The sequence below is a fragment of the Convolutriloba macropyga genome, chromosome 9, assembly GCF_964194025.1.
Source record: "Convolutriloba macropyga chromosome 9, txConMacr16.3, whole genome shotgun sequence".
Lineage (NCBI taxonomy): Eukaryota > Metazoa > Xenacoelomorpha > Acoela > Convolutidae > Convolutriloba > Convolutriloba macropyga.
In genome coordinates this window covers 31,678,391-31,822,569 of record NC_134476.1, presented here as the reverse complement: position 1 = coordinate 31,822,569, position 144,179 = coordinate 31,678,391, and the positions used below count along the sequence as shown (strand labels likewise).

The 144,179-nt window shown below is 33.5% G+C and overlaps 1 protein-coding gene across 2 annotated transcripts; it reads right to left on the bottom strand.

Annotated features, from left to right (window-relative positions):
• Positions 1–41,266: 41,266 nt before the first annotated feature.
• Positions 41,267–141,119, bottom strand: LOC142345729 (uncharacterized). 2 transcript variants are annotated; one of them, XM_075398016.1, is made up of 5 exons: positions 140,902–141,119; positions 60,032–60,683; positions 58,787–59,360; positions 57,227–58,075; positions 41,267–42,519 (listed from the first exon to the last, which is right to left on the bottom strand). In XM_075398016.1, the coding sequence occupies exons 1-5, from the start codon at positions 140,914–140,916 to the stop codon at positions 41,889–41,891; spliced, it is 2,721 nt and encodes a 906-aa protein (XP_075254131.1). In that variant the 5' UTR covers positions 140,917–141,119; the 3' UTR covers positions 41,267–41,888. The 2 variants fall into 2 exon arrangements, with proteins under 2 accessions (XP_075254131.1, XP_075254129.1); XM_075398014.1 differs by lacking the exon at positions 140,902–141,119 and adding an exon at positions 113,669–114,541.
• Between the last annotated feature and the right edge of the window lie 3,060 nt (positions 141,120–144,179).

Sequence of the window (144,179 nt, the reverse complement as noted above, 5' to 3'; positions counted from 1 at the left end):
AAAATTTACAGGTTTAGATCCATCTGAAGATGCCCAGGAATTCTTCAGTTTAATACAAAGAAAAATCCAATTCTCGCTAGGAACCAGAGATCCTGCGGATGCTGATTTGCAAGCAGCATACGACGCTAGACAAAAAGCGTTGTTTGGTTCGGTTTTGCGTGGGCCAGCAGCCCAATGGTTTGAAACCTTAGCTCCAGCATTAGCATGGAACGAAGTTAAGAACCAGTTCATTACTCGTTTCACTGATGCAAAAGATAAGTATAGAAAAAGAATTGAAGTCGAGAGTATTAAAAGGCAACCAGAAGAGTTGATAAAAAGTTATATTCACCGAGTAACAAAAGCAGTTGAAAACGGGTGGCCAGATCCTGATTTTAACAACGATCAGCGTACCGCTAAGTGTATGGAGTACTTTGTAAGAGGACTAACACCTCCCGCACTCAAACAAAAGGCACATCAGGTGTTAATAGAAGATCCAACTACAACTCGGCAACAACTAAAGGACCATGTAGCAACTAAGGACTTAAGCTTTTCCGTTAGCAGCGAATTCACGGGTACCGCCTCAAGTAGTATTGACAATAAAATAGAAATAGAAGGTTTAAAAAACCAACTCACAGAAATTGCAAATCTCATGAAAGATCAAAAAATAAACGCCACATACAATAACGACAATCCTAGACTCAAACAAAACCAAACTAGATTCTGCAAGTTTTGCAAACGTTCAGGTCACAAAATAGCATTCTGTTTTAAGTACAAGGACTTTAAAAACAAAAATCGAAACCCAACTAAACAACGAGAAAAGTTCACAGATAATTATAAACGTAGTCGAAGCCATTCACCAGGCCAACAAAATTACAGATCAAACAATTATGACAATCAAAATTCTAGGGAGCGACACAGAAATAATTATAACCAGAATCAACCAAATTACCAAAACAACTCTAGGTCTGAATACTGACATCGCTCACCGTACCCATCAAACTCTTCAACCAATTATCGATCATCATCTAACGATGGCCGGTAACAGGAACGACAAAGTAACTATAGAAACAACTCGTACAGAGATAACAATAGGCAAAATAGTAGGGACAGACAAATCAACGGTCCTCCAAGATCAGATAATCAATATCGTGATAGGAGTAGAGACCATGACCGGGATAGAACACCTACTAGACAAAACAATAATATTCATTCAAGAGATAGCAGTGAAGGGCGAAGCCCTCGAATCCACTTTACCAGCGAAACTCCCAGAGGCTATCACAATAATGAGAATCACAACGACGAGTATTTAAACTAGACAGGTCTCCGTTCATAAACACTACTGATAACAGAGCAGGTTACTCTTATATTTATATAAATTTATACCAATCCGTCGGAGACAAAAATAAAAAAGCGGCTTAGAAACACAGTTTTTATTGGACACAGGAGCATCAAGCTCTATATTTAATTACCACACTTGTCTTGAAATATGCAAAACACAACTCATTGAGATGAAAGCTTCAAAAAATTATACTTTAGCGGTTAATGGTGAGAAACTAAAACTGCTAGGTCAAATTACATTCACTTCTTTCGACATTGAAGGAAAGTACCAAGTGGAAGTTACCGCATGGGTTTCAGCCAAAGATGGTTGCAAGCCGAACTTGTTGGGAATGGACTTCCTTGAATCCACTGTAAAATCCATCAACATAAGCACTGAAAAATTGATTTAAAAACTTACCCTGAAGTAGCCGCCAAACTATCTAGACACCGAACTAAAAGCTACCCGTATGTTAGTTCTTACGAAATTGTAACTCTTGATCAGCAGCTACCTTTAGCACCAAAATCAACTCGCGTAATATCAATTAGACCACCAAACGAATTTTTCAGAAAAGGAACCTCCTTTGTAATTGGAAGTGAACTGCAATCTCAAGGTATTTATACTTACAATGTTCAATGTTTTAGAAAAGAAAAAGAACTACCAATAATGCTAAACAATCCTCAAAACACCAAGGTTGTCATTCAAAAGGGTCCTATTGGGCACACGTTGGAAGACATTGAAATTAAACAAGACACAGAATATTCTGTAATTGACAACATTGCATTCATAAACCACCTAATGAACAGTGACACTAATTGGGATCAAATATTCCATGTTAGTGAAAAACAAGGTCCAAAAATTTCAAAAATTCAAAATTTTTTTGAAACCATTAAAAGCCCTGAAAAACAAAAGAAAACAGAAAAGCGCGAAAGACAGCAAGATTTTACCAACAACTACGAATTGGAAACAGACTTTACCGACGACCTTAAGGATCTTAAGCCACAATTAGAAACAACTGATGAGAACATCAGACTCGTTGAGATTTCCAAAGAAAAACTTAACAGATTTGACAAAACCGATCAAACGTTTCTCAAAAAATTTGATTTCAGTCAAGCTGACATCAATGACGAAAACCTAGACAAATTATTGAAAATTCTGACTAAAAATAAGGACGTTTATTCTCAACACAAATACGATGTTGGAAAGATAAAGCAAAAATTTCATGTCAAATTTTTACCAAATTCAACTTTAACAAAACAGAGACCTTCCAAAGTACCATTACATTGTCAAGAAAAACTAGAAAACCTTTTGGAACAACTGTGTAAAACAGGTATAATCCGGGAAATGGGTAATGATAAAGAAATGGGTTCAGAATTTATTAATCCAATCATAATCCTACCCAAGGGGAACACAGTAAAACTGGTTATAGACGCCCGATACTTGAATTCAATAACAGATCTTAGCCGATATTCATGGCCACTCGAGCCCATCGGAAGCCTATTAACTAGACTTAAAGGTAATTTCTTCACAACCAGTGATCTTTGTTCAGTTTATAACCAAGTGCCTCTAACTGAGGAAACCAAAGAGCTGGTAAGCTTTGTAATTGGTCCAAAGCAATAGACATTTGAACGCGGATTTTACGGTCTATGCGGTGTACCTAATTTCTTCAGTCGTATAATGACTATTCACTTTGAACCATTAATCAGAAAAAAAACAAGCTATAACTTACATTGATGACACCCTCATGCAAGCACAAGATGAAAACGAAATTTTTGAAATAATTGACAAGTATCATGAACTCATAAGGAAATCAGGATTAAAAGCTCAACCTGAAAAGACTAAATTTTTCCTTAGGAAAGTACAGTTCTTGGGACAGGTAGTAGGTAAAAATGGGATAAAACCAGTCAAGAGGCGAGTAGCAGATTTAAAAGCACTTAAGTCGCCTGAAAACAAACGTGATGTCATGAGAGTTCTAGGTTGTTCAGGATTCTGCAGCATGTACATCAAAAATTTGCATGCTGACTGCAAACCATTCTATGACCTAACCCGCACAGAAACTAAGTTTGTCTGGACAACGGAACACGAAAAACTGTTTAATCACATTAAAGACAGGACTAGCGAAGATACTATCTTAGCAATACCTGACACTAAACACCTTTTCCATGTGCATGTAGACGCTTCTTCTATAAGAGTAGGCTCAATTCTCGTCCAGGAATTTCCAGAAGGGAAACGAATAGTGTCTTTTAACTCTAGAATTTAAACTGAAGAGGAACAAAAAATGAGCACCACAGCTCGCGAACTTTGCGGTGTAATATCTGCATTACAAACGCATGAGCATTACTTAATTGGTTCTCCCCATTCTGTATATGTGTACACAGACCATAAGCCTTTAATGTATCTATGGGGTAGAAGAGCAAAACTTTCTCACAGGTTTTTTAGATATCAGTTAGTAATATCTCAATTTCAGAACTTGAAAATTGTTTGGACCGAAGGAAAAAACTTAGCTTTTCCCGACATCCTAAGTCGTAATGTAAAAATTAAAGACTTAAACACAAAAAGATACCAAAAGACATTAGTTTTTACGACGAGCATGGTAACGAGGAAAAATACTTCACTTTGCGTGATAATGAAAAGGGACCAGCAGATGATTTTATTCCAATCTTAAAACAAAGCTTAACAGGTATCGACAAGTTTGTTTTCAAAAACGACAAAATGGTAAAGCAAAAGTACGACAACCATCAAAACAGACTCTGTTCAATAAATAATATTTCAGAAGATTTCTCGTATGGTTCATCAATTAACCACTACAGACGTCACCGAGAACAAGAAATAACCCCTGTATCAGAACAGGAGCAGGACGAAATGTCTTACCACTATATAGAAATCCCTTCCTACCAGGAAGAGGAGACGTCGGAACAATAATTTGACCCAATTTCGGAATTTGAACTGTTCAATGAGAACCAGCCGTCGGATTTAAGTTTTAATGAACTCTACATCGATCAAAATAATACAAATGATTCGGAGTATAGGTTCCCATTAGAATACGATAGAAGTTTTTCTCGTGAAAAATAGTACATGTATAGATAAAACCGAATTTGCTAAAAAATTTCCAGAAAACCCAAAAATTAAAGATGCAAGGGAACTCATCGATAAACTCACAGCCTTCTCTAAAGAAGTTGATCTAAATACTTCAGTAATTTGTCAGGAACAATTAAAATACCCAGTGTTACAAAAAATTCGCCAATTAAGGGCTAACAATACCAAAGATGAAAAGAAAATTGAATTCCGACAATCTGAAGCCATAATGTCGTATATTAATAATTTTGAAAAGTTGAGTTTTGTAGGGAATATCTTATGTATTCAACAACAAACAGACGAACCAGATATTGAATATTTAAAAATTTGTGTACCATTCTCATTGTTCTTTAAAGCATTTCAGTTAGCTCATTGTGAATTGTCAGGTCATGTGGGATTAGATAAAACACTTGCTAACGTAAAAAAATTTTATTATTGGCCCGGAATGTATAAATGGATTGAAAACTTGATTGCTGATTGTCTTGATTGCCAAAAAAACAAACAAAAACGGAGAGACATCCACGAAGCACCTCTTGAAAAATGGACTGATACAGTCCCATTCCCTTTTCATACTGTCCACATTGATCACAAGGGACCTTTAAATCCTCCATCGAACGGTAAACATCGTTGCCTAGTTATTGTCGATTCACTCTCACGTTTCATTTAGGTATACCCTGTACGTTCCACAGATGCTGTAGATACCATAAACGCTTTAGAAAAATTTATTTTTTCTTTTGGAATACCACAAAAACTTGTGTATGATAAGGGTTCGGCATTCATGAACCAAGATTTTACAAGTTATATTCATGAACTAGGCATGACACCTGCACCTCGAACTGCTGATTCACCTTGGACTAATGGTAAAGTCGAGATCCAAAACAAACATCTATGAGCACAATTACGAATTTTTCTAGAACAAACCCGAGGTAAATGGGATAAATTGGCACCAAAATTCGTCTTTTCTCATAACACTCTTCCTAATGCTAGTACAGGAATTTCACCTTATGAAATTGTGTTTGGACAAAAACCACAGATACCTTTGTCACTTAAGTTGGGACTACTACGAAATTCACACCTCACATGCTCCTTTGAATTTTGTAAAGACCTGCCCCTTCACAGGCATACCCTGCAAACTTCGAAAAACACAGAAATTGACAAACTCTTAAAACCAACTATAAACAATTCATTGCTCATACGAGAAAATAATTTAAACAAATATACAATAACGCCTATAAAAGAAAATAATAACCGCGCAAATAAAAACAGAAATAAACACAAGTTAGGTAAGCCACTGGAGGTTGGACAAAAAGTTTTAATGGAAAATCATCAAATTGAGTTAGGAACGTTGACGATATTATTGATGTATCTAACAAACTTAGGGTCTTTCATTATGACTGTTATAAAATGAAAGAAAACAAAATGTATGCTCTAACACAAGTTTCTCCTTGCAAAATCACACCCGAAAACATTCAAATTGTTGATACACATGTAACACTCTATCAGCGGTCTTATCGGACCTTTGTCAAAGCTCTAATGTGCAAAGTCACTGCAATGCTCATCCGTTATAATTTTGGTATGTTTTCCCACTCATCATTTGTACACAACGCTCCAATAATAACATACGATATTATTGTTTCGCCTGAACAATGTCTAAATGCTAACAAAACTGGAAAAATTACTGTTACCGAATTTGACGATGATGGAAATTGACATAAAACATGGAATAAAAACTGTCTCCTATAAAAACCAGGGAGTTGATCTTGAAGGTGATTCATCAACATCTTGTGATTATCGTGGTCAAATTAAACATTTTTCTTTTGAAACCCTGATGCAAGAAACCGTTCTCGATATTGATCTTAATGACAGAACTGTCTAAAACAGTCAAGGACTAAAACTTCCTTGTGCTCCCTTAGAAGGAGGTTGTTATTCGACATCACTCGACCCCTTTGCATACAATTGGGAGGCACCGGAAAATTGTATAGTTACTAAAAGATTTTCACAAAATGCTAAAATGCTTAAACATGAAAACGAACTTGGTAACGTACAGTATTTCATAGTGAGTGATGAAAAACCGGAGACGCCCTATGAAGGACCAGGAACGTATTCTCCTGCTGAAATGGATATAAAAGTTAAAGTAGTTGATGAAAAAGAAAAGGTGTGTGGAAAACCTGAGTTTATTTACAGAACAAATTTAGATTCTTTATATGTTTCTTATACAGGCGGATTTAATTTGAAGACTGGCAAACCTTATAAGTCAAAAACTCAACAATTTTTTCATAAACTTCGTATTGATTCTGACAACAGCCGAAGTGTAAATGGGTTTAATAGGAAGCCTTCAGATGACCAGATTCGAACATCCGACAATGGTTTTGTTGCATGGGAACACTTAGACAAAGACAAGTTAGACTATGATCTTAACCTTGCGGTAAAAATGGACTTTGTCATATATCATAATTACATGCAAATAAAACAAGCATGGAAAGGTTTGGTCATAGAGCAATGCGAACTTGATCGAACTCAAAAACAAATAATACTTATGCAGGCTATCCAAAATAATCGTTTAGCTGGATATATGTTAACTGGCAACCGCTCGATGCTCTTAGACACAGATGGTAGCATAGGTTGACATTACCACAGTCGAAAACGAAACTCACCACTTAAGGTTCTTGATCAGTGTTTTGATAGGATCCCTATTCACTATGATGATAGGACAATGTTCGTTGATCCAATTACTCGGCAAACCTATCCATTTGCTAACGAAGAAAATTGCATTGGAGGCTACAAAAATGCCTACCAATTAGATATTGATAATGATAATTCATGGTACCATTTGATGCCAGCACCTGTTCCTTTACAACCGCCAAAAATATTCTCTTCAAGAGTTGTTAGTTCTGTTCTAAAATTTACCGGAATCCCAACGTGCCGGAATTTACACACCAAATCAACTAAAATCTTTTTGGGACAATATCTTGCATTCGGAAGCATCAAAGCCAGTTTTGACAAAAATTTCAAGAGAAGTTCTAGAAGGAAGAAGTATAGACTACTCTCAAAAAGATATTTATGCGTCTGCGATGGGCATAAATAGACAAATTTATCTAGACTCTCTACTCTCGCCTACATTTTTTACCGAGCAGTTCAAAGGCACTTTTGGAATTATCACCTTCTATCTGGAAAAAATTAGAAATTATTTAGCTTGTTTCTTGTGCATAAAATTCCTTACTGATGTAATTGTAACTATCATTAGAGCGTTCGAAATCCACAAAATATCCAACAAAACAATGGTTTTTTGGAAAATTCTATTAGGAGCAACTTATAATCTTTGTATCTTATCGTTTTTTACACCCGTATTTTCTAACGAAACCACACTGTCGGCCCCACAAAACAATAATTTATTACTGCTTAGTAATTATCAACCCTACAGCACAATAGAAAAAAATTACAAATGCGTTGAGGACCAACCAAGAGAAACTAAAATTAATGAGCATTGTCATACTGAAAATAATAAAACATACCCGAGTCTCGATTCACATCAACCACAACCATAGAATGAGGCTACCCTTCGAAGTGTGGTGGCACTTCCTTAAAGCTGTGACTAAGACAAAAAATCATCCTTTTATAAAAAAATAATTTGTCTAAAAAATCATAAAAATTATTTGTATTAGACCCTGTAAACTCATTAATAGATTGTTTAGATACACTTCAAGAATGCTATTTTTTGCAGCCCAAATTAATAAAACAGCCTAACGCTTTATTCATTCGATTTGGACAATACACCGGACAAATATTATCATCAAGTATTTCCGCCTTGAAAACTACTGTAACTATTAGAGTTGCATCTTCTACTTCAGTGACATCATTGATCTGGATGTACCGCATTCAAATTTTCAGTACTTCTCATTGTTAGGAGCCCTGATTGATAACACAATTACTTTTGTAAACATTGGAATCGAACACAAAATTGTTTCAAAGCACCTGAAGAAAAATGTTACTAGATTTTGAATTCTCTTGTAAGTTCAACATTGAGAGACATGTATGGATTTCTTTCTTTCTTTTTAATTCCTATAATCCAGTTTCAACTATGTAATCCCAACTTTGTTTATCTAGCTATTGCCTGCACTATTCCCCTACTCTGATTTTGTTACAGTGAATCCGATTGATATATTATCTATAAATATCAATCATTGTCAATTATCCTCTTTTTAGAAATAATTGACACTCCTTTTTATCCTTTTTTTAACATACTTTAATACATAGTTTAAAATGAAGAACAATAAGTTAATTAACATCTAAAACGCTTCCATTGATGTACTTTTTGTTTCAAGATAGACTTGTTACAATTTATCAAATAAAAAAAACCTTTGAAGAAAAACACGGAGACATTTTCCCTCAAATTGTTATAAATTTTGAGTTTTGGGACACTTGGGAAAACGATAGTTTGATTTTAACCCCCTCATTCGTTGTATTGGAATTACTTCGTGTATTTAGCACAATTCGAACCTAATAGTTTGCCTACTGAACTAGACCAGCAAACATGATTCATTTAACTAATAGAAACTTACAAGTCAGAACCGGAAACCAAAATTTTGAGCTTTTAGCCGTGTACTATGTTTCCGCTATAAGTATTATGACTTTCGCGAAAAAAACCATGACAAATACTTACAGACTTTTAACCATTTTCATTACTCATCCTCAGTTCGTCGAATTCACCAATGTTCTAGCTTACAAAGAGAACTCGATATTTCAAGTACAACATCCAATCTACATTGCTTATGTATCATTCTAAACTATGATATTTGCAGTTAACAATAAATTTGTAGAGTTGCAAAAAATTCAACGATCTTTTAATGCATACCCAACTCCTGTACCTACTATGCTAGTAACACTCAAAGAAATCCAAAGTGAAAAAATTTGTTTAATAAGTATTAATCCTCTCTCAGTTCATTGGAAATTCTTCCTCTTTATTCTAGAAAATCCAAACTGTGTACCTCACAATATTTTTTGATTGCTCAAAAACTGATTCTTGCCAAAACGATTCAATCCTAAAAGAGTTGGAAACTATTAACAATTAAAAGCAGCAATGATATTCTCATACCAAAACTGCCTTATACAAATTCAATTTTTTGAAAAATCATTTGTCACGACAAAAAGCAACAGAGTAATTCCACAACTAATACTCCATTTTGAATACTTAAACACTTGGACTGATGGAACCATTACCTTAACACCATCTTCCCCCTATTGGACATTCTTTATAATATATCCCAAGCTTTAAATGGTTCTAAAATCCCTTTTAATTTAGATCTTCTATAATGCTGTTCCACTTTGCTGAGCGCCTAGTCAAAATAGAGTCCCTCGAGAAATCATTCGTTGAAACTCCCATTGCAGAAATTAAACCCTGTATAATCATACATTATACTGACTACGAACGTGGATGCGAGGGTTCTACTCGAGTCACCATGGGAATGATGCACTGGGAATTCTTTCTAGCACTCATTGATATCGAAGAGCACTTCCCAGTCAACTTGGGCGCTCTTCAGCAAAGTAAATTGTTTCACATAGCTTTCTCTCCCCAAAAATTAATTTTCTCTCCCTGCTCATTATTTCTATCCTTTTTTCTGATCAATTTGTTCCTTTTCCCTCATTTCTTTCCAAATTGTTAAAAATAAAATGATTTTGTTCATTGGTAAGGAAAAAGTTAAAATTGTTAAAGCAGAAAGATGGTTTAATATCTGTTTAATACAGTATAAAGCATGTATCAAAATAACTTATATGTTTCTAAGCACAGGTACCATTAATCATTATTACATCTATCCAAACGAGAAATACTGGAATTTCTTTTTTGCTATTGCAGATTTAAATGTAACCATGGATTAGAAATCGCATACCCAGATATCTCTGATTTATCAATATAATGGGAAACATTTTGAAAATATTATCTCAGCAACCACAAATTGACTCAACCCAAAAAATCGAATGCCCTATTTGTTACCTCCCTTGTCGTCAATTCAAAAAATTGCACAAAAACCCAAACGGTCAACCCCCCCCCATTTTTCTTGCATTCCTTGCAGAAGTGAGTTATTTAAATATTGGAACCATCCTAAATGCCCCATTTGCGTAACTCCCATTTATACAATCAGTCATTGCCATTATTTCCAGTGCGATTCTTGTCAAGAAGTCAAAAAGTTATCCAATAGCCACAGTCACTTCAGAGATTTTCACCCAAAACAATCAATTTGTTTGCAGTGTATGACTTTCAAAACTACTAAATGCCCTTTATGCAAACAAACAATTGACCCAAACAACCCGTGGTAAAATCCTCGATTCAAAACTACACTCACAAACTATCCAAAATGTTTACCCCCACATTACTTGATTTTTTATTAATGGCCCTCATGATTATTGCTGCAGCCTTCTCCTTCGTTTTAACCGTTATTCTCGTAGTTGTAAGTATTCCTTTCAACTTTTTGATGTTAATAGTTATAATAGTAATGGACCAAACAAAAAAATCCCAAAATAATCCACAACCAAATCCTCCAACCGTGCCAGTCCCATAATCCTCTCCAATAACAATCTTTCAAAAATGAACACAATTGACAAAGAAACCAATACTATAGAATCCAAACCGGTTTCATTAATTTGTTTATGCTGCAGACGCGAAACAATTGTTTTCAAGAAATTACACGAGAACCCCCCTAACGAACTACCCCACGTAATGTGTCTGCTCTGTTACCAATATGTTATAAAAGATATGGGCTATGATTTTTGTCCTAAATGCTCTAAATTTAATGTTATCTTTTCAATCTTTAACTGTTTTCAATGTGATATTTGCAAACAAACAAGATTTCAATATTCTGTTGCAAAAACGTTTCATCACAGTGATCATGAGCCCGTGAACTTTTGTAAATTTTGCGTAGAAGATTATAAATTATGCCCTCGTTGCGAAAAAACAATCACATAATCTAAAATGCGTCCAAGAACATCCAAAATTTTACTTCTTTCCCTAGTTTTATTTTTAATCCAATCGATATCCCTAATTCAACTCGGTTTTTACCCGGAGCAAGTCACCTCCTTCACCCTAGTTCTACACTACTCATTGAATTGACAAAATGCAACCCATAACATTGTTTATTCTTCTTTTTGTCCTCTTATGCGCATTGGCAATATCCCTTTTTATTAATCACTACCTCCTTTCCGCAATTGGCCAAATTTTCTCCAGATACGGAAAATGACCAATCTAGACCTATCCACAAAAATAGTTATCCTAATCTTAATTACCTTGCTTGCAATATCGTTCCTTATTAATCTCATCCTACTGCAGTTTCTCAGAGGTTTTCCTGTTTTTGTATAAGGAAAATAAAAGAACAGTCACTCGATGGGTCTTTCACAATCCCTATTCGACGGTTTCCGTTGGTTCTATCCTCATAAGGACATTATCTGCCCCATATGTTCACGAAAAACCGTTATTGTAGAAAAACTACATAAGCAATTCCCCAGAGAAAATCCTCACTATGTATGTATTCCTTGCAGAAAGGCACTTTTTAAAAGATACCCAAGCCCTAAATGTCCCATCTGTCTTCGACCTTGTCTTCCCGTCCTGATCACATCCTACTTCCGATGCAATTTATGCAAAAAATGAAAACAGAATTAGGAGTAACACAAAACCCACATTTTTCCCAACATGAGGATCATCGATTCTGTCGAGTATGTATAAATAAGCAGAAAAAATGTCCCATTTGTAAAAATTTTTTAGACGACGTTGTCTAATAAACCAAAAACAACTCAAGTCCAAACGATTTTTTTCCCTTTTAACTTTTTCTCGGGAAGGGGTTACCTCTGCTTTCTCCAGCCTGTCCCCCTGGCTTTTGAACCTAAATAATTCAGAACACTAACACGATAACTGAAATTTCCAAAAATGACCCGAAATAATTCCTTTCTTTCAGCTCAGCAAGGTTGTCTCCCCAGCTGCACGGGTCATTGCAGCCGTGTTAGTGTGACACACGCCCCAAGACTCACACCTCTGGGCAGCGGAGAAAGACGTACTTGTGCCAGGGCTGCCCGCCTGGCATAAGTATAAAATTTTTTTAATTATTGCCCCCCTTCCTTTATTAAAATTAACTTTGCATTTAGCAAAGCAAAAACTTTTATATCAAACTTTAATAACAAATGCATTTAGCATTATATTTTTTAAAATAGAGCAGTTAGCAACAAAACCTTACAAAAACATTTTTACAATATAATACTTTTTCATATTAGCAAAACATTTGCAAACATGAAAAGAAGCCATAATGTGTGATATTGATGATACAGGCTAATCAAAATCAAAATATTTTAGATCATTAACAAGGAAACACTCAAAATGACTGCCAGACCCACACTGGCAAGCGTAGTAATCCTCATTCAACATCAACAAGTCACAACACAACAAGAACAAACAGAAACCCATTCTTCTCTACCTCCTATTTTCTCAAGCCCACCATTCAAACCTCGAAACACAGAATCTTTAACAACCCAAAACAGCTCAGAATATCACCCACAATACAACTGGCAAGTTAGCAGAAAGAGATCAATTACATCCCAACAAATTAGTAGTCACAAAAACAAAATTCTTAAGATGAACAAAATTGAAGATCTCGTTCCCGACGCTATCAGGAAAATACCCTCAGAATGCCTGAAATTGCAAGAACCAAGAGAGGAGAACATGAACAAAGAGAACCCGAGATACGTGAACACCCTCCTCTTTTTCCAAAAACCAAACTACAACAAATTTGAGGTTGCTAGTAAAATAAACATCATCCAGTTAAACGGACATCAACAGCTATTAGTCAACAGCGAAAAACTTCCAGTCCTGAAAACCTTCTCGCTTCCCGCAGAAAACAACAAATGGAGAATTAAAAATCGCGGCCCTAAGAAGGGCACTTATACCCTTAGGAATAACATGCTCGACGCATATATTGAAGTCCCTTACGACGCCATTTCCGCTTTTCCTGTTGAGATGCCAGAACTATCAAATATCAATACCAGTAGTTTAATAGAGGAAAACACCAAATTTAGTCAGGAAATATTTCAAAAGGAAACAGAGTTGCAAGAATTGTAACTGAAATTTGAAAAACTAAAAATGGAATCACAGAAACCACCTGAGGAGAAGCAACTACCTAACGACTATTGGCGGCGCCAATATGTCGTTGCCCATCAACTCCAAAAAACCAGCGAATCGAACGCGCAAACTATGTTAAAAACGTTCTCCTTGAAACATTTAGAAATAACAAATGCCAACAAAAAACTTGGAGAAAAGAATCTGGAGCTAGGAAAGAAAATAACACAATTAATGAAGGAAAACGAAGAATAAAAAGCCAAAATTTCCGAGCTCAAAAGAAAGGTGAAAAAACACAAAAAGCGACAGTCAAGGGATAATTACGAACCAACTGAGGACGATGTACAAGAAGTCCTTTTAATCGAAGATGATGACAGTCCTGTAACGAGCCCGATCATTTTGCCACCAGAATTTTTAAATTAATATAAGCACAACATTATCGCCCTTTGCGATTGATTTTATAGCCCAACATTATCGCCCTTTGCTATTGATTTTATAAACCAACATTATCGCCCTTTGCGATTGATTTTATAACTCAACATTATCGCCCTTTGCGATTGATTTTATAACCCAACATTATCGCCCTTTGCGATTGGTTTTATATTACGACGCCACCTCGTGACTAATCAACTCTTACAACCTGTCGCAGCCAACCAACATTTGCCACCTCCAACTCAAATGACTGCCGTCATCTCAACTCAATCAACAAAAACTTGAACAGAACTCACAATTTACCTGACTTTCATTTAAAACTTTTGTATGATGTAGATAAATTTATTAAATTTGTTTCTTACTAAAAATCGGGGTGAGCTGTAGTATTACGAGAGCCGTTACAAATGAACGGATAATTAATCCCGGAGTAGAGCGAACGTATTTAGGCGCTAATTAACCATTCTTTCGCCGCGCGAAACAAACTAACGCTTGTTAAGACTACCAGTACACAAGTATTTAAACAACTCAGTTCGACTTATTTAAATAACACAACTTTAGGCCTGGATCTTCTCGCTTATATCCAGGACAGAAAATGTACGTTGTTGAATGTAGGCGGCCTGTAAAACCACAGTTTCTTTTGATTTAAATTACTTCTGCTTTTGACAGTTGCAATGCAGATCTTTCCCCCCAAGTTCAATAAAGATGAAGCAGATTGCTTCAGGGGAAAAGACAAAAGAGTCTCATAAAAAGCCCCCAAGAAAACCATAATTGTTGCGGTTTTAGAAGAGGGGAAAAGCAGAAAACCGGCGCCTACGAAATTAATAATTGATGCTCTCAGCTTTTTAGATTTTTAATATTTTTTGGAGTTTCAATAATTTTTCCGTGAGATAAAAAAGAGTTAATTCTCTTGCCTTCTCGGCCAATAGGAAAATTAAGAAGCACCTCACTATAAACGTGAGTTTGTGATTCGCTCCCTATTGGCCCAAACGGAGCTGAGAGGAATTTATTGTTTCTCTCAGCGAAGTTGGACGGAATAAAATTAGAGAGACAGAAACAATTTCTAGAGATCAGCAGCAGACAACTGCTTTCCTTTTTTCATTAAATAACTTAAAAAGTTCAACAAGAAGATAATCGAATTAAATTGTTGAAAGAACTTAAACAACTATTTCTGTTTTTTTACCATCACGAACTGAACAACTATGCATCCGAACGATCGCTTTGCAGCTCATCTTGATTTCTCCACTACATAACTGGTAATTAGTAAACTGTAATTTTATATTTTCTCTTTTATAAATTAAACACTTTCAGCCCCCCAAATGTTTTAAATTGAGACTTATAGCACAGACAGGTCTTAGGCATATATCTTTGCCTTCGATTTGTTATATCTTTTGTCAAGTTTGACTGGCATACATAAAGAGATCCCGTATTGTGTGATCTGTAGCAGCCCAGTCAAATTTGATAACTACTTAACTTTTAGAACGACAAAAGTGCTAAATCTTGAACCTGTCCGAACTTAAAATTTAGTCTTTGAAAATATACTGGTAAAAAGTGTAGTTCTGGACATTTATTTGAATCACATAACGACAAAACCGATCACTGTAGAGGGAACGGCTAGTCATAATACCGTACATCCCAGACATTTGAGAATTTTTAAAGTGTAAGATCTGGCAAATTTCTTACAAAAGTGTCTGACCATTACATAACAGATTAAGAGTTGCCTGACTAAGACTTTGTATGACAACTTATCAGGTCTGATGAGATCTTACACGATAAAAGTTCACTTTTATCAGTCATCAAAAGATAAAAATTCTGCCTCATATGATCATTCACGATAAAAATTCTGCCGGATAGAAAATGTTTGTCGTGTAAGATCTTACCTGAATCTGATAAGATTTTTTAAGATAAACAAACGGAAATTTATGACTGATCTTTTTGGTAAGATTTTAACGATAAAAATTCATTAAGTAAGGCATGCTCGTCAAATTAGGGTAAGTCAGTTGCTTTCAAACAGTAGCTACAAAACGACAGCATGAAACAATTACAAAGTTGTCTTATATCGTCTCTAAGCCTTATAAGATATAGTTAAATGTTATTCGGGTATCGGTGGCTTTTTCTGAAGCGCTGAATATCAAACTGGGCTGAGGGTTTCATTAAAACCAATACAATATTGGAATTCTAAATTGAACCATAGTATCTAGTTTAGACTGAGAGTAAAAAACCCAGCAAAACAGACTCTTCAAACTTTTTTCTTTCAAAAATGTTTAGTTGACAAATTAGTTTTTTATTTTTATCGGACCTTGACTACGTTATACAGCACTAATGAAATCATTCAAACACGTCTTATCAAATTTGTTACGATAAAAATTCTGTCCTACCTGAACTTTTATTGTGTAATATCTGATATGATACTAATCAGATCATATAAGATAACAATATCAGCAAAATTGAATTATCATCTTTGAACATCTGATATGTAAGTTATCAAATCTTACATGATAAAAATTCACGAAGGGCGTAATTGTTATAGTCAAAGACCAGATAAAATGTTACACAATTAGGATAAAATGTGATATATTTCTTATCAGATATTACACGATTGAGGTTCACGTGATGCCAAAATTTTATCGTGTAAGACCAGATAAGATGTTGCTCAAAGAACACTTTTGATCGGTAACTTATCAGATCTTGGACGATAAAAAAACCAGAATCACTGGGGATAGCACTTTCATTGAGATTTTTTTTTAGAAACTCTCAAAAGGTAGATTCTTTTGAAGGACTATATTGGGATCTTTTCAGGTGGTGTCCTCATCTCATTAATTCGTTACCCCCATAGGTAAATGTTTAAACGTTTTGTATGCATTTGAATTGTTAATTGTGAATTCATGTGAATAAAAATGTAGAAAATGTTAATAGAACAGCAGGAAAATGTGTGCAATTAAACGTGCATATTAATAAAGCACCGCAGATATTATAAATATCAACCAAAAACCTGTCCTCATTTCACTTTTCGGAGTTAGTTATTGCACTTTAATTTTCGTTGCAAATATATTTGTTGATATATTATACAGGGACGTAGTTATGAAAGTAAACAAACTTTTCAGAAGCGATCTGAACAGTAATTTTTGGGGCTGCCCAATTATCGATTATATGTGGGACTGGGGGCACGGAGGTCTGAAATAATTCACTAACCCATTATTCCTTCGGAGAAATATTTGTACCGAGGTTTTTTCAGATTCAACGGTACATCGCGCGCTGAAAAACGTTTTCACAGACGTCTTTTTTAGCAATATGGGCGATAATGTGCTTACAAAAACTTAAAAAATCGAGTAAATCAAATTTGGCTTATCGGATATTACACGATTGAAGTTCACGTAGTGTCGAATTTTTATCGTGTAAGACCAGATAAGATATTACTCATTGAAAATTTTTGATCGGTAACTTATCAGATCTTGGACGATAAAAATACCAGAATCCCCGGGGATAGCACTTTCATCGAAATTTATTTCATTAAAAACTCTCAAAAGGTAGATGTTTCTGAAAGATTATAATGGGATCTTTTCAGTTGGCGTCCTCACCTCATTATTTCATTACCCCCATTCGTATATGTTTAAACATTGATTACCTATTTGAATTGTTACTTGTGAATTCATGAGGATAGAAATGTAGAAAATGTCAATAGAATAGCAGAAAAGATGTGTGGAATTAAAACGTGCATAATAATAAAGCACGGCATATAATGTAAATATCAACCAAAAACTTGTCCTCATTTCACTTTTTGGAGTTACTGAGTGCACTTTACTATTCGTTGCAAATTTATTTGTTGATATATTATACCGCGACGTAGTTATGAAAATAAGTAAACTTTTTAGAAGTGAGCTAAACAATAATTTTTGGGGCTGCCCAATTTTCGGTTATATATGGGACTGGGGGCGCGGAGGGCTGAAATAATTCACTAAAAGATTATTCCTTCGGAGAAATATCTCTGTGTCGAGGTTTTTTCAGATTCAATGGTACAACGTTTTCACAGACATCTTTTTTAGCAATATGGGCGATAATATGCTAAAAAAAATTAAAAATTCGAATAAATCAATGGTAGCTTTGAAGTATGATTTTTTTTTAATTTAAACACTTTACGCTTAGAATGTAATTGAAGAATGTTTTTTGCGTTATAATGAAGAAAACGTGCGCAATAAAATTTCTATATTAAACGAAAAATTATGTTGATTTATGGAAACCGTTTTCTTTTTTTTAGATGCTGCTTGACGGCGTACGATAGTTATGATTGAACTTCGGTCTAAATTGTTAGGTCATATAGCCTGCATTCTTATCCCGGTTATGCTTCTTGTTCAATTCATTTTGCTTCTCTGGTTAGTTACATGGCAATCATGGAAGTCAAAACTGGCTCGTTTAGTTCTGGTTAAAATTTACGCGCTTAAACTAAATTCTTGACTTTTAACACAGAGTCGTATCTTTTTGGCTATGAGATGAAGCAACTGTGACAACCCAGTTCATTCAACCCAATCAGATAATTGATTGACAAAATTATTATTTTTGCTTCAAAATGATCTTAATTCTTTATTATGTATGTCTTAAATCTCTGTTATGAAATTGTCAATGTACGTCTATTGACAATTTCTAGGTAAGGGTAAACTTTTATCTCTTTCTTTCTTTCCTCCCGGATCTCTCAGTTAAAAATAAATTTTGTTTTGATTTTAGTGAGTGCTCGTTCTCACTTCCATAAGCTCAACAATAGTATAAGCTTTGACCTTTGGAGTCAATTTGTACCAATTTTGAGCCTTTTCTGTGCACAAAAGTTACGCGACAAATTTCACAGGGAAGAAATATTTTGTTTAAAATTCCTTGTTTAGATCATACAAAGAGGACGTCCAGCTCACAAGACCTGTTATTATGTCAGTTTAACCTAAACTGTCAAAAAATTTGTTATGCAAATTTGGACTCTATCCTATAACTTGAGCGTTAGAGCCAAATTATTTTTGGGTCCGAAATTAGGACATGATCTGCTATTCAACCCGGTGAATTTTATCATTCACCCAATTGCCCAACCCTTTCCCATACTGCTAATAATAGTATCTACAAACTGCAATTGCTTAATCCAGCAGTAAACAACTCCAATCCACTTGAGCTAGACTCTTGCTAAGCAGTAATGACAGCTGTGTATTTTGCAACTGATATTTTAAACTGAAATGACAGGAAAAGATTAATTTCAGGGAATCTGAGCCAAAACTAAGTAAACTTTCCCAGAATTCCGACAATTTATGGTTGTTCAAGCTCAACCGGAGGTTGAGTACATATAATTTGTTTATAAAAGATATTAAAACTGCAAATGTAAATAAAATTTGTTTGAGTAGCGTTGCTTTTCAAGCTGGATTTGAAAGTCAGCATAATTGACCTTCAAATAAGTGAAACGAAGTGATCAACTAAACAGCACTTGTTCAAATCGTTAATGTTTTCCTTGTTTACGCCAGTAAATACAATAACAACGACCTCAAAATGAAAACCAAGTCCAACCGGCAACCACACACGGGTCATAAAAGACACGAGGAGGAGCCAAATTGAAGTTTTCTTCTTTGCTGCCTAAAGTATAATCCATATACATGGCCAGCCATAGCGTAGTTTTTGACTGTGGTGTCACGGAAACTAGGTGACGCTCTGAAAGCTATTTTCAACAATATGCAAAAACAATTAGAACTAAAATCTGAGTTTTTTTTTACAAAATTCCACCCCCGACGAAATCAGAACACCGAGATTTAACTATAACTAGTGAAGCAAAATTCTTTTTATCTTTTGTTTGAGGCTTGCCTGATTGTTTGCACAGAGTTTTGTACAGAAATTGGTTATTGTTGCAATAGCACATAATTGTTTCTCAAAGGCTGTTATAACTACGACGTTTTTGCAGCGTTCAGTGTAGCACGAGTATTAATTAGCAACTTTCCAACAATATTAACAATGACAATTTTTGAATAACATCTTTATTTTAGCGTTTGCTACTAATACGAACAAGGCGGCTCGGTAATGTGCAATGGCACATAAGGTTCCGACCTCGCCCATCCACAATATTGGCATAATTGTCTACCAAATGAGGAACAGATAGAAAAACCCAAAAATTATTTTTTGCGAATCCCAAAAAAGCCCGTCTTTTTCAAAAAATTCTGTATGAACAATAAGATAACCTCCAAAACAAATAACTCAGTGGAGTAAAAATTGATGCATTAGATTGCTGTAATATGTCAATATTAAGAAAGCGAGTCAAAACGAACAGCAAAATCAAACAACAACAACAACAAACATTAATTACATCAAAAAATTTATGTCCCTCCTAAAAACTAAATTTAATAACAAAGTCAACATACCGTCAGATAAACCTGAAACTAAACAAAAATAACTTATAAATCACCAGAAAACATATGCGACCAGTCCATAAAAAGGTTTGGTAACAATTATACAAAAAAAGAACAAAAACAGAAAAGTAAAAAAAATTAACTTATTTTTTTGAAACAATTAACTTCAAAGTAATAAATACCATTAGGAATAAATTAACATTACCACAAATTTGCGATTCCCACTGCTTCTATAGAAAGGCATTAGGACCTGACCTTATTCATTTTTTAGAGCGGCTAAAAAGAACAACAAAGAACAAACAAAATTTCAATTGAAACTTGCCAGAAAACGCTGTCAAAACCGTCAATCCAAATTTTGGCACTGAAAATATATTTCATTGCGCCTTCTTCAAACAGCTATAATGTAGTACGTGGCCATTGATTAGTAAGACTAGGTAACAAGTAGACAAAAAAGCGAAGTGCTAAAGTATGTAATACTTTTAATTTTTTTTTCGAAACAAAATTACATTCAATGTCATGAAAGGCATTAATTACAAAAAGAGCTATTTAAATATCGTCGTTTTTTCATGAAAAGGAAACCCTCGAGACCTGTAATTATCCAGAATATTTCTTGCATCTACAAAAAGAACGTCAAATATGACAAAAATCAAATTAATTTAATTTTTTTTGTGAAAAAGCGGTGTCGAAGCCAGTAAGGTCATAACAAAATCTTTAAAAGAAAGATTTTGGGACACCGATCCCTTTTATTCCCTTGACACCCATAATGTCATATTTGACCTGTAATCAACTAACGAGATTAGGTAACAAAAAGAAACATAAAAAGAACAAAATTGCGAAGTTAAAAAAAGTTTTTTTTTTAATTTTGGAAAACGATGGGTTTGAAAGTCATAAAAGCCATCAGCTATCTGCTAATATCAGAATATCGGTTTTTCTATTCTTCCATGAAAAGCCAATGAAAGCTATCACTATACAGGAAATTTCATACGACCGAAACGACAAAGTATAAATGACAGTTAAGACAAAATTAAAAAATTCAATTGATTTCTTCAAGAAAGAGGCGTCGAGGCCATTAAACGATGATTTATATCTTTCAGGATTTTAAAATGTTCAATTGTGTTTTATTTTGAATGCTAATAAGGTGACATGAGAACTGTCAATAATGTGATAATGTGACAAAATTAGAAAACGTGAAAAACTGGCAAATATCAAAACAAACAAAAATCTAAAATCTTGTAGTATCAAAGCCAGAAAACAATAATTTCAGGCTTAAAACTGCAACCGAGAATAATTGTTAACTCAGTAGAAAGAAGAAGCAGTCTTTTTTTGCTGTCACTAAGCTGGAAGTTGAACAAATTAAGAAAAAAATAGAGGAAAAGTTAATTAAGCCATTATTTATTGAAAAGTCAATTATTTTTAAAAAAGAAACGACCATAAACTTTCAATTAAAAAACTAAATGCATTAGCCTGGAGCTGTTTAGCAAGCGAATTGGTTGGACCTATCTTTCCTGAGCTTTGATTTGATATGTTCTGTTCTTTATTATAAAAAAAAAGTCTTTTTTTTTTTAAAAAAAAAGACCGACTGATTACAACCCGATTTTTTTGGATTGTAACGGTCCAAGAATGGCCCAAAACTACCCCTGTTAATACTTATTGTCCGTTAAGAACAATTGATTTTTCGAATGTTGTAGATATAGATAATTTCTGAGTTGAAACTCAAAATAAATTTTGCATTTTTGATAAATAACGAGTAAAGTTAGCAAAAAATGGCAAAGTTTTAACTACAAGGCACTCTCTGCGGACTCTGAAGTAGAATTAGCCCCCCTCTGAGTCTACAAAGATTGTATGAGTGTTGTTTGGGGGTGTACTGTAGGCAAATTTAATCAAAGTGGACTAAAGTAGCTTGTTTCGTGCTGTTGTTGATGAAAAAGGCTAAATTTTGAAATGTTTATCCAGATTTTTTGACCGAAAAATTCAATCAAAACAATCAAAAATGCTTGTTCGTCTTCAAAAATAAAATCAACGACACTATTCTTAAAAATTATAACAAATTTTAGCAAAATTGACGAAAATTTAGGCAAAAATTCCGGAAAATGTGAATAAAAACAACGTGAATTCACTCTTCTTTTCTCAGAAGTTTAAGCCTCGATAACTCCCTGTAGAAAACGAAAATTAAAAAAATCTTTTTAATTCCATATTCTACGCTGGACGAGCTTTCTAATGATACTAGTCTCAACTCTCTACGATGAATATATCAAGCGGCGAAAATTCACGGAACAAAAAAAAACCCAGTTGAGTATATAGTTCCTCCCCCCTCAAGAGGGTCGGAACAATAAAATGGCAGTGGAATTAAGGTACCCATAAAGATGTATTTCATTAATTACTAAAACAATTTATGGCTGTTGCTGAAAAATGTTTTGCCCTGAATTAAAACTACCTTTCAAAAAGTAATTTTTACAATCTATTGATAGTCCTTAATTGGTTTACAGTTTGTTTTCGAAAATAATTTCTTTTGGTATTTTTGAGTTTAGAAAGATTCTTTTCTTTGAAGCAATTCGACTTATATTTATAAAAATACAAAGTTTCATAATAAAACTTTCTGATGCCTGAAATTACTTAAGACTAGGCCGCATATTTTGAGAAACAGGAAGGAGTTATAGGTAGGAGGATTGTGAAGTGAACTCAATGAGATCTCCAATTCGTGAGGGAGAATGTGCAGCTGTACCATAGACAAAAGATTGGCATCGGGCAAGCTATTATGCACTCAGCCATCGCTTTTCGAAGATTTTACCAAGGCTATCTTTCTAATTTATGCCAATAATGCAATTAATAGCCTTAAGTAGACATCTTATTCTAAAGAACAACAAAAAATGGCATCCATACACTTATATGGAAGTCAGATTCTCGTATAGAAGAGCAGCAGAACATTTTACGGAGAAAAAAGTAATAGATGATAACAAAAAGTGACCCAATAACGAAGGCTAAGTACGACTTGATATACTTTCAATGTTACCATACATGTTTTTGAAGGTCAAAATATGACATGTCAATGGTCACATAGTGTAGGTGATAGCCTTGATCAGTATTAATCCTATCAGATAAGCTCAATGACCTTAGCAGTGCATTTGATTATTATACAATCAAATGCCATCTCATTACAAAATCGGAATATCTTTAGAAGGCAAATAAAAGTTTTTAGTGATCAGATGTTGCCGTTGTTAAAGTTTATCAGTTTCTGGGTTCAATAATCGGCTCTTATCAGGACTGCAAAGATTTAAAGAAAAATGTTCGAGAAATAAGCTAGCATGCTTAATAAACTTGCTAAAAGATAGAAAGAATGTAACCAAATCAATCACAATTGGGCTACAACACAAGTTGATCTTCATATGAGAAACTGCTCTAAATTATGAGACTACAATACGGGAAGCTAAAAGTATAACGGAAAAAATCTTATTTTTTCCTTGCTAAACCATCGCTATTACCACGATAAATTTCATAAGGTTTTCCATTGTCCGGTCAAATAAGCTGGCCTAAGCATTCTTCTCTTTCAAGACCGCAAACGATTATGAAAGTTATCCGATGTTTCAGTGGTTTCGATCTAGGTGCAGAATTTCATCAGGAAAAGAACCCTCAAAATATCAGAGAAAGGCAGGAGCAGACCCAAGCAAAAGAACTCGCGCTGACAGATCACATTAACGAAAGGGGCTTAGTCTCTAAATTTGGTTATGTAAAAAGGGTTTGATTATGTTAGCTGCACGCATGGGATACTCTACACCACACGTATCAATTTATAAAGAAAGATATCAATGCGATCTAACCGATGGAGAGTCCAGAGATGGAAAAGCTCTTAGATATAGATGGGATCTCATACCAATGCCATCAACAAAAACATGTGGCAAAATTTGTAAGTTATCTAAAGCTCTTCTCTGCCAAATAGGGTCTCCTTGACTTTTCTCAACTGGTTCAATAAGATTTGCTATGAGATCGGACTAGAGCACTCTCGTAAGAATACCAGATTACTATGATTATCACGTGTCCATTAGTAAGCTGAAGTAGGAGCCCAATATAATTGAGATGAAAAAGTGCAGAGGAACCGGTCTGTCTACATCAGATGCCAAACAAAAATTTGCAACCAGGATCAGCGGTAAGATAGAAGATTCTATTCGTGTTGCATCAGATCGAAAATAGGTTTTACGTTTTTTTCTTAACTCTGTACTCTGCATCATACACCCTGAAGCCTGAAGTAGAAGAATCAATTGGAACGATGGCAGGGGAGTTTATGCTGCTGCTAATTATGTCTTGAAAATTTTTATAATTTTGAATGACGTTATACATATTTTTACGTTATACATCTTCTGATATATACAGTAGTTGTCTTGCTGCCCTCGAGTTGACTGATTAGCATTTTAGGGGAGGTTTTTTCTTCCAATTGAACTTTAAGAATATGTGAGTGTTTTCACTGGCAACAATCAGTCGAATATCAGATGAAAAAGATTATAGCTTTCATGTTTCCATTTTTCTTCCATCATTCGAACCACTTTTAGATGAAAAATTTCTTTTCAAATAATGAAAAGAAACAGAGAAAATCATTACACTAAGCAAAACTTTGAAAAAGACTACATTTCAGTTCTGGTGAAAATCAGTAGGTTGAAAATCACTATGTTACTTCTCTGTCAGATTAGTTGTCAGATCGTTTAGAGTGCACTGGTCATTATATCAAGTGCCATGTTTGAATTCCTTCAAACAATATCTAAGACCTTATATGGCTTCCTGGATACCATACAAATATCCTGGATACCATATCAAAGGCTTCCTGGATACCAATATGGCTTCCTGGTTACCATATCAAAGGCCATATATAGACTATTGAATACCATAGCAAGATCATTTATGGTTTCTAAGAAACCATATCAAAGACCACATATGGCTCCTTGAAAACTGTACCAAGATTGTATATGGGTTCCGAGAAACCATATCAAAGACCATATATGGTTTCTTAGAATTCATATCAAAGACCATATATGGTTTCTTAGAAACCATATCAAAGACCATACATGATTTGTTCATACCATATCAACGATGATGATCCAATCGACGATGAGGAGTCGGGCGTCAATGGTTTCTTGGAAACCATATCCAAGACCATTTATGGTTTCTTGGATACCATAGCAAGATCATACACGAAATCAATGCGCTTCGTCTATGGAACCATATATGGTCTTGGATATGGTTTCTAAGAAGAGCCAACCCGGGTGTTTTACTGCAGGAAATATGATGGTGATTGGTTATTTGGAATGTGAGAAAGGACTGTCTACTGTTCTGATAAAGGTAAAAATATCAAAGTTATTCAACGTTTTCTCATAGCCGATGATAAGAACAATTGCCGACAAGGAGTTCAGTCAAAAACAATGAAAGCGAAATTTGACTAAAAGCTCATTTCTCTATAATAAACAAATCAATAATCTGTCTGAGGATCACCTTTTGATTTACGATGAGCTCAAATAAACTTCTCAATGAATTTACTCTCTGACAACGGTTGAAATCAGAGCAACAAAGAGATATTGGCAACGCAAGTTGGAAATTTTTTCAACATTTTTATGGCTGTAAACTGCACTTATTTTATTATCGGTCGACACACATCAGTCAACCTGTAAACCTGTGATTAACTGATAGTGATTTTCGGCCACTTTCAAAATCACCAACATCTCAGCAATAATATTGGGAAATAGTGTATAAAGCCATGTCACAATTTTTGGTATTTTGCCTAAATGCGACTTACAAACAGTACAGATATTTATAAACAGGGACATATTTTTCTAAATCAAAATTGAAGAAACCAGCAACCAACGTCATTTGTTTCTAGAGAAAGTAACAGCTACAGAAGTTCTTTAGAAAATAATGGCGTAGAAGCAACCTTACACAATTCACCAATAGTGTGGTTATACTAACACAACAAGCAGCTGAATAAAAAATAAAAGGGAACTCGGAGATGATAAAAAACCGAGTAGCAGAGAACGCAGTAGGCAAGTTGTATGAAAAGCTATGAACACCTAAAAATTAATTGGAAATAGATGAGTCTTTTGATGCGCTTCAATCCACCTCGTCGAGTCCTGGTTGCTGCATTCGTGTTGCCTGGGACGTTTTCCCTCAGGATCTTCCTGTGCCTCTTTGCTTCACTCTTGCCAAGTCCTTTTTTCTCGTCGTGATATCTCTTGTAGTTGTGTGCTGTTGTGTTGTGGTACGTCGCTTGCTTTGCTCTTTAATGTGTTCAGTTAGCACTGAACTGCTAATTGCGATTTCTCAAGTGGTAATTTACATTGCCTTTTAAACCGCGCTTTTACTTTTGTTTGCAGTTGTTTTCCGTATTTTTGTTGGTTTCTGGTGGTTAAGAGAGAGGGTGCCAGAGAGGAAGTACAAAAGAGAGAAGAGGGGGAGAGAAAGGAGAGAAAAAAGGATTGAAAGAGAGAAAAAGGCACCCCGAGTGCACCTCCGTTAGCCAAGCCCCCATTTCAGAGGAAAAACAACCGGCTCGTGCAATGGGAGTACAGTGTCTTGTCGTTGATTTTGATGCTTATAGCAAAAGATATAATTAAAGTCTCAAGAGAAAAAGTCAAAGACTCACCCTAAGTGCACCACCGGCAGCCAACCCCCCTTTCAGAGGAAAAACAACCGGCTTGAGCACTGAGAGGACAGTGACGTGTCATTAGTTTTGATGCTGATAGCGAAAGAAACATAGAAATAAAGCCTTTAGAGAAAGAGAAAGAGAGGCACCCTCACTGCACCACCGGCAGCCAGTTCCTCCTTTCAGAGGAAGAGGAGCCGACTGCTGCACAGAAAGCACAAAGACTTGTAGTTTATGCGTCGATTGAGACGGTTATTTTCTCCCTTGCAGGGATGAGTGGTTGTTCCCAAGCGAGAACAGAGTGTGGGGCCAGCATGATTCCCACGTTCTTGCTGCCTTCCCTTACTGGTGCCCTGGAGTTAGATCAGCTTCGACTTAGACTGATTCCCGTTATTAGTTTAGTCTCCCACACTGATCTTTCTGATTTGATGCGCATCGGTTCTTTGGTTTGTCGGGTTCTACATATGTACAACCATACATGCAAGTTTAAAATTAGTTTTTTAAAAAAGTAAATAAAAAAGGTAAAGAAAGTACAAAGGTTTAACCCTGACAGTGTGTTTTTGGAGACGTTGTTTTGCTTTAATTTAGAATTTTTTGTAATACTTGCTACTTTTTTTGGCTTCAGCTAACGTCTCGAGTCATACACCAAAACGGCCGCATCTACCGTTGTTTGATTCTGATTTGTAAATGTTTAGTAGCTAATTCTTGTTTTTCACGTGTAGTACATAGCAATGTCATCTGCATATTGTGAAATTGTTGCATCTTTACATTTCGGTTTGCTAACATACATACTGAACAAAATTGGGCATATAATGTTCGCTTGGGGGACCCCTGCTTCGGGCATAAAGCTTCTAGAAACTGTTTGGTTGTATTTTATCTTGACTTTATTTTTCTGCTACTTAGTAAGCTGATAGTTCACTATATGATCCACCATGGTGTGTTAATCTGGAATTGCTTGTATAGGATACCTTCGTGCCTTGCAGAATCAAAAGATTGCTCAACATTTAAGACGGCAGCAACTGTGGCACCTTTCCTATTGAAGCCTGTTGTTGCTTCTTCTGTTAGCGTTGGAACACTGCCTGTTGTGGATCTGCCAGACCTGTAGGCGCTTCTCTGATCTCCCCACAGGTTTAGTTTTTCAAAGTTATTTACCAACTGTTCAATTACAATGCTCTCGCGTATTTTTCCAAGGCAGGATGTTGATGATAATGTTTTGTATCTCTTCAACGTTTTGTCAACTTTTTCTTTTTTGAGTATCATTGTAAAAGTTGTAGTTTTCCATTGAGCTGTTACAATGACCCTAATTATAATGATGATTAAATTCTTTGCGCTAAGGTTTCTATTGTTTCTAAAGGTAGTTGTTTCATCATTTGATAGCTTATTTTGTTATGTCCGGTTGCAGAATTATCACGACTTTTTATTATACTTTTACAAGTTGCAGGTTTTTTGTTCTGTGTATATCTTCTTCTTGGCTTAGATTGGTTGCCTTGAAGTTTGTTTCTCTTATTTTTAGTGAGAGTTTTTGCTGGTGGTCTATGGCCTTATCTGTTCTTGATTCGTTTGTTTTCAAGGTAGTTTTTATTTTTTGGCTAAGGGATCTGCAGCCTCCTGAATAATCATTGGTAGTTTTTTGTTGTTTTTCTGATTCTGGTTAAGTAATATTTTTTTGCAGGGCTCCAATTTTTTTAAAGTTTTTCTCGCTTTGCTTATTCGGTCAATTAGTTTCATTTGTTGTTTTGTTGTATTTTCTTTACTTAATTTTTATATTTTTTTTTGTCAGTAAAGTGATCTTGTTGCACGTTATTTGTTGTTGGGATGTGTTTTTCTCGTCGTTTCTTCTCAATTTGTTTCCTTTTCTCTATGATTTATGTTTTTCTTTTGTCAGTTTTTTTTGAGTTAATGGTTAGTAGCTATCTATTTATTCATAAATATGTTCTACTTGTAGGCAGTTTGAATGTTTTTGTGTAATTTTATCTATGTTTCTAACAAGTCTATTTTGTTTGTTATGTTCTTATATAGGTCATCTGAATTATGCAAGATATGATTTTTGTAATTTTCTCAGTTAACTTTGTTATGTGATCGGATTGGTTTATTGATGTCATAGGTGCTCTCAGTTGGGTAATGATCATCGGGGTTTTGGTTGAAGACATAGAAATGATCAAATAAGTTTGTTAGTTTAGAGTTGGCTATGTGCACATCTTGCGTTCCACCATCTTTGTGCGTGGGGTCATTATTGTTTAGTATTATAAAGTTTTGCTCTTCAAGCCATTGTTCAATTATTGTTCCCGTGCTCTTTGAGAGCAGGTCATTGGCTCAAATCATTTTGTGTTTTGTATGATGTCACCAGTATTTCAGTGGGATTAATTATAGGTTATTTTTGTGACCAGGTCCGTTTTTATTTCTGGATGTGGCGATACGTATGTTTGTTATGTAGAGTTAAAATGTTTTTATAGTGATAGATTCTTTTCTTTGTTTGCTTTCTGATTCATATATTTTCGTTTTTATTAGTTTGTAACATAATCAAAATGTGAGGTAAATTGCAGATCTTAATCGGCTGGTTTTAGTGTTTCCTGCTAAGGTATAACCCTCTAAGTTTTTGGCGGTTTTTCTTACCTAAATTGGATTTGCTGAGGCAAGCTATGTCGGCTTGTGTTTTTTCCAGTGAATCTAATATTTCGTTTTTTTTTATGTAGTCCCCGGAAGTTCAATTTCGTGAATTTTTGTGTTTTCTGTAAAATTTGTTTTTCAATCATTTGTTTCCAGTTTTAAACAGTTCTTATTTTAGGTAATGTCAAGTTGTTGTTTGTTTCAATGCTGAGTTTTCTGGCTTTTAGTTGTGTTGTCAATGAGATTATTCGTCTTTTGTTTCGTTGTCCCTCATCTACTGTCGGTTTCTTGTCTTTTAATATTTCACATAGAACTTAGGTAATGTCTTCTATGACTGTTTTCCTAATATTTTCTCTGGTTTTTTCCTTTAGTTTTTTTTGTAATTTAGCGTTTAACTGGTCAAGTAGGCTTTGAAGACCGATTCTAAGTTGCTAATTTTGTTATCTGCTCTTTATTGCTTTCAAGTTTGAAAAACTGACTCTTTAGTGTATTTTTGAGGTTTTTCTCGATTTGTGTCTGTTCATCACTTGTTTTTTTGTGCTCGGTCTTTGTATTTGCTTTCTGGTAGTACTTGCTACTGTTTGTGCTCTTTCTTTGTATTTGTTTCCTGGTTTTCTCAGAAGTCTCTGCATACGACGCAGCACGTGCTTGTTGTTTTGCTTCTTTGAATTTTTGACAGCCTTTATATGCAGCGTTGTGCTTTTCTGTGCAATTTGCGCAGCAAGGTTCATTTTGATTACAGTGTTTAATGTGGTGACGTCCACCGCATTTGGAACATCTTTTTGTGTTGTCGCAGTTTGCTGCATTGTGACCAAGTTCTTGGCATTTGAAGCCTTGCACTATTTTTGGTTGCTGTTTTGACGGTTCCCATTTGAATATTTGTAGGCACAATGCTGCCTCATTCATGACTGCTTTTTTGGTTCAATTTCATCCCTGATTAAGACTCTAACCCGTCTTGTTTCTTGGTTTGTTACGCAGCTTTTGGTTTTAAAATTTTTTCGGGTCTAATTCCTTGTTCATTTAGTTGTTCTTCTATTGTGTTTAGGCTGACATCTTATGAGACTTGTGTAATTACAAAGCATGCTGTTTTTTTCTCTTGGCTTTTGTTATTGTTAGAGTTAACTTTTACTTTTTTCTTTTGAAACCACTGTTTGATGTTTTATTGGTGTGAGCAGTTTGGATGCTTCTTTGTTATTGTTTGTTATTGGGTTTTATAGAGAAACATTTCTCTTTGGCAATACTCCAACACTGCCCGGATCTCTTTAGTTAGTAAGTTTCATCATGCCGTTGGCAATGGCAGGCAGCTAGTCAAGGTATCTCTACCTCAAAACTAACGAACAAGATGCGTTTGTAATTATTGTACATTTTCTGTTGCTCTACATTGGCACGTTTCGTGGCGGCTTTAGGAAATTGCAAAGTGAAGAAACTATTCAATCTTTGCAATTTTCATTTTTTTTCTGAAATTTTTGACAAATTTCTCAGTTTTCTGTCTTTATTTGCCAATAAGTCTCTTTCAAGGCTTGTGCGTGAATTAAATGTTTTTTAACTGGATCGAAAATGGTCTTGAAGCTTCACGTGTCTCAAGTTTTGCGATTGTCTTCCTGACTGAAATTGTTCCATTGACCTGCTGGTCAGGTACATCTCGGTTTTGCATTCCAATGTCTGGATTTTTTCAGGAGATATGCTGCTATTAGTTTTTTTGTAAGATACTTTTACACCATATTCATAACTTAGGGCTCTCAGATCGGAAAAAACAGGTAAAACTCAGTGGGCATCGATTCTCATCGGAGGGGCTAAGCTACTTATGGAGTTTTTGGGTAAAGAAATTGCACTTTTCTGCGTTTTTTGTCTTTTTCATTTGACCAGTCTGGTATTGAGGTTTTCAAAAAGTTAATAGAAGTCTTTTGCAAGACATAATTACTTTTTATGACCATTTTAATTGTTTTTTGTTTTGGTAGTCCAAGCATAAGCACTCCAGTTTATACTAAATAACAACGTTTATAAGTTTTTTAACAACTTTTGTCATTTAGTCAGTCTTTCAGCCCTAGGTGTCGTAGAAACTCCCATAGGGCTAAGGAATAAGTTAAGGAATGGTTTCCATGGCTAACGGAACAATTTACAATCACCAATTTCAGCAATTTTTTGATTATTTGATTTTTCTGCGAAATTTACACGATAAATTACACACTAATTTTGCGAAATTTAGAAACTCTGAAAATACTTTGCCACTTTCAATATCTTTATAAAGTAACTGGCATGTTTCTTTTTCATCTTTAGTGGCCGATGAAATCCTTTCAAGGCTTTTGTTTGGGCTATGGAGTATGTTTATGTGGATGAAATTTGACCATCAGGGTAAGAGAAACAATTTTAATTTTGTTTAATTTGTCGGATTGTTTTGGCTCCTCCAATTACTGTTTTTTGTTAATTTTGATTGATTCTATTTGTTGCTCCAATTTTGAGAGACTTTTTCTCTTCTTGGCTGCCCTTGTTCAGTTGATCTGTTCGGAAAATGTATTATTTTTCTTTTAATTTTTCGGACTACATTTCAGGACTTGTCCTGATATAATTTTGGCATTTTTTGGGTACAGAAATATGAATTATGATTTCCAACGTATTATAGATCTACTTATGGAGTTTTTGGGTAGAAAAATTTCCACTTTTTTGCGTTTTTTGTCTTTTTCGTTTGACCAGTCTGGTATTGAGGTTTTCCAAAAGTTGGTAGAAGTCTTTTGCAAAACATAATTACTTTTTATGTCCATTTTAATTGTTTTTTGTTTTGGTAGTCCAAACATAAGCACTCCAGTTTATACTAATTAACAACGTTTTCAAGTTTTTTAAAAACTTTTGTCATTTTGTTAGTCTTTCAGCCCTAGGTGTCGTAGAAACTGCTATAGGGCTAAAGAATAAGTTAAAGAATAGTTTCCATGGCTAACGGAACAATTTAAAATCACTAATTTCAGCAACTTTTTGATTAATTGATTTTTCTGATATTATTTTTCGACATTAGGTTTTCGACATTTACTGTCCTTATTTATGTTTTCCAGCCGAAGCGGCCAGGAAACTTCCTCCATTTCTTTATATATGTTACTGTATGGTTTATGTTGGTAATAGAATGGTTTTCAACGTATTAATATTGCGAATTTTAGCAGTTTTTTTTAAACTTGCAGTCCTTTCGAGAATTTTTGTTCAAAATTTGTCATTTTCTGAATCTATCTGACCCAAGGGACAAGGAACCTCACATAGGTTTTGATAATAGGTGACTGCTCAATTTATAGTGGAAATCGATTGGTTTTTTTATTTCAAAATTGCAAAGTTTAGCATTTTGTCATCAGCTTTTGAAATTTTTTGCACACCTCTGAAAATTATCATCATTTTCCCACTCTGTCGATCTTTATGGTCCATTGAAACTGTTCTTGATCTTAATATTGGATTTCTGAATAGTGTTTGAAGCCAATAAAATTGTTCATAAAATGTCTTTTGAAACAATTTTAGCAACATTATAATAAAGTTTCAGTACTGAAATTACTGATATACTGCAATTACTGAATTTTCTGCATTTTCTGATTTTATCGACTTTCAACAGCCAATTTAATAAAATATGCTGCAGAGGGGATAATGGAAATATTTGAGACACAGGGAAAATTGGTTTTGGATACACTAATTTTGAGAAATATAGAAACTCTGAAAATACTTTGCCACTTTCAATATCTTTTTAAAGTAACTGGCATATTTTTTTTCATCTTTAGTGGCCGATGAAATCCTTTCAAGGCTTTTGTTTGGGCTATGGAGTATGTTTATGTGGATGAAATTTGACCATCAGGGTAAGAGAAACAATTTTAATTTTGTTTAATTTGTTGGATTGTTTTGGTTCCTCCAATTACTGTTTTTTGTTAATTTTGATTGATTCTATTTGTTGCTCCAATTTTGAGAGACTTTTTCTCTTCTTGGCTGCCCTTGTTCAGTTGATCTGTTCGGAAAATGTATTAATTTTCTTTTAATTTTTCGGACTACATTTCAGGACTTGTCCTGATATATTTTTGGCATTTTTTGGGTACAGAAATATGAAATATGATTTCCAACGTATTATAGATCTACTTATGGAATTTTTGGGTAGAAAAATTTCCACTTTTTTGCGTTTTTTTGTCTTTTTCGTTTGACCAGTCTGGTATTGAGGTTTTCCAAGAGTTGATAGAAGTCTTTTGCAAGACATAATTACTTTTTATGGCCATTTTAATTGTTTTTTGTTTTGGTAGTCCAAACATAAGCACTCCAGTTTATACTAATTAACAACGTTTTCAAGTTTTTTAAAAACTTTTGTCATTTTGTCAGTCTTTCAGCCCTAGGTGTCGTAGAACCTGCTATAGGGCTAAAGAATAAGTTAAGAAATAGTTTCCATGGCTAACGGAACAATTTAAAATCACTAATTTCAGCAATTTTTTGATTAATTGATTTTTCTGATATTATTTTTCGACATTAAGTTTTCGACATTTACTGCCCTTATTTATGTTTTCCAGCCCAAGCGGCCAGGAAACTTCCTCCATTTATTTATATATGTTACTGTATGGTTTATGTTGGTAATAGAATGGTTTTCAACGTATTAATATTGCGAATTTTAGCAGTTTTTTTTAAACTTGCAGTCTTTTCGAAAATTTTTGTTCGAAATTTGTCATTTTCTGAATCTATCTGACCCAAGGGACAAGGAACCTCACATAGGTTTTGATAATAGGTGACTGCTCAATTTATAGTGGAAATCGATTGGTTTTTTTATTTCAAAATTGCAAAGTTTAGCATTTTGACATCAGCTTTTGAAATTTTTTGCACACCTCTGAAAATTATCATCATTTTCCCACTCTGTCGATCTTTATGGTGCATTGAAACTGTTCTTGATCTTAATATTGGGTTTCTGAATAGTGTTTGAAGCATATAAAATTGTTTATAAAATGTCTTTTAAAACAATTTTAGCAGCACTATAATAAAGTTTCAGTACTGAAATTACTGATATACTGCAATTACTGAATTTTCTGCATTTTCTAATTTTATCGACTTTCAACAGCCAATTTAATAAAATATGCTGCAGAGGGGATACTGGAAATATTTGAGACACAGAGAAAATTGTTTTTGGATACACTAATTTTGAGAAATATAGAAACTCTGAAAATACTTTGCCACTTTCAATATCTTTTTAAAGTAACTGGCATATTTCATATTCATCTTTAGTGGCCGATGAAATCCTTTCAAGGCTTTTGTTTGGGCTATGGAGTATGTTTATGTGGATGAAATTTGACCATCAGGGTAAGAGAAACAATTTTAATTTTGTTTAATTTGTTGGATTGTTTTGGTTCCTCCAATTACTGTTTTTTGTTAATTTTGATTGATTCTATTTGTTGCTCCAATTTTGAGAGACTTTTTCTCTTCTTGGCTGCCCTTGTTCAGTTGATCTGTTCGGAAAATGTATTAATTTTCTTTTAATTTTTCGGACTATATTTCAGGACTTGTCCTGATATAATTTTGGCGTTTTTTGGGTACAGAAATATGAATTATGATTTCCAACGTATTATAGATCTACTTATGGAGAAAGGAAGGGCGAAACTTTCCTCCTACAAATCAAACCCAAAGCAACTTTTGCAGTCCCTGAATTGGGCTTAAGAGAAATCAAGGTAAAATGAATGCAAAAAAAGTAATACCTCCTTACACAAATAATTAGAATTGTTCATGGGTTTCATAATTTAGGCAACTTAAATTTATCGTAAATCTAAGGAACAAAAACTGCCTCCTTCAGCAGATTCCCATGGATTTCTCAATAGTTTTTGGGACGATCTGCACAACAAAGCATTAATCAGATTGACAAATTAAACTACAAATGCCGCTGAGCTTAAAATTACAATCCAGACCTCCGAAGGCGATAGACGAGTTGACCATCCAGCGGCTAGGAAATTTTCTAATCTGTAATAGAAATAATTGTAAAAGCTTCCCCATTGCCGAAACAGAGATCCTGATATTAAGTAACGCTAATTGAATTGACAATCACTGCATTAGTCTTATTTACGGAAAGCCAAGTAGCTATTCGGTATAATACGTATCCTTCTAAATTAAAAAGAATAATATTTTTTGGCGCATTTTTTTACAATTTAATCTCACCGGTGACTTTGACTGTGGACATAATACTAAGGTTAATCAGTTCAGACGTTAGAGTATGCACTCTACTAACTAAAGGGTGATCACAACTTGGAGCTTGAAATGAGAGCTCAATGTAAACGATCATAGTAGGACTCTCGCAGTATGTAAAAGTCGGCTCAATGGAAAGCACAAGAGTGCATGCAATTAAGCAATAGTGGAGTCACAGACCACAAAGATCCCAAACTGTAGGCCCTCTGTAATGCTGTTAAAAAAGAGTCGAAATATCAAGAAAATATCGAAAAAAATTTGCTTAAATAGGTTATAGGTTTAGCAGTTTCTAAGTAACAAAATGTTTTCCAAACAAAATTCAATTGCTGTTAACAATAATCTTTTTTGATTAGTACTTTTTCATTCTACAATTGAAAAAAAATTATCACAAAATTTAGCAATAACAACAGCTGAACCTGGAAATCACAAAATTTGTTGTGACAATCTGCAAAACAAACCATTATTTAGGGTGACAAATAAAACCACATAAATCACTTGGCTTCAATATTTCGTAGAATTGGTGCTCCAAGCTCAGAGAAAGGGACTCCACAAACTACTACTGCGTCAAGACAACAACGCTTTGAGCTTGCACCACTGTCCATTAGGGTAAGCTGTGATGGGATGGGGAATCATAAATTGCTGAAAGATGCAAAAGAGCCAGAAGTTGCTGACATCAAGAGCAAATAAACACTGACACTGACTATAGATACAAAAAACTTTATGCTATTGATACTTGACTCTGTGGGAATGGACGGCATACGAGATTGAGCAAATACTTGGGTGCCATTTTAAGAGAGAGACTTTGGAAGGTGCACACAACGACCTCGGTAAATTGGAAAACACAGCTGCCTCGATTGAAGCTCGGCAATTCTGAGGATCTGGATAAGTTCTCCATTAGAGGATGAAGTTGAACACAAGGCTACGAGAATCAGGAGAATTGGTCTCAGAGACCTTCTTCATAGCCTGGCTCGTCAGTAGACCGCTAATGATGTACGAGGTTCCGTTATACTGAATAGCTTCAATCCGGTAGCAAAAATCACGGAGTTCAGAAAAAGTTTGTAGAATTTTCATGAAAGCCCAACACAGAGAAACAAGGGACAAAGTGTTTCATTGCCACCGGCAGTGATGCGTGACTTTTAAATAAGTCCAAAAAGGAAACTGTTTTGTGTGTGTGGGATGGCTGGAAACTTTGCCAAGTACTGCAGGAAGAAAGAAACGGCGCAATCTAGCAAGTTTTGTTAGAAAAATCATCTAAAAAGAACATGCAAAGCACAAAAAAACGAAAGCAAACGTAAGTTTGCAGCAATGGGTCTAACTTTGGCTGCATCACACGAGAAAAACAAGGCAGATCTCAACCATTGGAAGACAGCAAGACATGATAGTTGACAGTGGTTGCATAGATAACACAGTGTCAAATATATAAGCTTTCCTGGGCTTTGCTCCCATTCAATCAATTATCAGATATCCGAACGGAGAGGCTTCCAGAGTGGTGGTCAGAGCTGTGTGAAGACTATTATACCCACATAGTTAGGTCAATTTAAAATTGAACTCAAAAGTTTTCTCTGAGTGCCGGACTATTTTGCAAACATTGTATAAGTCTCAAGAAAAAGGTTCGGCAGAAATAACTTCACTTTCTAGAGATAGGATAGTTGCATGAACGTCAAGAAAAAATTTTTAGTGAACACTATAAACAATGTAACTTGTTTTACTTAACCTGTATTATTCTGGATTTCAAGTTGAAATCCAACAGCGTGAAAATTGACAGCGCAATAATCTGGCACAGAATATTGGGTCACTTGAATCACGTGTTATTGGTCAAGAATGCACCAGAGAGAGTTTGGGAACTGAGTAGTGTATGCGTCGTATGCGACGGATTACAATGACTCCAGCACCAAGGATGGCAGAGGTGCATGCAGTAGAGAAGCTAGAGAGGTTGTTCACAGACGTGATCGGATCGTTTTGAGTGGATTCATTGTCAGGGTTCCTATTTTGCGTTGGGTTTGCGGGTTTTCAATGCACAAAATTTGTATTTTTGGACTTGCCCAAACCAAATAGTGAAGCATTGGCCAGTCGAAGAAGCCATTGTCCCTTTAGAGGACACCCATGACGCTGAGAAAAATGACTACAAAACAGTACCTCTTAGAATAATTCTGGACCTTTCACATGGATGCAGGAGTTTTACAGGAAAAGCACATACAAGAGATGATGTCAAAGCAGAAGGGATTAGAAAGAGAGTTGCAACAAGCCATTGCTGGAAATAGGAAGATGTCTGCTCGTTAACTCTGGACTTCGAAGATCGTGTTTGGAGCAGCTGGACTGCATTCAGTAGGGATCAGAAAATTGGTTGTGAGACGAGAAGAAAAAAGATGCCCCGCAGATCTAAAGCGAGGTATAAAGTCTCAAATTTAAATTATCTGTTTCTGGTTGCAGAGTCTTCACGAGGAGGAAGAACAGACATGTCAGCAAACTTGAACCCAAGCCAGTAAAAAGAACGTTTGAGAGCTACACTGAGGTTGATGACAGTTCGAGATGCGATTATCAAGGAGTTTGAAGTGGCTGAAACCTTGACAATACAGAGACGCCTGATATATGCAAAAAGAGATCAAAGCAACTGAGGACTTGTCTCTCCGATAATGGTAGCCCTGAGTGCGGCAACAAATAGAGACAGGGCACAACTACTGCAACAAGAGAGAAGTGGTATGACCCAGAGAGCGTGCAGTTGCAGGAAGAACACTGTGACAAGAGTTCTCGGACGCTGACGATAAAACCCCATACGAAAGATCTTCTGCAACAAAAGGGAGTGATAGAGCTTTAAAGTCACTAGAATACAGTAAAACAGAAAACATCTCCCAAAGAGAAAATTAGATTAGATGTGTATTCAAAAGAGCAATAGAAAAGAAAAGAGCCCTGACGAAGAACACAAGAACTCAGCATTTTTTTTGGTGAGGAAGGCGCCGATCTTGTTGTGACTGAGAAGGACTATGTCGAACCCAAGAAATGCTATGAAGCAAAATGAAGTGATGAGTGGGGGGCCGATGGCATTGGGCATTGAAAGTCTAGTTCTGGTCCCTCCAAGAATAAAAATTGGACTTGTTTAGACAGCCTACGGACAGGGACGTCATTCGAGGCAAATGGATTTATGAATTTAAATTGAGACTCAGTGCTCAAGTTGAAAATCAAGTGAAGGAAAAAAAGCTTCAAAAAAGTGAAGGAGTGGACTATTGTAAGACTTTTGCGGCCAGCGAGCCAGAGATTTTCCGGAGTTTACTTCAGATATCAGCAAAGCATGGGCATGTAATGCACCAGTTTGATGTCCAGACAATTTTCTTGCACTAGCCAATAGAGCAAAATGTGTATCTGGAACAATCACATGTTTATTCGGAAAGGTGGAAGAAACGGAGATAAGTTAGCATTTCAACTGGTACAAAAAATAGTAACTTTTTCTACTGGTACAAGGATATATCAGAAGCAGGAACAACCATTGCTTCTTCTTGAGAACAGAGAAAAATTGCAACACCATCATCTTGGCCTCAGTCGGCGTCATCATATTAGCATCAGGAAGCATCAGTGAACTTCAATTTCAAAAAGGTTCTGGAAAAAAGAATTCACAAGGAAGAAAATGGGAGACTACACTACCCTTGTTTCCAAGCTTCAGAAATAGACAAGACGAATGCAAATTAACAGTCGAAGCAGATGACTACGTATGACAAGGCTTGAGCGGTTACAAACGGATCAAGGTAAACTCTCAAAGATTCAAGCGGACTTGAACTTAAAACTTCAGGCAGCACAGAGCTGAGACGCGGACGTGGATCAAAGGATCTGCCGAATCTTGTTGAATCACTTCTTTGTCTACCATCGCCATTCTGTCCAGACCTATGAATTTGCTAACAAATCAACACTTGCAATGCGAAACACGTCTCCTACTTGATTCTTAAGGTTCAAAAATCTTTAAAAAATACTTACTCAAAAAACAATTATGAACTATTTGGGGAAGTGATGAAGCCTGGTTTGGCTTTGTGAACTACAGAAAGAGCTAATATTCCAAGCTGAATGGACGTTGCATAGATCTCAGCTGCATAGTCAAAAAGCAGGTAACCAATGCTCTCCTTTCATCAGAAGCAGCATATCAGGCTTGGGAGCAGCAATTCAGAAAGCACTCTAAATGAATCATCTCATGGAGAGTTTTGGCATCACACAAAAAAATCCAATAGCAATTCGAGATGAGAACCAGTGTTATAGCAAGTCGTGCCATATCGATGTTGTATCGTTTGGAAGTTGTTTCACATCGAGATAAATTTACACTTCATTCGGGACTAGACGGAGGTTGGTACTTTTTCAACTCACCTCGTTACAACTGACAAAATGGCAGAAGACATCTTTACGATATCTTTACACGCATCGAAGGTGAAAACATCCGGAACAACATTAATGGGAGCTGACTCTAAGCATTCAGCTCAAGTCTGAGTGGGAGTGTCGAGAAAAAGAACTTAGATTTGAAGTACTAACCTTAATCCCAGAAAGCATGAATTATTCTCTTACCTGTACAATCGATGTGATGAAATATTGAATGTGAACTAATGTTCCTGCTCATTTTACGTACATTTTCGGCTAAGTATCGCCTTTGTGGGTGTGTCCTTCCAGAAATAGTAAAAACCAGATTTAATGAGCTCATTTGTTTACATCCTGATTTCAGTAGTTTTTTGGATGTGGACATATTAATCAGGTTAATCGGGTCAGACAAACTCACACTTTCCGTGTTTTAAAATGAGACGATGCATTATATATCTTCAATTTTTCGTTTATGATAGTGTTCTGGAGATTTTTCTCGAATCTTAGATCGGTGTTAGATTTGTATTCAAGATCGATAGCTATGTTGACAGGTTTTTAGAGAAGACTGTTATCTTTCGAGATTTTATTAGGCTCCAGGAGGGATGCAGTGTGCTTAGCATGCTAAACTTATACAAATATTTGTAATATAACCGCCTGGTTTATACTATGGTAACCGAAGCGCACTTAAGTGACTGGTTACATGGAAAGCAACAGTATATTCCATCTTAACAACAGTAAAAACATCGTAAACATTACAGTAAAATACCGGCTGTAAAAACACAGGCTAGAAAACTTCTGTCGCTTTGTAACTATAATTCGGTGAAATTTCAAGACGAAATAATTTCCAATTAACCATAAAATATGCAGTCGATAAAACGGTGGATTATGTTTGAGCTATGATAGCATAATTTTAACGTAGCCTTTTGAAAAGTGCGTTAAGTTTTGAAATGGAACAAATGTTATGAGATCTGAGTTGAAATTGCATCTAAGAGGATACATTGCGTTTTCTGTTTATATTGTAAAATCATTCATGCTTCTCACTTGAAGCAAAAAACCCATTCTTATACTTTTTATTGTAAAAACTAACTGAGGCTCCAATCTTCAGAAAAGTATAGATGGTGTTCAAATAGATGCTACCACGTTTATGCAAATTTTATGTCAGCAATTGTTTCTGTACAAAAAAGTTTTAAATATATTCAGTATTTGTTCACTTTTAATCAGTCTGCTTCATTTCAGATCTCATATACTTTGAAAATTCTCTGATAGAATTTGAAAATTGATTAAAAAAGAGCGGCTTCAGGATATTGTCTTTGTTATACAAAATATATACATCATGTTTGATACAAATTATTCATGACTGCTCAAATCTACCGTTTTTACACAAAGGTAAGATGTATGATTAAATGATTAAATACCTGCACTCAAAGGTCAATAAAACATAAAACATCACAAAAATGCAAATTAGGAGTATATAAATTGTCTATTGAAACAGTTTTCAATTGGTTAATTATAAAAGTTTTCCTGTGTTTAAGCTTTCCTAATTGCCATCCAATTAGGGGACACGACTTTGTCAATTCTGCAAGTTTTTCCAGTGAATTTTTCTCTTTTCTTCGCTGCGGGGGGGGGGGGGGGGGTTGTTGAGTGGTCTTATTGTTAAATGACGCCGCCAGGAAGCAGACCTTCAAAATGACAATTTTCTTTTTGTGGGGAAAAAAGTTGTATAGATGTTCATTTTCTATTCTTTCCATCTGCTTTGAAGGCGTCGCTTTTTTCCTCATTTTGTGGAATTTTTCCTCGTGCAACTTGTTTTACGATGTAATTAAAGCAAAATAACAAGTACTAATTGGCAAAATAACTATTTTTGGAGATGATTAACTCTTCGCTAAAAAATAAACAAACAAATAATAAATAAGTGAGTTAGAACGTTGTTTTTTCCGTCATGGCGTAGCTTCGACCTGCCATGTTTGTTTTCGCTGCTGTTTCTTCCGGTGGTAAACAATTTTTGAACAAAGTTGAGTTTCGAAGATACTTTTCCATTCGCGGCGAGAAATAACCAATAATTTCAAATGTTCGACCTCTGAAAATTTTGCTTGTCGAGAAATAAATGACGGGGTTTGACAGAAAGTTGATTTGGAAAAGCATTCGTATTATAAGTGATAAATAGACGTTATAATCTTGTTCGTTAGAGAACGTTTTGTAGTTATAATCAACCACAAAAGGGCAAACGCAAAACATGAAAACAATGCTGATTATGAACAAAGTAAAGGTAACCCTATCTGAGCTGTTTGACCTTTTCCTTTTTTCTGACATATTCTTGGAAAATAAGGATGAAACGTTTTTCTTCCCGTTAGCCAAAGAGAGCTTAGACGATGCCGGACCCTTATTGGCTGCTGAGATTTGAGGTGATTCGGGTGCACTGCTGTTGTTGCTTGTTGGGGCATTGTTTATGTTGTTGTTTACAGTGTTGATTGTGTTTGCACTGGTTGGAAGGGAGAGCAGGTTTGTGCCAGACGAAACCCTGTCAATGTCTGTCGGCTCCTGCGCAGCGCTGAAATATTACCAATCAAATAACTAACATCGAATTGTGCGTATAATACTTTCAAAATATTGATTTTCACATTCTCAAATTGGTCCATTTTAACATATAAAAATTTCAGGGCAAAATAACTATATTTGTGGATTGTTGCCAGCCCTGCGGTGATATGATAGCACTTCAATAATCAATCTATTATAAAATCGAGTGCTGCGATTAGTATTTGCAAAACAGTAGATTTTCTTATTTGTAATTTGGTAGAATTGAGGTAACTGATTTTCACTGGGCACAAAATAACTATTTTTGCAGTTCAATACTATGGCTCTGCGGTGATAGATAGATATATATAGTTCAAACAAAATTCTGGAGTAATTTCATATGAAGTGTGAAGAATAATATTTGGGTCAAGCAAAATCGGCGAGTAATGAGTAAAAATTCATTTGAGATGACTTCAGGCATTTACTCTTTCATTGGCAATTTGCGGTTAAGCATGGTCTCTCTCTCTCTCTCTCTCTCAAAGTTTTTTTTTGTGTTCAAGCATGGTATTTTTTAAGTCAAGGTCTCAACTGGGTTATACTCAATGAAGAATAACTTCAACTTTTATTAGGTTTTTGCGATGCTTTCGTAGAAAACAAGTCGCTCGGCTACAAAAAGTCACTTGTTTATTGAAAAGTATTAGAGATATGAACTATTTAAGAAAATTTTTATTTAACGTTTGAGTTTTAAAAATTTTAACTATTATTTAGATTATGGAAAAAACTTCTATCCTTTAGCTGAATACACTTTAAAATCTTATCCGCATTATCCTTGTCACTTATTCATTGATTGTCAATTCGATATTAAAATTATTAAAAGTCAACTCTTCTCGAAAGGTCAATAAAAATACATTGATACTCTATGATACCTGATTTCCATCTTGTACTTATCTCAATGTTTTAAGTAATGTTCTAGTGAACAAAAAAAGATTTTTAAAGAGAAAAGTAATCGCTGATGTTCATGAAAGATCCTACAACATAAGAAGGAGTCTTGGTAATGTGCGTTTGCACGTAATATTCCCACCCCGTTCAACTACCAAATGAGGAACAGATAGAAAACTTTCCAAAAACTCATATAACGTTTAACAAACAACTAAGCGGAAACAATAATGCTGGATTAGAGGACCGTTGAGACTTGCGATTTATGGGAGTACTGGACAAGACAAATATAAAAATCAAATAATAGCAAACATTAATTACGATCAATAATCGATGCCTATATTCAAAAAACACTTAATAACAAACGAAAATGGAATCAGATAAAACCTGAACTAAAAAAAGCAACCTGCGCTTCCTTAGATAAAATAAGTGACCTGTCAATTATGACCCTTAGTAACAGGTCGACAATGATGAGCAAAAAGGGGCAAAGTTCAGAAATACGTCTCTATTTTTGAAAACAACCAATTTCAATTTGATTAAAACCAATGCGTATCAACTCGGCTCATTAAAAAGGTTAGTTTGGACCACATGTGAAGCAATTGAGATCTCTCATTACCAGTAATATGTCAGACGAATACAAAAAGCACAGAAAAACGAAAAAAAAGTAATTAAATTTAACAAGAAAGCGGTGCCGCAACCGTTAAAACCATAAGTTATATATGGAAAACTTTAAATATCTTCAATTGCACATTTTTCAACGCTGATTGGGCCAATGCATTATTATGATAATGTGAAAAGGAAGCAAAAAAAACTCAGAAGTGGGAAAATATCCAAAAATCGGACTCCTCATAAGAAAATGCGTAGTGCCAAAGCCAAGAAAGAATTGGTTGGAACGAAAACAGTTATAGAGACTGTATCTTGGTTCAAAAGAAAGTAGAAGCGGTCTTTCAAAAATTCAAACTAACAATAAAGTTTTATCTTAAAACAAAAATAAATTAACTTGAATTTGCTCAGGAATCCAGTGGAGCTCGTTTCTAGTGTAACCAAAGCATAAGATGACAAAAAACAACCAATACGGAACGAACTGAAAATTTCACAAACAATTTAACGAAACCACAGTGCAAATCCACATCTTAGTAAAACCAGAAGATATTGAAAACAATTGAAAATTTCAAATTGACAAATATGATCTGAATTTCTTGCTTGGGTCTCGTTTTATTAAAAATAGGTTTTCTCTGCAAAGGATTTTTGAGAAAAAGGCAACAAAAAGAGTCACATAAATTAATCACCATAGAAACACACAAAGTCCCCATAAAAACACAATTCGAAGCTTTAAAAACTTTAGTCAAAACATAGCCAACCTGGCAAACATTGTTTTAAGCAACAGAGAAAAGATCAGTCCTGTGAACAATGAGATGAAGTTACTTGTTGTCGACAATGAGAACAAAAATTGAGAGGTACGAAAATATTTTCTTTAAACAAAAATAAAACGAAAGTCATTAAAGCCTTTATCGATAAACTGGAAATAGTATATTGACCCAATTGAACATCCAAAGAAGCAACTAAGGCTTTGGTTATCATGAATATAACGAAAACAAAATTTACGACAATTAGAAGCCAACTTTGAAAAAATCTTAAAAAATTTGCTGGAGAACGGTAGCCGTTAAAACTGTAAGCTGTTCACTGAAGAAATTAAAATTTTCTTCTGCGAATTTTGTCCCTGCCAATTGGCGCTATCTTCAACGCCATAAATTGAAAACAGAAAAAAAGCAACTCAAATATAGGCAAATATGCAAAAGTCAGAAAACTTTTGAAATTTTGTAGTAAGGAAGCCAAGGAAACATTAGTTAAAAACCAAAACCACTACAATGAGTTTTTTAACTTCACATGGAGCAATTCAACAAGTTTTGCCCTGTATATGTCGAGACTAGCTACATGTTGTAAGATAAAAAGAATTGGCAAACTTCAAATTTTCGATGACATTTTCTTGAGATAAATATATTCAATGTCCTAAGAGGCATTACAAAACAACTGAAAGCATTGCATAGGTCCACCAATAGCTCTAAATGAACTCAATTTGATCTTTGATTAATATGAGGAAGTCATGAAGCTGCAAAGAGAATGACATATGATGAAAAAACAAAAGCAATAAGCCAGAAAAACTACGAGGTTTTCTCCGAAGACATATATATATATATATATATATATATATATAAATATATTCATTTGGCATCATTGTTTTCTAACTAGGATCAGTCATTAATTGGACCTTGATTTGAAAACATTCTGGTCAGTATTCAACATAAAATTAACAAAACTGCAAAATATTTTGAAAAAGACTGCGCTCCAATATAATCCGAATAGTTATTGAATGCAAGAACGCAAGGTGAGTCCAAACCGAGCCCCAATTTTCACTTCCGATCAACAAAAACGCTTAATTATGCCATACGTTTGCAAAAAAAAGATTAATTAGCAAATGAAATATTTCAATAATCCAAAAATAAATGATGCATTTTCTATTATTGTTAATATTGAGTGACTTTTTATCACTCCAAAACATTTTTGAACTCCTTTTAACCGGCAAATTTGTAACTCCTGAAGACTCCTATAGGAAACAAGAATACAACTAGCCTATTTTGGAGTTTTCAATAATTGCGACAGCGGATGTTAGGTCACTACTTCCCGCATTTTTAAACCAAGTGGGGGCAAAAAAGCGTAATAGGAGCCATTTGTGACTTTAAAGTGTCTGAAAGTCAAATACTTTAGCAAAAATTTTAACCAAAAGACTCAGACAAAAGCAATTGACAAGTCTCCTCTATCCCTGAAAATAAAACCAATAACATTGCTTAACGTTGTAAAACCAATGTCTTTTCAATTAGGTTTTACGGCAACATTTTGACAACTCTTAGCAGCGATAAAAATTAAAAGTATTAAGAACTGAAATATAATTTTAATAATTTTTCTTAAAAAACTAAATAGCTACTCTAGTATATTTTTAGTATTCTATTAGCTTTTTGAATTAACGAATCACCAATGTTACATCAGTTTTGAAATTTCCTAGCTTATGGAAAAAAGATCTGATTTTCGTAAAGGTTTTTACACTCAGGTAAAAGTGGAAAGACAAACAAGAAGACAAATCATTGAGTGCCTGGATTCTTTAACTTTTAATGATCTCATAATAAAACCACTATTAAGGAGAACGATACATTCCCAAAACCATTTCAAAGATTCTGCCCAAGGTCATCCAAATTTGCATACTGTAAAAGGTTTTTATATCAGAAAATTCGACTAATCTTAAGGCAATTATCCATTTGAAACCAAACAGTCGGAAGATAAAACGCAGGAAGCAGCTTTTTATCGGAGTTGGTTTAAACAAAAATCGATTCAGGCCGTAAAATAATTTGCTGCTTTTGTTGTAGAATCATTAAAAAAAATCGCAAAGTGTCAATTTTTCATTGATTTTGCCTCGACTTCTCCGACGTGGGAAGTTTCAGAAGGTAGTGTTTTTGATCAAACAAAGGAAATCTATTTTTTATTGAAAACGCAAAGGCTATGCTTGAATTTGTGTCCGCTTAAAGTCAATGTGATATTTTTCATACGTCTTAGCTAAAATTCTAACTTGAAATTAATTAGTTTCCTCTAAAAATGAGCTCTCAATATCAAATCATACCTTATGATACCAAAAAGCTGCATACAAACGAAAAACTTTTGAAAAACGCCAGAAACATCTACTAAAAGAAGAATTTGAGAACAAATTTCATCTATAGTAAAGCGTCATTAAACCTTTAGCCTTTCAAACGTATCTTAGAGTGTTTAAAATAGTGTTTCCCAATTCCCAATCATTTTCTTGGAATTAATTTCTGACCATATTTAATATATAAACAGGAGCATCACATTGTTAAATAGTAAAACCTTTTTTAAAATCTTCTCCAGAAAAACCTTTTTTTTTCTCTATAATTTCTCAAAATAATCACGTAAACTAAAAGATTTATTTTGTCTGGGCATCTAACAAGCAGTTTCTGTCCAGTTAATTGCATTGGAACTCATTTATATGGACTCCATATGACTGTATTGGACTGCATATGTGACCATTTGTCTCAGCTCAGATTTTTTCGAAAACCGTGTTCCATTTATTTGAGAAACTCGAACTATTACTCTGTATCAGATCTTGATCTTAAGTTTAGTTTTTTTTTGTAATTTTGTGGAACAAAACCACCTTTTCTGTATGCGCTCAGGAAACTGGGGAAAAGTTTCTCTAGTAAGAGTGAGAGTTTTTACGTCTTTTTTAATGCCTCAACTCAAATCATACTTAATTGCTTAATGAGCAAAAACTCTGCTTAAAGAGTACAAAACGTGCTCTTTGTAGTTTTTTTGGGTATCACACAAAATTTAACACACAAGCAGCATTCATTCTTACAATACAACTGTAAAACCTAAACTTCATCAGTGACCTAATTGTTCTTTATCTTACCTCTCTCAATGTAACGAAAAGTGACACATATTGATAAGATCTTAATGGGCTTCTTGGGAAAACAACCTATATCAGCAAGAAATCTATAAACGGGGTCTCTGCTATTATTGCCCTCCCCGCCCAGTGTATATTCATCGTGATGGGGGTATACGTTATATGACCAGTAATCTTGGGGATTATAATGGGAAGGACCCACACCTGGAAGATAGTTTCATGTGTTTTTAAAAAAAATGGACATCTAATCGTGATCTTATCGAGGAATGTCTTATATCATCGAGAAAATTTTTTCCTTCACAAAAGTTCTTGCTGCGGCATCCAAAATGCTGTCAAGAAATTAAACATCTTTCCTGTCTCGACAACATGAACGACGTTTCGTTTTGCCGGACTAAAAATATACATTTTTCTATATTGTACTCAATATATTAACTGTTTGGTTATTTAACCGCCAAAATATTCAGATTGGCATGACAAATAAGTTCAAAAAGTACTATTCTGGTCACAACAACCGTATGAAACTCATTCAATGTTGAAAAGCAGCTGAGTTAAATATTGCACAAAATTGAGATTTCAAAATTAATTTGCTCTAGTCTAAATTCTTCCTGCCGCGTGCCGCGGTTTGTTTGCGAGGATAATGAATTATTTACAAATTAATACAAAGCTGCCACCATTGGGGAATTTTATTCCTTTATCGGCAAATTTCCGCCAGTGCTTCAACTACATGGAAAAATATGACCAATTTTCCAGCTGCATTTTGGATAGAATTGATGGAGAAATCTCTAAAAATGGCACCTTTGTATATGCAAATCAAGAAAATCAAGCCGCAGGCTCTTAAGTGCATTAGACTGTTTAAAAGCATTTCTATTTGTTCATTTGTTCTATTTTAATTTCATCGCTCAAAATCCGGTTAGGGAAAAGAAAGGGAAAGAACTTTTTGTTCAGCCTGGGAAAGTCAGGTGTTTCCCTGGTTCCGCTTTTTAATCAATATTACTCCCATAAAAAACAAACAATTTGTTTATTAATCTGGGTTATTTCAGGAACTCTATTAATGCAAAAAACAAATAACGACAAGGAAAACCATTTGAGCAGTTCATTTTGTTCAGGATAGAGCTATCTTCGTGGGATGCTCTTGAATTTTTGATTATTTGCCCTGCCCTTTTCCCCCGGTTTTGATGTTTTTATTTATATTTGTTGTTTATTTTCCGTCTTACTTAATCTTTGAACAAAGAGACATCGCTGTCCCCTTTCGTTTTACAGTTAACAATGTGGCAAAAAAACTTGGGTATAGGATATGAAATCAGCCGAAAGAATCGTTCTGGAAAACGATGTTTTTAAGCAGATATTTGAAAGCAAATTTATTCTTCTGAAACATTCAGAAAAGCTTTCCGTCCAGGCTTCAATTTAGCTGCAATTAATAATTCCAGAAAAAATTCATTTATGACTGAAATTTTTTGAGCCTCCAGAATTAAAGTGGTAATCAACAGTAGAGAAAAATTGAATTGGTCGCAAACAAAGAAGGTCTTGAACAATTCCTTTGACTTTTCATCATGAATTAAAAAATTGTTAAAGATAATTCAATTGAACGAAAAAAAGGCGTTCTTCACGAAGACCCCTGTCAACAGGTAATTCTCCTCAAAAAATTTTGCATAGCACTTATTAAAAAGATCTATAACAGTTAAACTTAAAAAAAACAAAAGGTGCACAAATTAAAATTTAAAAATTTATTTTCTAATTGAACCTATTTTATTCCCAGCAATAGTTCACCCGTTGCCGTGATGTAAAAATAAGAGCACGCTTTTAGACGAAAGCGAAAGATACAGACAAGAGATTTAACGCCCTGAACAAAAAAATTAAACTCATTTACCATTCGGTTTCAACAATCTTATAGTTGAGGGCCTTTTGTGAATATAACTTGAATCGGTTTGAAGACTGAACAAAAAATGAAACAAAAATGAACAAATAAGTTTCTTTAAAAATTTTTAGAATGGAAAAATAATTAAATTGCTTATATAGGCCATTTTTGATTAAAAAATTGAGTAAAATGCCTAGGTTTTAACACTATAGTAATTGTTTTTCAATCAAGCAGATGCAAAATTTAATTAGTTCTTTTTTTCAAGAAACTGTAAAATTTCATTAGTTCTTTTTTCAAGCAAATAAACATAAACAACTGTTTTAGTTTTTTCTCGAAGGAACTGTAAATTTGTATTAGTTCTTTTTTTTTGAAGGTGGTGTTAATAGCTTTTTCAAATTTGAAAAGTCTGATATTTTTTCATCAAAAAAGTCTTAACTATAGGATTTTTTATTTTTCTATTTAGTTCAACATTTGTAGAACACAAGAAATTGGGCCATTCAAATTCAAGGTTTGGGACAAAAACAAAGCCAAGAAAAAGTTTCGGATACAAATCTTGTCACGTTAACAATAAAGGCTCATTTCAAATTCGTCTTGAAGCGCCAAAAAAATTCAAGCGTCAGGACTTTTACTTTTAAATATTATTAGGGCCAATCTAAATCTTTGTTCTAACTTTTTAATAAAAAAATAAGCTGTATCCAAAAACAACTGTTGATAATTCTTTTGTTCTTTTGTTGCGACTAAAAAAACGATTAAAAGTGACACATGTTCTGCTGCAAAAAAGAAAGGATTGTTTCCTCATGTATGGACACATAATTGTTTTCGTAGATCTCAAATCTTTGACAAAAAAAAGAAGTGAAAAAACTTCATGTGAAACCGTTCAGACTCATTTTCATAACACGAAATTTCAAACCTCTAAGAGGATCAACTTTGCAACTGAACCATTTTGTCTAAGTTCTGCATTCGTTGTTTTGATCATAAACAGCAACTTAAAACACAGTAAAGGGTTTTTTTAACATTTTTTTTTGCTGATGGGGTCTTAGGTCGCTGTGTATCTCTGGCTCTCTGGCTAGCCTCTTTTGCTGTTGTCACTCGTAGTGGTCAGGTAACAAAACTTTTTTCAGGGTGGGAAATCAGAAGAAAAATAACAAAAAACAGATAAGTTTAGGTAATAACATACAAACAAGGTTTGTTTTCTTGAGACAACCGTAGAGTGTGAGGACTTTGAACTTCAGTAGCAAACAGGGAATTATGTCATAGAGCGCTGCGCCAAAGTGCATAGGTGCTAGCTAATGAAATGCGGTTACAATGGTGCATTTCCTTAACTTATTTGACAAATAGTCTTTCCCACCTACAGAAGTAAAAGTGCTGTTTTTCATCCTGAAGCTATTAAACTGTTGAATCTAAAGTTCGCCGTAATAATTTTCTCTAGAAGTTTTTAATATTAATTTCATCTCTGTGGAGAAAACCATCTCTAAGCACAAATAATTTAAAAACCCTCAACCAGAAGAAAAGTATCCTCGCAATATCATTTTGGTTTTTTGGTGAGAACTTTAGAAACGGTTCTTGGGATCCCCCGAAAAATGTTCGCAAAAAATTCCCTTTGTCAAAGATATGTTCCGAAGTTCCGGTGGAAGCTCATCGAGCTTGGAATAACTAGAAGTTTTTATATACCACAGAAACTGGTGGTAACTTCGAATATCAACAGATCGAATAAGCTTACGGCAGGTTTAACTTTGCGCAGGTTTAACGGCGGCAGTTTCATCGTTTGAGCAGTATTTATCAACTAAACGAATTTCTGTATATTTCCTGCGACCATTATCTCTATCTGATTGACATTGATAACTTTCATTGGGTTGATATCGAGTTGCCATCACTCTGTCTTTTTGTACGGAAGATAGAAAAACTGATAAATTGCAATTCTGTGAGCCATTGAAGTACTTATTTTTTAATCAAATGAGCAAATAAGATTTATGAAAATAAGCAAATTAGATTTATGAAACGATTAGTGAAACTTTAACTAGTCTCATGGGCTCAAGTTTTGTTTTAGGATGATTTCTAGTGCGTTTGCGTTTCTTTTTATTTTGCATGAGTTAACATTCATCTTGTGATATTTCTTCTGCCGTGTTTACTGCTTCTGACTTCGGAGAGAAGTACTTTTGAATGGCTCATTTCAGCTCTACATTTGAGGTTTTAAAATCTATAGTAACAATCACGCAAATGGTCTAAATGGAAAATCTGAGAAGCTATTTGATTTTATTCACAGACTTGTAAAAGTCGAAGTTATCTGCTAGTAGAGATAAAAAAGAACCAATAAAGTTTTAGGGACAAAATCTTTTTCTTTAATAAAAGCCCCGCTCCCAAAGGTTTCTCCAGATCAACGTGGAGTTTTGGCGTGTTGCTTTTCTGTCACAAGTTGATGTTCTGATTGGAAAACGACAATAGCAGTGTTTCACGCACTATTAGACGACATCACAAGGTAAGCAAACAATTAGGCTATAAGCAATCAGAACAACCCCAAATAAAAGAAACATTTCGTAGCTGAGCATGAATTGAATGGCAACAAAATTAATACTTTTAACAATACAACATTTTATTTGAGTTCATTAAAGTACGTTTTAATGTTTCTACCATTGCGATTGGGAGACAGCTAATTTCATAAATCAATTTTCTATATATTTTTAGAAACTAGATTGATAAGCACTCATTTAAAATTTTCTGAACTATTGTGTATTTTGTATATTGGAATCGAGAAATCTGTTTCTTAGCCAGCACTTTCGTAGCCAGCTGGAACAAAAGATTAAAATATTTTCATTTCGGAAGAGCAAATGCTCAAAAAACAAATGTATAATTATACAAAAAATTTCAAGTTGCTAAAAAATTTTTCTTTTAGTTTGACTATGCGTCACTGAAATTTGTATGTATGGATGTGACGTAAAGCGCATGAAAATTCACAGTCTATCAAAAGCAATATTTCAAGTCATGCATGTTATTTGATCATATGATATGTTGCGTTTCCCAAAATATCGCTGAATAGTCAATTCATACGTTTTCTCCGCCATTAAACTGGCTCAGTACTGTTGCCAGAAGACACAAGAAGGTAAATTCAGAGTCGGTACCCCCGGGTGTGTCTGTTTCTGTGTCTGTACTTGTTGCATCCAATTTCTTATTCTCTCTCTTATCTCAGTTGATGTAGCAGCCTTTGCTGGCTGTGCGTCAGCCATTTTTTGTTGTGTATGTGTGTATGAGGGGGTGGGTGTATACTCAAGCACTCCAAATTTAACGATATAAAATTTTCATGGAAAATATATTTGGACGCGTGAGAGTACTTTTGTTTCAAGTCTCTAAATCCTCCTCTACTTATACTAGCCTAAAAAACGTTCAGCCGGGCTTTTTCTGATTGACGTCTTCTGCAAAGAGATACCGAAGGAGTATTAGTAGAATGCCACATTTTAAAAGAGGAATGAGTTTCCATTTTGTTAGTTTTTTGTCTGTTTTTAGTTGTTAGCATGCGTATCACTAATTTTCAGATTCTAGAATTTCACAATTTTATTGAAAATTTAAGAGGACAAATAAAAATTGTTCGCAATGAACGTCTTCCAATAGAATTAAGATGATTAACTGTTTCTCATTCCGTTAAAACGCTTTTGCCTGTTAATAATTTTTCGTATTTTTACAATAAATTTCATTACAAACGTGAAAAATGTGAAAAGTTTGGCAGACGTTTCGGGTGGTAGTTTTTTGTCGGTAGTCTTTTGTTTGCCAGAAGAAAGTTACACCAGTGGGGTTCATAAACATGGTTAATCATAATAAAACCTAGCAAGGAGGCTCGTTAATGTGCGTTTGCATATGATGTTCTGACCCGCGCTCATCTACATTTTTCACTTAACTCTCTTTTGATTTACAATTTTGACAAAGAGATAAACATAAATAGATTTTTGAGATTTAAAAAAATCGTTAGACAACCAAACTAATAATTGCATAAAATAATGCCATGCCTCATTACAATGAGATCTGCCATTACAATGACTACGAGAAAAAAAGCAACAACAAAAAAGCAAAAACAAAAACAAAACTCAATATCTAAAAAGCACCGAGTTAGATTTTCCTAATTAAAACAGCAGATGGAATTTTTCTTATTGAAACTAGGTAACAACATTCTATAAACCAAATAATTTCAAAAGTCTACAAAATCATTAAAACTCATTAGCTTTTAACAAAACAATTTTTGATAAATTTACTAAAAAGTTAGAATGAAACAAATAGGACCTGTTTTTGGTTTGATTAAGCCATAGGAACGGACTAAAGATGTAGAAACGCACAAAAATTACGAACAACAAATTACAACTATTGCGAAAACACAAATTAGTGAAGCCATCAAGATCATTAGCTATTATATTAATATTATGTATTCTATTTCAATTTCTATATACACAAAGTCAGCTAAAATTATTTTTAATGAAAAAATAACTTCAATCGGGCCACATTTGAAAATCATTGGGAACTGTTATTACGCGATTGTGCTAAAGGAAGAGAAAAAGAAACACAAATACACTACTCACATAATTTAATGAGAACGCATTTTGTCCAACAAACAAAACATCAGTTACGTCATGATGTCAGTAAATGTGTTAATTTTTAAAATACGAAAGAATAGTACGGAACCTCTCAATGATGAGAATGATATACAAGATGACAAAAAAACACCAAACAAAATTGAAAAAGCCTGAAAAATTTTAAATGTATAATATACTAAACTTTAAGACTATTCGCTATAAACCGACTGCTTCTGGTAGAACCATTAATTCAGTCCTTAATTACAAGCTTATGAGACTTTGCGGCTACCTAAAGACAAAAAAAGGGAAAAAACCATTAAAAATGAATTTAATGGTCGAAGCTATTAAAAAATAAACTTTTTTCCATAAATTTTTCTACTTTCAATTAATTTTTTAACCGCAATAAAATTGTTTTTTTAAAAAGTTTGACTCCAATAAATCAACAAAAACGAACAAATACATTAAAACAACAACATTTTAGAGAAAACCCGTAGTCTAATTGCCATTAAATTCAATACCTCTTAAAAGCAGCTAATAAATACGCTAAGTTACGCCTGGATGAGACAACAAAGATGTTTGTCTTTTGCAAGTTATCAATAAAGCATTAAGATAAGTCATTGACTATGAAAACAACAACAACAAATACAGGCAGAAATCCAAAAATAAAGTAGAAAATTGTGAGAAGAAAGTGACGAAGCCATTTAAACCATAAGCTTTTCTCAGAAAGCTTTATCAATGATCCATTGGAAGTGTTTCTCAAGGCATTGGGAGATATGAATATCAGGATAATAAGATAAGATTTCTAGAGGAATATTACAAAAATATCCACAAATTTTTTAAAAATTTTTTGAAATCTAGTGGCATTGAAGTCATATAACAAATACTTAGAAGATAAAACCCTTAGCCAGATTAATTTTGGTTTCAGTAGACTGCAAGGGGTCCTGTCATTACTGAAGCTGAGTTACATTTCATGAAAACAAGTTTGTGATCAGTTAATGTTAAAAAATTTCCCGAAAAATAAGTTTTGAAGACTTAACAGCCATTAGCTGTCCACTCAAAGCTGTAGATAGGTCAACTTAGTGCTCATTTTGTAATTTTTGTCAACGAGTCTGTGCCAAGGGAATCCTAAAATTCAGTAAAACCTCAAAAAGAAAATCAAAGTTTTATTTATAAATACGAAAACTCAGAGTCGAAGCAAAAAAAAATAACACGAGTGATTCCTTGAAAACAAATTTTTTGTTCATCGGGCTTCATTAGACTGTACATCAGGTTGCATTAATGGAACCTCGATTTGAAAAGTGACTAATCTCCAGGTGACTTGAGAAAACAAAAAAAATATTAAAAAATCTAAAAAAGCTCTTAAATAGATTTCGATTTTTTTATAGTACACTTCCCTATGAGACCAGAACTAGTATTTTTACCGCCTTTCGTTCGTCTATCAGAATTTCAAGAATTGATTCTTTTTTGGCGTGAAATGGAATTTTGAAATAATAATTTTATAAAAAGATCTTAATTTGAAAAATTGTACTAAAAGTGAACAAAATCAAGAAATATCCGGTTGTTCATACATAACTTCAATCCTCTATAACTCCTCGAAAAAAGCGATATTAAAAAAGTCTTTTTAGTTTCCAATTCTACGCTGGACGAGCTTTTTAATGATAACACTCATATTTCTCTACGATAAACATATCGATTGGCCAAAATTGTCTGAACAAAAAAACCCATTTGAGTATATTTGTCACAAGTGGGGTCGGAACAAAAAAATGAAACTTCAGAAACACTCAAATATTATTAAAGTTTTATCATATTTCCTGCTGTTTACTTTCTAAAGAACTGGTGATTGTTAGCATGCTATATCACAAATTTTAAAAATCTAGATATTCACAATTAGTTAATTCAAAGGCATTTTTGAGAAGATAATTATTTCTGAAGATTTTAGTTCATTTAAAATAACTGGCCGGAACTCAATATTCTTGGAATTGCCCCTTAAATCTCAATTGTTTCGGGGTTTAAAGAGTTTGAGGTTGCCCTTGGCTGCTTTTACATCAAAACACAATGATGACGGAATTTTGTTACAGACTCAGGAAAAAAATTGTTGCACTTTTTCTTTGTACCTATAATTTCCTTTCCCGTTTGTAACACCATAACGGTTAAGATATTTTAGAAAAACTTTATTTAGGGTACCTTATTTTGGCAAATAATTTTTCAGAAATTGATTTGACTAACCATCGGGCAAATTTAACTTCCGAAAAATTAGAGACTGCTTGTCATTTTTGCTCGGTTGTCTATGGTTGTTTTTTTAGTTTTAAAGATATTATAATTCTATCTAGTCAGATCTACATCAGTGAATCACTCAATTGAGAATACGTCAGCGAGATCACCTTTGTCGGTACTTTAGATTTTGATAGATTTTGCGACACTACTCTATTCCAGAAATATGTTAGTGCTGACTTCGATTTTTCATAAAGGCATTCAAATTCTCCGCGCTAGAAGCTCGCAATTAACTGTACATTAATCAACACAATTCCCCTTATAGAGTAAACTTAACTTTTTGCGAATAATAACATCTGTCCTATAATAATAATTATAGTAATTATTATTTGCAAAAAATTAAGTTTCCTCTATGAGGAAAAACAACAATCAAGAAAAACGCTACAAAAATCAAGAAAAAAGCAGAAATAATTTTGAGGTCAGCGCTAGCATTTGCTAAGTACTCTACAGAATTCAGACCAAAAAAATTAATTTTAAATATATGATCGGACTGTTTATCATGACATCAAATTTCGCTAAATATGTACTCATATCAACTTTATGTGCGAGCTTTGCAACTATATACACGAGGCAATAAGCATTTTCATTATTTAGTCACGACAAAAGATGATGAGATTTGAATAAAAACTGTTCTAAATTATTTTTAAAATCTTGATGAACTTACTTGGCTTTGCGAACTCGTTCCTGATAGTCTAAGGGACTGCTCATTTTTGCATGTGAGTTCAACCTCTTCCTCTGTTTGGCAAACTTAAGCAGAACCTTCACATACACCAAACACATCAGGGCAGAGGCTGCGGACACGTTCAAATCCAGCATCCCGATATATTCCATATCTATTATAGTCGTTATTACTCCCTCGTCTACAAATGCGTAGGAAGCGTTTGTGCTTCCTTGAAAAAGCGCCACTGCAAAAATAATGATCAAAATCATTCTAACACGCTGTTTGTTGAATGTAGTTTTATACTCCGTAGGTCTGCAAATTGCATAAAAGCGGTTAACTGTTATCAACTGAATTAGCAAAAATGAGGATATAACTGCAAACCCAAATAAAAAGTAATTCACGCTTCGCAAAATTAAGTAAGCCGTGCCCTCTCGATCTGTGACTAAATATTTGCCAGAAGTTAGAATAATCATCGCAAAAAAGTTATAGCAAAAGTCAATAACTGATAAGGCTGTTATAATTTTTTCGCTTAGTGTCGCTTTATGACGATAATTGTAAACAAGTATGACTAAAATTGCACCTAAAAGGCCTAAAAGTCCCACAACGGATGAGAAAATTTGCTCAAACGCCAAAATTTTCATCTGTAGATCTCGATTCGCGTCCAAAGCTGTAGTGTTGTCCTCGTTTATTGTTGAATTAGCCATTATTAAAAATCGGTTTCGGTTGTAATTCGGGTTTATGAAATTCTGGGTAAACTGATCTGGCAAGCAAGTCAGACAATCTTCCGTAATATAATTCACGAAATGTTTTTTGAGTTCCGGTCGTTGTGGGAAATTGATATTGGGGTGGGAGCTGAAATTAAAAGCAAAAATGATATTAATGTCCAGTATAAATTTAATGGAAAGAGATAGCGACACCATACCATTAAGAGAGCCCGTAGGGAGTGGTTATGAATGGTTATAAATAAGTAATAATTTTAATGGATCCTTGGAAAAATTCCTGAGAAAACCCTCATATATTCATAAGTTTCCTTCAAGTATTTCCGCTTTGTGATTTAGTTCAAGGATTACACCCAAAAGAACTGAGGGAAGTAAAAATGAAATTTCTTTAATTGTTACTGGAAAAAAATAAGCTCAATTATTACGCAAATATCTCTTTTTAAGAGGCTTCAAATTATAAGTGACACAATATAAGTTGGATTTAACATCGCCCTCAGCAAAATTCGAAAGGCCGGCGCGGTCAAAAAATAATTGCATTATTAATCGGGTAGCTTAATCTGCGATCAATTTTGTATTCAATTTTATACCATACAATTTAGAAGACACATTTTTAAATGGGGCGTGATTTTATTTTTCCTGAAGCTTGCTCCACAATTTTTCATGCTTATTTATAAACAAATGCGTGAACGTTGCTTTTAAGCTTAGTATGGCTTGCTGCTGTTATAGTACAACAAAAGAACTAAATAAGGTGCAGGTTTTGGGTGTCACAGTAAGGGGCAGGGTGTAGGGTTCAAATGTGGGCTTTCTCAAAAAAATAAAAATAGTAAAAAAAAAAACAATTTACCTGGTAATGTTGCTGTTTGCGGGCAAAGCACCTTGATTGTTTATTTCTGTCGATAGTAGCCGTGATGAAAAGATTTCTTCTTGCTTCTTGTAATATGACCTTTTATGCGCCGCTGAGAAATTAGAAGGAGTTAGTTGCGCTGAATGACTGAACTCAGCTGAATATTGTGAAAAACCGGAGCTACTTGAAGTTGAAAATCGTCTAGATCGCAAATTTGGTTCAAGCAAGTCAGCGTTTTTGATTAAACTGTTTTCAGTTAAACTACGTTGCTCAAATTCTTTAATTTCACGGCTTTTTCTAGCGAGATTTTTGAACACTGCAGCGTGGTCAAATTTTTTATCCACGTGATCTGTTGTAATTTGATTTCTGATAACTTCCGAATTCTCGATCTGATTAGAATGGAGCCGATTCCGCGGTAAGGTCACTAAGACTTGTGATTTAGTATTCGAAACAGACGAATTTGAAATTTGATAGTTGAATTGTTGCAATTTTATTTTTGCTTCGCTTGCCGCTTCTTTTTCCACAAAATTTAGGGAACAATTCGTTGGGCTGCTTCTTTTTCCCGGCGCAGAACCTAATATAGATAAAGAATTTTCACGCTTGCACAAGCGAACTATAACTCTTAGTGTCTTTTGTTGACTTTAACACATTTTGCTACAAAATAGCTGAGCCTGCGCGTTATTTTTTCCCAATTAAAAACGGGGGGCTGGAATGGCCGGGGAAAACTGACCACCAAATTCATTCGCTGGGTTGGGAAAGGGGAGGGTAATTTGTCCCACCAGAGCCAAAGAGGGATACAGTTTTATTATTGCCGGGGTTCCAATTTGTGACAGGCAGCCTTCGGGCACTACGCGATAACGAGCTACCTGAACAGGGTGATAGCATTTTCATGTAATATTACAGGACAGTTTTATCTGAGCGGGGAGAAAAAATGTACAAAAAGTTGTACAAAAATACTGTTTCTAACATTTTTACAGCAGCTTTAGAACACCAAATTTCCATAATGAATAACTTATTTATAGCGTATAATTTTTAAAATTGTGTTCGATTAGGAAAATTGTATTAGCAAATGTTTTTGCGGTGCAAAATTGGGAAAAATGCGGGAAATATAACTTTTGACAAATGACCGAAATTTTATAAGGGGAAAATCAAGTTAAAAAGTATGTTTTTGTTGTTCGAATCGCAACAACAATTTAATTTCCCCGCTAGATAAATTAAGAAAATTAAGAGTAAAAAATTTTGTACCTGTACTGGTGATTTCTGCTCTGCTTGAGCTTTCATCCGCTATTAAATTTGAAAAAAAATCCAATCCAGGCAAATTAGACTTGTTTTGTAATTCTGAATTGTAATTGGTGCGAAAATGTTGACCTGAATTTGGAATTGCTTCGACGCTGACATTTTTCCCCACTGAATAAAGTGTATTATTTAACGCTTTTTGATTTGTTAATTCCGCTTCAGTTGAAAAATTTTTGTCATTATTTTCCGTCAAATCAGCAAACGCGTCGCTGAAATTCTGTTTACTTGTAAAAGTGCAGTTGCTTGTTGAACAATTTTTTTCTTCATGTATTTTTAGATCATTTTTATTCCCAGCTCTTCCTCCAGAAAGCTCACACTGAATTCCCAAATATTGTTGAATAGACTTGGGAATAAAAACGCGTGTAAAAGGGTAATTACACTGCAAGCTTGCTGCTTTATTATGGAGCAGGGAGGTTTCGAGTTCTGATTTGATAGAATTTGACGCTAATGAGGTCTTGTACGTAAAAGTTGACACTCCATAATCATTCACCAAATTAGGGAAGCTCGTCTGGGAAGCATAATGTGAACTTTGTTCTAATTTGAGGTACTTCGAGGGTCTGTTGCCACTGAGAGCGCTGAGGTGATTCGAATAGGATGATTTCTAAAACAAACATGAATAATAATGGTCGAATTAGGAATTTCACCTTATATAACCAAATCCCCCCATCCCCACCAGTTAAATACAAAGCACGGGTCATAGCATAGTGAATCAAGATGTAAAAATATGGGGATCTATTCTTTTTGGCCCTCAGTGTTTTTTATTCCCCGTAATTACTATTTAAATTCAAGCACGGTTCTATCTAAAAAATAGCACGTGCGCCTGGGGATCGTAAAAGTTATAGGCCCCCAGGCGGGGGGGGGGGGGGGGGGTTTGGCAAAACAGAACAAATCCCCACGTTATCAAACAGTAGGGTCAGAAACGGAAGCTCATTGAATTAATATCTAGCCAGGAGAACATATAAAGACAAATTTAGAACAATAGACCACAGATAAGGTTAATACCTGTCCGGAATTCTCTGCTGACTATGTTTTGTATTTCTGTGCAGAACCTGATGACGCCACTTTTTATTATGGTCATTTCAACATCAGAAACAATTTCTGACTTTTATAGACGGTCTACATATACATATAACGACTGGGTTTTTCATGCCCACCCAGATTTAATAGTCTGGCAACCTTCATTTGGCGTCTCCATTGAATAAATTATGGGAACGCATCTAATTTGGGGAAAAGTTTATATAAAGAAAGTAAGTGCTCAAATATGAAACTCACAGTTCTGAAATTTATCATTGGCAGCCTTGCTCACTTTTTTTACAAAGTTTTTAAATAATTTTGTTCAATTTGCAGCATTTTGTTTTGTTTTTCAACTCTCAATAGATGGGGGTTGGGGGGGGGGGGGGGGGGGTGGCAAGCAGAAAACATAAGCAATGCGACAAAGAAGACATGCTACAACCACAGTTCTCGCAAGTTTGTCTGCTATCGAAATTTAAGCGTTTAAAATGTAACATGCATAATAGAAGCAAGTGCCGATTGTGTAAACTCTATTTATCTATTTTCTTAATAAAAGTAGAATAGAAAAAAACACTTCCGGGTTTGAAATGAGAACCTTGAAATTTAGTTTAGAAGACCATCCTCAATTGAACTACATTTGTTTTACCAGTACAACAATAGTGATGGTATTTGTTGTGACAGTTTTTGCGCAACACGTAAAAACCTTTCATAAACGTGCTCTTTACCACAATAACTCCTATTTGTCAAACCAGTGTAAGCTTTTTTCTTGATGAGTGGCAAGGTCACATAAAAATTCTTTACACAAAAATCTTGCTGACAACATAAGAAAATATTCATTGTGCTTCTGAGACTGACAAAAATCAAGATCAAAAGACGTCCCTGGAAATGAAGGTCAAACTGACATTTAATGGTTGTGGAAGATAATGAAGTCAGTTGTGCAGAAAATACCTCTACACGCTGACTACGTTATATGCAATAATGCACGGAAAATTTTAATGGTACAGAAGCAGACTTATGAAAAGACCAATGATGGACCCATGAAAAAACTTTAACTCGACTTTGTCTGCAGACATTGTGTCGAGCTTAAGTCCAGCCCAAATTTTACGTCGAGCCAAAGTTTTTTGTAAAAATTTGGGTCCAGCTAAACTCTTTTGCGAAAAATTTGAGTCGAGCTAAAGTACAGAATGTCTTAAAGTCCAGCTGAAGTCATTTCATAGCTCAAATGAGTCGAGTATGGTTTTTTCATAGTGATTTTTGGTCGAGCATTGTCTTTTCATAAGTAGGTACCTAGACCTGGGTACAAGAAACCTTTTCGCATATTAATTCAAACCAGGTTATATACATGGTTTTACATATGAGTAATTAAAAAGTACTCAAAATATTTTTAAAAAACATGAAAGAAGTGCAAGGAAAGCGCTATTTCGGCGTTTGTTACCTCGGAGCATAATACGCTGAAAGATATTTTCGATTTAATTTTTTTGTCATCAAGTCAAAAAAATTTGCGCAAAATGATATATTACTAAAATTTTAATCTCAATGAAAAAGAATTCGTTGAAGTTATTTGCGCGTTTTTAGAAAATATGGTCAAGCACCAATGCTATGAGTTGCCAAGATTCTGAAAAGAAAGAGCAATTTATATTTTCAATGAGCAATCTTTTATAAATTGTATGTATATCAATTTTAGACAAATGATAAAATTGCATTCAAAAGTAAATGCGAGCGTCACGAGAGGAAAGCAACCTTATGGCAGAATTCTTAGCCGAAGGTTTTTGGAATTTTAACTAATTTGGAGAAATTATGTGACATTGAACTCAGCACTGAGCTTAGAATTAATATATTTTGTGACTTTTAGAACCGAATAATACTAAAGAGAAAAACTTATTTCAAGTTGAAACTAATTGTTCCGACCCACATGTGGGGGGAGGAACTATATACTCAAATGGTTTTTTTTTGTTCAGTCAATTTTGGCCGATCGATATATTCATCGTAGAGAAATGCAAGTGGTATCATTAAAAAGCTCGTCCAGCGTAGAAATTGCAACTAAAAAAAATTTTCCGAATTTCGTTGTTTCCGAGGAGTTATCGAGGTTTAAAGTTTTGTGTGAACACAGGACATTTTGTTCACTTTTGGCATAATTTTGCTTGAAATTAAGATTTTTTCTGTAAAACCATTAATTCATGCTACTAAATGAAACAATTTTGCCTTCCTAATAAACGAAAGGCAATAAAAATTCCTAAAAAAAATTCTAATAAAAATTCTCACGCGTAAGTTTACTGTTAAAAAAAACTCGAATTCTATTTGAGAGCTGTTTTTTTAGAAAACTTTTCGCACTTTTTTGTTTTTTTTTCAATCACTTATAGACTAGTCGCTTTTCTTATCGAGATTCCGTTATTGGCAAACCTCATTTACGGTCAAATGAAGCTCAATGAACAAAAAATCCGTTCTCAAGGAGTCGTTCCTGTTTTCTTTTGGCTTCTTTTCTGAGTTGTCGTAATTTTTAATGAACTTTTGACTTTTTTTTTGATATTTTACTAAAATTGTTAAAAAACAATGTTTTTGATTTTACGGTTAAGGACAGAGAAAGCTCGCCAACTCGTTTTAATCGAGCTTTTGTTTAATTTTTCTTCTGCTAAATTTTTTGAATTTGATACTTTTTTTAACTCAAAAAGGGTTCCAAACAAGCTTTTGTTTCCTACTTCGTCTAAATTTGCAGGAAGTAGAGGCCTAACGTCTGCTGCCACAATCTTTGAAAACTCATGAAAAAATTAGCTAAACACTTGCTTCCTGTAGGAGTTTCCTGAAATTAAATTTTTAACTTTTTTTGAAAAATAAACCTAAAAATTACACAAAGTGCATGATTTGTTTGTGGTTTATTGAAATATTTCATTAAATAAATGATCTATTTTGCCAATATATGAACTAATTACTTGTTTTTGTGTACGCTGAGAAGAATCAGGGCTAGGGGTCAATCTCATCATGGATTGTTACAATCATTAATTATTCGGATTATATTAGGGCGGTCATTTTCAATTTTTTTTGCAGTTTTGTCATTTTATGTTGATTACTGACATGAATTATTTCAAATGGCGGCCCAATCAATGACTATCAATCCTGTTTACAACAAAATAAGGCAATATGAAAACATAGTTTGTCTTCAGAGAAAATCTCATAGTTTAGATGGCTTAGAAAATGTTTTTTTTTGCAAACTGTATATGATCTCCTTTTGTTTTGGATTCATTTGTAAAACTTTTGCAGCTGCATGACAATGTTAAATTAATTAAGGATTGAGGTCGGTTCTTAACAAGTTGCAGGTGAGCCTGTACAACGCCTTTAGTTATTATCTAATGCCTCTTATAACTTTGTATTGTATATGTATTTGTTTTAAGAGAATGCTAGTGAAGTTTTGAAATTTGTAAATTTTCAATCTTATTTCTGTCCAGATGGTCATATTAATTTCTGTCCAAATGGTCATATTTCAACTAGTCATATTAATTTTAGCTCAAATTGGCATTGAATTATTGCGCAAAATAACATTTTGAAATACTTCCATGAATAGCTGATGGTTTAAACGACTGCGAAGCCGTTCTCTCAAAACTTCTTGAATTTGTGTCTTTGCCTGAAATTGTGATTCTTTTCGTTTTCATTTGGCATATCCCTGACAATCAAAAACCCTAATTGCTCTCATACACGGTTAAACTAAATTATTTACTGATTTTGGATTAGAGCTAAAAGTTTTAATTACTTTTGGTTATTATTTTAAAAAAAATATTTTTGTACTTCCCAACTTTTGAATTTTTTCCAGTATCTGGGGTTGCTGTTTGTTCTCTTTTCAACTTATCACACTAAAGTTGGTTGTAACTGGCATTGAATAAATGCGTAAAATAACTTGCTCAAATACTTCAGTTAAGAGCCTACAGTTTTAACGGCTGCACATCCGTGCTCTTGCAAAATTTATTAGGATTTTTTCGTTTTTGCCTCTAAATGTTGTTTATTTGTTGTCGTTTGGTACTTTTATGAAAATCAAAGGCTTTGAACGCTTCCATGACCCTTTAATCTAGGCTTTGAATCTGTTTCCTGATTTCAGTTTATAGATAACGGTTTTAAAGACTTTCAATTATTTTCTTCATAAAAAACATATTTGTTATTCCCATTTTTTGTTTTCTTTGTCGACTACAAGTAACTAAGTCTTATTATTGATAGAACTCATCAATTTTCTGTTGCTCTAAACATTTCTGAGGTTGTTTTTGTTTTGACAGATGTCTATAGAGCGTAGAAATGTGTTTTCATAAAATATTTTTGAGTTTTCGATGCTGGTCAGTATTTTTGTCAATTTAAAGTTTTTAATCGTTTTTCATTGTATTATAGATAAAATGGCCGCAACACTGTGGCTTTGATAAATTGTTTGTGGAGTTTCCAGTTTATCCGTATTTGCTGTTTTTGCCGTCACTTTTATATTATCTCTTTCAATTTTGTAGCTTGGTCTCTGTAACGATAGGTCGCATCCCCTTTTCAGTAGACCAAGATCTAATCTTTGTATCTTTTAATTTCAAACAATGGTTTATTGGGTTTGGTACTACGAATTTTTTTAAAAAAAATGTATGAATTTTGGATATCCGCTCATTCTGAGTTTTTTGTTTCCTTTCCATATTATCACATTAATGGGTTGGCCCAAGTGGCGACGTTAGTTTAGCAGTCATCCAGCATATTACGGATAACAACAAGTCTCAGTTGCTTCACGTATAAATTAGCCTTCCTATTGAGCCGAGTTGATACGACGTGCTTTCGTTTCAATCAATTTGAAAATGGTTGTTTTCAAAAAAGGGAATTGTATTTTTGAACTCTATCCTTTTTGCTCTTTATTGTCGCCCTGTCACCGAGTCACATTATTTAGAACTCTTATATCTTAGCTAATGAACATCTAATGAAGTAAAAGTTGATTTGTTTAGATCGGGTTTTATAGGATTCCTTCTTCATTTTGTTATTTTCTGTTTTTTAAATATTTTCATCGAAATTTGGCCGTACGTAATGTTCGCTAGTATTTGTTTTCGGGTGTATCTCGTTCAGTACTCTCATTGAGGGCAAGTTTTGTGGGCTCTCTAATCCAGCTTTTATTGTTTGCTGAAGGATATGAGAGTTTTTGGACCTTTTCTTTCTCTTCCTCATTTGGTAGACCAATCAAAACGTGGATTGGCGGGGTCGGAACATCATGCGCGAACACACATTACAGAGCCTACTTGTTGAGTTTAGCTACAACTATAAAAAAATCTTTCTGAACCGATCGATACACCCGGAAGTTGGTGGCAGAGCAGATCAGCGGTGAATCAGTCAAAATATATTATTTTTTTTATAATGACCAGTACTCTGTTCTCTTAACAATTTACAATGGCCAGTCTGATTTTTGAGTAGAATTTATTTCATGAAAAATAAAATGTTCAACTTTACTCCCGCCAATAAAGTGTGCTTTATATGCGGTTCGAACTTCCGCTCTGGTACTTTTGACATTTAATTTGCGTAGCAAGTCGTAACCACTAAGCTAAATGGGCTTTGTGGTAATTGCCGAAAAACTCGGATAAGTAAAAATAGTGTGTATACTACTATAGTAATTAACCGTTATAAGCTACAAAAGTATGACTTGTTTCTGCTGAGAATTTATTTTGGGTATGAGTATTTTTCAGACTATACAGGATATGTTTAGCCTGGGCGAACTCTATGACCTCATTATAATCATAATGAAAAATACTGCACATAAAAAACTTAAAAATTCTGGGGACACAATGTTTCAGAACTGAACTAAGATTTTACTTTTGAAATGTGCTGGTTCAGCGCTGAAAAACTTTGAGACTCAAGTCTGGGCAGGTTTATTCTCTACATTAGTGACTATTTTTTGTGTTTTTATTCCCAATTGATATTGTTTCGAACAATAGCACGCCAAATAAAAACAATTAATTCAAGCTTTCCGAGTTAACATGCTTGCAGCTGTATTAACGTTTGCCTCAAAATTTAGAGTTTTTGCTCTTTTTCTTTCGGAAATTATACATCTCAAACTGATTGCAGGGAATTCTTCAGCTTGCAAATTTAACCAAATGATCTGAGTCTCACTCATTTATGAATAATTTCTTTTGATCGGCTTCCAAAAATTAGATCGTAGAAACAAATTTTTATTTGAGCAGATTCGCATAATTTTAGCTTTAAGTTCCAATTTTTTGAATTTTCTGCAGTTTTTTTGTAATAAACATAATAGATATCAAAGAAAAACTAAGAATTCCAACAATTTTTTCTGGGTCAGTGTGTACACTGAGGAAAAAATCATTGAACGAAGAAGTGTTTGAGACTCGGCTATTATTTTTTATGCGCTCTGTTTGAGAATTGTGTAATGTTAGCAGCATAAAATAGCATTTCACATACAAAGGAAACACTGTCTGTCAATTTTTTTGTCTTCAATTTTCTTTTCATTAAATAATATAGCCGCAAGGTTTTATGTTTTAGTAGAAAGACTTAGCACAACAAATTTCTAACAATGCTGTATCACATTTTGCTCTCGAGCTTTGTCTACATTATAAAATTTTTGTTTACTCTAATTTCAGCTCTCCAGTTGCATATTATTTTTTGTTCCACAATCATGCTGCCGAAAATTTCATTTTCGAAACTTAATGTTACTATGAAGACTATTTGGCATCAAATTTGTTGATCAAATCATCAATAAGGTTTTACTTTTCATCTCATTATTCGAAAAATTCTTCAAAATTATGTCTTTTAATCTCAAAAATAATTTTTTGTAGTTGAATTTGAGCTACAAAGCTCCAGTGTGCTTGCTCTGGAAAAAAAGGAGATTTGCCAAAAAATTGGGATATCACTGTAAAATTCATGAGTTCTTTCCTGCTAAATCTGTCGATGCCATAATACTTTCTTTAACTAATAGCACAATAACACTAACAAAATAATAATTTTGTTCTACTTAGAATACTATTTCTGAACTTGAAAACAGCAAAAAAAACTGTACAAAATCGTTTGTAACTTCAATACATACATACATACATACATACATACATATATATTTATATATATATATATATATATATATATATATTACACAGTGATCCTTCATATGACTAATTTTTCCTCTCATAATTTCTCCGGTATTTCTCATTGTAGTGAAAATTTGAGCTGAATCTTGTTGGGGAGAGGGCTTGTAATATTATGAATCAACAAACATTATAAAATTTTCTGTATTTATGAAGTCACTGATAAAAACTTTAGAAAAAAATGGTTCACAATGCATCTAAGCGATAGGTCGAAACTACATTAATTGACGACAAAGAGATGTGAATACACAGCAAAAATAACTTATGTTTCCATTAGGTAAGTCAAAAATTGAGCTCATTTTATTTCAAAGTTTGAATGTCATAAGCTTAAATTTAATACAATAATGAGATCATAATGCGTGTCCAGCTGGGGGGTTATCATAATTCTGTACGAATTTTTCCCTTGAACTCAACTCAACTTCACCTACTAAAAGTACCAAACAGAAAAACTTCAATTGCCGCGAACTTGAAGCCTTCATTCAAATCATTCAAAGAGCAAAATTGATTAAAGTAACTATCATAATCAAATCCTAAAATAATTCAAAAGATTCTCCTGCGACACTGATGAAAGTATTAATCCCTTTAGAGAATTCATCATTAGATGAAGACCAAGGTCTTAAAACTTGATTTAAATTCCCAAATTCTGGTGGAAGATATTTTGTAATTCTCTAATCAAATCTAACCTATTTGCTCAGGAGCGGTAAATTACCCGAGGGGAAATTGTTGAATGAAACCTAATTTTAGCTTTAAGTTCCAATTTTTTGACTTTTCTGCAGTTTTTTTTTGTAATAAACATAATAGATATCAAAGAAAAACTAAGAATTCCAACAATTTTTTCTGGGTCAGTGTGTACACTGAGGAAAAAATTATTGAACGAAGAAGTGTTTGAGACTCGGTTATTATTTTTTATGCGCTCTGTTTGAGAATTGTGTAATGTTAGCAGCATAAAATAGCATTTCACATACAAAGGAAACACTCTCTGTCAATTTTTTTGTCTTCAATTTTCTTTTCATTAAATAATATAGCCGCAAGGTTTTATGTTTTAGTAGAATGATCTAATACAACAATTTTCTAACAATGCTGTATCACATTTTGCTCTCGAGCTTTGTCTACATTATAAAATTTTTGTTTACTCTAATTTCAGCTCTCCAGTTGCATATTATTTTTTGGTCCACAATCATGCTGCCGAAAATTTCATTTTCGAAACTTAATGTTACTATGAAGACTATTTGGAATCAAATTTGTTGATCAAATCATCAATAAGGTTTTACTTTTCATCTCATTATTCGAAAAATTCTTCAAAACTATGTCTTTTAATCTCAAAAATACTTTTTTGTAGTTGAATTTGAGCTACAAAGCTCCAGTGTGCTTGCTCTGGAAAAAATGGAGATTTGACAAAACTGGGATATCACTGTAAAATTCACGGGTTCTTTCCTGCTAAATCTGTCGATGCCATAATACTTTCTTTAACTAATAGCACAATAACACTAACAAAATAATAATTTTGTTCTACTTAGAATACTATTTCTGAACTTGAAAACAGCAAAAAAACTGTACAAAATCTTTTGTAAGTTCAATACATACATACATACATACATACATACATACATATATATATATATATATATATATACACACACATATATATATATATATATATAAATATATATATATGTATATATATATATATATATATATATATATATATATGTATATATATATATATGTATATATATATATATATATATATATTACACAGTGATCCTTCATATGACTAATTTTTCCTCTCATAATTTCTCCGGTATTTCTCATTGTAGTGAAAATTTGAGCTGAATCTTGTTGGGGAGAGGGCTTGTAATATTATGAATCAACAAACATTATAAAATTTTCTGTATTTATGAAGTCACTGATAAAAACTTTAGAAAAAATGGTTCACAATGCATCTAAGCGATAGGTCGAAACTACATTAATTGACGACAAAGAGATGTAAATACACAGCAAAATAACTTATGTTTCCATTAGGTAAGTCAAAAATTGAGCTCATTTTATTTCAAATTTTGAATGTCATAAGCTTAAATTTAATACAATAATGTGATCATAATGCGTGTCCAGCTGGGGGGTTATCATAATTCTGTACGAATTTTTCCCTTGAACTCAACTCAACTTCACCTATCAAAAGTACCAAACAGAAAAACTTTAATTGCCGCGAACTTGAAGCCTTCATTCAAATCATTCAAAGAGCAAAATTGATTAAAGTAACTATCATAATCAAATCCTAAAATAATTCAAAAGATTCTCCTGCGACTCTGATGAAAGTCTTAATCCCTTTAGAGAATTCATCATTAGATGAAGACCAAGGTCTTAAAACTTGATTTGAATTCCCAAATTCTACTGGAAGATATCTTGTTATTCTCTAATCAAATCTAACCTATTTGCTCAGGAGCGGTAAATTACCCGAGGGGAAATTGTTGAATGAAACCTTGTTTGGAGATAATAGTGGGGAAAAATTTAATAATAATCTTCCCCGCGTTAAAAATGGGTTTGGAATTAATTTCCATTCAAATCTATGTATGCTTCACAGCCATTCAAAATTAACACCTCCAATGAACTGTAGAAAATATGAACCAAGAAAATGTAGTTTGAGAAAAATGATGTAGGCAAGTTTATTTTTTTCGAGAAAAAATGTGATCAAATTTCTTAATACTTAACTTCATTTAATTTTAAAATCCAATACCAATTTTGATCAAGTTCAAATCTTTTGAGAACAAGTGGATCGAGGATAAATATTTAATATTTAGGTTAATTCCATTGAAAGCTCTTCAATGAAACTTGGCTTTGTTTAAATTTTGGGTGAAAGCTCTCGAAAGATGTTCAACGTTTTATAATGAAAAGTCTCAAAGAATGCATTTTCTCACTCAATTACACAACTTGAAAAAATCGAGCACATTTTTTGTCCTAAAATTGGGTTACACAATACTTTATAGGGATTTAGGTTTTAATATGGGCGATTTCAAATCCCGTTCGAAAATGTTTTAAAGCCGCTTCAAACAAACGCGGCTTTTTACACATAAAAGGTGAGCTTCACTTATTGATTAAAACGTTCAAAGATAATTTCATCCTTTCTCAAAGAAATTTCAATTCACTTCTAATTCTGCATTAGCTACAAAAAAGAGACGCAAAATGCACAAAATGGATCGCAGCTTTTTTTCATGGTGTGAACAAAGTATCGCAAAATCTATCATACTGGAAGGCTCTCGGTAATGTGCAATTCCACATACTGCTGCGACCCCATCTATCCACATTTTGACTTAATTCTCCAACAAATGAGGAAGAGATAGAACATTTTCAAAAACTCATACACCTTTCGAAGAAAAATTGCTTTATAGAAAAATCTCGGTTTAAAAACCAACCACTAAATAAAATAAAAGTTCCGCATTAGAGTGCCAATAAGATCTACCATTAAAGAGACTACGAGGCAAGACAAACAGCGGAATAGAATAATAACAACCAACATTATTTACGGCCGAAACTGATTATCGACATTTAAAAAAACTTTTAGTAAGAGTAACGAAGGCTTCGCAAAAAAACAAACTAACTTTGTAAACAAATCAACCTTTCGTTAACTTGAAAACAGATGAAACCTTCCTATAATTACACTGTGATATTTTTAAAACGAAAGAATTTCAAAACTCCTGGTAATCATAAACTTCAAACAAAAAACAAGAAAGATTTAAATGTTACGCGTTACAAAGCTAAAAAGACTTGTGATTAAAGATACTTAGTTATTAGACTACAAAATAACAACAACGCAAAATTCGAAGGTAGTTTTTGAAAAAAAAAACCAGTGTGGAAGCTAATAAAACAATACTATATTAACTGGAAACATATATACATTCACTTAAACATAGTTGAACGTCATTCGAGCCTCCTTTCAAGGTATTATGTAAAACGAAAACAAAGTGAAACATTTGTTCGAGAAAACAGTCTGTTGTCTTCTTCAGCTTAAAAATTTAATGGTATAAATTGCTGATAAAGAATCAAAATTTTAATGTATATGCAAAAATTTCAACAGAATACAAATGTTTCATTGAAATCATTCCACGACCAATTGTGACTAACATTAATGTGATAATTCGACAGGATTTCAAAAATCGCATTTCTCAAGAAAATTTGCGGTTTGAAAGTTATTAAGATAAGACCTTTAGTTAAAGCTTAAAGCCGCTTTATAGATTGATTTTCATTTCACTTGAAAAAAACTGTACAGATAAACTGGAAAAGACAGCGCTAATTCCAATCTGCAACTTCTTTGGTAGAACAATTCCACGATGAGACAAAACTGGCATTGTTATCGCTGTTCTTTATCAAAAAAAATCTATTGCAAAATTTAGAGCAATACAAAGAGGGAGAAAAAAGGTTTAATATATTAAAACTAACGGATAATTTTTGGTTATACATCAACTTAAATTAGCAAAAAACCGGGGAAACTTTTGAACCCTTGACCACTCCTGAAAAAGCGCGATTAAAAATAGCCTAATCTGAATTTACTTAAATTTTGTCAATTTTCAGATATGTACTTTCCGCAAATTTTGAGAACTGGGGCTAAAAAATTGAAATTGCGGCCACTTTTCAATAACCAAAATTTTGATTTTAGAGATGAAACAGTTTAGAAGCATTCCGTTCTAGACGTAAAACCAATAAATCTATTGTTAATTATTTTATCATATGACTAAATTCATAAAAACTGCGCAAAAATTACGGAAATTGTGAAAATACAACAACAACGGCAATCACTCTATGTTAACAAGCCTCAGTAACACATAAAAAAACGAAATACAAAATATATTTTTGAATCTAAACTCTTGACATGCTATCTAATAACACTTCTCACAACTCGATTGAACATTGCTTTGCTTAATTAGCGAAAATTATTTGAAGTTCTGGAAATGGGCTGTAAATAACGGATCGATCGCCAGAGCTTTTGCGGCATTAAAAGCGAAGATTGAGTTGAAGTTCTTCGGAAAAGCACTAAAGTTGGATCAAAATCGAAATAAAACAATGAGCCTAATAACCGCAAAACTACGTATAAAATGGGCTAAATGGGCTAAATTAAAGGTGAATTTGCTCTTTTTCTCATGAAACTTATGAGGGGTTTTTAATTTTCAAAGTATATACATTTAGATTCTGCTTCGGTATCAGCATTATAAAGCATCAAAATTTCAAGCTGAAGAAGACAAGAGACTGCTTGGTCAATGTGATTTTCACTAGGTTTAATGGTACCTTGAAAAATAGTGCTTCCTCTTTTTTTTCTTTCTTCATTTTGAATCACTTTCATCCAGATAAACTGAACGAGACACTTGAGAACGGGCCATCGGCCCAATAGTGCTCTCCCACAGTCGAATATGTGATTGTATTTGTACAGGTAATTGTGAAAAGCTACTTATTGACTGATGGAAACAATTTATTATTATTATTATTTTTTGATTTTGTGGACTTACGTTACATCATCATTGAAATTAGACTTATCATGATACACTGATATGACTGAATTTTAATTTTATGAGCTTATTTTGACCCACGGATCGGTTTCAAAACTTTCTAGCAAGTTATATTACTACATTGTTGAAAAAGAAAGCAAAATTCTGCAGAAAACAATGCAATATCAGACCGGATATAACAAATTCGAATAGCAAAATGATTTTGAACATACAGTATTAGCAGCTGCTTCGTATTGCTCTCTGACAAACTCATATTTTTTATAATAAGTATACACAAGAAAAATATAAAGAAAAAAAATTCTACCAAGTAAACAAGCATCGAAAAAACGCATTTTTTGTTTAAAAAAGAGTAGGCATTTCAGTACAAATGCTTTATAAATTCTTGACTCTTCATTTTCGCAATATTCTCAATAATGTTTTTAGATAAGATTTAAAATTGAACTTAACAATTCATTTCAAAAAAAAAGATCGTGATGAAAGACAACAAAAATATTATATTTTTACAACGTTCAAAAATTTTTGAAAAAGTTTTGCAGGTCAACTCTTTTTTAAAGATTTTATGTTGATTGTAGATTTTTCATCAATACACAATAATCTTGGATTTTGGAGTGAGAAATAATGGGTTGGATTTTGCTGGTTCTTGTCCACAATTGGCGCGAGCCACATTACGTATTTAAACATGCACTTTTTCATGAAAAAAGAATTAATTTTGATTTTGTTCTTGTTTAGATGAAACTAACTTGGACTGATCCATTTTGGCCGGGTTTTTTGTTTAAAAATAAGCATTAAACCGTTACTGAAAGACGTTACTGCTATCAGACGTTACTGAAAAATAGAAAAGTTCCTCATTTCTTTGCATTAACCCTTAAATGTTCTTACACGGCAATTTTTTGTCAATTTCGGAAACAGAAAACAAAAATACCCACGTTTGCCTTTAATTTGATTTAAAGCTATAAAGCATGATTCGAACACGGCCGTCGATATTGAAACACAGAGATCAAAGATTGCAAGTTATCAAAAAGAGAGGTAATTCAAAACTACCAAAAATTTTGTTACGTGCTGTATGTATTACTCATTTGAATGTTATCTAGGAGAAATCGGGGAATATTTTGTTACACAAACACAAACTCGAGCAGCTTTTCTTGTTCTCATTAACTTATTCTTCATTTGAACATTAAAAACGTTGTTTAACCTTGAAAATTTCCTGCAGATATCTAATTCAGTTAAAGGTATTACAAAATGTTCAAATAAAAAGGTCCGACCTAACATTTGCCCGTATTTTTCCGCCTTTAATCAACTCAAATCGTTACTAGAATATAACCTAAAAGCAAATATTTACACAAGTACCTCAACCTAAGGAATAATTCAGGTGAATGGAAAAATTTCAGGGTAAAAATAAACAACTGCTCTTTTTCACTGTTTTCACCTCTAAACCACAAAAATATGAACTTGGTATTTTTTAAATTACACCAGCCCATAGTTAATTGATTTTTGCGGTCATTTCCTCATAACCTTTTCTTCTATCAATAAATACAAGCCTTGAAGCACTCAAAACTTATTCATTCGCTGCTGAAATTCAATTAGCGCCTCCTTTTCCCTCTGAATAATATAATTTCCTTCAAATAAAAACGCAGAACAAAAGGTTGAATTTTTTCACCCGGCGTAAAATGTGAACAGTTTTAGAAGGCGGAGCTTCAAAGGGAAAATTAGGAGTAATACATTAACTTTTTCCAGGTAACCGCAAGTTTGTCCGAGCGTAGAATAATTTATGCAAATTGTTCCTTAGAGTATTATATTAAGTACCGTCGAAAATATTGGCCCTTAAGCTTTTTATAAGAAATTTGAGAGTCTAGGATTGGAAAAGCAATTTCCCAATTCAAATCCACGGCCCCCAAAAAAAGATTAGAAGAGAAATTTCATGAATAAATGCCGCAAGTTGTTAAACAAAAAACGGGACGAATGTAGGTTAAAAACCTGAGATATGCTTTATGGATCATTACTTTGATTAGGTCTAATGGCGGGACATTATTGGGGGGCCATCATTTGATTGTTTTTGAGATAAAAATCACGAAAGGAAGCCTCTTGGATTAGATAGAGATGATTATATCAATTTACGCAACAATAATAATTCAAAGCATCGTCATTGAGAGCGTGGAATGAATATAATTTTCATCAATTCAATTTCTGAATTTGGATCTTTAACTCAAAAGTGCCAAAATCTTCAGCTGAATGGTTATAATTTTGACTGGATTGATCATTTCATTGACAAAATTGAACATTTTCAAGCGTTTTCGCAGGGTGAGACACAGCCCGTAGTCTGTTTAATGCATTTTTACGAACGCTTGAATGGTGAATTTAAAAAAGGATCTTATTTGGCTGGAAACTAGCAATTAACGATAATTGTCATTTTGTACCAGACGTCACGAAAATTTCACACCTGATGTTTATTATATCCAGACTATAAAAGGAATCCACAGGAAAAAAAGCGACCAACAATGATCAATGCAAAATTGTGCCCTGAAATGTTGTTTGTTTTTCAATGAAGATTGAAAACAAAATTAACTTCAAGACTTCAAATGGCTTTGCTTTCTTCCATGAAATATTGCAATTCGATTACAGATTCCTCTTTTGATAGTGGGAAAATTAAAGGCTAAGGAGTGTTTGACTTTTTTGCCCAGACAAAAAAGTACCGGATATTCTTCTGATGTAAGTTTGTCAAGATACGCACGACCATATCAAATGAAAAATGATATTGCAGTGTTGAATCATGGCAACAGGCCTTATTATACCTGCAAATATCAGCATAGAGAAAGCGATATCTTTGAAAGTTATTGTGTAGAGCAATCTCATTTCCAATGCATTTTAAATGGCATAGTTTGTGCCTGTTCTCCAGAAATAAAAAAGTTCTTAAAATGATGAAGTGCAAATGTCAAGAAAACTTTTGTAATAAGCATGCATGGTAGAATGAGATCTTCAAAAGACGCTTGATGTTTTTTTTGTAATAAAGGGCATATCTTAGTTGTGAAAACTCAGCTCCACCGGATCATGAAAAATCAAAAAAACCAAGGAGATTGATACAAAATTGGGTATGATCTCGAAAAATTCAAAAAAGCAAACGATTCTGACAGATATCAGATTATATATAAATGTTCTAAGAATTAAAATATTTAGGTTTTACAGTTTAACATAGGCCGCATATACTTTTTTCCACATAGATTAAAAAAGTTTCTGCGCTTTTCATTGGACTCTGTTCGGTCATTTTTCTCTATCATTTCTTTTAACTGATCAGGCACGATGTTCTTCAAATTAGCATGACTATTGAACGAAATGAAGACCGCAGCATTGCTAACGTGCAACACAGATTATATACAAGCGCCTTAAATTTCAGAGCTTTTGAAAATTTGCAACGCGTTGAAAATCAATGAAACGTCATTGATATAACTGCTAAATTCTCGAAAAATTGGGAATAAATATTCAGAAATAAGATAAGAGACGGCAAAAATTTTGTTAAACACCTATGGCAGCACATAAGCAATCTGATATTCTTCGTTAAAAAATCAGCCCGATTTAATGTTAAGAATCAATAACAATGAACTTTAAATTATGCCAGGATTCCAAATATCTTTATGCAGCATGAGTTCAGCTCATTAAAGATGGTTGTCACTTGGCTGAAAAAATTTTTGAGGTGTCAAAGAAGAACTTTTTGAAACGAAGAGAAAAAACAATACAATGCTGTCTTTACCGACGGCTCCAAAGTTCTAAACTACAGCGTTCTAAATGAGGGTACTAAAGTGCTAGCGAGAAACCAAAATTGATTTCGAGAAAACACCTAATTTTGTTTGGACAAGAGATCGCTTCTTTTCGATAAAATATAAACATCTCTACGCCAGAAACGCAAAAAATAAAAGGGTCCAGGTTGTTTGGAAATCATGACAAAATGCATCTTGCATATTAAAAAATACAATGCATCTTTCAAAAACAGATTGTTTCTGTGCATAAACTGAAAAATGGAAGTAACTTTTCTAGTACCTAAAAAGCATAGCAAGGACTAAAGTGGCAAACGCATAGTACAGGTCAGCACGCAACTAATAATTCAATAGGCGATTATGAGGTGTGAATGAAAAAGCAAAGTTTACAGCAAAAAAAGAGGCAAGTTTTCGACAGTTGGGAGGGAATATGATTCGAATTTTGAAGGAAAAAACGTTCAATCTATTTGTGCCATTTACTAGAAAAAATGATAAAAAAAGACGAATTGCGAGTTAATTGGAAGTCCAAAAATTTTGAGCTGGTTTCGACGCTTGTAAAATTTTCTGCTGTACGACGAATTTGGATCCTTAGCAGATAAAAGTGTAAGATCGAACAATAATTGCTCCAAAACTGTGAGCGTCATTTTTGATGTTTCATAGGAGTATTATGAAAAAAGAAAAAATTAATATCTCCGTATCCGATTATATCTCTCTATTCATCTCGGTTTGTTTCTTGCTCTTCTTTGCACATATGTTTTCTTTTGCATACGAATGTAAAGATGACTCTTGTTTCCCTCTCTGACCGAGTTTGTTTGTTTTTGTCGTTTATTTATTGTTTTGTTGAAAATGATACTTTTAGTCCTTTCAAATCGTTTTTATAATTTTAAAAACAATGCCAATTCAAAAAGGTATTTGATGGCGGGTCTATGCAGTTGTAAAAACTGAGCAAATCGACCGGTACTGGATTCGAACCAGTATCGTTTACTTGCAAGCTTAGTGTGGTACCCATTTACACCAAAAGTTCTTAAGCTCTCGAAGTTGGGCATCTCTTATATTCCGTTCTCGCCTTCTTTCTTGTTCCTCGAGGCTTCTTTTCTCTAGCCAAGTATACGTTGAACAAGTAGAGTTTCTTGTCAGGCTAGGTCATGTTTATCTTATGCACAATTTTCAGCAGGTTGATCTCAGCCAACCCTTAACAGTAGTTTTGCAGCCAAAGAACGCTAGCTTGTATAAATTTCTCTTCCCAAAATTACGAGTTTTATTGGCGTTATGCATAGCTGTGCTGCCAAAACATAGCTATATGTTTGCAACAGAGGTCAGAGCTCCAACATTTGCGCTTTTTTTGCTTAGTTGATTGAATTAGTGTGGGCATTTACATTCTTGCATTTTGAATTCTCAGTTTTTTAAGCAGATTGCGATCCGTAGATTCACGCTTTTTCATTAATAACAAAATGCTAAAGTACAACTGCCGGTACTCCAATTGCTTGCATCGATTAAGAAATAGTAACGCCGTGCTGTGAACTTATGCATATAATTTTTAGTCTGGATCATAGACTGACTCAATTAAATTGTTGTCGTGTCAGATTTTGGGACATATTGTCAAATTTTGGTCGTTGAAGTTGTGGGTCCATAAATGGTCTGTAAAAATTAAACATCATCAGACGAGTTCAAAAAATTTTTGAAAAAATACCTTGCAGATATTATTCAGTTCATGAAGTTGTGGGCAATATTATTGCTGCGAATGATTAAAACTTCTTAAATTCATTATTCGTAAAAAAATCCTTTAAAATGTTATCATATTGTATCGGCATCTATAAGTGCTTTCAATTATGTTAATAAAATGACAGTATTAAGATGTGTTTGTCTAAAAGCATATTGAGTTTATCTTGTACGCCTTAAATTACTCAAGTGCAAACTTCATTACCGTATGCACACAAGCGTCTCATTCTGAAGTTTGTCTATCAATATAGCAAATTAGGTTTTGTTTCAGTTGAACACATATATCATTCAAATAGAAAGATTCCAGTTCGCGCAATTTCCACTTCGTTTTCACCAAGAAAATTGATGCATAGAAAAATCGTCTATCAGTATTTTCAAGTGCAAATACTGCAAAGTAATTGCAATAGTCTGATCCAAGAAAAACAAGCAAAAAATGTGAACTATTTCTGCTGCAGGAAAACTAGCAATTTTAAAGCAAAAAACGCTAAAGCTTTGACCTTTGAACTCCTGAGGAGTTGAATCGTTCGCTTCAAATGTTTGCATAGCTCAATGATTTTGAGAACAATACAGAAGATAAAAAGTGACTAAAACTGCAAAAATGCAGTCTAATACAATATAATTTTATTACATTGATATCATTGTTAACATTTTAAATTGAAAGCTTTCAATTTCTGACCAAAGAACCGCTTGAACAATTTTATGACAGTTCAAGATATTTTACACCAAGATATATCAAAGAAAAATGGTTTTGCTGAATGAGATAAAAGATCGATTGAAAAGGACGTACTGAAAGGAAACCTTTTTAAACGGAACACATTTCACATCAACATCAAAGGTAAAGTTCAAACGGCTCAAATTGAAAGTGTTTAAACGCCTACATTTTTTCTTTTCATTATCTAACAGAATTCTGTACCACAGTGAAAGAGCTAAATTGTAAATAAAAACGACCCGTGGGAGTCTGTACGTACCGAGAAAATTTCTAACATTTCTATGCAATATAATTGAAAGAAATAAATACAGTGATGAATCAAAACAACGTTGTGAAACCATTAAAATTTTTCTTCACAAGGTTCCAACTTACAGAAATCAATGTAGCTGTTTTCAACTAATCTTTTGAACAACTCGATATTAATTATTACAAACGCCCTACGCGAATATTGAAGTTCTATAGCCCACTGCTGACGTATTGCTAACTAATTAGAGGTAGGTAGAGATAGAACTCATGCAAGGTGTTTTTGTGCGTTCAAGTTTGTCGCTGTCTTTCTCTCTTTCTCTCTGTGCGTGTGTGTGTGTGTGTGTGTGTGTGTGTGTATGTGTGTGTGTGTGTGTGTGTGTGTGTGTGTGTGTGTGTGTGTGTATGTGTTTGTATGTCTGTATGCATGTGTGTGTATGTCTATAAAAATGCATGTATGTATTGGAGCACAGAAAAGAACTTAGAAAATATCTTAGAGCTTAGAAACTTAACTTATGTTACTAAGCTCAGAAAGAAAACAAACTTACCAGATTCAGATTTATAACGACAACTGCAGCTTACAATTTAGAAAATGAATGTGAATCAGTTTTGAACTGTATGTTTGTCAAACATTGATATCTATCTACGAAAATTGAATGATAAATATAACGTTGTGAACGATCTCAAGTGAACTAAATTTTTGCACGTAATTATGAAATGACGCCCACTCATACGCTCCAAAACTGTTTGATTATTGATTCATTAACCTTTCAACAAATGTAAACTGTAAATATTATATTTATACTTCAGATAATATATTTTAACAACTGACTTTTGTTAAAATCTTCACGCTTCACTTGTCTTTTGAATCTCCAAAAAATAATTTATCTTGTTCTCTTTAAGATATTTTGAGCCTAAACAGCTTCAATCTCTAACTTGCCAAAATCGTCTTGCCTCATTGGGGTTGTTGCGCCATGGTGTCCCTAATCCCGCTAACAGTTATTGGTTGATGCCAACAGAGGGGTTTATGGTTTATGCCAATGATATGCCAACAGAGTTTTGGTTGAGATTGTAGTGCCAGTCCTGCCTGTTAGCTCTTTTAGATTGACGTGAGTTTTAAGATGTAAATTTAATTTGAGATTTCCCTCGTATATAAAAGCTAAATCAGAATTTGTGAAAGAAAAGTTGAATTTTAAACTTCATAATGGAAGATTCAAACAATAGTTTGAAGTGGATGACGTTTAGTGGGTTGGCAGAAGACTACCCAACTTGGAGTACTCGATTCTCTGCGTTTGCACAAACCAAGGGCCTCTTCGAAACGCTCAAAGACACAGTTGAGCTACCTGACAGGCCAGCACCACTGAGGGAAGATGCCAATGATGCGCAAACGCGAGAACACGGGGCACAGACTCAACCTAGAGCTAGAGCTATACGAGAAGACGAGAGACACAAAAATCAGATCTGGTGCTATCTGGCATTAACACTGGACGCCATTAGCCTCTTGCTCATTCGTCATGATTGTGTGAACAGCAGGGGTCTCGAAGATAGTCCAAAAACCTGGCAACATCTCAAGCAACGGTTTCAGAGCGACGAAACAGCAACAGTCATAAGTCTGATGAGGCAGTTGGCCAGACTACAACTTCGAGAGGATAAAGCCATCCATCAGTTCATCATTAGAGCGCAAGAATTGGTCACCCACTGGCATCATGCTGGTGAGGAGCTGTCTGAGACGCTGTTTGATGCAATGGTATTGAGCGGCCTTTTACAACAATAGCTGTTACCAGAGCATTTTGAGGTGCAGGAGAGCTTCAGTCCTGAAGAAAATTTTGTGGAACTGAGGAAGCGTTTTGTGAGACTAACTTCGAGGAGAGCCGCAGACAGAGAGATGATGTGGAGGAGGATTAACACATTTTGCTATGTCAGCAAGTCAGCAAAGAATGATTCTCATCAAATTGCAAATTGGTATACACTCTTCGATCAAATCACATCCTAGGAAGACTTTTTCTGAGCCTAATAGTTTCAAAAGCCCTAGAATGTGTTTTGCATGTAACAAACGCGAATACTTAGCAGATAGCTGTTACCAGAAAGGCAACGCTTAATGGAGAGTTGGAATAGGAGAGGCAGATGCGGAAGCACGAGACACTAATGGTGTGCTACATAAACTGAATTTTGAAAAAACTCTGCATGCACCGGAGAACAAAACAAACATAATTTTAGTTCCAACTTTAGTTCAAAAGCAACATGGACTATTAGAAGCAAAGAAACTTAGAAAAGGTAAATTGATCTTCTTACCATACAGAAAAGAAAGCATGCACCACTTTTCAAACTTAAGGTGGGGCACGTGTCAAGCAAATTTCTGGCACGAACGATTTGTACTTTTGAACTTTAGAGTTGTAGCAAATATATCAGATGAAGTTTCCCAAGCTTCAGATGTTTTCTGAAACCTCTGCTCTAGGAAAGTATTCGAAAAGGACTGTTCTAAAAGTGAGCGATAACAAAGCAACTCAAAAATTAGGAAGAGTTTACTCTGAAGTTATTGGACTAGTGAGTCTGTCAAGTATAGGTGGCAACAGATATGCACTTAGTTCCATAGATGAATCGAGTGGCTACGAAATACAAAACGCAAGCATTGCAAACTTTCAAAGAGTATGTTGCACAGTATGGCCGACCAAAAATTTTGCGAACTGATAATGGGACAGGATAAAACATAAACCCTTTAAAAGTTTTTGCATAAGCAAAAAAATGGCTCGTGAGTTCACAGTTCCTTAAATACCAGCAAAATGGTGTCGCGGAACGTTTTAATAGAACAGTAGTAAAGGCTACAAGATGCCTTCTAATGGAGTCAAAATTGCCATAAAGCTATTGGGCTCGAGCTGTAGATACAGCATGTTATGCAAGAAATTGAGTTGTCAAAAACAAATATACAAAGTGAGCCTTCGGTAGAAAACTGAGAAGCGGCTATCTAAAAATGTTTGGTTGTGTAGCCTATTCAATAAAATGTGATGTCAGTAAAAAAATCAAAATTTGATCCTAAGTCAACAAAGTGCCTGATCATTGGTTACTCTGATAACACAATAGCTTATTTGTTGCAGAACATAAAAACTAGGCAAATTCTTACTTCTGGAAATGTTAGGTTCAATAAAAACAATCAACCAGGTTTTTATAAGGAAACCGAAGACAACAGTTTCCTATATCTATACTTGGACGAAGTAAAAGAAGAACTCCAGTATACAAGCAACTCAAGTGAGTTAAGTTCAGAGGTTGAGACAACTGAAACAGAGAGTGATCAGGATAGTGAAAACAAAACGGAAACTGAAGTTGATCAAGAAATTAAGAAGGCCAATTCCAAGCGTCAAACCAAAGTAAAAATTTACAGTTCAATCTAAAATGTCGCAGTAAAAAAATAGAAAGAAAGCCTTCAAACACTCCAATACATGTCAAAAACTCACAACAGAAAAAAAAGAAAAATCCTCATGACTGCAAATGTTAGGTAAACTAGGTCAAATAGCAATTCCTTCAGGAGACCAAAAGACTATACAACTTTCGTCAGAGTACGATGAAACGAAAAAATTGAGGAAGGCAGCGGCAAAAGATAGAGAACTTAAACAAAGTGATGGGCCTACAGCAACTCCGGAATGCTTTGGTAAAAGCTACTTTTATGATTTTCAAAGCACCAATGACAAAAAATGTCATCGATCCTGTAAATTTTGAAGGCGCTATCAATTCGGAAAAAAAAATTTAAAAATGGCTTGAAGCAATGAAAACAGAAAGAAAAGGTTTAAATAAAACAAAAACTTGGGACTTAGTTCCAAAAGAAAAAGGACAGAATATTGTTCCGGGTCCATGGGTGTACATAACTAAACATGACTCAAACGGAAATATTGACAAGTTTAAAGCGCGTTATGTAGCAAAAATTTTTAAACAAATTGAGGGAATTGAATATCCAGATACTTTTACTCTCACAACCAAACCTGAAACCTTTGAAATTCTACAAGCTTTATCAACTATCAATTTCTTTAAATTAAATGGATGTAAAAGTAGCTTATTTGAATCCTAAAACAGATGAAGAAGTTCATCTAGAGCAACCAAAGGGTTTCAAAAAGATCAGCAATGGCAACACGTTAGTTTGTAGGTTTAAAACATCAATATATGAACTGAAGCAAGCAGCTTTGATATCAGCAGCCTTCAACTTTTCTAAATCAGCATGATTTTGAGAGAAGTAAACACGATTACTGTCTTTTTCTAAAAAATAAAGAAGACAAAAATTGTTCGTTCTAACCTGGGTCAATGACTCAGTCCTAGCAAGAAATAGTCAAACAAGATCAACAAACTGAAAAATTCACGAGAATCAAAGTTCAAAATGGGTGACAGAGGAGATCTCGAATTGTTTCTTGGAATGCCAATTTGAAAACAAAGAATGGAATGAATTTAGATCAAGAAAAGTACACCCCACAACAATTTAGAACAGTTCAATATGCAAGACTGCAAACCAAGCAAAACATCAGCCAAAATTAACCTAAAACTTGAAATAGCTCAAAAATTTTCAATTAGAGTAGATTCAAAAGAGTTTAGAAGTCTAGTAGATTCATTACTTTACCTACCTAAGCCAACTAGACCAGATATCATGGGGTTAACAAATGTTTTATCACACTTCATGAGTAATCCAACTTTTGAGCATTTACATGCAAGAAAGCGCGTGTTGAGCTACCCACAACATAATAAATCGCTTAGACTGTTTTTCCCATCAACCAGCAACAGTACTTTAGTTGGCGATAAAGATGCAGACTGGAGTGGAGACGTCAAGGATAGGCGATCGACCACAGGATACTTTTTCAAGCGGGGAGACAGTAGGAGATCCGTCAGTTGGCAAGTCAAGAAGCAGCCGTCAAGGTCACTCCCATCTTGCGAGGCAGAATACCAGGATTTAGCTGCTTCTGTTCAAGAACCCATCTTCTTGCATGGTTTTCTGAGAGAACTGGGGCACAACATCGAGAACAACTATTGGGCGAATCAAAATTCTTACCTAGCGGCAACAATTTGAGTGGGTGTATTGGAGCACGGAAAAGAACTTAGAAGAAATCTTAGAGCTTGGAAGCATAATATATGTTATTAAACTCAGACAAAAACTAACCAGATTTATAACGATAACTGCAGCTTACAATTTAGAAGATGAATGTGAATCAGTTTTGAACTGTATGTTTGTCAAACATTGATATTTATCTACGAAATTTGAATGGTAAATATAACTTTGTGAACGATCTCAAGTGAACTAAATTTTGGCACGTAATTATGAAATGACGCCCACTCATACGCTCCAAAATTGCCTGATTTTTGATTCATTAACCTTTTAACAAATGTAAACTGTGAATGTTATATTTATATTTCATACTATATATACGACTGACTTTTGTAAAAATCTTCGCTCTTCTCTTCTCTTTTGAATCTCTTGAAGTTAATTTATCTTATTTTCTCTAATATGTTTTGAGCTTAAACAGCTTCAATCTCTAACTTGTCCTGCCTCATCGGCGTTTTTGCGCCACCGTGTCCTGAATCCTGCTAACAGAAAGCTTGTGTTATATGTATGTATGTATGTATGTTTGGATGGGTGTGTATGTGTTTGTGTGTATGTATGTATGCATGTGGGTGAGAGTGCGTGTGTGTTTACGAAAAATGCGCTGGTGGCGACAGTAATGTTCTGGGAATTGAGCCAGTGCTAGGGAAGGTGTCAGTAGAAGAAATGACATTTGTGGTGGTATTAGTTTATTTTGGTGGATACGGTAGGCGCGGCGGGAAGAAATTACAACCCTCCTCAGCTGGTTTTCATTCACTCATTTGAAAAAATAATTAAAATATTTGATTGATACCTTTACAGTTAAAATGGTCCCGTGGGAACATACAGCAGTTTCATTTTTTAACCACAAATTTGCAATTAAAAAATATCTGAGAACGTTTCTCTTGCTAACGCAAGCGATACGGATCAGAAATATTATGGTAATTTTATAAAGAGCAAAGCGCTTAATAGGAGTTGTTTTAGACAAAAATGGAACATAAAAACAGAAAAGCTGCTCGTCATTTCTTTAAATTCATGTTCAAATCACGTCTTAACATCAAATGCTGCAAACTTACTGTTTTCTTACCGACAAAGCCACACTGATAATAGTTTAGCAAGCAAATACTAGTTAGTACTACACAGTTGTATCATTTACGAGCGCCAAACTTCCACATGTCAGTGAAAGCGAAGCTGAAAAGTTCCGAAAATCTGAAAGAAAGCGTAAACTTAAGAATTAACAAAAAATTGTTATATAGGTTCTGATTAATGTTAATTAGAATTAAGCATTTACCAACAGTGAATTGAAAAAATAATTTACGTTGAATCACTGGTTGAGCTCACAGATAACACTTCATTATCGTAAATTAGTTCATATAAAATTCTTTTAAGGTTAAAAGCTGTTTCTGCTCGTAGAGAAGTTCTCATTTCTTCTAACGAGACAAATTTACAAAAGTTTCAGTTCTGTTCTTAGCAAATTCCAAAAAACTTTTCATATCCACAAATAATCATATTTTTTATTTTGGAAAAAAACTAAATTTTTTGAAAATTTTACAGCATTAATTAGTGAAAAAACTATCATTTTGAACATTTCATTCAATATTTCAGAACTTTCTATCTTTTTCTTTTTCTTTTAAGAGGAAAGCACTAAATTTTCAGTTCCCGGGTTGAGACCGAATGGTTAACTTGTAAGAACTTGCAAGTTTCTTGCAAAAGATAGTTAACTTGTAAGATTTTGCAAGTTTCTTGCAAAAAATGGTTAACTTGTAAGAACTTGCAAGTCGAATGGTTAACTTGTCAGAACTTGTAAGACGAATGGTTAACTTGTAAGAACTTGCAAGTCGAATGGTTATCTTGTAAGAACTTGCAAGTTTTTGGAAGAAAAACTTGCAAGGCGATGCATCGCCTTGTAAGGTTCTGCCAGAAACTTGCAAGTTCTTACAAGATAACCATTCGGCATCGACCCGGGTTACCATTCCTAGACTAGATTTTGATATTTGGACATTTGTTGAATGATTGAAAGTGACTCAGTATAACAATTTTTGATAAATTTTCTTGTTTCCTTACTCTTTCGCGAAAAATATACAAAAAAAACACATTTTTCTCACTGTAGAGAAAAACAAATAAAGAGTGAATTATAGGATTATTGTCTCATTTTCGACCCTTACAAACTAAATTTAATTTAGAACTAAGCAACATTTGTTGTGCGGCAAAAATTCTTGAATTTTTTTCTTTTCTTATAAAAATGATGTTCAAGGGTTGCCGCGATTAAATTTGGCTGATTTTGAATTATTTAATATCATTAACAAGCGCCACATCGTATCAAGATTGAGTATGCAAAACTTAAATAGTTAATACTATTATGCAACAGGTAATTTAAGAAAAGCTAGCAGGATTTTTTGGGTTTTTTAAGTAGATTCTTGGTCAGAATTCCAAGTTTCTCCAGTCACTTACTTCAAGAAACCACAGTTTATCTCCAAAACCAGAAGATAATTTGAATCTCAATTTCAATAGATAATCATCTCTTTATTGGCTAAAACTTTTAAAATTATTATCTGACAGAGAGTGCTCTCCGAGTGCTTTTTTCGTCAAAAAAGAGCTGACAATTCTGCTCCAATACTCACACATTTAGGAAGCACCCTTTTCAATTAACTAATCATTGCAGCATATTTTTCCGCGTTTCCTACGAAAGTTTGATTTTATTCGCTTAAATATTACAGTTTTTCGCTCCCAACTCCCAGCGTTAAACGCTCCCAACTTCAAGTATCTTAGCCATTTCAACTTAGTCCACTCAGCTCATGGACGCTAGTTAATGACATAAAAGTAACATGGACGCTAGTTAATGCGCGTTTGCAAATAACGTTTGACCCCGCTAAACCACTTTTTTTGACTTAATTCTCCACCATAAGCGGAAGAGATAGAAAAAGTTCAAAAAAAATTGTTCGAAAATAATTGGTTAATTCAATTAAAGAAGGCTTAAACTCTAATCACTATACAAAACGAAATAAAAATTATGAGAGGACCGATGATTATTGCCATTAAGGTGCGCACCACACAACAAATAGCACAATTAAAAAAAAAACAACAATCATTAACTGCGACCAAAACTGAAAATCAACCCAATTTTTGTTGAAAATAACTTTGTAAAAAGGTCACAATGGCATCGGATAGAAAATAGACTAATCCAAAAGACCTGAACTTTAACAATAAAGATATTGGACCTGCTTTAACTGAGAAAATTTATCATGAAGAGTGAAAACAAAAAATTGCAAAGTTAGAAAATACTTTTCAATTTTTGAAATCAATTAAATTCAATGTCATAAAAAAACAATTAGCTGTCATCTGAAATCATTCATTGGCTTCAATTATTCACTCGCACAAAACCATTGAGACCTGTCACTATCCAGAATCTAACACGACTACAAAAAGAGCAATTACAAATAAAAGTCAAATGGTCATTTCAATTTTGCGAGAATACGGTGTCGCAGCATAAAAGGTCAACGTCTAGTCACTGAAGATTTTGAATATAATTATTCGCGTCTGTTTTGACGCCATCAATGTGTAGTGCAACTTTTCACTTTTGTGCCATTGATATGACGATCGGACAAGACAGCAAAGGAGAATCTCAAAACTTTGAAATGTCAAAACAAACTAATAAAACACGAAGTATCAACGCAAAAAAATGGTCAGTTTAATCTAAAAAAGCAATTAAAATTACGTTATAAACCATTCAAGAAAGATTGCCAGCTTTCTCAGGACTACGATTAAGTTTGCAGTGGCAAATTTCAAAAGAAATACTTTTTTAAAACAAGTGTTTTACAACCGCAAAACCTTACAGGCGTAGGTTTGAATTGGAGCTGCCCACGAAGTAATTGCACATGTCATTATTGAGAGCAAGTCAAAAGACCACACATTAACAATGATAACACAGAATTCAAATTTTTGCCAACAAATTTTTTCAAAAGGTGTTGAAGCAACAATAACATTTAATTTTGTTTGATTTGTTATTTATGTTCAATGACAATTGAGATTTCATTTCAATTTACTCTGGTCTGTAATTAACGAAATAAAACAGAAAGGCAAAAGTATTTCAAGAAAATGTATACAGCACCCCATCAGAATCCGAACAACTTTAAAGAATAAAATTCCACAACTAGACCAAAAGTCGTCTTGCTCTTGCTGATTTTCCTTTAAAAGCAATTAAATGAGCCAAAAGTTACCAAAATAGCTAATTTGACAAAAAGTTATTATCTAAAAAGCAAAACATGAATTTTGGATACCTATCGTGTAATATTACCCAAAAAAGCCCTAAGTATCAACTGAAAGCTTTAGATAGCTTCTTTTGCAGATCCCCAGATACACCGTTGGACATCTGATTCCTTTAATTCAGTCATGAGAATAAAAAATTAACATCAAATTCTGTCAAATCTCAAAGCATCGAAAAAAAATTAGAAACAAGTTGTCGGAGCCATAAAAACCATGGGTTTTACTCTGAAATTGCAATTTTGTCTCTTTGGACTTAATGGGAACATGAAAAATCTTCTTATTATTTCAACGTCTAAATGAATAAAGACCTTGTATTTGGGATTTAAAAAAAGCAAAGAATATTTCAAATAGACAGACCCGAAATTCAATAGGAATGCTCTCTGAGTGCAAAACTCAACTCGTGCCTGTTGAAAACATAATTGCTGTCAAAAATCACGTAGTAGGTTTTTGGCAAACGAAAACCGTATTATATCAAAAAAAACTCCTTGCGTTTTTCTAAAATTAATATCAGTTTATCGAAAGACCGTAAAAACGTTATTTGCGGAAAGATTTCTTAGAAGCCGGAGGTACAATTAGCCAATATCTGAGTAAAGGAAGATTGTGTCAGCTCTTTATATTTCTGCACCACCGATCATGCTGAACAAAGTCGGCCAAATGAGCATATTTGATGCTATTTTGCTTACGAAAAAAAGAAAAAACGCTGAATCCTGAAAAATTTAGCTGAAAATTCCGCCTAAGTAATTGATTCAGACATTTCGTCAACCTTCTTTCAATCCTCAAGTCAACCAGACTATGTTCAACAATTTGATCCTTTTTTCAAGCAAAAGCGACCCAAATTTAAGCAAAAATTACGAAAAAAGTAAAAAAATAACGGAAGTTAGGCTTAGGTTCACAAATCTTTAAAATGCCATAACTCCTTGCAAAACCAAAATTCAAACAGAGCCTTTTAAAGTTAACTTTTGAGCGCATTAATAACACAATGTACAAAAATTTCTCTACTCGGACCATGTTTCATACAAATTTGTTTGTTTGCTAGATAGCAAAGATAGAAAAAACTTACCATTTTTATTATAAAGTAGCAAAATATGAGAAAGCTCTTTATGTAAAATTGCAAGAACAGATGATTTTTGAGCCGTAAACCATATAAAGTGACTGATTCCGATTCTTAAATTATCAAAATCCTTTTTGTTCAGCGATATTAAAAGGGAATAGGAAATACATATATTTGGTTTTTATGACATTGCTTAAAGTATCTTTGAAGTACACACTATGTTACACAACGCTTAAAATTATATGAACATATTTGTAATTATCTGAATATCAACTACTCAAGGCAGGCGGATAGGTTGTAGTTTGAACTGTGTCGTGTTTTCAAAGCCGGTATTTACAAATAATAAATTACCGGTCTAAACTCGGCACTATTTTTTCAAGCGTGTTAATTCCAGATTTGAGAAGATTAACCGGTCATTTTACCAACTTTGAAAAAATGCAACTTTCAAAAGCGCTATTATAAGGGTTTTTTTAATTATAAACTGCTGCTAAAAATGAATCCAAATTTTCATACCTTCAATTATGAATCCCAAATTTAAGTAGCTCTAATCACTGCAGTTTGGTAATAACTGATCTAACTTTACATCGAAGAAATTAAATAATTACTCTACAAAATGAAACGTACGTAAGCGTACAATAAAAGTCGAATATTCAGAGCAAAAATGTTTCATGTTCTTCCCATTTAAGGAGAAAAGTATACTGAGTAGCAAAGCAAGTGTTTAAATTCTGATATTTTTCAGTTATCTTAGTAAATAGTGACTAATGGCTAAAAATGTTCTATTGGAGCTCTGAATTTAAATGTGAGTCAGATGCTTTGAAAAATCTGCGCTAAGAAAAGTAAATAATCAGAAAAAACATCAGAAAACTTAGTACGAAAATTTTTAAAACTTATAGCCGTGTAAATGATTCTCTTCTCACTTTTTTGTGGTTTTACTGGCAAAATAATGTTACAAAGATTTGTTCATTAAAATCAATGAAAAATGGAAAGCAATTTAATTTTTCTCATTGACCAATTTAAAAATAAAAGTTAAAGGTATTTGAAAACAAAATTAAACGAAAAAAATTATTCTAACTTTTCCCATGCTACATGTAAATAGCGAATTATTTAATGAAACAGCAATAATTAAAATATGAAAATACCAAAGGATCGATGACAGAGTGGATCCAAGAAATGAACTTCAGTTTCCCTTCGATACAACTAATGTTTCCAGAAAATAGAAAAATACATAAATTTGCGGTTACAAAAATATTGAACTCATCTGTGAACCGCAGGCTGCCAGTAAAAGTGACTTTTTTGAAATTCCTGTTTTCTTCCGCCCCATGAGAAATATGGAAGGTCATTCGAGGCTGAGTAGTGCTCAAAAAGTATATTAAAAAAATAAAGGCATTATAATGTAAAAAACATATACATGAGGCTCATTTAGTCAGCTATAGATAGTTTTTTAGATAGAGAATTGTTCAGTTGGTAAGAAGACAAAAGAATCCCGGACAAAGCAGTCGCAGTCCCGGACAAAATAGTCCCGATTAGCAATTTATTCCTAGAAAAAACAGTCCGTCCCAGACAAAACAGTCCCAAGGAAGCAGACTAAACAGTCCCAGACAAAATAGTCCTAACTAAAGATAGAGTTAAACACATTTACAGCAATAAAGAAAAAAATTGTCCATAAATGAGTGTATTTCATTGAACAGTTATTAAGCTGATTACAAAAAAATTTTTGCAAATTCTGTATTCTGAAACAAGGTTTTGGTTTAAGTTTAATTCATATCAATTAAATGCAATGCATTTAGAAACTTAATTCAAAGATTATGTTCGTTAATTGTTTAGAGATTATATTTATAATTGTTTTGATATTCATTGTGGACTGTTTTGTCTGGAACTATTCCGTCTGCTTTCTTGGGACTATTTTGTCAGGGAATGTTTTGTTTGAGAATATTTTGCAATTTGGGACTGTTTCTTCTGGGACTGTTTTGTCCGGACAGGGTTCAGTTGATTGAAGCTTTCCAAATTGAAAAAAATAGACTGTGCTCAATTTCAACTGAACTTCATGGCGATGCCTAATTCTGGAACAATTTAACTCTACTGCGTAACGGATCGAAGTCATCAGTACTTTCGCAAAAGATGTTTGAAAAACAAAAAAATATATATACAAGAGTATATGGACAGTTTTGATAACTTTCCCACAGTTCATCTCAATACTTGTTTCAATCATGAAACTTTTATTGAACATTGGGAGGCATTTTTCTCCAACATTATTAATTTTTTTTAATTCATGAATCCACCAAAAAACGATCAATTCTCAACTAGATACTAAGAAAACAATCAGGAGGAAAGCCATTAAATTAAGTTGGATTACTATTTTTCTAAATCTTTAACAGCCAAAGTAACCAAAATTCAAAACCATAGGTTCCAGTTTTTCAGTCTTTGAAACAATAAATGCTCGTCAAAACATGCCATTCTAAGAAACAAGCACCTTTCTCATATGAAAATTTCAAAGTCCGGTGAAAATAAATTACATATAAAAGCAAAGGTTGTTCAAAAGTTATCAAAATTCCTTGAAGTAGTGGTGAGTGTTGAATCATTTTGTAGCACTATGATTATTGTCTACAAAATAAGCAATTGAGAAAACACATATCTAGCAGTTGTGGTCTATAATGACAATCACATATGGTAAATCTTTCTTTTAATTTCTGAAACAATTTCATTCTATTAGCAAAACGTGTTCCATGTAACTACAGCACAGAAAAAATGTTCTGAAAGCTAGATTTGCAGAAAAGGTCAAACATCTTAGAAATTGACACAATTAATTGATTTGTTTTGTTGAACGTGACAGAAAAACAAAATACAATGACCTTCATTATGCTTAGAGTAAAAAAATAAAGTTAAAAAATAGTTAAATAAAGATTTGTAAAAAGATGACCAACATTTCAAAGAACTTTTTTAAGAAAACGAACGAGGGCGTACTAGTAACAAAAACAGATAATATTTTAAAAAAATAGATGGTATTGGCAAGTTACTATATTAATTAAAATAGGCGAAATCAAAAATCAATAAAAAATTATTTCTAAAACATTCATAAGAAAAGCGTTTAAAAAAGAAAGAGTCTTCATACTCAAACGACGTAACGTTTCAGTGGTTAACATTTATTTTTTTAAGTTTCAAATCTTCAAATGGAGTCGATAAAAAGCCGAATGAGGATTTGAATTTTAACACTGAGAAGAGACAGATCGGAACTAATCTGTTCGGAAAGAGCGTTAGATTTTTGGATTTATTCATAAGCTGAGAGAGTGAGCGAGTAAGACAATAATTGAATATAGAAAATTTTTGCAAATTATTTCTCTCCTGGCCAGATTTTTCGACCAAAGGTTCACATCTTGAACTATTTTTTTCGACGAGAAGTGTTCAGAAAATGGGAAACGAACAAAAAAACAAGTCTTATTTCATCAATTTTTCTGATTTCAATCAAAGAGTATATGTAGAAATAATTGAACTTACCTTTAGCGCTGAAAGATGCGGAACCTACGGTGAAAAGTTGCAAAGAAGCCCCTATAGCTCTCGCAGAGTTTATATCTCAGAAGTAAAGCTACTTCACGTCAGCAAATTTAATTATTGAAATTAAGTCAGTTTTTATCATGAAACAAAAAACTCTTTGTATGCGTCATCCCTTTTTTATTTAAACTTCACGTCATATGGCGATGAACAAAAACTACAAGTGACAAGAGTTTGCTTAACTCTTACAACAAATAAAAGCGTTTGTTCGCTAAAATATCTGCACAAATTTGAAACTGGCATAAAATATTGTTGAACTAACAACTGCAATCTGTCAAGCAAACTTTTACAGAGTCCTGTGGGCGTCTTAGCGTCTTCCGGAAAACAAATAAAGTAAGGATTAACCTTCGATTGAAACTGTACAGTAATGCCAATGATTTTAAGATTTAAGATCGCCCCGCGAAGTTCAACAACCAGCGGGTTTGGCTGTTTTATAACCAGTTTATAAGCTGAGTTAACTTGATAAAACTGTTTATATAACTGTTAATCTAAAATCTTGTTTGTGGAGAAGTTCAAGCTCCATATAATAATGTGGAGACAGCTTGGAAGGGATTACAAATTGTTGACTTTGTCGAATTGATTTCAATCAAAAGAACATAATGCTGGAACGTAAATTATAGAGTGAATTGACTCGAAACAATCAAGTGTGGATATTATCTTTAACCTCAAAACTTGAGTCACTTCTGGGCGGAGAACCGGCCCAGATTTCAGTAAATTTCGATAAGAAATTTTTGGGCAAACTTACACCTAAAATTTTTTTAGAGTTGTTAGGATTTTTTACAGACTAGAGTACGATGCATGAATTTTTTTTAAACCATCTGATAAGAGTAGAATTTCTCATTTTTTAATATTTTTTCTTCTAAATAAATAATATTTGGAAAATTCTGACAGTTAGGGCATGGGTAATTGCTATCAAGTTATTGCCGTTGCCAATACAATTAGCGAAAAGCATTAGCTTGAATTTCCGGAGTCTTCGGTAGCAGCAATTACCTTTGCCAGCACACCTAGCGAGGCTGACTTGGAGTAATTTTTCGAAAATGCTAAAAGCATCAACCATAATTGGTTATCGAATCAGAAGAAATGTTATGCCTGATTTTTCGATAATTTCAAAGGCACCAACTGATTTTCTGCTCTTTTGCAACTGTAAAAGCAGCAACAACCATTGGTGATCAAACCAGCACAGAAGTTATGACCTAAATTTACGAGCAGCAACACTCATTGGCGATGGAATTAACAAAAGCGTTTTTGCCTGATTTTTAGAAATTTTTACAAGCAGCAACGATCATTAGCAATCGAATCACTAAACCCATTTTCGACCTGATTTTTTTCAACTGTACAAACATCAGCAATCTTTGAAGATAGAACCAGCACAGAAGTTATGACCTAATTTTACGAGCAGCAACACTCATTGGTGATCTTTGTTGGTTCGATCACTATAGACTGTTGACGTTTTTACAGCTGAGAACTAATGATCGTGGCTGCTTGTAAAAATTTATAAAAATCAGGCCAAAAGTGTTTTGGCCTGATTTTTAGAAATTTTTATAGGCAGCAACGATCATTAGTAATCCACTTAGTAATACTGCTTTCGGCCTGATTTTTTGAAACTGTAAAAGCAGCAACAATCTTTGGTCCTTGAACTAGCAGAACAGTTTCGGACCACTTTTTGAGCTTTATATGAGCAGCAATTATCTCTGATGATAAAAATAGCAAAATTACAGGGACCCGACTTTCACTATTTCAATTGTTGCATTGATCAAGGACGCAAAACTGTCATTTATTTTTGTATCTCATGACGTAAAACTGCTTCAACTGAAAAAATCAACTTCATCAAAATTGCTTTAGATACCACAGACTTCTTTTTAAATTTAAGCCGTTTAAAAAATGTCTGAAGTTGATCCGAAAGGAAAATGTTACAAGCCTAAAACTTTATCAGTTATGAGGATTTTTTTTTCACTCATCGTGGAGATTGATTATTTACATGCACAAAGACTTCAAGTAAAATCAGTCGGTTGTTTCCAATCAATCGAATTTTCGATAGGCAAATAACAATATTACATAAAAGGCTGTCAGGCAATCCATCAGGGTTTGGAAACAAAATCTCTTGGATTTGGGCGTAAAATAAACTAATTTTTCAAAACAAAAAAAAGGAACATTGTTAATTTCCTCTGGTACACATAAGTATAAAAAGCAAATGGTAAAAGAGGCAATGTAAAGTTAAGAATATAACATTATGTAAAATTATAAAATCATTAAAATCATTAAAACAAAAAATATAGTTCGAAAAAACGCGTTTCTTGGATTTAATAAATTCAAACTACAACTTAACAATAAGAAAAAAATTAAAGCATTGAAGGTCAAGTTTGTTGCTCAAACATTTGAGAACTGAAGCCCAGCGACAAAGTATCGTTTGCGTCATGATATTCCAAAATTCATCAAAAACAATTGCTAGTTTTGCGAGACCTTAATTACGCCCAGAGCACAGAGGAAACGTAAGCCAGTGATGTTGATTATATTTGAAATATAACCACCTTACTCGTTTTTGTTTTCTCTAAAATCTATTCTAAAATGTAGCGATAAATGTATATTTGAACCTCATAAGGTTGTTGGGCAGATAATGTCAAAAACATGTGGAAAATTTGTGCAATTATATCTTCGTTAATTTTAATGTTCATTTTGGGTTCCGACTGAGCAAACTGGATTGGAGGGGGATTATATGACAACCCGCAATTTTTCAATTAATTTGAGCACTCGATACTGATATGATTTCTCGGAGAAACAAAAACTAAATCACGCCCTCGAAAACAAGAATCAATGGTCAGATTGCTTCATTGTTCTGAAATTTTTCTTCCTTGTTTTCTTTGTTTTCTTCTGAGATTTCTTCATTGTTCTGAAATTTTTTGTTTCATTTTCAAGTTTTTTTGTGCTGTGCTCAAATTAAGATTGCTAGTTTTGCGGTATAGCTCCATACCATAGAAATCAATGCAGCTACACTCAAGGGTAAGGTTACTTACTTACCATTTTTTTGATACGTTTGCATTCTTTATAATCGATACTACTTTCAGGAAATTTAAATACAAGCTCTCAAGAAGGTCTATTTTGAACTAGGGGGGGGGGGGGGGAATCTGAAGAAATAAAGATATTATAAATCCAAATTCTCTTGGAATGCGAAAAAAATTCGCTGATAAAAAGTATGTCAGGGGAAGACTTGGATTTCAAAAAACCTCCAAATCTGGAAATTTCAGTATGAACTGGATTTTTGTTTCAAAACTATTTCTGATCGAAAAGGCTTTTAGAGCAATTTAATTCCTAATAATTATCAACCTATTTAGTCACCAATCTAAGAATAGGTTTAAGTCACTCAAAACTATCAAATCATTAGCTTGCTCAAAATTTCGATTCCGTATTGAATTACAATTGTGTCAATACTTACAAGCAGCACTTAAGCTGTCAAGATAGCCCGACAGTCGAGGTAAGAGTAATCTTAAGAATTGAGAGAGAGATTACAATCTAACTGTTTTTTAATCCACAAATAGGAGAAACCCTTTCGGTACTTGAGACTTAGCAGACATTTAGGAGAGACTTTTTCCGAGCAGAATTGTCGCAATTAGACGAAACGGACAGATAGATAAAGGGAGCACGAACGCAACCTTTGAATGCGTTTTTGGGTTTTCCCATAATAGAGCCGCCACAAACTATACCCCCCCCCCCCTTGTGGTATATTCACGGTAACGCTTAGTTCTCATTTTTGCCCACTCCTTTACTTATCTTGTATATGCAAATTCGATGGGAAAGTTTACAAGGGTGGAAATTGTGTTGTCTATTTGTTTATTTTCACGCCTAATTCGTTTGTATAACATCACACCGGGAAAAATAAAGTTTTATGTACTATGTAGGGTAAAAATGAACGCGATCAATTCACGAGCTTGAAATTGAAAAATAGAAAAAATGCGCCACCCGAATGCGAGTTTTTACCTAATTTACAAAAATAATCGGGTTTTTGAGATGGGCAAGCGAGTACAGATTTTGACAGTTCAAGTATACAAGTAATTTCGAGTCCAGGAGTTCGAATTGGTAAAAAGAAATGTAAAAATTTGAGCAGAACAAGGCAGAAATTTCCACTAAATACCTATTAAAAAGCTTTTTTTGGGTAACGGGTCAAATTTGTGGCAGAGAATAAGAGAAAGAATACCCTGGGCGAGATATCTCAGAAAACCCAAAACTTAGAAACGAAAATGCAGAATCGGCTTTAAAGACGGTCGGTTTATGCAGACGCAAGAAGAGAATTTATTTGGATCTTATTATAAGTCAAAATAGAAGACAGAAAATGGTTGTCAAAATAACAAAAACTATTAAACACCTGTCAACAAGAATCCGTATTCATTTCCAATAATAAACTGTGTCACACATGAATTAATAACTAGTTTAATAACCTGGAGTTATTACAAGAGGTTACTTTAATATTATAACACAAAATTGTTTATCACCTGGTGTGAAAGTATTTAACAGAAACCAGACGAATGACCGCACAAAATAAACCGGGTATATTTCCGATTCAAAATGATATAGCCAAACACGCTATAAGTCTAGACGAAGAAAATTCAAGTATATTTTGGTAATCTGTCAAAAAGAAATCCTTAAATTTTGAAAATAATACATCAACGAAACTTTCCGGCATAGTTTGGTATCGGTTACAATCTTTTTATCCTTAAAGAGAGATTTGCTGGCTCCTTTACTATCCCAGAGGTAACCAGGCCTCGTTAAGAGTTCTGACAGAGATAGTAGCACTTGAGTAGAGAAGAAACATGTGCAATCCTGGTCTGCCTAACTAGGATACGAATACTTCTTTCAGATTTAAACTTTTGATTTCTTTTCAAACATTTCTTTTCAAACAATTTATCGAAATCGGACCGAGGAGTTGCTTGCTGTAAACCTGTTTCAGCCGTCGACCATAAAAAAACATGTCACTTGTGAAACAACAACAGATTTTACTTGAATTTGAGGTAAACAATTTTTTATAAAAATTGGGTTAGCCCGCAAAAATTCCCTGATACCGTACCACACTATGTTTATTCAGCTAGCCAGGTTTCTTCATTTTTACACAGGCTGAATTGGATTTTCTATTTTGAGGACACTTTAGGCCTAGTGCGGGTCGATGTCCTAACCCCAGGCCGGGAATTTTTGAAAGCATTTACTTCCATTTGAAAACATATCAGGCGCAGTTTGCAATTTATTAGAGTAAAGCTGGTACCCAAAACTGGTGTTAGGACTTCCTATGAACATCAAAAAATGTACCAACTAACGCAAAAACGAAAGCTTGGATCTTGTCTGTGTATTGAAAACAAAGATTTGCATCTTATCTGCCGAGAGGATACAGAATGACCCACAAAATAGTCTTTTTGGAGAGAACAGCCGCGGAGATTGATTTCACAAAAAAATAGATAATTTTTGATTAAAAATTTCTAATATTGAAAAATTTTGTAACGTTCCACGATTTTGATTTAAACCTCCAGCCACTTAACCGGGGTCTTAAAATTCGATACCAAATTGATACGAAATGGAAACAATAAGTACAATAGGACTCCGAGAGCTCATTTCAAGAGTTTATGGACCTGCTTTTTGACTTGCACCTCTACGCCAAGACTTGCAGTAAGACGTACGCGTGGTGCGTAAGGCTTGCATTTAGACTGCTAGATATAAAAAGTGACATGATCATAGCTCTCAATCAGTACTGACTTAGGAACTGCAGTTTTCCGTATTTTTCCGTTTTCCGTATTTTTTGCATAATATGTAAAGAGGCAAAACGTAATACTGCGTTACGTTGTGGAAACTGCGTTATACTCTGATAACACAGCCATAGAATAAAATAAAGGGTTCTCATTATTTTTTTCAAATAATCCAATATTTTGCTTTGCTCTCGTTTTGAAAAGTCAAGAACAAAAACATTTTTAGACAAATGAGGGAAACTTTTATTTATATAGATTATAATCAATTGCCCAGAACTGATTTGACATCCTAGTTCTTTTGTTGGGGTTCATAAAGATCAAGCTATCTTCTGATTTGGTTCGGTTTGGTTCGGTTTTTGCCAGTTTTGTACTATCTTTCTTTCTACACGACTGATGTTTTGAGAATTGTTAGGTTTTCACATTCTTATTATAAAATGAGTAAAGTTTTTCAATTCTTAGATAACAAAAATATAACGAACTCACAGTACTTCCACTTTATCTATGAAACAGAACAGTTGCTGAAAAAGATTTACCATTGTCTGAAATGCAGGACATATTTTATTTTGCTCATCCAATTTATGTTATTTTTCAATGTTTTCAATTTGATGATTAACTTGTTTTTGGCAACACTTCTTCCCTAATAGTTAGTTTAGCTACTGTTCTGTTGCCTAAAGTGCTTTACAAAGAACATGAGTTGCACTTCCAAATAACTAATTATCTAACTAAAGAACATGATAGTGTAAGATGTTCCGCAACAGTTTTATGAAAAAGTTTTACGAATAAAACTTTTCTCATCACATTGAGAAAGTTTCAATAATACCAAAAATAACTTTATTTCTGAACTACTGATCAAATTTTTGTTTTGCAATTTGATCTTCTGCTTTTAAATGATATATAGAGTGAAAGAAGAGATATAAATAAGAAAACATCAAGTTCAACGGATTATTACATTTGGCCCACTTTCTTATTTGTTTCCAAAAAGAGAACTTAGAACAAAAATATTTGTTTGATGGTTAATTGAGATTTGTCCTTGCTTTTTAATACAACAATTGCTTGTAATAACCCAATGACAATGTTTTTAATGTTGTTTTCAAAAGAAATGAAACAGTTCTGACTCATCTTTGTTGAGAAATTAGAACAACAAAAGAATGAGAGAGAGAGAGAGAGATATAGAGAGAGCTTATTTCCCCCGTCAATCACCTAATCCTATGATTTCACTGAATAACAAAACAAAAAATTAATCTTATAATGTTTTTGATGAATAGTCAAATCACCAATGAGTAAAAATTAAACAAATTATATCAATTAGTTTGATTATCTGTTTTGCTGAAATAAAATGCGGTACAAAAATTTGCTGTCATTTAAATTCAGAAAAAAAATGCTAATAACTAAACGTTTTGCAGTATTTTTTTTGACAATTTTGATTGCTTTGTGCACAAAATAATTATCTAACCTTTGATCGCTTTGTGCACAAAAGAATTATCTATGATATCAGTTTAGACCAGTGAAATACTTAAAAACGTCAAAATTTCCAATTGCTTAACACATAAAAACGTTGTGCAAGTTCTTGTGCCGATGTTGTAACAATTAGTTTTAAAACAGCAAAACGTTCAACGTAGTGGAAAATTCGTCAAGTTCACCTGTTTAAACAAACTTTAGGATAGACGAATTCCATTCATTATTTTAGATTCAAGTTTTTTCTATGCAATCAAAATTTAGATCACAAACTTTAGATTTTCAGTTAACCATTTTAAGAATGAAAAAGGTTCACGTTTTTCTTTGGTGATAGCAAACAATAAAATATAATTATTGAAATAACCTGTCCAAACTGTCAGGATGCTATGATTATTAAACCTATATTTTTGTGGAAATAAAGAGTTTCAACTCAAGACCAAAAAGGCAATGCTTTTTTCCGGAAGAAAATGTTTCAAACTGAAATTCAATACCTGAGAATAAGGAGTGATGGATATTGATGTTCGCGTTCCTCAAGATTCAAAATGAATTTAAAAAACAACAAGGATTTCTTTTCAAATTAGACAATAAAAGTAATATTAGTAAAATACTATTTAAAGCCTCGCTATCTCTCTGTTTCGAATACTTCAAAGTGCTGTTTTAAAGAGAAGTAAAAGATACATCTTGAAAAAATTGCTCCAAAACTAAGAAGATTTACTGGTCAAGTTTTTCTTGCAGTAGACATTCGCTGTTGAGTGCTCGAATTCGTAAGGCATGACGCCTGCAACACTTTTTCATCAAGTAGATAAGACATCAAATGCCAATTTTCAAGATTCACCACCAATAACATAGATTTTGCGCATGTTGTAATTAAAAATTTCATAGAATTGAAACAACAAAACTTTGAAGTTTACCCTGTTCATTAAAATTAACGAGAAACAAATTTTCTGACACATTCACTGTTAGAATTGAGCGTCTTTGTTCGATAAGTTTCATTTAAATGAAATCAGAAGATAAAATGAATTGATGGTTAAGTCTCTTTTTCAACAAGAAAAATCAAACATGAAGTTCTCTCTAACATATAAAAGACACGATTACTGTCGACCAAGACTTACCAGCCACAGTTTATCAGTTCTCAATCATAGCAAGTTTCAGTCTGTATTTACTCTTATTCATATTAGGATCATGTCACAATATACACTGACCACACTATTTCATCCGATTAATTGTCTTTGTCCGTTTTTATAATAAATTCATACTAATTATCTAAAATCACAATCAGTTTTAACCCTGATTCAGCACATCTGTAGAAAAAGCACATCTGTAGTTTGCACTCACTAACAACGTTTGATTCTGGAAAGGGCGTGAAGAAGGGCGTAAAAATGCCAAATTTTGAACGCTTTTTCTTTTTCATTTTCTCCGCATACACACAAAAAGAGGTTAAGATGCCTTTTCAAATTACTGCTGGCAACGCTGTTGCGGTTGGAAACGTCAATTTTGATTGTCAGACAACAAGAGTAACTCAAAAAAAAATCAAGATTTTTTGGCAATATTTGAGTTTGCACAAGCAATAATTTATCTCGTGTGTTGCAAAACCTCAGCTAAAGGGCCTAGTTTGCTGGAAATTTTCGGAACATTACGATAAAAAATTTTATTTTCAAAACCATATTTTTGAACAAGATGATGCTTCGGCGCATAAAACAAAGATTGCCATCAAATTTTTCAATGATTAGGAGCGGGAGCTAATGAAATGGTTGGCAAAAACTCCCAATCTGAATTCAATTGAAAATTTATGGACAACTTTGAGTTGAGGCAAGAATTACAAAAACCGAGAACTCTTTAGTAAAAATTGGACAAAAAATTGTCAAAATCTTGACTCAGATGTCCTAAAAAATTTGTCTGAAAACTTCATAAACTGTCTACCATATATTAGATAAGCTAAAAGCGTAACTTTTCGTAAATAAAGAACTGGTTTGAACTAAAGTGTTGTATTATATGATGTTTGTGCAGCTTTAAAAAAATCTGCCTGGTGTATGTAGCTTTTTGGTACTATAGTGTAAGAACACTAAATTGAAAAACACGGAGTAGGTTGAAAAAGTGCTAGTGTCAACCGATACACTTGATTTTTATGATTCAGTACCGAACATACTAAGTTTGGCTACTCCTGGAAATTAAAACGAGCGACACAATAGGAACACGAGAACCACAACGGACATTGACGAACGCTTGTTTTAGCAGTTTTATTACGGAATGTTTTTGAGGAAATTACTCGTGAAGCCACAACAAAACAATGGAAAATTGACCTGTTTCCAATTTGAAACAAATAAATTTTGTGTTATTACATAACGGGGCCATAAAATATCAGCTGAACGAATTCTTCATGTGTTCAAGTTTAAGTTGAACTCATAGAAAATGTCAGATTATTCAGTTATCAGTTACTGTATTTATTATTTATACATTTTCGGTTACATATAACTCAAAAAACTCAAGTCTACTTTTTGCCAGACAGTGTGCTTCATCAAAAAATACAGGTAATGCTTTTGTTTGATTTACGTGGCCGAGCAGTCTCCTCGAACAAAATAATTGATCTGAATTACAAATGGGCAAAAGTTTACAAACCAATCGAATCAAAGTCTAAATAACTAAATAATTATTCATATCAAATTCACATTCGCACTTTATTTTTTCTATAATTTTTTCATATTTATTTATATTTTTCTTATATGTATGTTTTCTTCAAGAAAAAAATTACAAAGTAAATTTAAAATTTTTTTTCGGCTCTCTCAACCGTTTCCTGTTCGTATTAAAATTAAGTGCATTGAAAATATCACAACTCGCAAATTGATCAGTAGCTTCAAAATCATAAGCAAACAAGTTTTTTTAAAATTCCTGCATCCATGTGGTAGATAAGCATTTTGCAGTGCATTTCAACAAAAAAAAAATCAACTAAACTTTTGAGCAACAGAAATTTCAACAACTAACTAAATTGCTTAGAAATTATGATCAAATGGCAGTTCATGATCAAGTAGAGCATGCAAAATCAAATCCGAAACAAGGAAGTTTGGCAATGTGAGTTGGCGCAAAATGACCCGACTCAGCTCATCCACACGTTTGGTTTAATTGTCTACCAAATAACGAAGGGGCAAAAAACTTTCAGAAACTCGATTATTGTTCAAAAACGATTGGTGTATGAATGAGAAAAAGACTTCCAACTCAAATCAATTAGTAAATTAAATAATGCCACATTAGAGGACCGATGTGCCCTTATTGCTCTTACTCAGACTACGAGACAAGACAAACAAAACCAAATAACAACATTATTTACACCCAAAAATCGATGCTTATTTTTGAAAAGGTTCTCAACAACAAAGTCAAAATAGCGTCAAATAAAATTTAAATTAAACAAAAAAATTGCACTTCACTTAAAACATGGAACCAGTCATTAATGATACTCGGAAAAAAAATTCAAATAAAGAAAACCATTAGATATCGATTGAAATCTTTAAACAGGCTTATGAGCCTTCGTAGCTCCATATCAAAAAAATTAGATATTTTACTATCCGAAATTTGTCATACGTCTAAAAAACAAAAGATGAAAAACAAATTTTTTGTTAAACAAGTCAAATTAAAATAAAATAAAATAAATTTTGCGAGAAAACGGTATCGAAGACGTTAAAACCATATACTTTTCCTAAAAAGAATAAAATTCAAACAATTGCAGCCTCTCTGAACACCACTAATGTCAAATGTGACCTCCAAAAATTTGAGACTAGTTAAAATGTAGACAAACATTAGAACGAAAAGTACAAAAATAAAAAATACTTTTGTTTTTTTTTTCCAAAGCAATTAGTTTCAAAGACTTAAAGACAATAGCTCCCATCGGAAACTTTTAAGTTGATTCATTCCCCCCCCTCCCCCCAAAAAAACAATAAACAAAAACAGAAAGAAAAAAATCGAAACAATTTTTGTTGCAAATAACCAGTGTCGAAGCCATAAAGCAGAAAAGTGCACTGAAAACTTAGAATACTTTCTTCAATTGTGTCTTTCTTCAACACCAATATTGTGATATGGAACCTGTATTTATTAACACCAAGTAACAAGTAGATAAAATAGAAAGGTAGAGTGCAAAAATAAAAACACTTGTTTATTGCAAAAACACTTAATTTCAAATTCATGAGACTTAAATTATCAAATGAAAGCAGCAAATAGTTTCTGCAGAAAGCCGCCAATAACTGCAATTAATGCCTACGAAAAACACGGCAAATTCAGACAAAAAAAAATCGAATGAGTTCTGCTGGAAGATGGTGTCGAGGCTGTTAAAACCATAAATTATTCCTTAAATATGTTGACATTTTCTCACGAGTAAAAAAAAACCTAAAAAATTTGGAAAATTAAAAAAAAACTGAAAATTTTTTTGCGAGAACTTGTATGAAATCCAAAATCATTACATAAAACGCAGTACCGCAAAAAACAAATTTTCAGCAATGAAAAAGAAAATGCGACCTGTCTACTCTGATTTTCAGCAAAATTTTGACAGAAAAATGGAGAAAAAAGTGGCTAAGCGAGATAATCCATTGTCTGTTTTGAATTCGACTGAAAAAACCAGATAAATTTCGTTTTGAAACTCTTTAGGAAAGCAGTTGGACTTGTCAATAGTAAGCGTTCAATTGAATTGTTGTGCTCTGTAAGTAACATTAAAAAACAAAAAATTCAAAAATGTTTTTTAAACAGGACTGCAAACGATTATAATCCATATTATTTTTAGACTGCGAAAAAAAAAACGATTAGACAAAATTAGCCTTGATTTTGCTGTTCGTCCATTAAGAACTCGTAAGTGTTCCAATAAATGACGTGAAGAATTTGACAAAAATTTCAATATACAAAAAACAAATGATGCATTTTGGATATTTATCAAGATAAACACTCAAGTACGCAATATTTTAATTCAAAAAGACGCTGAAAGGAAGCGCAAACTATTCTTTTTGGAGTTAGGGAAGATTGTGTTACCAGTTTAGGTGACAAAGGCTGAATATTGAAACATTTAGCATAAATTTCAGTAAAAAAATGGGGATAAACTCTTTAAGAACACTCTTCTATCTTTAGAATTAAAACCAACAACAACATCGATAACAATTTTAAGCTTCGATAAGTTTTTCAGCAAATTTGGTATAAAAAGTTCGTGATAAAAAATAAGGAAAATGTGAACGAAACAACGAAAGTTGGAAAATACAAAATTGGAAAAAAATAATTTCAATTATGTATTCTACGTTGGACGGGTATTCTAACGATGCCACTCACAAGAAGGAGCACCGTTTTGACGTTTTCCGGCACATATGATTCTACCCAGTCTTATACAGTTATAAGAGTTGATACAGAGTGGATGAAATTGCTGAAGAAGTAACGGAATCGAACTGCAGTTGAGAAAGGCACAACAAACAGAATGCTGAAAAATTGATTGAAAAAAAATTAAATTAAAAACATGTCCAATTTTGAAGAATTTCTCTTGATATGTATATTAACTGGTATAATAAAATTTATTTGAAATGTACCAAACAGTCATGGGATACAGACAATTACTGTTTTGTTGCAATTTTGAATGAGGTATCTACAAAGTTTTTACTTTCTAAAATATGAGCTCGAATGAATTCCAAAAAATTTTTTTCTTCGTTCAGGGCACAAGGACACGCCATTTTAGTCTAGGTGCTTTGTTAGGATTCATGCTACAAGCAGGTACTGTTTTACAATCAATATTAGAGAAACTAGCTTGAATAACATTGTTTCACAACAATAAAAAGGTCCACAAATCTTACTTACTTCAGCTTTTCAAAAAACTATTTTATCGCTCTTTTTTCAAAACCAGTGAATTTCTACAATAAAAACAAATCACTTCCTTGATTTTAGGATTGCTATTAATTCAGCAAAAAGATTTTAGGGTAGTGAATAACAAGGGGGATCAGTAACCTTAGTATTCACATAATGTGCAGACTCTTTAAAAAGTGTTTGAAGGCAAAGAAAAAATATTCGCACTTTAAAGCTGGATAAGCTTTCAGTAGAGCCAAACAAAATCAAGCCCAGCCAATGTTCTGAGACAAATTGACTCTTCCATAAACGTTTAGCAGCTGTCGAAAAAATAAGCATTAATTGAAATAACGATTTTACATTATGATTGAAAACATCAACCGCTAGAGAAAATAAAATTTGCGGCAATTTTAATCAATCCACGAAAAGACTGTACCGCAAGAAAAGAGCTTGAAGACCTGTTTTTCACATGGTCACCAATCTGTATGGCTGTTGAGATATAAAAACACTTGAAATGATTCCTGAATCAATATGAGGAACAGTGAAGTTGGCATGCCAGTAAAGTTTTTTTCGAAAAAGGAAAAATTCAAATGTCATGTGTTCAAAATGCACCACTGATTTAAAAAATAGAAAATGTTAACAAGTTTTAAATACAAAAAGAATAAATTAAACTGCAAAGGTGTTCTAATGCTATCACTACAAACGTTCTACATCAATAAAAAAGATCGGCCAAATTTGACAAAACAAAAAACCTTGTTGAGCATATAGTTCCCCGCACTAAGTGAAATTCTAAAAAGCTCATATCAGTCAAGATTTTACAATATTTGTTCTTTTCCCGTAGAAAAAATCTTAACTTTTTAAACTTCCTACCTTCCACAAATTGTTCTTTTTACTTTTTTCTTTTACACAAAAATGCTGTAGCACAGAAACAATTATGCCAAATAGTGTGCATTAAAAAAATTTTGATATATTTCCCAGTTGTTCAAAGTTGTTATTCTGTTGCTGTAGTCAAAATTAATTGATTTTGTGGTGACTACTCAAAACATTGCCAGCTGTTAATGATAATAAAATTTACTGTTCTCAATGTAACTATGATCAAATCATCATAGAAAATTAAAAAAAAACATAGGACAACAAAATCATGTCTGACTAAACGAGTAAGAATATGCAACTTTTAGCTTGGCTCAAGGTAACTCATCAAAACATCCTAGCAGTCAGCAATTTGATTGACACAGATACACAGATTCTTTACCTGGCCGTTCCCTGTTATAAACGGAAGCAGCTTTTTTTGTTGGAGTCAAGAAGCGTATAAGCCAAAACAATCTGCAAATGGACCACTACTTCAACAGAAACACTTTGATAGACCAGTCAGTCGAATAATGCTTGGACACTTACTTTCTGCTCTTCAATTTGGTGGAGTAAGGGACAGGCTGGTAAAATTAGTGAAAATAGCTCCTCCTCCGGAGCTTGGTTCCTTCAAATCTACTTGAGATGTATTTTCTACCATCGTCACGGAAACAGAATTTTTCGTCAATAAGCGCGATTTGACGCACATGAAAAAAGCAACCACTAGACGAGGTTCCGCTAAAAGCACATCTTGATTGGTCGACACCTCCCTAACAAACCAGCTTGAGTACTCAACGAGAAACATTCCTTGAAAACGAAAAAATTGGACACAGATAAGACGATAACTGAAAGCAATATGGAAGATGCTGCTTTGAAAGTACGTGCCAACTCTGAACGCCATACGAAATGTTTCAGTCCAGAATCCAACCTAGAAGTGAACGGTATCGTTTCGGCACTGGTGGAGTGAACTGCGAGACCAATTTGGCTTTTAGGACATGCGACAAGGATGTTCGTCATCTCCGACAACCTGCTAGGTTATGTAGAGTAAAAGTAATCCTTGGTCTCCTAATTCGCCGAGCTGTAAAATTAGCACGTGATCCTAAAACCAAAACCTGTAAAGTTAGGTGGTTAAGTAGGCCTCGAGCATTTTGTTGACATATCATGTTATTTACTGCGAAAATATTTTTTTAGATGCAAAATATATAATATTGAATCATAACAAAAGAAGTCAGGGAACAAAAACGGCAACAGAAAACCAAGTGTTTGAATAATTAGTACACTTATGATACAGATGATTTTTTGAAACAAATGAGTTCTTGAAAAACTTTTCTGAAGACTTACCGCACCTCGAAATTCTCATTTTAATTTTAGCTGGCTCAATTGAGTTCGGTCCGTTTCTGAGGGTCTCAAAATTTTTCTGGAAACGAAAATAGCAATCCTACTGTTACTTTGTCGTGTTCTGGAGTGCAATTTTGATTTTTTTTGAATTTTATTGTTCCGACCCCTTTTGAGGGGGGAGGAACTTTATACTGAAAAGCACGGAACTAAATACTCAAATTCACACTTCCATAAACATTCAGGAACTGTCAAAAAATAAGCATTAATTGAAATAATGACTTTCCATTATTTTTGAAAAAGTCAACCGCTAGAGAAGACAAAAATTTTGCGGCAACTTTTAATCAATCCAAGAGACGACTGTACCGCAAAAAAAACAGCTTGAAGACCTGTTTTTCAAGTGGTCACCAATTTGTATGGCTGTTGAGATATAAAAACACTTGAAATTATTCCTGAATCATTATGAGGAACAGTGAAGATGGCATGGCAGTAAAAGTTTTTTTTCAAAAAGGGAAATGTGTTCCAAAATGCACAACTGATATGAGAACTAGAAATGTTAACAAGTTTTATTTACAAAAAGAATAATTTAAACTGCAAGGGCGTTGTAATGCTATCACTACAAACGTTCTAAATCAATATAAAAGACCAATCAAAGTTGTCAACACAATAAAACTTTGTTGAGCATATAGTTCCCCGCACTAAGGGAAATTCTAAAAAACGCATATCAGTCAAGATTTTACATTATTTGTTCTTTTCCCGTAGAAAAAATCTTAACTTTTCAAACTTCCTACCTTCCACGAATTATTTCTTTTTTCTATTACATAAAAATGCTGTAGCACAGAAACAATTATGCCAAATAGTGTGCATTAAAAAATTTTGAAATATTTCCGAGTCGTTCAAAGTTGTCATTCTGTTGCTGTAGTCAAAATTAATTGATTTCGTGGTGACTACTCAAAGCATTGCCAATTGTTAATGATAATAAAACTTACTGTTCTCAATGTAACTATGATCAAATCATCATATAAAATTAAAAGAAACATAGGACAACAAAATCTTGTCTGACTAAATGAGTAAGAATATGCAACTTTTAGCTTGGCTCAAGGTAACTCATCAAAACATCCTAACAGTCAGCAATTTGATTGACACAGATACACAGATTCTTTACCTGGCCGTTCCCTGTTATAAACGGAAGCAGCTTTTTTTGTTGGAGTCAAGAAGCATATAAGCCGAAACAATCTGCAAATGGACCACGACTTCAACAGAAACATTTTGATAGACCAGTCAGTCGAATAATGCTTGGACACTTACTTTCTGCTCTTCAATTTGTGGCGTAAGAGACAGGCTGGTAAAATTAGTGAAAATAGCTCCTCCTCCGGAGCTTGGTCCCGTCAAATCTACTTGAGATGTATTTTCCACAATCGTCACGGAAACAGAGTTTTCAGTCAAAATGCGCCCTTTGACGCATATAAGAAGCAACCACGAGACGAGGTTCCGCTAACCCATAAGAAGCAACCACGAGATTAGGTTCCGCTAAAATCACATCTTGATTGGTCGACATATCCCTAATAAACAAGCTTGAGTATTCAACGAGAACCATTTCTTGAAGAAGAAAACAGTGGACACAGATTAGGACAATAACTGAAAGCAATATGGAAGATGGTGGTTTGAAAGTACGTGCCAACTCTGAACGGAAATGTTTCAATCCAGAACCCAACCTAGTCGTAAACCATATCGTTTCGGCACAGGTGGAGTGGACTCTTAGACAAATTTGGCTTTTAGGACATGCAACAAGGATGTTCGACGTCTCCAACAACCTGCTAGGTCATGCAGAGTAAAAGTCATCCTGGGCTCCCAATTTGCCGAGCTGTAAAATTAGCACGTGATCCGAAAACCACAATCTGTAAAGTTAGGTGGATAGGTAGGCCTCGAGCATTTTGTTGACATATCATATAATTTACTGCGAAAATATCTTTTTAGATGCAAAATATATAATAATGAATCATAACAAAAGAAATCAGGCAACGAAAACGGCAACAGAAAACCAAGTGTTTGAATATTTAGTACACTTTTGGTACAGATGATTTTTTGAAAAAAATGAATTCTTGAAAAACTTTTTCTGAAGACTTACCGCACCTCGAAGTTCTCATTTTAATTTTAGCTTGCACAATTGAGTTCGGTCCGTTTCTGAGGGTCTTAAAATTTTTCTAGAAACGAAAATAGAAATCCCGTTACTTTGTCTTGTTCTGGAGTGCAATTTTGATTTTTTTGACATTTATTGTTCCGACACCTCTTGAAGGAGGGGGAAGGAGCGATATACTCAAATGGGTTTTTTTATTTGATCAGACAATTTTGGCCGATCGATATATTCATCGTAGAGAGTCGAGAGTGGTATCTTTAGAAAGCTTGCCCAGCGTAAAATATGGATTTAAAAAGATTTCTTTGATTTTCGTTTTTTGGGGAGTTATCGAGGTTTAAACTATTGAGAAAAGAAAATGAATTCCGTTGATTTTATTCATAATTTCCGGAAATTTTGACTAAAATTTTGCTAATTTCGCTAAAATTTGAAAAATATTTTAAGAAACTGTTATTAATTTTTTTTAAAGACAAAAGAGTTTTGTCGGTTACTTTTATTTCTTTTTTTTGCCCGACTGATTGAAAAGGTTTTGAATGATTACCGAAGTGGACATCAATGTCTGCTGTGAATGTAAAGAAGCTAATTGCCAGTTCTTTTATCATTCAGAACCGCGCAATAAATATCAGTACTGAACCATAGAAATTTTGTAACGATTTTTACTATGGCCAGAGTTTTTTTTTATCGCGGCACTAATAAGGCAATTAGCGATAAAATTCAGAGCTCTATTCTGAGTTTACTCTAGTCACAGTCAATTCTGTTGTTTCAATAAAAATTGTGAGTTTATGTCTGATTTCAAGCTGACTGGCATAAAAGTTGACAATCAGTTGGGAGCTGGAAAAAACACTTAGAAACTTTAGAAAAAAAGGCTCCGAAAATGCCAAAACATTATTCATAAAAATTACTGGCTCAATAAAATGATCATACAAATACTGAATCAATGTGCAAAGCACTCCGCTTTGCATCTCGACTGGTGAGTTTGTCTGAGACCAGCAACAACTCAGTCTCTTTTTAAACCAATGTTTTAACCAATGTTTTATGCTAATGATTATAACAACAATGTTCAAGGTACCGATTATATGGAGTATTATGGAATATTATGGAATATTAAAAACCGGGTAAAATGACAAAGGGACAAAAATTAGGGTGAAATGACAAAAAGCTAGGCAAATAGGTGCGAGGACGCGGGACACGTGAAAGAACACAACAGGATGACTTTGTTGATAATCAAAAAGAATAGCCCGTGCTGAAAACACAGAGCATTTCAGTACTAAACCGTTGTAAATCCAGAAACGTTTACACTTGTTCATATTCTGTTCAAGTCAAAATATGCACTGAAAATTCTATATCAGAGTAATATTTTACTTCTGATTTCAACCTGATTTTGATCTGTTGCTAAATATGATCATGCAATTATCAGCCTAATCAAAATTGTTGCATAACTTCTGTCTGCCTAAAAACATTCTGTTTTAAAATTGTTTGAGCCCTGATTGTCAGCCTAAAATACACTGTTTATAGCTTGTTTCAGCGCTGACTTTACATCACATGCCAGGCATTTTCACACCATACTCCATCACACCACAGGCATATTCATGCCGTACTCCATCGCACCGCAGTCGTATTCACATCATACTACAACACACTCACGCACCCACAGACGCACGCCGAACGCACGCTGAAGGCACTCGTTTCGGCCCGTATGAGTATCCGGCTTCAGTGTCAGCAGCATCAAGTACTCAGTTTGCAGTATATGTATGCAGATGTTTTAACTGGTGGCTTGTCCTTACAAAATGCGTGCATTTTGCATGCTTTTTTGACATGCTCAAGAAGTTTCAGCATTTCCGAAATTTTGACAGTACTGTTTTTTAATATGGAACAACCTTAAACAGTCTAAATATTTGTTCTGGCTCATTTTGGAACAGAATGACAATTTGTTATTTGATGTAAACAAGCAGATTCAGTACTGGTTTTACAAGTTAATATTGAAATAGGCAGATTCATAACTGAAATACTATGGGTGATCAGCCCGAGAGCTCAGCGATTACGAAATATGCCCTAAGGAATCGTACGGAGGGTTCGGTTTAGCCTTTGCTTTAGTTGGTAGCAGTAGATAAATTAAAAACTTAATTTCAGTAACCGGCAGTGGAACAATTATAAAAAGAAGGTCGTGGATTTACGAAGTGGAAAACCTGAATCATATTTAAATACAAAAAATTTCCTCTCATTTTTACACGTTGCTGTTTATATCAGTAAGAAGGCAATATTTGGCATTTATTAGTATAAATTATGAAAGCTTTAATGAAAATTAAAACTTGTGTCTGATGAATTCGATCTCATTTTGTTTGTCACAACTGAGCTCACTAATTATCATCCTCTAAAGTTAACCTGCATAGTTGAGTCTGTCAAGAAGTGAGATTGATTGTTCTTCAGTACCCAATCAGCGTCAGGTAAAATATCAAAGGAATACACCTGAGAACTAATTAAAGGCTCGGGATGTAAGTCCAGCATTAAGTTTATATGCAGTTCTCGTAATTATAACCTGCCTATACCTCCCCAGGTATATCGCAAGATCAAAAATATGCAACTTCAAGGAAAATTTGATGAAATGCGCAGCATTAACATAAGTAAAAATATGGGTCTACGCATGAAATAATTCGGAGTTAGTTCAAAGAAAGTAAGGTATGGACATCTGAAAACGTTTTTAAAAGCTTTAGTTAATCTTCCCCAATATAAATCCGTTTAAGAATAGTCCAGCTTGAAAATCCTTCTCTTTTTCATCAAAAAGCAATTATGCAGCTCGTATTTGTCTGGAATGCAGAATTACATGTTAGTTTACTCAAAATTACACTAGTCCCATTTCGTAGAAAAAATCAAAGGAATGAATTAGAATGATCGGCTTTAGCTATTATTCATTTTTTAAAAATTTCTATTCAGTTCTAAAAAAACGCGGGCAAAATTTATGCAACAAGGTTTAGTCGAATTTTTTCTGCCATAAAGTAGCATTACCCATTATAACGCACGCGTTGAAAATAAAGAAAAAATTACAGCTGAACAAAAATTGAATTGTTTGAGGCGTTTTTGATCAATAATTGTAAGTTAACCGTAAAGTATATGTAGAAATGGGAAATGCATTTATTGCTTGTTTGTTAAGTTTGTTTAGTTGAGAAATAACAACACTTGAGGGATAAATGAGACAATTTGACGTTCCATATGCCAATTAATGGTACATTAAAATAAAGTTTTTCATTCACTATACCGCATAATGCGTAAGAAGGAAAAATAAATCCAAAGTGATAAAAAAAAATATAATGGCGGAACTGAAGTGTTTGCGCTTCATTGACGATTCTAATTAAGCAACGCGAACCTATCATTTAAAAACACATCAGAAACAAAAAACGCGTAAAAATATCTCATTCAGTTCTAGATTCATATGGTTATCTTTTCTCCCGTGTTTCAGTGCCCAAAATGATAAAAAATTAAATACCGAGAGTCAAGTTGCATATATGTATATACAAAACAACGAAGAAAGGAGACAGAAAGCAGACAGAGCATAATTAGGGAGACATGCTAGGAAATCCGATACTTTTTTTTACAGAAAATCAATAGGGTACGCTCCCCCAGAAAAGATGTGACTTTAACTAATTTTGCACCTCATGTTCACCAAGCAAATGAAAATGTCGCAAAAAAGTTTGGCTGCTTCAATATTTTGTTCTTTTACTTATAATAAATAAAAGCTTTTACGTTTTTGAACTAAATTTCCAGAGAGCGCCTTATGGTCATACAATGCCTTTAATTCTTAAGTTCTTACTGATAAAATATTGATTTTTTTAATCATAACGGGAGCTGGGTAAAATACAGTAAATCCAACACAAAAAATTTTAAGTGAACCTGTTTTTTCAAACATTGTGTTTTTGAGCTTGCATAGAAATACCTAGAAAAACTAAAATTTTTAAATATGTCGCTTGAAGTTTGAAGGGTTCCGATCGAAGTTTAAACCGCGACCCCAAATTTCTGTTTTTCGAAAAGGTGAGTCAAAATTTTTATTTGAAAATATCTGTTGTAAAATTTTTGTCATTCTTGTCAGAAAACATCCCGCATTGCTCATAATGCAACCTTCCTTGATTGAAAACAGGGTCCTATTTGATTTCTGTTAATAAAACAAGGTTACATACAATTTCATTGATTTCGAGGCACTCATAAAATGAACATGCAAAATTTGAACGGATGTTTAACGAGCTCTTGTTGCATTAGCTAATAAAAACAATCAAATCAAAAAATTGCATATTGAATCTGCGATCATTAAAATGCTGAGACTTTTTTCCTAATAGCCATACAAGCTGAAATGACTTGCATCGTTCCCGTTAATCAAAAAAAATTGGTTAAGAATTTTAATAAAAGATGAAGAGGCTCCCTTCTAACATTTGTTAATAATCTGTGAAAATTGCACACAGACTACGCTATCATCTAAACTTTGAGACATTTTTCAGTAATTATATCAGGTCAGATCTCTATTCACAATAAGGTCACGGAAGAATGATGAGAAAAAAAGAAGGGTTGCTTGCAAAGCACGCCGTTTGTCCATCGATTCGTTAGAAATCTTTCGTTTAGCGTTTAAAGATTATGTCTCACGAATCCTGAAAAAATCTGGTCTGCCATCATTTAAAGAACTATTGAAGAAATTAATTAATGCTATTCAGATTAAGTGTAATAAAATACTATAACTAATAAAATTGAGCAAAACCAGTCAACAGATACAATAATTTTTGGCAATTTATCTCTTACTAGTAACCATATTATTACCGATGTTATTTATATCATTACGAAAGCCTTGGGGGTGTCCATGGGCCGGCCATCAGGGCCACACGGCATGTCACGAATTGGACCGAATTTGGGATACAAGGCAGCCACCGCCATCATAGCAACGTTTAAAATGTTCTCTTTGGAAAGCAGAGTATGGAACAGGAAAAATTATGTGGAATTTGAAGGACCATTTGAACGGCGAACTTCAATGCACGTGGCGAAAAGGGATTGCTCGTGCCATTATAGAAACTTTTGACGTCCTATGAAAACTATCAAAGCAACCTTCATTGACAATTAGCGGCAAAAGAAAATTAAGTTCAAGAAAAAAAGAAGTCCTCTTCATTTCGATCTTATCTAATCTTTTGCTTCAGCTACAATTCATGGAGGCTCAAACCAAATCCTCCGGAAAAAAGTCTGTACTTTGAGACCAAGCAACGAAAGCAGTCTGATAAATCAACTAAAATATATGGCGGATGATGAGGAAAAAAAGTCGGATTTTTTACGAGGTCTATCACATAAAAATCCCGATAGATAATAGAAATGCGATGAAGTACATGACGATTCGGGAAAAAAGTATGGCATTTCAGAGCAGCAGTGGTTTTTTCTAATTGTGAACACAGTTAGCTTTGCTCGTGGCACTGTCCTATAATAACACTAGAAGTGACTCGAAAGCAAGCAGGTGATGAAATCTTTCCCTAATAGCCTCCTATACATTATTACAATGCCATCATGACCAATTAACGCTTCTTACGCAACAACTTGAGTCTGCAACGCTCGCAGTTGCTCCAATTGAAACTTGGCTATCCAAAAATTACAACAAAAAGATATTATATTGATGGTTATGAGAAACTCCTCAGTACAAAAAAGAGAACAAAAAGAGGACGTGGAGTAGCGTTTTTCCTAAAAACGAGCAAAACGAAAAAATGAAGTTAGTTTGGAATTCGGAGCACAAGCTGTGAACATAGGCAACCTAAATGGTCCTACCTTTTATGTTCCATTTACAGCCCACAATCAGGCAATGTAAGATTTTTTAATGAAAAGTTGGACAAATATTTGGCTGAAATAGTAACCATATTATTACCGATGTTATTTATATCATTACGAAAGCCTTGGGGGTGTCCATGGGCCGGCCATCAGGGCCACACGGCATGTCACGAATTGGACCGAATTTGGGATACAAGGCAGCCACCGCCATCATAGCAACGTTTAAAATGTTCTCTTTGGAAAGCAGAGTATGGAACAGGAAAAATTATGTGGAATTTGAAGGACCATTTGAACGGCGAACTTCAATGCACGTGGCGAAAAAGGATTGCTCGTGCCATTATAGAAATTTTTGACGTCCTATGAAAACTATCAAAGCAACCTTCATTGACAATTAGCGGCAAAAGAAAATTAAGTTCAAGAAAAAAAGAAGTCCTCTTCATTTCGATCTTATCTAATCTTTTGCTTCAGCTACAATTCATGGAGGCTCAAACCAAATCCTCCGGAAAAAAGTCTGTACTTTGAGACCAAGCAACGAAAGCAGTCTGATAAATCAACTAAAATATATGGCGGATGATGAGGAAAAAAAGTCGGATTTTTTACGAGGTCTATCACATAAAAATCCCGATAGATAATAGAAATGCGATGAAGTACATGACGATTCGAGAAAAAAGTATGGCATTTCAGAGCAGCAGTGGTTTTTTCTAATTGTGAACACAGTTAGTTTTGCTCGTGGCACTGTCCTATAATAACACTAGAAGTGACTCGAAAGCAAGCAGGTGATGAAATCTTTCCCTAATAGCCTCCTATACATTATTACAATGCCATCAAGACCAATTAACGCTTCTTATGCAACAACTTGAGTCTGCAACGCTCGCAGTTGCTCCAATTGAAACTTGGCTATCCAAAAATTACAACAAAAATATATTATATTGATGGTTATGAGAAACTCCTCAGTACAAAAAAGAGAACAAAAAGAGGACGTGGAGTAGCGTTTTTCGTAAAACGAGCAAAACGAAAACATGAAGTTAGTTTGGAATTCGGAGCACAAGCTGTGAACATAGGCAACCTAAATGGTCCTACCTTTTATGTTCCATTTACAGCCCACAATCAGGCAATGTAAGATTTTTTTAATGAAAAGTTGGACAAATATTTGGCTGAAATATTGAAAACGAATGATTCCCTGTCCATATGCGGTGACTTCAAATTGAACATTTATAGAGACAAGGCAAATTTTAACGTTAATTAGTCTTGATTTCAAGTTACGGGTTACAAGTATTAAATCCAATTCCTACAAGAGTAACAAAACATTTGAAACATGTTTTGATCACTGCATTTCAAATGAATATGTCACAGATTACAGAGTTCAAGACATGATAAGCGATCACTTTTCCTTTCATTTTGCTAATTCCATTAACAGAAAAACGAAAACTGGCTAAAAACTTTTTGTGCATTAAATAATTAGGCTCCAAATTGATCAAACGCGATTCATTTAATTATTTTAACTTGATTACGAAAATTGAAAAAAAAAAACAGCCATTGTGATCTTCCAGATGCAAAAATAAGATTGTTCAAAAATTCAAAAAAAATATTACAAAAGTATTTGATCAAGTTTCTCCATGAAAAAATTTGACAACAAAAAAAGTATGGCTTTCAAAGATTTTGAAAATACAAATTAGAAAGTACGATGAACTCAAATAGAAACTCTATGCTAAGCGCGAGAAATATTTTCACCATAGCAACTTGGTTACAAGTAATTTAACCTAGACTATAGGAGACGATTGAGTACAAATAGCAACAGCATTGAAAAGTAGATGGTTATTTCAAATCAGAATATTTTAAAACGCCAGTACGGCTGTCAACAGTTTCAAATATTTTTCGCTAACATTGGAGAAAAAAAGGTACACAATACCTACGCGTCAGCAATAAAGTTTTAAAAAAACTTTGCAAAACTTATCAATCCGTTACTGTGCAAATTTTTCAATGATTCTCTTATCAATGAATCTCTTATTCCCTATAATCCAATTTTTCCTTAATTGAAAATTTGAAACACTTTTTAAAAGCGGGTGCACTGAAGAGGTGGCAACGAACTATCGCCCTATTAGTTTAATTTCTTTAGTTTGAATAATGTTCCAGAAAATGAAACTGCAACAAAAGACGCATTTCTTAAATAAACCAATATAAACTGATTTGTGTTGACAGTTTGGTTTCTACTAATCTTCGATAAAGTTAACCCTCGGTTCCTGTGACTTTTTTTCCTAGTAGCCATACCAGCTCAAATGACTTGCATGGTTCACGTTATTAAAAAAATGGTTAAGAATTTTAATAAAAGATGAAAAGGCTCCTTTCTAACATTTGTTAATAATCTGTGAAAATTGCTCACAGACTAAACTTTGAGACTTTTTTTCGCTAATTATTTCAGGTCACATCTCATTTCACAATAAGTTCACTGAAGAATGATGAGAAAAAAAGGATCAGATCAGCTGCTCGCAAAGCACGCCGCTTGTCCATCGATTCGTTAGAAATCTTTCGTTTAGCGTTTGACTCTTATTCTCTATAATCAAATTTTTCCCTTATTGAAAATTTGAATTACTTTTTAAAAGCGGGTGCCCTGAAGAGGTGGCAACGAACTATCGCCCTATTAGTTTAATTTCTTTAGTTTGAATAATGTTTCAGAAAATGAAACTGCAACAAAAGAAGCATTTCTTAAATAAACCAATATAAACTGATTTGTGTTGACAGTTTGGTTTCTACTAAAAAAATCAACTACCAACGCCATTCTGATGATAGCTGATTTTATAAGGAAAAAAATTAATTCAAAAAACTGTGGCGTGTCTTGTTCTCTTGATTTCAAAACATCTTCGACAAAGTTAACCCTCGGTTCCTGTTACATAAATTACGTTTATTAGGATTTGGGGGTACAATGAACAGTTTTCTAGAAACAGTTTTAATAATATCTTACGTAACTTTGAACTAGATGACAAAAAAACTTCAAATAAATGAAAATGGGTATTCCACAAGGCTCTGTCCCAGGCTCTTTCGTTCAGTAATATTAGTAAAGTTTTACCAGAAGTTTATAAGCAATCTATTTTTCTTCTATTTGCTCACGATGATCTCATTAAAACATTAAAAAACATTTGAAGACGCAAATTTTACGAGCGATTAAAAGGAAGTTGAAAATTGAGTAAAACAAAAGGGCCTAATTTTAAATGAAGAAAATTGCGCTTGGACAATTAGAAAAAAGGAATTACAACGGACTACATAATAACAATAGAATCAATCGGCAAATATTGATAATTTTTTTCACAAATCCTTGAGCCTATAGATCAAATAAATGAGAAAAGTTTCCTTCAAAATTTGCAGGCCTGATTTTAAAATCACATAAAACGTTTTCAAAAAACGATGTTGATGATCTTCAACTTCTATGCTTAAAGCAACATTCAGTATTGATTGTTAATAATGGAAATGCGGCGACGTCAAATTGGCTACGTCAACAAATATACATACAACAGCAAAAAAATGTTTTTTTTCTTTTTCTTTAAAAGAAAAAAGGACACCATTAGCGACATTTTGACAAAATAAAACGAAAACGACAAAATTAGCGACATTTGGACAAATTACTTTAGCGACAGTATGTTAAGTGCATGTTACGGCATTATTTTGTAAAAAAAATGTATGTACCTTTCCTGGACTGGATTTAGCGTTACCAGAAGCCAGTCATCACACAAGGAACTAATCGAGGGGACTACTGCATTTACCTAGCTACTCATTGAGACAAGGCCAAGGGTCGCTAATAAGATATTTTGCAATTGCTTATAACTTTGTTTGAAGCAACAATTTTCTACCTGAAAAGAAGTTAAATCATAGCGATTAAAAAAGATTCATTAAGAAGTTTTTTGATCTATATTGTGTCGAAAACAGCACTTAATTTAGTAGTTTTTTTTTCGAAAAAAGTTATATGAGAGTTTTTTTATCTTCAATATTCTTTTCCCGTATGTTTCATCACTTCAGGAAACTCACCAGTTTAGCTGTAAAGCTATATGGATTTTCCTTCCAAGCATTATAATTGTTATATCGAACAAGGTATTGCTGGTTAACAAATTCAATTCAATTCAATTCAATTCAATTTGTATTATTTCCCAAATCAAGTAGATGCCGACAGGTACACATTTCAATAATACTGTATTTGGTTGCGAAAAGAGTTTTTATTTTCCTTAATACACGTAGTTGAATTATCCAAGCGTATATATCGAATAAATGGAAGAATCATATATGATTTCTTGATTTTGTACGAGAAGCTTATATGATTTCGATCTTTGAATATGTTAAATAGGAATTTTTGAAATCCCTTTATAACGTTAAATTTTATTTCGGGTCCATTTGAGATGATTCCTATATCAGTTCCCAGTTCAATTCAAAGAATTGTACTAGAAAATACTTTGTGATTTGATTGACATCAGGTCTTTGCATAGAAAAACAGGAAGTGACTATCCTGGCTAATTGAAAATTGAATTACATATTAGTAGATTCATTTAGAAATAGGCATTTAGCAATTTAAAGAATTTAAGTTATATGTATTTTGAGCTAGGTCACCATGACGCTGAATTTGTTGCAGTCGTAAGGGCATATGGATAAGTTCTTTTTAACGCAAAAGAAAAATATAAGTAATGTCTTAACAATTACTTCTACTGAAAGTGAAATTTTTTACACATGAACGTTCAGCTTTTGTTCTCACTCGGTTATAATCTTTTGTATCGATTATATTTTTCACGTTTCAGGTCATATCTTAAGGATACATTAGGAATTCAAAATATTGCAAAAAAAAACAAATCCTGCGGCGCCTATTTACAATTGTGGGCGTTGGAGGTATGAACAAAACACAATGAAAGAAAAAGTAGGCGTGAGTTTTATTGTACTCGTGTTTCAAACGGTGACTATAAGTCAAACAATGTGAACAGTCAAATTGAATAAATTATATGTTCAGTAATCAAGACCTGAAAATAGTAAATTTAAAGTTGGACTTTTGAAAACATGTTAAACAAATTATAGCGGATTAAAGGCTCTCTAATTATGTTCTTAGGCGTGAAAAGTTGATGTGAAAAGAAAATACTGTACAAAACAGCAGGTGAAATTTGAACAAAATCAGATTTATTTGACGCCAAACACAAAACGTAAAGCCATATAAAGCTATTAAATTTCATTAATTTGTTCTTGGTTTTAGTGTCCTTATAAAGCTCAAACACTTACTTTTAAATAACAGTTAAGTTCAATTCGAATCTTTCCGGATATGAGACTGTAGTTAAAATATATGAGCTAGGTTAATCAAGTTTAGGAACTATACAAGAACAGAAACTAATGAAAAACAGCTTTTAAAGTCACAACTGGACATTATTTTTGTTCTTATAAATTGTTTTCTTAAATGTCATTGTTTTGCATTTGGTTTTGATACCAATTCTTTGATTCTTGCGTTCGAAACCGGAAAATTTAAGTGCAAGCATTATAAGTGAGTCGAAATACGAGTCGAATCAATTCAATATGCTCGCGGGTTTTCTGTTTATTAAATATAACCTTTGTATATTTTTGTTGTTGAGCCCAGACAATACAAAAAATAGAAAATTAAGTTATGTATCTGGCAAAAGTTGAATTCACGGAAATTGACGGAGATTGAGTCAAATGCATTTCTGTTAAAACGCAAAAAGTAATACAACTCATGACTTGGCATGCAAGTTAGAATCCATTAAAGGACCTGCACGTCTGCAGGTCGAAGTGTCAAAGCTCTAAATTGTTATTAAATTAAATTGCTGTGAATGCAGTGAAAATAAAATCATCGCTTAATTTACCGCTCCTCTTCAAAAGTTCACCGCTTTCACCACATTCACCGCAAAAGGATGCTGGCCCTTGGAGGTGAAATTATTTATTTTTACCGCAATTACCCAAAATTTTACACTATTTCTCTAAACCGAGATACGGTTCTTTAAGTAGCTGATGGTCTGCCATTAAATTTCTGAAATAAGTTGATTGGATTTAAAGCAATATTGGAAAAATTCAAAAAACAGAACAACTAATTTTTCTTGAACCCTTGTTTAAGGAAGACATGAATTTGTTTTTACGCATCAAAATTCTTCCGAGGTTTAATCTAGAAACACGGTTTAATCTAGTTCAAAGCAGCTGTCGGCGTTTGACTAGAGACCTAATCCGGCAGTTTCTTAAGTGACGGTTCAAGGAAGAATATGAAAACAAAATTTTATTGGAAAATTTCTGGCTAGGGGCCCTTAACTGAAACCATTAAAACTTTGTTATAAACTTAATAGAAAAAACATTTTTAAAAAGACTAAATTTTTTCAATTGTACTTTATAAATTAAGAGGATGCCTTAACAACGTATTCTTTTAAAATTATCATAGAATTTATTCTTCAGCATGACTTCAAAAGTTAAAAGTGAGAAGGCACATGCGCTGAAATTTCACACATCTAGATCAAGCTTTGCCAAGTAATTTACACTAATTATACAAGCTGATTTACCACGTATTTTCGCCACCAGTAATCAAACAATAAAGAATTGAAATTTCAAACTGCTGCGTAATTCTGCGTGGTCCTCTAACCTTTCCAATAGGCTATGGGCTCAGAAAACTGAAACGTGAGACACAACACAAAATGAAGAGGGGTGACCTGCATGACAGAGTGACAAAGAGGGAGAGAGACAGTGCCCTGGACAACAGAGAGAGTGTCATTCAGAGACAAAGACAGAGAAATAGAAAGAGCGAGAGAGAGACAGAGAAGGAGAAAGATAAAGACACACACATATAGAGTGAAAGAGAGAGAGAGAGAGAGAGAGAGAGAGAGAGAGTGTGTGTGTGTGTGTGTGTGTGTGTGTGAGAGAGAGAGAGCGAGAGAGAGGGAGAGTTAAGAACTTTGCAACTGTTAATTTGTTAAATTAATTTTATGCTTGATTTTTGTAAAGTTGAATACAGGAGTTTGAAAATCACTCGTATTTTAACAAAAAATGGCCGATTGAAACAAAAAGGGTTGATTAAAGGATTCCGTTTCTTAAAAAGATAAATCCATATTTAAAAGCGATTCCGGTCAGCGTCCCTGTAGGGCATGTAATTTTGTGTACAACATTTGAAACATATATAAACCTACAATATGATTGAACTTAGTTAAATCATAGTAAAACCTGATATATAGAAAGGTTGCTTGAAGAATATTGCAAAAGTTGTCCCGTGCGTAAGGAAAAAGTTTAAGTTAGTGTTTGAGAAATTATCTGGAGGATCCGTCCTGAACGTGCTTAGGCGCAGTGGGGGAATCAGTGGCTATATTGGTCAATGTCCACTCTAAATTTGCCAAGTGTACTACGTTCTCAAACAAAATGGGTCATCTTTTATACTCAGTAGACAGAATTGTTCATATAGCTTCTCGTCAAAAACACTCCTTTCTAAAGTGGGTCACATTGTTTAATGACAACTCTTTGCGGGCTCTGCTTTATTATTAAAAAGTTTCAAGTAAAAGTGGAAAAATTCTATCATTAAAGACCGGTTGTGGTCAATTGTATTACTCTAAAAAACTTTGTTTATACTTTGTGTTTTTCCAAAATCTGAGTTACTTTGGCGACTCAAAATAAGATGTTTTGGAAGAAAAAAAACGTCGTTTCATAAAATTAGCTTATATTTGTTGAAATTCTGAATAAGTAATAATAAATTTGGTGTTCTGTATTTTGGTGGTCTAGGTTGGTTGTGTAAAAGAATGTGCGATTAGATTTTCAACTTTAATTTTTTTTACTTTGTTGAACGTTTAATTTTTCAGTTCAAGTGTTAATTAACACATAATAAGAATTCACCACATTAAAAATGAATAGCAAAACGATTGACAAACTGTCCTGTAGCCGAAAAGAAGAAGATTTTGTCTATTATTCTGAACAGTTTGAGGCACGAATCTATGATTTCAAGTTGAACAAAATTCTTGACGGCTTTCTAGTATATATAGAGGGTATACCTACGCTTAGAGGGACGACACAGGAGCAAATTCACGTGGCCGATAGAAAAAGAAAGCAGTTTTTCGACCGACAAAAACAGAGAGGCATTTGGTATAAACTTGTCCAGTGCCTCGAAAAAAGTCAGCTTTAATTTTGCGACCGCATAGGGGAAAAGGCTCTGAAGCCTGGAATGTGTTGCGTAGGAGTTTTAAAAGAGAGACCGCGTTTGCAAAAACTGATATCTGATTTAACAAATTTGAGATAAGGCTGTAACGATAGAAATATTAGACTAAATTACAAGAGCAAATGACATGCAGTTATACCTATCCGAAGCCGAAGAGTCAATAAGTGAAGAAAGGTTTGTATCGGTACTTTTGAAGGAACACCCCAGTGAATTTGAAAGTTTTTGTACTCTGGTAAAAATTGATCAAGATAAAACCTTGGATGAATTTAAACATGATTTGACAAATTTTGAAGGTGAGAAACGCAACGAAAGAAACACAAAGAAATCAGAATCCATTTTCTTTGCCAATAATCGAACTTGTTTTTAATTGTCACATGAAAAGGCTTATTGCAAAACAGTCGTGCACAACGACAGGAAGCTAACAACGAAAAAGTCAAATAAAAAATAACATGTTTTGAGTGCAAAAAGTTGGACGAAATACCAATAATTGTTTCACTAACAAGAAATTTCAATCCCATGCAATGAAAAATGAACAAAAAAATAATTCCAAAGAAGGTTAAATATAGTATCGGAAGAGCAGACAAAGGAAAATTTTAGCGTTTCCTCGAGTGAGAATTGTGTTGAACATCAAGATTTTCTCATTGGCTCTGGGGCAATATACGTGATTAAAGATAAACGTACTTTTTCTAACCTGGAAGAAAGCTTTTCTGGCAAAACTCACAATGCCAACAAAGCGCACTCTTTAATAATAGGAAACTGGGTTGTTGAGTTTTTCGCTAAGAAGAACAATGAAAAATTGAAAGAAAATTTGTTGTAAAGGACGCTTTATTTGTACCTGATAACTCATAAAACTTAATTTCTGTCTCAAAACTTAGAGAGGCTGGTGTTGATATTTCTTTCAGTGAAAAACTTAAACTTGTTTTTAATTAAATCTTGTTTTTTTTTGAAGTTGAAAATGAATTGTTTGTATGGAAAATTTTTCTTTGTTCTATTGAAAATTCCTTTAAAAATGTGACAATTTACAAATGAGACATAACAAATATTTTGATTTGAAACGTCTGCCAGAATTTGCTGAGGGTATGAAAAGTGGTGATTTCAAAATCGAGTGTTGCGGAGTAAGTTGAAAAAACGTCCTGTTCACAAGGATTGCATCACAAGAGCGAAAAAGTTTTGTATATTGTGCATACAGATGTCTTAGGACAAATTTCACCCGAAGCAATTGATGACCATTAATATGCCGTTGGATTTGTAGATAGTTTCAGTCGTTTCTCAAAAAAATACTTTTTGAAAACAAGAATTGAGGTCTTGTATAGGTTTAAACAGTTTTGTGCTGATGTTGGTAAACCAGAATCTTTAGTTTCTGATGGAGACGGAGTATACAATTCAACTTATTTTCAACGCTATTGTAGGAACAAAAGAAATCGTTTTGAAGACTCTACTCTTTATGCTCAACTAGAAAATGGAAAAATTGAAACAATCTGGGGAAATTCTGTTGCTATGGCTCGCTGTTTCTTGAATAACGCTTGCTTGGACAAAAAATATTAGATATATGCTTTGAACATGGTTTTTACGTCCAAAATTTGTTTTTGCATTTGGCTTTCGAGAAAACACCTATTGATATAATGCATAATGAAAAACCTAATTTATCTTTTGTCAAGCTTTTTGGTTCGTTTTGCTGCTAATACTCTAAGTTTTTTGTTCAACTTTTTGCTGCTATTTGCCCCTTTTGCTGCTAATACTCTATGTTCGTTAGTTGAAAATCGCGGAGAAAATCATTGGAAAGCACCCAAGCGTGTTCTGAGATACTCAGGAGGAACAATGTATCAGACTTTAACTTTTCGTAAGACTCAAGTTCTGGGTTTTTTAAATTTTTCTGATGCTGATTGGGCAGGGAATATAGATAACAGGAGGAGTATTTCAGGTTTTTGTTCGAAGTTAAGTGAGTCGTTTGGAGCAATAAGTTGGGGTTGTAAGGCCCAAAAGGATGTAGCAACATCAAATGCTGAAGCAAAATTTAACTCTGTTGTTGAAACGAGTAAAGAAGCCATCCACCTAAGAGGAATCCTACAGGACATATGCTTGTATTGCATTAAATAATAGTTCTATGGATCAAGGAAAACTAAATACTTTGCCATAGAGATGCACTTTGTGCGAGAACTAGTAGAAAACCAGAAACTTGAACTGTCTTATTCGACTACAAAGAACATGCCTGCAGATATTCTGACCAACTCGCTTAGAATAAGAAAACATTCAAAATTTCGTACATATTTACCTGATGGAACCTAGCTCGAACGGAAGGGTTTCAGCATGACTTCAAAAATTAGAAGTGAGGAAGCACATGCGCTATATTTGAGCTAATTTCAGTAATTTCACAAATCAGAGATCAAGCTTTGGCGGGTAATTTACACTATTTAGATAAGATGATTTACTACGTATATTTGCCAGTCATAATCAAACAATAGTGTATTATACTTTCAAACTGCTTCGTAATTCTGCGTGATCCTCTAATCTATTAAGTATTATCCATTGGTGATATGGATTATCCTATCATAGCAGACTTCAAACGCAAATTACGTGAGCATGAAGCTAGCAATCTATTTAGTTTTTCATCTAAACTCTCTTTTCTCTCTAAATCACAATAGGGTTTACCTGTCCAATTATGTCAATCGACTCAAAAGCTAAGAAAAAGCTGCTCTATAAGAAATTAAAAATACAGCTCTATCAAGCCAAATTGTCGGCCAAAAACCAGGTAAAGATTTTCCTGTCATTGTTAAAAATATAGGATATCAGATTTGAGCCAAAAAATCTTCTGAGGTCTCATGGCAGCTCAACACGGGAGCGGCATTTCGGTATTTTGTTTAAGGTGTTTTTAAGTCGAAAAGCAGAAGTGTTCAGTACATTGAACTTAGACATGAATAAATTAATCATGGGAAGGTTTTGGCATGGTAAGAGCAAATAACGCTGTTCCACACACTCGATTAGATCTTCGGCCAACTATTTGTTGATAATCAGAAACAAAAAAATGATATTGATAGCTTTTAACACTTTTAAACTGTTAACAAAAATTGATCAAAGTTTCAAACGGTTCTTTTAAGGCACTTAAATCTCTGGGGCATAAAGTTTGAACAATTGAAATTCAAAGAATTTTTGTAAATAATAATGATATTTCCGTCCCACTTTAGTGGGGGGAGGGTGGAGGAACCAAATACTCAATGAGTTTTTTTGTTCAGTCAATTTTGGCCGACCACTATATTCATCTTACAGTTTTCATTGGTCAATAGGAAACAACAGCGTAGAATATGGAATTAAAAAAACTTTTCGGAATTTCGTTTTTAATAGGCAGTTAACGAGGTTCAAAAAATTGTGAACATTTGAGATCGGCTATTTTTGTGCTCATTTTTGCAGATTTTTTGCCCGATTCTTCGTTAATGTTATTAAATTCGTTAATTTCGTTTTTAATAGTGCTAATTGTTCCGCCAAAGGACACACAAAGGAAGCTTGCTGACTGTTTCGATCCAACCATTTCAGCTTAAACATTGGTCAAAATTTAGCCTTTTTCATAAAAACTGGCTCAAATACTGACTGGCCCACTTTTTCCAATTTGCGAGAGGTATAGATTTTAAACTGCTGACAAACATTTGAATCAACTCAAGGTAGGGCTTTTGCCTGTTTTTTGCTAAATTAAAACAATCATTATGCAAAATGAACCTGTCAATTTTGACAAATTGACATTTCTTTTAAAATAGCGCTTCGCAAAATCCAGTCTAGTTTTGTCTCCTTGTCCTTTTGACAATCAAAAAGTTGTTCTTCCTTTGAGCCTGCGTTTTATAAAAACCAATATTGCACTGTTTTGCAACAAAAAGTTTACAATAAAAAACCAGATAATAAGCAGTCGCTTTTTTTGTCAAAATGAGGTCCCACAATCATATATTACGGTTTCAGAGAGATTTCGAGGGATTTTATGCCCTCACCAATGTGTTTTCTTAAATTAGAATCGAAGTCTTAAGTTTCGCCCTTGTGTTTTATTTGATTTCTTTTTGCACTCTCATGACTAAGTATTAATAATTAGAGATCCAGATGGCTTCCCTAAATGATAAAATTGAACCTATATAATGCTTTCAGTTGACAGCTAATTGCTCGTATTTATTTGAATATCTTGGTTTAAAGAAAATCAGTTTACTTTTGAATTTGGCCAATTGAAGAGCAATACTCTGAATTTATTGCTCACTCTCAGTGAGCTCAAACCAGATATATCTTTTATTAATGGAAAGTAAAGTTTTCTAGAGTTTATTTGTTTTAATTATTGGCTTCAATGCATCAATACCACGGTTTCATATTTTTTTTCAGATTTATGTACATTTGCCGATTTTGGAAGCAATTTTTGTTGCCTTGTCCGACCATCATTTTGAAAACAGGTCAAACAGTGTTTGAAAGAAAACTCCAGAGTACAAACAGATTTCTTTGAGTTAAAAGCGCATCATTTTGATGGCTTCAAAACCATTCTCTTGGAAATTTAATTGAACTTTTTATTTATCTGTATTTGTTTTTTTTCTTGCAGTGCTATCACGTATTCTGTATACTGAGCGTTTTCAATGGCTTCATTTCATAGTATTTCGTGATTTCTGTTATTTGCTAATGGCATTAGAGGCATTGAAACTTTTTTTGGAAAATTTTGATCGACCATTTGAACTCTCCTCCTTTCTATTTTTCTTTTTGATAACTTCTACCTTGGTGTTTTTAATGACATATCTCATCTACTTTTGGCAGAGCAAACAGTGATTTGTCTGTTGTTTTTATGATGCAGCTGATGGTTTTGTGGCCATGACGCTATGTGGTTTCAGAACTTTTCATTTTTTTAATAGTTGTCATTGCTTGTCACATTTTGTTTTCTTTTTCTCAAATAATTCCGTCGAAAAGAAGGCTTATTGTTTTTCCAAAAAACACCTCAACAAATAAATTGTAAATTGTTCAATTGATAGCTTTTGTTTTGAAAGGCTTCGACAATGTGTTTTTGTTTTATTGTTTGTGGAATTTTGAGTTCTGTCTGTACTTGTTGTTGTTTGTCTTAAGTGTACTAATTTGTTGTTTTAAGACTTAGACTCCAACAATTTGGTGTACAATTGGCCTCCCAAGAGTTAAAAGTTGTTTCTTTTGTTAGAGTTTTTGGTTTTTAAACTCTTTTGAAAGTATTTGCTTAAAAAATCATGAATTTTCGGATTTTTGCCAATTTTTAAGTCTCAATTCTAACAAAATTCTAACAATTTTGCAACACGGCCTCTAAAGTAGACACAGCTTACTTCTTTTCTCTGGAAAAAAATTTGTTTGTTCCTAGTTTTTTAAAACTAATGGTGTTTTGGCTCCGTTGATTTGAGTTTTCATGAATCTTTTGTGATTTGACTAATTATTAGAATTTTCTTTTAAAATAGTTGAACCTTTTTTTGTATCGTGTCATTTTACAACTTTATTCAAAGTTTTCACTAACAAGAACAGTTAATAAAAATAATGGCGTTAATGAATAGCACAAGGTTTCTTTGACTTCGACACCGCTTTACTGCAATTTTCAACTGAATAGTTCATTTTCAGATGTATCTGTCATTTTCAGATGTCCCGATCAGAGAAATTGATCCCGTAGACTACAGCGAGCCTCAAAAGACGGCTAATTATGTTTTCAGATTTCAGAAGTAATTTCAATTTTTCAAAGCGGCACATTCAGCTCCAATAAATGTAAATCACCACATAATCTTGAAGTTTTGTAAGAACAACCAAAGACTCAATTTCCTGGTGAAACATGAAGCTTGAGCTAAAAAATCAACTAAATTATCTTTCAAAAAGCTCCTCGAGTTTGGGCACAATTAAAAGTACAATTATCACCATTATCTTAACGCATTTTCTTTTGTCGCTTTTTAGATGTCCCGATCACTGAAATTGATCTCGTAGACTAGTAGACTACATGGAGCCTCAAAACACGGTAAATTGAGTTTTCAGATTTCGAAAGTCAATCCAATTTTTCAAAGCGATACAAATTGAGGTACAATTGGCCTCCAAAAAAATTGAGTTCTTTCTATTTTACTGTGTTTAGGATATATATTTTTTAAAACTTCAATTGAAAATATTTGCTTTAAAAAATCATAACGTTTTTGAGTTTGAGCAATTTTAAAATCTCATATCGGACAGTTTTAAACACAGTCTGTAATGTAGACAGCTTGCATTTTTTCTCTGAAGAAAAAAAATTTTCGTCATTGTTTGTTTGAAACTAATGATTCTGTGGCTCTTTTAATTTGAGTTTTGATGATTTGAATATTTAGTATTATTTTTTTAGAAACAATTCACCCTTTTTTGGATTCATGTCATACTACATCATTAATGACGGTTTCCATTAGCTTTTATGATGAGAGTAAAAAATCATAAATAATGACGCTAATGAGCAGCACATGTTTTCACTGACCTCCACAACATTTTCCCGCAAATTTTAACGGAATACTTCGCTTTCACATGTATTACTTTGTCTTGTAATCTTATAACAAATTATGGATAAGATCCAGTTTTTCTGTCGAGAGCTAATTGTTTTTTTACTTTAAAAATGTTTTCAAAAATTTAAATTTATTTCAAATTTTTCTATTTTTTCGGTCTACTTGTTACTTAGTTTCAATAACGATGGTCCCACATGCTTTCAAAACATCTGCAAATTCTTCTGCTAATGCCAACAAAATATTATTTGATGTTTTAATTGATACAATTTGGAATTTTGTCTTGTATGGTCTGTTGCAATTTTGACTTTTCTTAAGCGTTTTTTATAAAACCGGATTTTGAATTTTTATTAATAGCAGGTATCATCGGATATCCATTACGGCAGTAGTTAATACATTTATCTGTTTGCACTTAGAAAAATTATTCATTAACAAATTAGTTTAGAAGGGTATGAGTATTTTTGAAAGTTTTTCTCTTCTCCTCATTGGGTAGACAATTAAGTCAAAAATATGAGCGGAGTAAGACAATTATGTGCAAACGCACATCACCAAGCCACCGTGTTACACACTCAGCTTCTATAAGTGTAAATCACCACATTACATTAATGTTTTTTTTGAACAACCTCAGACTCATTTTTCTGGTGAAACATGAAGCTTGAGCTAAAAAACCAACTAAATTTTCTGTCAACATGCTCCTCGAGTTTAGGCACAATTAGCAATAAAGTCATCACCATTATTTTAACGCCTTTTCGTTTGTCGCTTTTTAGATGTCCCGATCACTGATATTGATCTCGTAGATTAGTAGACTACATAGAGCCTCAAAACACGGTAAAACGAATTTTCAGATTTCGAAAATCAATCCAATTATTCAAAGCGGTACAATTTGAGGTTCAATTGGCCTCCCAAAAAGTTGAAAGTTGTTTCTAATTTACTCTGCTTAAGATATATAGTTTTTTTTGCTTTTTTGACAATATTTAGTTTAAAAAATCATAACGTTTTTGAGTTTGGGCGATTTTTAAATCTCATATCTGGCAGTTTTAAACATATTCTTTGAGGTAGACAGCTTGCATTTTTTCTCTGGCGACAAATTTTTTTTTATTGTTTGTTTAAGACTAATGATTCTGTGGCTCCGTTAATTTGAGTTTTGAAGATTTGAATACTTATTATTATTTTTTTAAAAACAATTCAGTCTTTTTTGGATTAATATCACACTACAACATTAATGACGGCTTTCATTAGCTTTTATGATGAGAGTAGTAAATCATAAATAATGGCGCTAATGAATAGCACATGTTTTCACTGGCCTCCACAACCTTTTCCCGCAAATTTTAACGGAATACTTCGCTTTCAGATGTATCATTTTGTCTTGTAATCTTATGACAAATTCTGGAAAAGATCCAGTATTTCTGTCGAGAGCTAATTTTTTTTTACTTTAAAAATGCTTTCAAAAATATAAATTTATTTCAAATTTTTCTTTTTGTTGGTCTACTTGTTACTTAGATTCAATAACGACCGGTCCCACATGCTTTCAAAACACCTGAAAATTCTTCTAACAATGCGAACAAAATATTATTAGATGTTTTAATTGATACTATTTGGAATTTTGTCTCGTATGATCTGTTGTCATTTCGACCTTTTTATTAAGCGTTTTTATAAAAACGGATATTGAATTTTTATTAACAACAGGTATCATCGGATATCCATTACGGCAGTAATTAAATCATTTATCGTTTTGTACTTAAGAAAAATTACGCATTAACCAATTCTTTTCGAAGAGTATGAGTATTTTCACAAGTTTTGTTTCTTTTCCTCACTTGGTAAACAATTAAGTTAAAATTATGAGCGGAGTCGGAAAAAAATATGCAAACTCACATCAACGAGCCACCTTGTTACACATTCAGCTTCAAGAAATGTAAATCACCACATTATCTTGATGTTTTGTATGAACAACCTAAGACTCATTTTTCTTGTGAAACATGAAGTTTTAGCTAAAAAATCAAATTAATTATCTGTCAAAATGCTCCTCGAGTTTAGGCACAATTAGCAATAAAATTATCAACATTATCTTAACGCCTTTTCGTTTGTCCCTTTTTAGATGTCCCGATCACTGATATTGATCTCGTAGACTAGCAGACTACATGAAGCCTCAAAACACGGTTAAAGGAGTTTTCAGATTTCAAAAATCAATCCAATTTTTCAAAGCGGTACAAATTGAGGTTCAATTGGCCTCCCAAAAAGTTGAGAATTGTTTTAATTTACTCTGTTTTAAATATATAGTTTTTTCAACTTTTTTTGAAAAAATTTAGTTCAAACAATCATAACGTTTTTGAGTTTGAGCAACTTTTAAATCTCATATCTGACGGTTTTTAACATAGTCTGTAATGTAGACAGCTTGCATCTTTTCTCTGGAGAAAAAATTTTTTGTCATTGTTTATTTAAAACTAATGATGTTGTGGCTCCCTTAATTTGAGTTTTGATGATTTGAATACTTAGTACTATTTTTTTAGAAACAATTGACCCTTTTTTCGATTCATGTCATACTACATCATTAATGACGGTTTTCATTAGCTTTTATGATGAGAGTAGTAAACCACAAATAATGGCGCTAATGAATAGCACACGTTTTCACTGACCTTAACAACATTTTCCCGTAAATTTTAACGGAATACTACGTTTTCAGATGTATCAGTTTGTATTATAATCTTATGACAAATTCTGGAAAAGATCCAGTATTTCTGTCGAGAGCTAATTTTTTTTTACTTTAAAAATGCTTTCAAAAATATAAATTTATTTCAAATTTTTCTTTTTGTTGGTCTACTTGTTACTTAGATTCAATAACGACCGGTCCCACATGCTTTCAAAACACCTGAAAATTCTTCTAACAATGCGAACAAAATATTATTAGATGTTTTAATTGATACTATTTGGAATTTTGTCTCGTATGATCTGTTGTCATTTCGACTTTTTTATTAAGCGTTTTTATAAAAACGGATATTGAATTTTTATTAACATCAGGTATCATCGGATATCCATTACGGCAGTAATTAAATCATTTATCGTTTTGTACTTAAGAAAAATTACGCATTAACCAATTCTTTTCGAAGAGTATGAGTATTTTCACAAGTTTTGTTTCTTTTCCTCACTTGGTAAACAATTAAGTTAAAATTATGAGCGGAGTCGGAAAAAAATATGCAAACTCACATCAACGAGCCACCTTGTTACACATTCAGCTTCAAGAAATGTAAATCACCACATTATCTTGATGTTTTGTATGAACAACCTAAGACTCATTTTTCTTGTGAAACATGAAGTTTTAGCTAAAAAATCAAATTAATTATCTGTCAAAATGCTCCTCGAGTTTAGGCACAATTAGCAATAAAATTATCAACATTATCTTAACGCCTTTTCGTTTGTCCCTTTTTAGATGTCCCGATCACTGATATTGATCTCGTAGACTAGCAGACTACATGAAGCCTCAAAACACGGTTAAAGGAGTTTTCAGATTTCAAAAATCAATCCAATTTTTCAAAGCGGTACAAATTGAGGTTCAATTGGCCTCCCAAAAAGTTGAGAATTGTTTTAATTTACTCTGTTTTAAATATATAGTTTTTTCAACTTTTTTTGAAAAAATTTATTTCAAACAATCATAACGTTTTTGAGTTTGAGCAACTTTTAAATCTCATATCTGACGGTTTTTAACATAGTCTGTAATGTAGACAGCTTGCATCTTTTCTCTGGAGAAAAAATTTTTTGTCATTGTTTATTTAAAACTAATGATGTTGTGGCTCCCTTAATTTGAGTTTTGATGATTTGAATACTTAGTACTATTTTTTTAGAAACAATTGACCCTTTTTTCGATTCATGTCATACTACATCATTAATGACGGTTTTCATTAGCTTTTATGATGAGAGTAGTAAACCACAAATAATGGCGCTAATGAATAGCACACGTTTTCACTGACCTTAACAACATTTTCCCGTAAATTTTAACGGAATACTACGTTTTCAGATGTATCTGTTTGTATTATAATCTTATGACAAATTCTGGATAATGAGGGATCTGACTGGCTCCCTGTATGAACGTATAAGAGATCCAGTTTTTCAGTTGAGAGCTAACTGTTTTTTACTTTAAAATTGTTTTCAAAAATACAAAAATTTTATGAAAATAGGTATTGAAATTTTATTAACAGCAGTTGTCATCAGGTATCCTTTACGGCAGTAATTAAATCATTTATCGTTTTGTACTTAAGAAAAATTACTCATTACCAATTATTTTTGAAGATTAATGTGTCCCGATTGCTGAAATTGATCTCTTAGACTACAATCAGCCTCAAAACACGGTAAAACGAGTTTTCAGATTTCGGAAGTCAATCCAATTTTTCAAAGCGAAATCAAAGAAAGATTGAGAGAAATAAAAATAAAATTGAGAGAAAGAGCGGATTTAGGTTCCACTTCTGACATTATTCACTGACATTAGAGTGAATAACCAGAGACCAATTATAAATGTCTTTTTTTGGAAAAAAAAATTTGTGGTGACCATTGAATGAGCTGAATGTACCTTTAATTACCAATTTCAGTAAATTATTTCAAAAATGTGACAACCAAATTGGCCTCAATTCATACAAAATTGAACACATTCTTTTTTCTCCTATAATTTGTCAAGAGGTGAGGAGCAAGCAGTAAACATTCAAAACCTAATTAAGTTGTTTTTAAAATCAATCATACAATAGTTTAGGATTACGAGATTGTAATCAAACTGAAAAATTTTGACAAGAAACATTTGAGGTAAAAAGTATTGAAAATGCATCTAAGTTAGACTAGTCCCTCAGTGTCGCTCATTAAAAAGCCACGAACTTTGGCACACAATTCCAATTGTATAGATTAAATATTATAAGAATTTGTTTCGTGAATTGGTATTAAATTACATAAAATCCTCCCCAGCGTTCTCAGAATTTATATCCTGTAAATCTGACAAATTTCTGACAAAACTATCTGCCTAATAGCCTGTAAGTGGATGCATCTTTTTATCAGATCTGATCAGACGTTTGTCAGATCTCAAAGCGCAAAAATTCTTCCTATAAAATGTTACACAATAAAATTTCTTTTATCACATCTTACTCGATAATAATTCTATATTGTCAGATCTTACATAACAAAAATTCTGCCGGACAAAGGTTATTTATCGTTCAGATCTTATAAAAATCTTGTAAGATCTTGTGAGATAAACTTTTGAAAAGATATGACCCACCTTTTTGATCAGATTTTAATCAGATCTTATAAGATAGAAATTCTTTAAGTATGGCATGTTCTTCAAATTCAAGACAATCCAGAGTTGCTTTCAAGTAGTAGCCAAACAACTACAGCATGCAACACTTAAGTGTCAGAGCAACAACGATAAAAAATATCTTATCTTGTCTATTGAGACTTATAAGATATTGTCAAAAAGCTTAGTCAAGTATCAGCGGCTTTTTCTTAAGCGGTGATTATCAAACTAGGCTGAAAAAATCTTCCAGGACCAAAGTTGTTTTGGACTGTTATGTTGAACCATAGTACCTAGTTGAGACTCAGGTCAAAATTGCTCTCAAAATAGGCTCAACAATCATTTTTTTGGTCTCGTAATTGCTTAGTTGACCAAATTTTTTTTACTTTCAGAGGAATTGACTAAGTTATACGGCAACATTGAAATCATTAAAACATGTCTTATCAGGTCTTACACTACAAAATTTCTGCCCTACGTGGTTTTGATTGTGTAAGACCTGATAAGATACTTATCAGATCTTAAAAGCTAACAATTCAGCAAAATTGAATTATCATCTTAATAACATCTGATAAGTAAGTTATCAGATCTTACAAAATTAAAATTCACGAAGGGCATAATTTTATCGTCTATGGCCAGATAAAATGTTCCACAATAAAGATTTTTGATCAACATAAGATAAGATCTTGCAGCATAAAAATTCAAGAACCACTGGGGTTGCTAAGAGTAAAGTTTCTAAGGCATAAAGTAAATAGCGTTTAAAAACATTCAAAGTTTCGTTTCTACTGAGAAAGAATATTGACTATTGACTGCTTGTGTCAGGTTGGAAAAATATCAGCCTGAATAATACTTCAATAGAGAAACAAAAGATGTGCGCTTGGAAAATGAAAGCTAAGGGGTTAAAAATGTGAGTAAAAAACATAGTAAGGAAAAACCTTAAAGAGGCAAAAAAATGTAAGAAATGCCAGGAGTTCACCAGTAAAGGTCCTGTGAAATATTTGAATATTTCTGTTTCATCGCCTTTTTAATGCCACCACGAGAAGGCGGCGAAAGAAATTTTTTGCAACCAAAAACAGCAAACAAACGGATGAAGTCAAAACCAATTTTCAATAGATGTTACTACAGACAGACAAATAGGTGTTTTATGAAGTTGTCTTTATTTCATATTATTTTTGTAACTACTAAGTTACCATTAACTACTTGTTAATCATTTTGCAAATTGCTATTTAAACTATTGTAAAGACATTCTTGCGCGTGGTAACTTGAAAACGTAGCTCTTCGATAAACAAAGAAGTTCGAAAAGTAAAAACTTTCACAACAAAAAACTCGTTTGCTAGAAACTAGCAGAAAGAGGATCTGAAGTCCTTTGGAGATATAAATATTTGTTACAAGACGCAAAAGGAAATAAAAACATCAACCAAATATAATACTTTAATAAAAGAATGCGTCGACAAAATCAAAGTAACCACTCAGACATTTCACTTATAGTTTGACGCTTGCGAGAGAAAACAAAAAAAGTTTTTTTTTTCAAATATTTAGTTCTTCAAAAAACTGTTCCTTACCATAACTTATATCAGCTATCTAAATTTTGTTCTCGTACAGTTCCAGATTAACATTTCAATTTCAAGGGTTTATGAGAACAATGAAAAATAGAAGAGAAATACAACACTAAAATTTGCTATTTTCAAAACAAATTACATTTGGTTGAGTGTCATAATAACAAAATAGGGTAATTTTGCTTAGGATCTGCATTGTAATATGTTTTTAAGGGATTTGCAATAACAAAATTAACCACTCAGTTTATTAAAAATAGAGAAAATAGATCACAGGTTAACGAGAAAAATATTCAAAATGTTTCCCATGAAAATTTATTTTCTGAGATTCCAAATTTATCATTCTGTGAAAGTTTTTTTTCATTAAATGAAGGGCATTCGAGCAGCGTTTTTACAACGAACTGTTTTAAAACCTTAAAAAATTTTCTGCAGGCTGGTTCAATTCAATTACTTTTTTTGAAACTTTTTAGTAACCTCACTTCAGCTTGAATATCACCACCTCAGATTGATTTCACCACAGCAAACAAAAGAGTCTTCGGAAAACTCATTTTATGGAAGCAGTTTGAAAAAAAATCAGGATGAAAATTGTTGAAGTAACTTCCCTCAAATTTTACAAGTTTGTTCAGTATAACTTGCCAATGAAAATTTTAAAAACTTAAATTTAACTTCATAATATCACATCACGCCGCAACAAAACGTCCCTTTTCGTTGAACGTAGGTAAAATTGGGGGTAAAAGGTTTCCAAATGAATAAACCTAAGTTCTTTTCTGCAATATATTTTGGATTTTCTTCATTATTTACAATTGACCTGAAATATTTGTGATGCTTACTAAATCTGTTTGATGTTGTTTCATTTTAAATCCAACTGTTAATCCTTTCAAAAAATGATATTTGTCTAAAAACTTCATTTCATCTTTTTATCCTATTTCACTAGTGACAAATATTTGAAAAACTTGAAAAGCCAAGAAGTGAAAAAAATCAAAAAAATTGCTAGTCATTTTTTTTGTAACTATGAACTCATTTTATGGAAGCAGTTTGAAAAAAATTCAGGATGAAAACTTTGAAGTAACTTCCCTCAAATTTTACAAAGTTGTTCAGTACAACTTGCCAACGAAAGTCTTAAACACTTCAATTGAACTTCTTAATATCACATCACGCCGCAACAAAATGTCCCTTTTTGTTGAACGTAGATAAAATTTGAGGGAAAAGGTTTTCAAATAAAAGTTCTTTTCAGCAATATATTTTGGTTTGTCTTCTTTATTTACAATTGACCTGAAATATTTGTGATACTTAATAAATCTGTTTGATGTTGTTTCATATTAAAAGTCAATTGTTAATCCTTTCAAATAATATTTTTCTAAATACTTCATTTCATCTTCTAATCCATTTCACTAGTGACAAATATTTGAAAAACGTGTTGTTGCCAATGTTATTGCAACTTTCAAGATGATTCAAATAAACCGCCAAAATTGCAACAAAAACTTTGACTATTTTGTCCAACAACGTGAAACTTAGCCCTGCTCTTTTAACAAATGATTAGACTAGAGATATGTTTTAAAGCATAATTTTGGTCTGGGAGCGTTTAATCCAGAGCGCCAAAAGAACGCTCCTTCTCATTTTAAGATCCAGAAGACTCTCTTTTGACACTTTCCTAACAATCATGGTGGAAACAGAATCAATCCTCAACTCCAGACCACTGACTAACGTTGCTGAGCAGCCCGATGCAACTTTCAAGATGATTCAAATAAACCGCCAAAATTGCAACAAAAACTTTGACTCTTTTGTCCAACAACGTTAAACTTAGACGTGCTTTTTTAACAAATGATTAGACTAGAGATATGTTTTAAAACAAGTGAAAAGCCAAGAAGTGAAAAAGTAAAAAAAAATGCACGTCATTATTTCCCGGATAAATTGAGAAATTGAAGATATCTCTCCACTGATCTGCTCGTTTTTTTAGGATTTTCTTCGTACAACTTTTGTATCACCCACCAAAATTTATCGATCTGAAAATCTGACAAAAAGGGCTGCTGTAACGTTCCTATCCCTCAAATCATTGAGGACCAAAACAATAATAAGCAATTTTTCCACACTAACCAAGTTTGTGGTGCCTGTAGAGGTTTCTTGACATTTCAAGCGAAGTATTATGGTATGGTAGACTTTTTTAGTTAAAGATTTTCAGGATATCATTTGAGGACCATATATGATTTCTTAAAAGTAATGAAACCGTACTATATCGTAGTATATATCGTACTATACCGTTAATAGTGTACACAATACTCTGAAGGTATGCTTACCCTGTGAAATTATAACTCTCAATCTTAACAAGCAGGTGCTAAAAATTACAAAAATTTAACTTCAAGGAAATAATTGTTTTTCTGAATTGCGAATTAACTGAATAAACTCACCTCCAAAAAGTCCATTTAGCTGGCGAATTTGATTACATTTGCGTAAAATTGAGATTATAAAGTTGAAAGACAAAGACCAACTAACAATTTTACGCTAACGGAGCGTTTCAAAGTGTAAAAGTCGCTTGTGTGCCTGTAAAACAAGCCTTTAAATTACCACAAAATCGTTTATTTATTAAATTACTCTGCGCTATTTGCGCTAAAATGTCCTCAAGCTTTCAATTTATTTTAGCTCGATTCCTTTCAAAGTTAGTGCAGTGAAGTGTGAGTTAAAAGATAAACAATATTGCTTCAAAAGTCCCTCAAAGATTACAAAATTAAGGCTAATTTTCGCGTTTTCTCTGCTTTTTCAGGACCATTCCGTGTTCGCACGAGTTGAGAGCGGGGTAATATTTTAAGGCAAACTGACTAAACAAACGATAATAAGATTTGATTCGAATTCGAAGAAACAGACTTTAAGACTCTCAAAGCAAAGTGGTTGACTTGGGATATAATTTACAAAACTGTCAAAATTTTTATCAGTTTCAAGAGATCGAATTTGATATCAACCTGTCCAAACAAATTGAACTTTTCGAGCTGAAAATCTATATTTTTGCCAATTAAACTATAACTCCGTTCACTTTTAGAAAATATGTAACTTTGAGTTTGTATATTCTAATTTGCTTTCTAATTTCGCACTCTAATTTGCTTATTCGCATAAAAACCGATTCTTATAAATTTTTAATCTTTTCTTTTACAAGTTCTTCGTATATTCACAAAATGACAAAAGATTAGAAAAGGTTAATTTTGAATAAAATTCACAACATGAAATCATGGAATGCAAAACAAATGGAAACACTTTGTATAAAAGAGAACGCGGAAGTAATTAGTACATAAAGTGGGAAAATTTTATTTCAGTTTTCTATCGTCAATAAGAAAAAGAAATCAGGAAAATTTGTACTTCTGTTACACGTGAAGACAATTAAAAAGCAGTTTTGTATCCTATAAAAGACAAGCTGACGAACACGGTAAAACGTCCGGATAAACAAAAATCAACAAAATGTACTAACAAATAATTAATCATTACTGACAGATTTTGCTACAATAGGTGGGGATTTTGATGCTATTTAACAATAAATTTTACATTGAATGGCATTATAATGGAATATTTTTAATGGAGAGACTATAAATGATTTTAATACAATATGTTCACGCTTTTGCAAATTGTTTAGCAAACAAAAAGCAACTATTTCACTGTGTGCATAATATTTTCATTATTTTATGGCACCGTTGCTCATTTTTTATTAGCGATTCAATTTCAAAAACCAAAATATAATTTTAGAAAATTGTTTACAAACCAAAGGCTGGGTCTGGTTTATTGTGTGGGTGGAGTATTTTTGGAGCGGGGGCTATGGAGAGGGGGTGCAGTACTGTTGGAAAAGGGATTGGGGAAGGTAGTTTACAAAAGGCGACTAGATACGGATGAAAAAGTCTGAAAATAGGATTGTGTACATTTCAAGGGGGATCTCTTTAAGACGCCTTTGAGTCCAGACTTCCTTGTCAAAAGATTTTTGTTCTCGCATTCAGAAACAATAATTCGAACACACATGTTGTTACCGCATGTTGTTAATAACTATATCATAGCCACGATATTGATACCAATTCCACGATTTTTAGTTTTGTTATACAATTTTTCTGGATCCTTAATTCCGAATTCGCGTATCGAACAGAATTTGTCATTTAAGCCATAAAATGACAATTTATGAAAACTTGAATGACATTTTCAACAAGATGTTCCAATCAGGCATATCTGATTATGGTCATATTTCGACAAAGATTTCAACATTAAACGAAAACAAGGAGGCTCGGTAATGTGCGAACGCACAATCTTCCGAGCCCGCTCATCCACATTCTTGACTTAATTGGCTACCAAACGATGAACAGATAGATAACTTTCAAAAACATACATATAATTCAAAAACCCACTAATGCATTAAAATAAGGCCACGTTAGAGGACCGATGAAACTAGTTGTGAATAAGATAACAAGAAAAGGCAAAAGTAAAAATCAAATAACAAACATTAACTCTCACCAAAACTCGATGTCAAAATTTAAAAAAAAAAACATAACAAAATCAAAAACGCATCAGATAAAACCTAAACAAAACAATTAAGCCTATACTTCATTAGAAAATATGTGAGAGTTGTCCTTGATCGACTGGGTAACAGGTCGAGAAAAAGAACAAAAAGCTTCAAAGTTAAAAAATAAGTTTTACTTTTCAAAAATAAAATTTTTTCGAAGAGATTATTAACATTAAAATGTTTTTTATATCTCCATAGGAAGCAATTGAGACCTGCCAATATCCAGTGTTCGTCATACGACTACAAATTAGGACAAATACCGGCAAAAGAGTTCTATTCAACTTTGCGCGAAAATGGAAGTGAAGACGTTAAAAACCATAAACATTTCACTAACAGCATTAAAAATGTTCAATTGCGCAATATCTCAAATCCAATAGGAACCACAATCAATGTTATAATTTGAAAAGAGAACAAACATTCTTTAACATGTATAAATAAAAAAAAATCTCAAGCATTTTACGAAATCTCATAGTAACATTAATAACAAAGACGAGATACAAATGGTTAATATAAAAACCCGTACAATAAATAAATTGAAGCTCACTGAAAACGGGTTGTGACCTTTCTGTCTTTACAGAGATCAAGCTTCAAATCGATTAAAAATGTTTGAAAGGGACAGGCTTAAAAATCCAAATATGTTTCTGAAAAGAAATACTCTCAAAAGTCATAACAGACATAAGATTTGAACAAAGAGATCGAATAAGTAGCAACGGCTCACGAAGCCAATGGGGCCTGTCATTGGAGAGTCTACGACACGAGACTACAAAATAACAACAAATACAGGCAGGCGCCAAAACTTCAAAAAAAACTTGTACACTACATTTATGTATCAGATGTCATCAGCAAGAACTGTAAATTTTTACCTCCTTCTCATCTGGACTTCATCGGGTTTTTCTTCGAAAAAGAGCACAGAGAAATGGCAACAAAAGAAACCCAAACGTGACAGAGAACAGAAATATCAATTTTTTTAATGAAATTAAATGATCGAAGCCATTAGTCAAAACAAAGGATTATGGCAGAGAAAAAATGCATGAGTCAATATTAAAAATTGTTTTAACATTGAGTCAATTAACATTTACATCAGAATTATTTGAGAGTTCTTATTAGCGACATTGAGTTACATAATGACGGAAATGAGAGCAGAATACAGACAGTCGA

Coding starts and splice junctions, on each gene's coding strand:
- LOC142345729 (XM_075398014.1), bottom strand. CDS start 113,791: ATGCTGGACTTACATCCCGAGCCTTTAATTAGTTCTCAGGTGTATTCC. Junction 60,684..113,668: donor TGACAGACTCAACTATGCAG/GTTAACTTTAGA, acceptor TGTTTGTTTTAG/AAATCATCCTATTCGAATCA. Junction 59,361..60,031: donor AGCAGAAATCACCAGTACAG/GTACAAAATTTT, acceptor TATCTATATTAG/GTTCTGCGCCGGGAAAAAGA.